The sequence below is a fragment of the Denticeps clupeoides genome, chromosome 7 (assembly GCF_900700375.1).
Source record: "Denticeps clupeoides chromosome 7, fDenClu1.1, whole genome shotgun sequence".
Lineage (NCBI taxonomy): Eukaryota > Metazoa > Chordata > Actinopteri > Clupeiformes > Denticipitidae > Denticeps > Denticeps clupeoides.
In genome coordinates, this window is record NC_041713.1 from 17,692,199 (window position 1) to 17,836,377 (window position 144,179).

Below are 144,179 nucleotides of genomic sequence, written 5' to 3' on the forward strand. Positions count from 1 at the left end.
GCTGTTCGAGAGCTTCTTCCTTGAGTCAACAGTGATGGAAAAGCTTTGTGGCTAATACAAGGGAGCAAGTGAGGAAAAAAAACGCAAACATTAAGGGGAAGAGGGTGCCTGCCTACATGAGCAAGAACTTAATTTGGGCTGTAAATTCTGCCTGTCACCGGACTGCTTCCCGCCTCTCTGCTGTGGCACTGTAGACATTTAAAAAAAACAATCAAAAAAAAAAAAAAAAAAAACCCAAATAACAAATTGGTCTGAAAAGCCCAAGCAGCAGTTCAATCACTAGAGTGGCGCCAGGCATTCCTGATGTGTAATTGGGCTTGTGTTCTTTACATGAGTCAGCAATTTATTGCGTTCCCACAGCTAAGGACTTTCTGCGGCCCCCCCTCTCCGGTCTTCCTCGCCCTCTCGCTCACATATGCACACACACTTCTTTTTAAACTGTTCATGTGTGCACAATGATCCTCATACACTCCTTCGCAAGCTGCTTCACTTTTACTCAAAATATAGTTACATAAACCCATCCAATGCCAGCTGGAAATATTGCTGTCGTAAAGACACACACACACACACACACACACACACTCACTCTTTCTCTCTCCAGTGTGTTATCATCCAATCTTGCAATATAATAGTCGGGGTGTGAACTAATTCTTCAGTCCCATTTGGCCGTGGGTGTAGCAGTCTTAATGACGTGATATAAAAATAACAAAATCAATAATTCTGCCGGCATGTCTCTGTTCCCACCAAAGTAAACAGTTAGAGAGTAATTGAATGAGTGCCTCGCCGACTGAGACAAATGACTCTCATCTGTGACTGATTGTGCTTGCAGCCAGTGCACTCTCCTCTCCTCTCCTCTCCTGCTCTTTTTTTCCTCCTGTCTCTCTCCCATAGCACCAATTTACCGGAGGAGTCGGGGGTGGCGTGGACCCCCTGGTCAGATGGCCTGCAGGGGGTTGTTTCTCTGTTACAGCTCAACAATAGGAACCTTATTGGCCAATTTGAGAGCATTAGAATCGTGTGTGTTTAGCTAATAATTAATTAACAGACATTGAGGTTTTGGAATGACTTAATAACCCCAAATTCCTGAACAAAAAAATTATTTAAGGCTGTGGAGCACATTTATCAATAGGCAATTGTGAAATTAGAAAGCTGTCTGCAGCTTCGCTGCCGCTCTCCATCAGGTTCAACAGTGGCTGAAGTGGCCGCCCACCTCTCTAGCCAAGTGAAACGGCCTTTCAGTAGACATGTTGTGTACCACTACACACCCGTACGAAACAGCATGGTAGGTATTCTGACAAAATGTACCAAGTACATCAACCATATAGCACCGTCCGCCGTGCATGACCCGCGTGTTGGCCTATAGACATAATGTTATATTCACGTATGCGCCATCTTTATAAATTACAGCTAGCAGACAAGCCTTGCCTTGGTGGTCAAAGTAACTTCACTGGTCGTTTTGGACCATTTTAAATGTTCACTGTAGTTAATAGAATGTTTACACACCTCAATATGTTTGTAGGCTGTTGTGTAATTGGTTTTAGACAATCACAGCATGCATTTAAAACTAAATGAACCTTTTAATCTTCTCTAAAAAAATAGAAACATTTGGTCGCGATATGGCCGAGGGGGCAAAAATAGCACCGAAGGAATCGCCGTCTCCGTCCATCAGCTCGCATTGCAGAAATGTAGTACTTAATTACAGATTAAGTCAGAAGTGACTCTACTTTATTCCTAGGTGACTAAAATCATCCAATTTCAGAATTAACAGTAACGAGCGGTGAGAGCCTTGATAGAAATGTATTTAAGTAAAAAGTACCATATTTGCCGTTCAGATGTATTGAAGTGAAAGTCATAAATTCACCCCAAAAATACTGCTCAAGTCTTTGAACAGCACTCAAGTATTTAAAAAAAAAAAAGTTACTAAAGGTTGTGCTCTGGGTGACACACCAACAAAAATGGTAGGTAGTTTCTCTTCTTCAATACAGGGAGTGCAGAATTATTAGGCAAATGAGTATTTTGTCCACATTATCCTCTTCATGCATGTTGTCTTACTGTATAGGGTCGAAAGCCTACTACCAATTAAGCATATTAGGTGATGTGCATCTCTGTAATGAGAAGGGGTGTGGTCTAATGACATCAACACCCTATATCAGGTGTGCATAATTATTAGCCAACTTCCTTTCCTTTGGCAAAATGGGTCAAAAGAAGGACTTGACAGGCTCAGAAAAGTCAAAAATAGTGAGCTATCTTGCAGAGGGATGCAGCACTCTGAAGCGTGATCATCAAACAATCAAGCGTTTCATTCAAAATAGTCAACAGGGTCGCAAGAAGCATGTGGAAAAACCAAGGCGCAAAATAACTGCCCATGAACTGAGAAAAGTCAAGCGTGCAGCTGCCAAGATGCCACTTGCCACCAGTTTGGCCATATTTCAGAGCTGCAACATTACTGGAGTGCCCAAAAGCACAAGGTGTGCAATACTCAGAGACATGGCCAAGGTAAGAAAGGCTGAAAGACGACCACCACTGAACAAGACACACAAGCTGAAACGTCAAGACTGGGCCAAGAAATATCTCTGATTTTTCTAAGGTTTTATGGACTGATGAAATGAGAGTGAGTCTTGATGGGCCAGATGGATGGGCCCGTGGCTGGATTGGTAAAGGGCAGAGAGCTCCAGTCCGACTCAGACGCCAGCAAGGTGGAGGTGGAGTACTGGTTTGGGCTGGTATCATCAATGATGAGCTTGTGGGGCCTTTTCGGGTTGAGGATGGAGTCAAGCTCAATTCCCAGTCCTACTGACAGTTTCTGGAAGACACCTTCTTCAAGCAGTGGTACAGGAAGAAGTCTGCATCCTTCAAGAAAAACATGATTTTCATGCAGGACAATGCTCCATCACACGCGTCCAAGTACTCCACAGCGTGGCTGGCAAGAAAGGGTATAAAAGAAGAAAAACTAATGACATGGCCTCCTTGTTCACCTGATCTGAACCCCATTGAGAACCTATGGTCCATCATCAAATGTGAGATTTACAAGGAGGGAAAACAGTACACCTCTGTGTACAGTGTCTGGGAGGCTGTGGTTGCTGCTGCACGCAATGTTGATGGTGAACAGATCAAAACACTGACAGAATCCATGGATGGCAGGCTTTTGAGTGTCCTTGCAAAGAAAGGTGGCTATATTGGTCGCCGATTTGTTTTTGAATGTCAGAAATGTATATTTGTGAATGTGAAGTTGTTATATTGGTTTCACTGGTAAAAATAAATAATTGAAATGGGTATATTTTTGTTTTTTGTTAAGTTGCCTAATAATTAGTCACAGTAATAGTCACCTGCACCCCTAAAAACAAACTAAAAACTACTTCCAAAAACATTCAGCTTTGATATTAATGAGTTTTTTGGGTTCATTGAGAACATGGTTGTTGTTCAATAATAAAATTATTCCTCAAAAATACAACTTGCCTAATAATTCTGCACTCCCTGTATATAGACAACTACCAAGCTGTTTCTTTCTTGGTTTATCTATTTATGTAAATCCTGAGGACACCTCACCTTTCAAGACCCATGCTTAGCGCGTCAAGCTACACTTTGTGCCAGTAAGACCTTTAAAAAATCTTAGAAAAGATTGGGATTTTATGATTGCTTCTTTTATGAGAAATTACCTTTCTTCTGTCTATTACCACCTTGTTTGATGGCGCTGTACTGTAAATGCACAGTACTTAAATCCTGCCGTGAGTGTTACCTGTCCTCAGTCAAGAAGCAGAATCAGGTCTGCAGGGATCTGATCATATGGACCATCTGTTCAGCTCATTAGCTGAACTATTCGTACAGCAGCACTTTATTTTTGGCCTGTTTTTTTTTTTTTTTTTTTCCCCAAAGTAGAATGCATACATTTAAATATAATTTTGCTCCACGCCACGGCTGGATATCAGCAATCGCCGTGTGCATTAGCAGGAGAAACAAATGAACAGACGGAGAGACGGAATCCGAGCTGGGATGAGGCTTCTCTCCTTATCACCGACTCTGATTGACTTGCGTTCTCATAAAGGTCATGAATGATTCAGCCTGTTTAACCGTCCGCTCTCATTAATAAAGATTTTTATTTTTTTTTTCTATCCCCCTCCTTCTCGGATCTCACACCGTTACTCCTACTTCCTCTCGGGTTCATCTGCTCTGTTGTGCACAGTGATAAACTGCAACATGTTGAGGAAATATAGGTTGTAAAACTCTTAATTGCCAACATCATTACTGCCACTCATCTTTATGAAATTGTCCCCACCTGCATCATGAAAGAGTTTTTTTTTTTTTTTTTTTTTTCCCACACCGTTCTTTTCCCGTTGCCGTGTTTTGATTGAGCATCATTTCGCATTTGTGTGCCGCGCAACTGTGCTCAAATGGAAATGTGTTTATTATTAATTCATTAAAACCATCAAGAGGGCAGCCCCGGCACAGACAACCTGGTCTAAACGTCTCATTTAAAACCATGCCTACCGAATGAATGTTAACAGGTTTGACATGGGTTGGCGTTCACTTAATTTTCCCATGTAAAACGTCCCATTTCCATTGGCAAATTTGATAGGAAAATGTCCGCATGAATTAATCTCAATAAGCAAATGCTATGCCTCCTCATTTCTAGGCAAATAGAGACATTGCATTAAACCTGCTAATGTGCACTGCATCAAAGCTATAGGATCTTTTTAGCACTTAACCTTTACAAGAGAAAACCGTTTGTAAATTGTTATACCCCACCAATTTCACAAAATTTGGGGTGCTTTGTAAAGCAGAATGCAATGATACACAATTAATGCAAATCACAGTTATGTTCACAGTTGAACTTTTTGGTTTTGTGCTTGTAAGACACATCAATTTCAATTATTTCTCAATGGATTGGCTTGTGTGTGTAGATTATAACACATTCTTTACTTTCTCCAAAAATGACTAAATTATAGTTAAAAAAAAGAAAACTGCGTTTATATTATATTTTATACCCAGTTCATACCCACTTTTAACTGATAAAATAATAATATCGGATCCAAAAGTTTTTAATGGTGTGGTCATATTAGGCAAGGAGAATTGCTCCTTCCACCTACTCCACCTTCCACCAATGCTGATCGGAGTTCACATCTTTACTAATTTATTAATATCCCAGGCCTGAGTGTGTTTACGTTATCGGCAGACCTTGAACTTCCTGTCACATTATGAGGGGGAATGCCTGCCTGTGTGGCTTGTCTTGATTTAAACGCGGCAGGTTCTTTGGTAACAATGACTGGTGATCTTGTCACCAAAGTGAAGAAGGTACTACTGCTTCTTCATGTTACAGACACTCCACAGTTGCTGGTTCTGTGTTTTGTGTGCAGTGTTACATTTTCACAGTTCGGCACCCATTAGACAACACTATAAATTTCCATTTTAAAGGAGCAGGCTGTGTCAAGAGTTAAAAAGATGGTGAAGATGCTTAAGATGCTCATTATTGTTATACTGACTTTCGAGCTCTGTTCATGGCCACGGTTGGTAATCACTCCAGACCTGCCAGATGAACTGTGCTCAAGCTGACAGACAAATGTACAACGAACTGTGGACAAGCACAACGTATATTAATAAAGCAAATTGTACTTTGGAGGTCCAAAAAGAGTCAGGGTGGGGCACCAGCCCATCTCAGGGCACACACATACACACACCTACAGAGTCGCCTAGTGTGGATGGCAGAAAGAATCCAGAAACCCCGGATGAAACCCACACCAACTCAGGGTGAGCATGCAAAGGCCGCACACACACGGTCCAATTTAAACTGACTGCCTTAGAAGTGGGAGGCCATATCGCTTAGTGCCACACCACCACACGCCTTCTTTGATTTTTATCCAAGCATAAAAAGACAGAAATGACAGATCAAGATGTTTTCTGTTTTTTTTTTTATGAACTTCAATAAAAGCTTTTGGCAAACAATTTGTCTGTTTCATAACCATGCACACGTGAAACAGTGGAAGTCTGTTTTTCTGTAGTGACCAGCAACCAGGGGAGGTCCTAGCCCATCGAAACCATACTGAAAATAAAATTTGGGGCTTGTGCCTTTCTTGTCCATCTTCCATCATTGTTAATTTTGCACCCCAGTATTAACGATATTATTTAATAGACACTTTAGAGCGCAGATTCGGTTTCTTTTTTTTTTCTGCACAACCCAGGAAAAAGGAATTGTGACATAATGAACTTCGATTGACAATATTATGAAATGTGCTTTATTTGGAAGCAGCCCATCCCCTCCCCTTTAGACAGGTGTGATAGAATTATAGAATTATATTTATGGGTGTGATAGAATTTAGAGTACAGAAAGATGCTGAAGTTAGCTCATTCACAGCTCCTTTTTTGAATTGTCTGCAGTATTTTACATTGACATGTCATCATACATCTATGTGCACATGAGCAAAGTTCCCAGTTCAATTTTACTGTGAAAAATGTTTTGAGTAGTAGTTGATATTTTTACCCATCCTATTTTACCCTAAACAAGTGCATTTTCAGGAGCCCAGAGATTTTGTTGTAAAAAAATTCCATTCATCAATCCAATATACAGTTCCCATGTGAAATGTTCAGTGAAAATAGTGTTGGACCAGACAGGTAAAACTTTTGAGAGGGCACAAAGATCATCACCATATGCAAATTATGCAACAGATTTCCTGGCTCTAAACCTTACTGAAATACAAGTATTGCAGCCTGCTGAGCAGGATTGAAGGTGGAACTGACGGTTCGAATAAGGAGCTGCTTTTTTACTTTGTGAGCTGGTTATTAGATGCCGCTCCAGCCAGCCCCCACAATGCAACAGGTACACCTTGCAAAATGAGGGCGCTCTTACTTCCCATAAATAAGGAATAAAAAAAAACGATCAGTGGCCATGCAATCATGATGTCAGGGCAGCATGGGTGCACGCATGTGCAAAAAAAAATTGCAGATGCCCATGTTGCCCATAGCAAAAACTGCCACTGCCAGCAACAACTTTAAAATCTGTGCATTACAATAGGGGTTGGCTGCTTTCGGGGGAAATACTGCTCCCTATGTGTTGGGGTTAACTAATTAAGTCTTACCAATGTAATTAGTTATTCCTAAAGAATGCTTGGTTTTGTGATGCTGCAGCCTGCTTTGCACCAACTTGTTCAGCACCAGCCACGCCCCCTAAGCACGCATCATCTGTGCACACCTCGGTCATGAACTGGTTAAAAGGCGCATATTCAGCAAATGTCACTTTCATACAGGTTTGTGCAGATCAAGTCACATTGAGGAAGGTTTCTGCCAGACAAATACAAGAGAGAAGCTGCTAAAATGCCGTTTGGAGCATCCTCAGGCTTAAGATCTATGAGGGTGGGAGGCAGCTCACATCCAAACAGCAGCTCTAGGAGGCTATTCTGACGTTCGGCAAAGAAATTCAAGCACAAACTCACAAGTTCAATGGATGCTATAATAGTGATTTTAATTTCATTTATGGCATTTATCAGTCACCCTTATCCAGAGTGGATAGAATCAGTAGTTACAGGGACAAGGGTCCCCTTGTAGCAACTCAGGGTGAAGAGTCTTGCTCAAGGACACAATGGTAGTAAGCGTGGTTTGAACCTGGGTCTTCTGGTTCAGAGTCGAGTGTGTTACCCACTATGACCACCCAATATTAAAATGTAACTTGGCCTGTTAAGATTGTTTTTTTTATTTCTGTAAATATTACCTCACACTTCTGCAAAATTAACCAATAGCCATTTTAAGTTCTTAACAACCTGTAAAATGTTTTGAAACATAATTTAGAACAGTGTATTTTGAGTTTTTTTTATTAAAAAATACTGTTCATCATTTAGAGGTTTGTTCAGTGGCATTCAAATTATAATGGTTGATTAGTTACGCTTACTGTCATTTGCATTTATGAGAATTTTTTATGAGAATCTGAGAAAAAAAAAACTTGCATAATAATTTGGTATGTGATCTAGTATACACATACACATCAGAAACGCCCTTTGAGTGTCACTCCACATCCCCGCATCCTCCGGACTTTTCTTCGTTTAAAAAAAACTCCTTTGCGTAGATTTTGGGAAATGAACTCCCAAAAACTGGCACCTACTCCCTCTGATTCCCTACGTGTTACAGATACTCCATGAGAGTTGAGTCTTCAAAAAGCTTTGCCAGAGCACCTACAATCTGGCAGGAATAAGGGAAAGAGGCGAGTGGAAAACTATACCTGGTCATGCCCTATGGCCTCTGTAATGTTCCTGCATTTTTAGGGGTTTATGCACAGAGGGCACAGAGGAATTAGGAAGTGCTTCACCGATGCCCTCGTGCTGAATGGGCCAGACCTAACCAAGTTTACCAAGTTATTCGGAATGGAGGTGGATGCGCGTGACACTGGCGTGGTCTTGATACTATCCCAGCAATTAAGTTATCCTTCCTAAATGTTCCCCTGGGCCTTTTTTTACAAAGAAGCTGACACCAGTCACCATGAGCAAAATGATCACACTGCCGTAAAAACCGCCTCCACCACCTGGTGGACAGTGCTGCGTCTGAGCTGAGGACATCCTGGATGACGACAGGCTTTGGGAGTTATATCCGGGACACCCGCATCATCCCGCTCCTCGTCCCATTGGTCTTTGACACTGTCGAGAGTCTTGCCTCAGGAGGGGGGTACTGACATGCAGAGGAAACTGTACGAATGCACTGTGGAACAATTTCATTAAACATTGTGCATATTGCAATATATACAGTACATTACATTCTGTCCCGGTACTAAGGTGGGCGTGTCTGAGACCTGTTCTGTTTTACTCCATTACTCTTGCACAGTCTTGATTTTAACTGAACACTACATGTAATCTTTCTCCGGTGGAAGGTCTGCATTACATCTGTCAACCTCACAGGGCAGCAGCTGACAGATGATGGCCTCTGTTTTATGTCATTGAAATGTCAGCATGCTGCTGTGTTTTTGTTAAATGAATATTCAGTGAATTCCAGTCTGGAATGTGGACCTGTGAAATTTGAAGCGTGTCCTGCCATTCGTTTCTTTTTCCGTTTTCCTCACCTTGCCCTTCAAATGCATCCTAATTGCTTTCAGAAAGGTCCACTAATTGCATTATTAATCAGGTGATTGCTTAGATCCAGTGGCTATATAGGAACACCCCCCTGCCCCTTCCGCCAGGATATTGATTGTAATTAATATCCCTGAGAGTCACATGATCAGAAGTTTACCACGGCTGTGTTAATTAATAATGCAAACGGACATTTAAGCAGTTTAGAGCACCCTCGCTGTGCAGTCGGTAGTGCCACTTCCCCTGAGACCTGCCGAGCTGCGGTTAAAAGTGGGCTAATCTCTGCGGCTAATGTCCCTTTTGTTCCTGCGCTGATTTTCCCAAGCATAAGCATTCACTGTCTCTTATTCAGTGCCGCCGTCTCCACTGCCATTAATCGCATTAACATACTGTGACAGAAATGACCAGAGTAATCATAAGGCTCTGTCCATTATTTATAACTTCATGTAATGAGAGTAACTTGCTCCTGCTATAAAAATCTGGAAAAATGAACATCATCAATAACCGGAGAGTGTCTATGTGTGTTATGACAAAGGCCGACGGATCTTTCTGGATTTTTCTGTCTGAAATCCATTCTGTTTTTTTTTTTTTAAGTAATAAGCTGCATGCTCCTGATATCACAGAGGATTTAAAAAGTTAAAAAACACCAACATCATATTGAGTGTGTGAGCTGACGCACAGTGAACGCGCTCACGATGAAATGACTTTATTATTTATGGAGGTTTTATTTTGTAATTTTGCTGGTGTTATCAGAAGTAGACATTCTATGAATATTCTATGAGCGCCATAAAGTATGTTTGTGTACGTGTCGTGTAACGGCTTTGCGCTTTAGGCCTGAAGTGGGTTTTATATTCATATGTGATTTGTGTGCATGTGTATGGAGAATCTTGCCAGATGTGATGTTAATTAAATACCCAAAATCCTCAGGGGCAGACTGACATCATTCACACCTGCCATCCTGAACACCTATGGTTGAGTGGACCTGGTGAGTGTGTGTGTGTGTGTGTGTGTGTGTGTGTGTGTGTGTGTGTGTGTGTGTGAGTGAATGATCACCTCCTTGCTGACTCTCCTGTTCAGTGTAGACTGAGATTTTTCAAAGGTGTGTAAATAATGCGTAAGCAGTATGCAATTGAATTGCTGTACACTCCGCACAACCACATTATTGACACGTACACGGTGTGGGGGGGGTCACGGTTGATCCTATGTTCACCGGGCATGAGAGAGCCTTGGCTGTCTTATGCCCCGAGGAGGTGCTGAGCTGGGCACTTGCTGTGCAACTTCTGATGATTATGGAGGTATAATCGGTGTTGGAGGTATAATCAGTGCTCTTTTTTTTTTTTATCGCACCAGCCGGTTAAATGCCGGTGCCTGGGGCAGCAGGTTGACCCAGGTGAACACAAGACGAAATGTTCCGCACATCCACATTGTTACTGGTCTAGGTTACATTTTAAATGCCTTACAACATGAATAATATTAAAATGCCTTGTTATATAGATACTGAATAAATTGGGGGCTGCGGCAACATACTTTTTTTTCAGTTATGTGTATAAACCAAAAGGACTTGACAAACTTGAATTAGGATGAAATAGGATGGTTCAAGCCACAGCAGCATTCGTTTTAGATCATATTTATGTAGAAATATGGCAAGTACTGATGCATTCACAAACCTTCATTTGCCATTGTCACTGGCATTCTAATCCGGAGCTACTTATCATTTTACTGTTCGTCACCCTGCTGCAGTCTAAGGATTGAATACAGTGCTCATTGGCCCAGCCGATCGTGTTGTCATGGTGTTGTTGTTGCTCTGGTTTTGCCATAGTTGCAGTAGCTTTCAACCCCAGACTATTCTATGCCGCTCCAAGCCCATATTTATGGAAATCATATGTTGGATGAAAGGACCCAAAATGGACTTGCCCGGGCAATTTCGCACATCTCATGTTTGCATTTCTCCAGCTCCTGCTGTCATTTGGAAGATGTTTTTCCACTACTGATGTTTCAGCTCAGCGCTTTGCATTTTACTTCGGGCTCCGGACTCCAATATGACCGTCTGATTAGACTATCGGCTTTGACTGGATTCATTCACTCATTCAGTTATTTCTTTATTTCGTCTCTCCTGCCGCCTCAGATGATGCCCAGAAAAATGTCTGAAAATTGAGGTTTCGTCAGGTGATTACACATTTGGCAGTCTCCGAAGTGTGAAGGCTTTTCAGGATGATTGTGGCACGTCAATACTTAATGAAGATCCAGACGAAGGCGACCTCAATCTTTCACTCATCTTTATGCCGGGTGATCCCCCCCTTCCCCCTCCACACACACACACACTTTTCATTCATCTTGTTTTTCATCGCAAATAAAACCACCACAGATGCCAGTCACCAGTACGTCTCTCGGTTCAGTATTTTGTGAATAGCAGGTACGGTTGTTGAACGGGGGATGGATCTAACTAATTTATCCAGGACCTCGGAGGGCATAGATGCCTTCCTCCATCCGTCAAAGTTCCCATAAAGCCCTGTTCTTTCTTTGAGTCTCTCCTGAACTCGCCGTCTTCTCCTGTTCTCCCCCCTCTCTGGTGTGCTGCTTTTTGCTTACAGGTCTGACAGGAAGGCAGAAGATTTCGTAGGAAGATGTGACCCTCAGCTGGTTTACAGCCGCACAGACTAATATGAGCGAGCAGGGAACAGGAGATGGAACTGAGGGGGATGTAGAGGGTGTAGAGCTGGAAAAAGGGAGAAAGCGCTGTCACGCCGCGGAGATGCTGCCGCCGTCTGACTAATAAAGCCCCGGAGAAGATCTGTGAGTGACATGTCACCCCGTTCCAGCCACAACATGCAGCATCCCTAACACACACACACACACACACACACACACACACACACACACACACACACACAAATAGAGGTGAAAACGTGACTCTTCCTTTTTTCAACACACACACTCACACACACACACACATGACCTGTCTGACACGGTGATGGTGAGTGACAGTGGGTTGATGGGAAATATAATAAAGCCTGACCTCTGGCGTAGTCTTTCATATTCGCTGAGTGAACAGGTTGGAAATCTCCATAGAAACGGCAGGCCTCCCACTCTTCAGCTGGACTTTGTGTGCAGAGACGGCCTGAAGTGGACTACCGTGCTTTATAAGAGGGAGGCGAGTGTGTGTGTGTGTGTGTGTGTGTACCGGTATATTAGCTGATTCCTTACAGTTGTTCTGATCTGTTTTGTATTTTCTGGTCAGGGCTGTGCAATAAACAGTATCTCGCAAAAGTGAGTACATTCATCACATTTCTTTAGCTGGGGTGATTTATAACATTTTTATGATGTTCTGGTAATGTTTGTGATGTCCACTGCCAGGGTGCCAAGAGCACATTTTATTGATCTGATAGTTGTGTCAGTTTTGTGTGTATTTCTGAGTATTTTCTGCAATCTTGGGTCAAAGTAATCATGAATCTGTCAACACTGTGTGTTTTGTGGTGATCTTTCTATTCAGCAAATACAAGTTCTGTCTAATCAAACGAATCACAATAGCTTTACAATGAATACAATACATGCTTACAACTGCTTTCATAAATGAGATGGAATATAATGATGGATATAATGGTGACGTTAAAGCGCGGTGAAAATGCGGTTCTGTTTTGAGCCACACTGTCCAGGCCTGGCGTTTCGGGGATGAGAGGGTGGCAGGGTTATTTGTGAATCGCAGGAAACGAGCATCAGGCTGATTGCAGACTGTGTGGCTTCTACTGAGAGATGCTTTTAAAAACCACAGCTTCCCTTCTCTCGGCTCCACTGGCCTGCAATCATTTCATCAGCCCCTCTTCTTCTCCTCCTCGCCACTCTTCATCACTTCCACTCCATCCGTCTCTCATCCCTCGCTCTTTGTTTGCCTGACGCTGTAGTGAACGCTGGAATGGGGCGGGGGGATTGCATCCCGCCTCAGTCGCCCCTCCTGCCCTTCATTTATGCTCCTGTTTACGCCGTTTCATTTATCCGAATGGCCGCCGGCGGCCTGAAAGTATTGATTATAAAACAGCTGTATGTATATTATTCAGCCAGACACAGTGTTCCTCCTTCAGGGGGATACCGTACCAGAGACGTGCGTTTTCCACTTGATAATGGTCATAGAGAGGTTTTTGCAGGCTAGAACGTATTTATCAGTGTCAGACAGAGGTTTTGTTTTTCTCTCTTTCTCCGTCCACGGCTGCTCACGCTGACACGCACACAGAGTGAGGCGTCCAGTTGCGCCCTTCTGTCCAGACATCCGATGCCTCCTCACCAGAGCTGCGCACTACAGGCCTTTGAAATCTCTGAAGTGAAATCTCCTCGGCAGATTCTGCCCGCTTCAGTGATTTATTATTTTTTTTTGCCTCTTAGAAAGATGGAGAACTGTAACAGAAAATAACAATGATAATAAAAAAAAAAAAGCCAGAACTGGATAACGCACTGCCCAGCATGACTGGTGGCAACACCCTGTCGCCTGTCCTGCAGTTAACACAGCGCCAAGCAGTCAACTTCCTTCTTAACAAGGCCTAAAACTGTGAGGGTGGATCAGAAACAGTGATGAGCGAACAGTCAATAGTATTCTGTCTTTAGTTCAGTTCTGTTTAAAAAATAAATAAATGAATGCAATTAACGTGAAATTGAGCCACAAGGCTGTCCTGTCACGATGTGCTTGTTCTGTCTCCGCAATGTGCCCGTGTATAAATTTACACTTACAGTATCATATGATACAGAGGTCGCAGCATTTTGGGTCTTGTTGACATTGTTTATTAACAGTCCTGATAAAAATAACTAAAATATATCTAAAAATATATATAAAATATTAATATATAATATATATATATATTTATAACAATTAATATAAAATATATATTTGTAAAACAACTGTGTTTGGAATTTTTTACTTTTTGAAAATCAGCATAGACATAAAGGACCACACGCCAGGTTTCTTCCTGGTCCTCTTGTTCCCTCCCACCCGAAGCCATGCACGCTATGTGGATTGGTAGGCGTAGATATGAGTGCAAGGCCTTGGGTGGGCTGACTGCAGCGTGACTCAACATGATTACGTTTTATCAGTTAGACATAAATATGATTAATATTTTTTTATTGATTGTCATGCAGAGTCAGGAGCATTCATACCAGTGTCATGCTAATGAGTATTATTATTACTGAAATGTGACAATGGAGTCACAGTTAAAATATGAGAAATAAGTTCCATGCGGTACTAACCGATTTATCCCTAAATATGGGACGTCCAATTGGAATACACTCCAACTGGAAACTGCCGCAGCATGAATAAAAAATCAAAATGAACATTATTTTTTATTGACTGCTGTCCACATCTGCATTTCAGTGTGTAAAAAACAGTGATTGTAACGTTGATTGAATGAAGAATACTTTTTACCTACATTTTTGTGCTGTTGCATGTACTCTGTTACATCGCGATCCTGATGTTAAGTATGAAAGACTGGAAGTAAAAGGGACTAGTTGGACCGTGTGATGTTTGTAAGTAGGCCAGGACCCTTAAATCTTTTATCTTTGGGGCTACAGTATGAACAGTGGCCCCTGAGTGAGCCCCTTGAGGTCCCTGCATGCAGCAGAAGTGTAGAAGTGGAACATGAAAACACAGGTAGATCACCGGGGGGAAACCCTCTCACAGCCAAGGTGCTTGAGGAGACTCATGGTCTGGTTTGATGTTTCATCCGTGAACGTCTCTAGCATTGGTGAAGCTCGAGTCCTCACCGCCAGCCGCTTCTGCTCAGAGTTGTGTGGGTGTTGAAACTCTGGTGAAAACCGTATAAACGCAGATAAGCGAGTGAATAATGAAAAAAAAAAAAAAAAAGATTTTTTTTAAAAACCCTGTGTGTGTGTGTGTTGTAGAAGTGCGGCTGTGTCGATCACAGCGCTGTTCAGAGATACACGCTCTCCACTCAAGGTGCCGCTGAGCTTTAATCAACGCTCACAATCTCAGCAACAGGAAATTAAGATTTTCCGGGCTATGGCTAATCCGCCCCCTGCGGTTTGCTGCAGCGCCCTCTCCACCAAACGCGTGCACAGCCCCTCTCCTTTCGCCACGCGCTCCTGTGCATCGCTGGGTCCATCTGTGGAGGAGAAATAAAGGGGCGAAATGACAAATGTGAGTTGAAATCGGCCATTTTCCTTCAGCACCATCCTTCAGCAGTACGTGCTGAGACCACTTATCTCCTCCGCCTCTGTCTTATCTTCTGGGCCTTAGAGCTTTTCAGCGGCTAGGCTACCTTCTGTACACCCAGATGTGAGGTGGGGCGGGGGGTAAAAGTGTTGGAAGTCTATACACAGGAGGACATATTTTATTTTGTTGCTCATCGCCCGTCTCTCCTCCTGTTCTTATGACCCATTAAATGCCGCCCCACCGCCAAACTCTGTCCCTTCCCTCCTTTTTTTTTTTTTTTTTTTGCTGTTGTCAACGACTCTGCTTCCTCCACCAGACGACTATAAACCCAGGACCCGTAATCACTCCCCGCAGCCTCCTGTTTTTCCTGGCTGCCTGCTCTCTCTCGTCCCTCTCCACACCACAGTCTGGTCAAGGTCACCTGAACACAAGTGAAGGGGGCAGAGATAAACCAACAAGAGCCGCTTCCGTGCCTTTTTTTGCCCAACGGCACGGTAAATAGTGCTAATGTGCCCCCCGTGAGATGCCGTTATTAACAACATGCTGGAGGAGTTTGCGAGAGGGTACACAGCGGGATTGTCAAACTCTGGCCGCCCTGGATTAATAGGCTAAGGTCAACTCCAAAGCCTTAATTATATAGAGCGCGTTTGTACTTTCTATGGAGAAGACAATTAAACAGAAACTAGTTTGAAAATGTGTACACTTATAATGTGCATCTTATATTTAGCCTGTGGCTGGCTTGGGGTAGTGGACGGCCTAGTGGGTAAGGATATGGACCCGTAATCAGAAGGTTGCCGGTTCGAGTTCTGAACTGCCAAGGTGCCACTGAGCAAAGCACCGTGCCCACACACTGCTCCCCGGGCACCTGCCACGGCTGCCCACTGCTCACCAAAGGTGATGGTTAAAAGCAGAGGACACATTTCATTGTGTGCACCGTGTGCTGTGCTGCAGTGTTTCACAATGGCAATCACTTCACTTTCAATTATAATGTGGCAATTAGAAGTTTACAGGGTTTTCATGAGGATTTAGGTTTTTTTATGCTTCTGAAATCTCCATAGAATACGCAATATTCAATAAATAATGTGATTTATCAATAATGAAGATGTATTTAAAAAAAAGATTTTGGTCAAAAGAGGTTTTTGCTTTTCTTATAAATTTGAAGTTTGCATGCGAAGTAGCAGCACTGTATTTTAACCTGTATTTTAAGCAGCTTTCATCTGAGACTTGGACAGAGGTTTTATCAGTAAGACATTCCATTCGGTCAATGAATCCGTTCAGTGTGAATTAATCAATGATTTCCAATCTAACCCGAAATTGAGTAGTTGTGTTCTGCTCGGTGGTGTTGGGAGGGATTTGTCTGGCCGGTCACGGTGGCCGCGGAAGCCAGCTGGGTGTGTTGGGATTGCTGTGGGTCGGGCGTCGGCCATGATGAACGGCCCAGGAAGTGGTTGTGACTGCTGAGCGGGGTGGCCCGTTGACAGCCAGGGGACCACAGCGGCGCACCTGAGCTGGTCTCGTCTATCTCCCGCAGTGACACCGCAGCTACTGTGATGAATGCAAACCTGGTGAGGGCTCATTGATATGCAGAGACAGCCCAAGAAGCCATTGACTAGCTCAGCAGCGAGCACCGCTTGTTTTTGGTGGGGAATTAATTTAATAAATAGATCAGTAAAGCACAATCATCACAGACCTTCCCCCGATTTGCATATTAATGAATCGCCCACCAACACTGGCTGAGACGTTTCTGGGCGAGGAGGCAATTTTAATTACGTTTGCTCGACGAGGACGTGTGAGACAGAAGAGGGGTGGAGCCGGAATATATTTCCCAGAAGCCTCTAATACCTGACTGCTTCGCAAGCAGATGCGCGCATGCATGTTGATCGACAAATTCACTTGAATTTTCAGTCCATGTCTGCGAGCATGCGTGAACTAATTACGCTTCATTTAAACACAAGATGTCTACGTTAGACCCGGTGCTGGGGCTGGGGCTGGTGGAGAGAGCGTGATGGGATTTTCAGTGCACATTTGAATAAGTCAGACAGCGATGCCCTCAGAGGTTCAGCCCTGTGGTCTCGCTGCAATTAGCCCCGTGTTTTAGTTACTGTCAGACCCCCACCCTTCTTTTTTCTCCGCTCGCACGCCGCCTCCCAGTCTCCCACTTTCTTCCCCCTCACACCAGCCTTCGCTCAGCCTTTTTGAACTGAGGCCTCTCTTGTTCTGTTGCCTACAGCCAGCACCTGCCGTCTTCTCGCAGACTTCTACATTTTGCACACTGACAGGTCATGATTTTGTCTTGGAACGGGATGTAAGACTAAGACAGAAAAAAAAAAAGACCCCCCCCCCCAAAAAAAAAAAAAAAAAAAAAATGAGCTGCTCTGTAAAGTGGATGAACGTTTAAAAGCCATTAATTACTTTCCTTTCTGTTGCACATACTGTTGCCGTTTCAGCCTTAACTTATTTTGCTCAGCAGTTCGCGTGGGATTACAGTATCATCTCGCGCAGCTCTCTAACTCCCACGCTCACTCCCACACCTACAAAAACACGTGCAGATGGTTTACAGTGACTCCTTCAGACTTTTATTCTCCTGAAGACTTCAGTCAGGAGTCTACTGAGGCGGCATTAGGCTTCTCGCAAGAAGGTGAAATTGACTTATACCCCTTGTGCCCATTTAATTTTTTTAATTACAATAACCTGGCCCTAGCTAGATGCTTCAACACACTATTTAACACTATTTTCATCTTTTTCAAAAGGGCACCAACAGGCGGCATCGAGAGACCGTAGTCATAATCAGTGGAAGTAGCTGCTAAAATCTATTTTAGAGCAGTGATTCTCGACTGGTGGAACCCATATTGTCAAGACTGAGATTTATATGCATTTACAGTGGTGTACATGAACATGTTTACTGAACAAGCTGAACTGTTCACTGAATCACTATACTGCTCAACATGGTTCACTTGGTGCAGGGCAGGGACTCACACAGGCCAGGGTTCTAGCCCACCACAGGTGTCATGTGAAAATGACACAAATACTGATTTTCAACCAGTTTGCTGCTTGTGTTTTTATTATGGCAATTTGCATAAACTCCAGAACGTTCTGAAGAGCCATCAGATGAATTGCAAAGTTCCTCTTTGCCATGAAAATGAACTTAATCCCAGAAAAACATTTCCACTGCGCCTCAGCCCTGCGTCGAAAGGACCTGCTGAGATCATTTCATTAATGAAATGAAGTGATTGTCACTTGTGAAACACAGCAGCACACAGTGCACACAGTGAAATTTGTCCTTTGCATTTAACCAGTCACCATTAGTGAGCAGTGGGCAGCCATGACAGGCACCCGGGGAGCAGTGCGTTTGCTCAGTGGCACCTCAGCAGATCGGGATTCGAACCAGAAACCTTCTGATTACGGGGTCGCTTCCTTAACCGCTAGGCCACTGACCCAGTGGTGCCTCAGTGATCCTCTCATTAACACAAGTGAGAATGTTGACAAGCACGAGGCTGGAGATCATTCTGTCATGCTGATTGAGTTACAAGAGCAGACTGGAGTCTTTAAAAGGAGGGTGAAGCTTGAAATCATTGTTCTTCCTCTGGAAACATGTGCAGTCATCACTGTGTTGCATAAAAGGTACTTCACAGGCAAGAATATTGCTGCTACTAAGATTGCACCTTCAAGGAGAGAAGTTCGAGTGTTGTGAAGAAGGACGTCTCCTTAAGATGATTTAGCTGCAGAATCGGGGTGCCACCAGTGCAGAGCTTGCTCAGGAATGGCAGCAGGCGGGTGTGACGGTATCTGCACGCAGAGTGAGGCTAAGACTTTTGGAGGATGGCCTGGTGTCAAGAAGGGCAGCGAAGAAGGCACTTCTCTCCAGGACCAACTGATATTATGCAAAAAGTACAGGGATTGGTCTGCTGAGGACTGGGGTAAAAGTCATTTTCTCTGATGAAGCCCGTTTCCGATTGTTTTGGGCATCTGGAAGAATGATTGTCTGGAGAAGGAAAGGTGAGCGCCACCATCAGTCCTGTCTCGTGCCAACAGTAAAGCATCCCATTCATGTGTAGGGCTGCTTCTCATCCAAGGAAGTGGGCTCGCTCACCCAAAATTTTGCCTATAGAACACTAATAGAATGGTACCAAAACCTCCTCCGACTGCAACTTCTCCCAACCATCCAAAAACAGTTTGGTGAAGAACGATGACTTTTCCAGCATGATGGAGCACTGTGATAACTAAAGTGATAACTAAGTTGCTCGGGGAACAAAACATTGAAATTTTGGGTCCAGTTGAGAACTTGTGGTTCCTCAAGAGTAGGGTGGACAAACAAAAACCCACAAATTCTCACAAACTCCAAGTACTGATTATGAAGGAATGGGTCGCCATCAGTCAGGATTTGGCCCAGAAGTTGATTGACAGCATGCCAGGCTTTTGACAAAAATCAATAAAAGCCTGTGAAACTTATAAAATGCTTGTAATTATACTTCAGAAACAACTGACAAAAGCAGCAAACTTTGTGAAAACTAGTATTTGTGTGATTCTCAAGACTTTTGGCCAACAGTCTAATTAAACCTGCGCAACTGTACATGTTATAGTGTACAAATGGTTTGGAGTCTCTTGGAAAAGTTGCTTAATGTTTGTCTTGAGAAAGAAGTATGCTTTGATAGTCAGTGTTCCCCGAGTATGCTTTGATAGCCAGTGTTCCCCTAGACACTTGGTCTAGGGTGGTATGGGTGTCCCTACATCTTTTCTAATGTGAAGATCGGTAATGCAGTGGTTTATAAGGTGTCTTTAAAATAGCTGGGTGGTCCAACTGATATGTTTAATAAAACAATGCTGCAGATGGAATAGTGTGTGTTCGTTTATTTGTGTGACCCTGTAAGATATTTGACCCTATGCTCTCACCAGAAGCAGTGAGAATAGTCATAGTCACAACCATAAAAATAAGGACGCTCTGGCTCCATTGCTACCTCTTCAGAAAAAATGGAGCCAAAACCACTCTGTCATGTTGTCAAATCCGGAAGCAGAGTCTGTACAGTGAAGATGAGAGTTGATGTCAGCAACACCAGCACATTTGGTTACCCCACCACACGATGCAGGTACTGCAGCCAGTCTCTTACAGCCAAGGCTGTCAGTCACCCAACTCACAGGTATAACCAAGCGTCTTAAAGCCCTACAAACAGGAATCAATTACCAGTAATTCGTCAAAAGAACATCAATGATGTCTGGTGCATTACAGAGGCAACTAATGAAATAACCACTAACAATGTGAAGTGGACAACTAATCTCTACCCAATAGAAAATGCTGGATATGTTGACTGGCAGACGAGTTCCCTGATCATTCACATTGGCAACCAGTGCCATACCTGCAAATATCAAATAAAATTGTCTGGTATCGAAAAAAATGCCACAATCAACATAGGGAAAATAGATGAAAAAGTGTAATGGAATTCAATTGAACCATGAGCTTTCTGAGTGAAGGGAAATGATTGTCATTGTTATACACAGCACAGCAGAGTTCACTGTGCACACAGTGAAATGTGTCCTCTGCTTTTAACCTTCACCCTTGGTGAGCAGTGGGCAGCCATGACAGGCTCCCGGGGAGCAGTGTGTGGGCACGGTGCTTTGCTCAGTGGCACTGGATCGGGATTCGAACCGGCAGCCTTCTGATACCGGGTTCGTTTCTTTAATGCTTATAGTGTGAGAAAATAATTTAGTAGACAAAAGTACAACAGTGGACAAGCAGGACAAGATGAAAAATCCATTTATGAGGAAGCTGTCTCACTGGCATCTTAATCACATTAACTTTGCAGCATTGCTGAGCAGTGACATTTTCTGTGGCAGGTTCTTTTCGCTCTGCTTCTGCACACCGAATGACAGCCAGTGGGACCTGTCTGCTTTTTGCCGGTCTCCCCCGTTCAGCCATATTTGAACCGACTGTGCATAGTCCAGCCTTCAGCCTCTCATAACCTGAACTGCCTACACTGTCCACCCACACTTTAATTAGAACACGATGCGAGATGTTTGCCCGGTGCCTCGAAAGAGAATCTTTACTACCTCAACAACAGTTCGCCATGTCTCAACATCAAGGATATAAAGGCAAATGACCCATGGCGGAGAGCAGATTATTTCAACTTTACCGTCCTTCACAAATCAGGGTCTAATGAGATTAGTGGTGGGAGTGCAAAATCAATGGGATTTTGAAAACACTATTAAAGAGGCAATTAAACAGGCAGGCCTCTGCAGAGATAGCGAGGAATAACGCTCATTGCATTCCTGTGCCGTGTCTCATCGTTTCATGTTACGTGCAGTTGATATGTAGTCAAAATGACTTCACAGCCAAAAGTTGTTAAAAAAAATAAAATAAAAAGGTGTGGAGTCAGACAATACTGAGCCAAGCTCAGCCCAGGTTTAAAGTGATACGATAATAATGGGGTGGAGCCGACACAATATAATATTCACATGAGCACAAATGTTAGATTTTTGTGAAATTCTTTAGAAATATGAAATAAAAAGGACAGTATTTTGCCATTTATTTGTAATTAGAAGAAATATCAAATACTCCCTATTTCTGCCAGAGCTGCTTGTGCCTACATGTGTATTTCACCTGCACGCTGGTTCCCAGTTATCGTTCGTGTTGTATGGTGCGACAGAGCAGCATTTTATGCTGACTGATGTGCTGCTCGGTATTACGGTAATAGGATGGTGTTTTAATTGGGTGGGTATGAACCGGCCTTCAAGGCCTTTGCTGGGGCCGCGTGTCTTAATTAAAAGGCAGGCGCGTGCTGGGGCAGCACCAGCAGACAAGGCGAGAGGAGGAGACGGTCCCCCTCCATCTCTTTATGTGGATCACGCTGTCATTCCTCCCGACGGGTCACTGATTAATCCCGCGCAGTGAGACTCGCTCAGGAAAGGGCAGGGTGTGCGAATGCCACGTCCACCCACTCCAACTAAGGGCCCTCATCACCTCCCTTTCCTATATGGCCCTATCAGCGTGAGTGCGTGCTGACATGGAATATGCAGCTCTTTCATGTCGCCTGAGCTCTCCGCTCCCAGGCAGCTCTGCGTCCGCGTGGGCGGGGTTACTGACGGGACCCCCCCCCCCCAACCAACCCAAACCCAAACTCCTCCCAATATTGTGCCGAGATAAGGCTGCTGGTTTCACACCACTGCGGATTAGAGTCGACCTTATCCTGCCTGCAATCTGCAGACCCGCCGTGGCTGGTGCCAGGTTTGCAGCAACAGTGTGCGTCCTGCCTATTAAATCCAATTTAAATCCAGTCACGCTTGTTGCCTTCGCTAAACATGGCGAAATATTTAGGACACCAGGCGGAAGTTTTGAGCGCTAAGAATGTGGCTGTGCACAGATTCGAGTTTCTCGAATCTTCTCAGTGCGGCTGTTAATAAGCTCGGAGGTCGTCCAGATGATTACTGCGGACCTTAAAGCCAGATGCAGGACTGATCCTCCTTCCAGTCACGGCGACAGATGCTGGAGGCTGCACAGACAGCCGGTGCCAAGTCATGTGAGCAATGTGTCTTTACCACGCTGCTTTGACAAAGGAGGGTACACATTTCTTTTTTTTTTAGATATATAATTGTCATTTATTTACCTGAGTCACTTTACTTCATGCTGGCTCTCATAATGGATTTCCGGAGTGTGGAAGCCCCAGTGTCTGCTGCGCTGAGGACTATAAATGTGATGCGCCCAGGTGAAATAGACCCCCTGTGGTGCCCTCTGCATCTCAGCTGGATTATTTAATTCGACAGAATATTCGGATTGTTTTGCTTCAATACTGCACAAGATAATATAATAATGTGAATAGCTGGATAGATGTGGCCTTCAATGAAGATTTTTGAACAAGTGGCACAAGCAGATTGCCAAACACTTCAGCAGCGGCAGCAGGCGGCAGCCTCATCCACGGTTCGGTTCCGCCGGCCGAATGCTAATGCTCTTCACATTCGTCCCATCCGCTCGTCTGTCTGTCACCCCGGCAGGCCCGTCACCTCACCCCTGCAGCCTTCACGTCAGCTCGCTCTTCCCTTTCCTGACAGATCACCCGCAAAGCGGCAGCATGCCGTCGGGGTTCAGGCACACCGGGTGTGAAGGTTGGTATCCTGCGCGCTGCCTAAGCTGCGTTGTCACCTGCTTAGGGTTGTTGATGCGATAAAAATCCGAAGTTTTAAAAGCAGCGGCAGGCAGCAGACTGGAGAGAGACGTTTGGAGCGTTAACCCTCTTCGGAAATATGAGGGTCATCCAACCCCCCCACCCACACCCACACACACACACACACACACACACACACACAAGTACACAGAAAACCAAGGACAGGCTCTAAATGTTAAAGGTCCATCTTTTATTGATTTTTTTGTCACAAATTAAAAAGAACTTACTCATGCTTACTCATCACAGAAAAAAAGTAAAACACTCAAGTCTTTTTATCTGGACCGACCTTGCTGTCGGAGCAGTGGTGCCGCGCCCACCCCCCCCTCCCCGAATGTGAATAATTGCACTCGATGAAGATTGAAATGCTTCAGGACAGTTCAAAGCCTCAGCACTGTGTGTGTTGTGTGTGTGTGTTTGAATAGTATATGTGTGTATGTGATTGTGTTGTGCGTTTGGGTAGGCAGGTGTGCGTTTTTTTTCTCCTCTGAGGACTCTCAGTCTCCGGACGTCTTAATGACCTGGAACAGCGTGACGTTGTAGAGAACCTGGTGCCCGTTGTTCCAGGTGTAGAGGACCCTCTCGCGGGGGTTGTAGTCCATCATGGAGATGTGTGAGTACTGGTTGTGGAAGGGGATGTCTGTGTACTCGTACGAGGACGTGTTGGTGTAGTAGGCGAAGTAGATCTTGGCACCGGCCAGGTGGGAGTTGGTGACATACAGCGTGCCGCAGATCATGAAGGACTCTCCCGCGCTGCGTTTAGGGAAGCCCGTGTCCCACGTCTGGAGGACTTCCAGGCTTTGGGGCTCCAGTCGGCTGATGACGATGTTGCCAGCGTTGGGGATGGTGGTGTAGACGGCCCACAGCCCATTCTCGTCCGCCATCAGGTCGATGTCGGACGAGCCGCCCCACGAGTAGGGGAAGGTGTTGTTGTATCCTGCGCCGCTGAGGCTGCGCTGCACCAGGACGCTGCGCGAGCGGAAGTGGTACTTGATGATGATGTTGCTCTGGTACTTGTTGTAGTACAGGGAGCCATTGTAAACCACATGACCCGTGCCCGCCCAGGGGTGGGGGAGCAGGTGCTGGACGAAGTTCTGACCCTTCATGAAATCGTTCAGGGTGCGGTACTCCAACACTCGTCGCCCTTTGAAGTAGCCATCCATGCACCAGACCTACAGAAGAGAGACAAAGAAGAGCAGAATGCCACCATGTTTAAAATGTGAAAGTTTCTATGAGATGTTCTTTCCTGCATGATCTATATAAACTCTAGACATTTACATTTACATTTACAGCATTTATCAGACGCCCTTATCCAGAGCAACTTACAATCAGTAGTTACAGGGACAGTCTCCCTGGAGCAACTTAGGGTTAAGTGTCTTGCTCAGGGACACAATGGCAGTAAGTGGGATTCGAACCCGGGTCTTCTGGTTCATAGGCGAGTGTGTTTCCCACTAGGCTACTACCACCCTGACATAGTTCATCAGAAACAATATAATGGGATGGTAGTAGCCTAGTGGGTAACACACTTGTCTATGAACCAGAACACTACAGAGTCACAGGTTCAAATCCTGATTGTAAGTCGCTCTGGATAAGAGCGTCTGATAAATGCCATAAACGTAAATGTAAATTTCAGTATATAACCTAAATAAAACTTAATGTCAATAATAATATTTGTAGAAATATTGCTTATTACATGCTGAAAAATTGTAACATTTTACTATGCTCTGCAGAGTAAATTCATAACATAGAGAAAGTTTCATCCCGTGTCATCTGTGCCCCACAGCTGGCCATACGTGTGGCAGAGAACATCTCTCAACTCTATTGATCGCATCTATGTGTGGGAGAGGACATTGTCTCTGCTCAGTGGTGGGCGGCTGCGTTTGCTCTGTGCCCTTTCCAATCCACATTTACAGGAAATCAATCCTGTTAGCAGCTCTCTCTTTCTCCTCCGGCATCACCGGAGCCCACCACTGACTGAGCCACGGGACCCCCGCCCCCCACCTTCCTGCCCGGCCCCTCGTCCTCATCAGACCATGCAGCAGTTGTATTAATTGATTTAATAAACCGCTGCACAGTTTGTGGCGACACCCTGCTGTATAATGCCGATTCTGAATGGCTGCACCTTAACACCACCCCCACCCCACCGCTCTCTCTCTCTCTCTCTCTCTGTTACAGAATGGAACATGCGGTTATTTTTAGCCATTTCCAGAGGGAGCATGGTGCTGCGACGAAGCACTGATGGTGCGGACACTGCAAAGAATCAATGTCATAAAAGAACACAAGACCTAAGATTAAAATCCATGTCTGGAATGGATCCATAAAAGATCCATAAAATCTTAAAAAAAAAAAAAAAAACATAAAAAATGCCTGTAAAACAATGGTGAATATCTTTAAAAATAGATCTAGTAAACCAAAATCAGTTTCCGAGCAGAGTACTCGAGAAGTCCTCAGTAATAATGTAAAATGTTAGCTAAACAGTTCTAGGTCATTTTTCTCCATAAGGAAAAGATAAGGGGAAGCATGTAACATGTTATTTATTCTAATGATTATTTTTACAGTGTAGGTGGATAAAGGAGAGGCTATTATGGGACATTTAGTGCTTGATCTGTCCTCTCTTCCTGATGAGCATGTCCCCTGTGCACATGGCCGGCTGCCTGGTGACAGGGTTGTCCTCACTATGCTGTTGCTGCGGGGAGGGGGGTATTGTGGCGCAGACAATGGCATTACTCTCCAGGAAAAATGTGATCATTATGAATGATACGAGCCTTTAATGTGATTTGCTGTGATTTATGTAGCTTTTAATGTGATGGGTGATTGGCATGACCACTAATGCAATCACAGTGAGTGATGCGATCATTAGGCTGGAAGACACAGAAGACTCGATCAAGACAGCTGACCTCCGTGGTCCGCAGCATCTGTTTATTCTCTTGATGCGAGATGTGATAGCCAAGCAGAGGTAGAGAAACAGCCAATAAGGATATCACAGTGCTTTAAGATATCGGTATAGGATGCCGCACTACACCTTGTTGTGTAACGGGATTGGGTTTAATCTTCCAGAATAAGGAAGTGCCTTTAAAATGTCAGTCATCCCCCATGGGCTCCCCCCATTTAATTTTTTGTTAACCAAAGTTCATGACTGGTTATGCTGTCAGTCCTTCCTGACTACTTGGGAGCACTTTCTTGCTTTAATCTGTTTATTTCTGTAAAAAAATTTACTTGATGTGACATTAGTGAACATGTCCCATGTTCTCTGTATTATTTAGATTATGCAGACATATTTGTGATGAAATATAAGCAAGATCTGTTTAAACTGGTAACCAGTTAAAGTCTAATAATCTAATGAATGACAATATTATTGTAATAAAACATAAAATTTATAGATAAAAATTAATTATTTGTACTGTATATAGAGCAAGTAAAAGCAGCGAGGCAGTACCATTTCTAACACAGTGTACTCAATAGCTATCACACTGTCAAAAATAACAGCTTTTCATAGCATAACATACTCCAAAAGGTGATGAATTTGTGGTTTAATCAGACTTGCATTATATTAAATGCAATATAATAACAACATCTTCATTTCTAGTGTATATGCCAAATCAGCAGGACTGAAAACATTTTATATAATGTTCAATTTAACCACCTCCTATCTGCAGTGCTCCTAATCGGGGAGACAGTGATCTGTTCATTTTACCGAATGGTGGTGTGATGATAATATTTTTAGCCATACATTTTCAGCCCCTCCTGTCTAAGCCTTTCTGTCTTCTGGCTTCATGTCACTCTTATTTCACGTGTCTGTCCAGAGGCTGTCAGCGGCTGATAATTATGGAGGTGATTGGTGAAAACTTAAGGCCAAGCAGGCTGTTAATATCCTGGCTGATGATGGAGAAATTAATCAGACGGCTGTTGCTATGACAGGAGCGAGCGGGGGGGGCTGTTCCATCCATCAGTGACTCAGCTAGCAGTCTGCGCTCACCAGCCTCATGCAGCCACAACACTGCATTTGTCACAGCGCATTATCTCCAGCCTGGGCCTTACCCGGTTATCTGAGCTGGGAATCATGGTGTCCGTCATCCAGGAGCCGAATCTGGAACCGGAGGCACGGACGGTGATGGGGTTACTGACACCCGTCAACTTTCCACATCCTGCAGAAACACGTATATAATGGTACCATAGTTATTTTTACAGAGAAAACCCCATTCGGAGAAGATTTCATAAAATATTGACCCACCCATGGCTACATGAACCAAACTTCTGTTTCCTCATTATTTTGGCTCTATTATTATCTCATTATATTTAAATTTTCATATAATTTGTGATTTTTTTTAAATTTCCATTTACCATATTTAAATTTGAGCCATCGTGTAGCTGCTTTGCTCGTTCGTGATTAAATTGGACAGTAATTATACACCAGATTTAACCTGATCCTACAGAGATACAAGATAATCCTAAAATATGCATAATTATCTGAAGTGTAGCTGCACTCTCTACGCACAGGTTGATGAAATTCATTGAGCTGCGAACGTGTTGCCGCAATCCATCAGCAGCGCATGTGCACGTGTTTTTATTCACAGTACAAATGGCCGCAAACGCACCACTTTCCTGCTGCACACAGCCTCATATTGACAAATGAGAAATCTTTAATGAATTGGCCGAATGTCAGGATAATGGTTGCAGCCAGGCTGTGCAATGGATCACTCTGCGACCCCCCCCCCACCATAATTACTTGAAACTGAGTTACCATAAGCATCAGTAGGGACACGTAAATGATGGTGGAGCGAGCCGTCATTCACAGGGCTGCATAGGGGCCTTCAACGCTAATGACAATACCATGCGCCCTCATTATCTAGAGATTGTTTTATGTAATGCAACGGTGTCCCGTGAGCGGGTGAAACGGCCCGGCCGTACCCAGTTTCTGCATGCAGGAGTGCAGCCGGGTCTCCAGCAGCAGCACCCTCTGCCTCAGCTCCTCGTAGTCGTACGCCCCCATCTCCTCCTGGATGGCCATCAGCACCAGAGAGAGATTCTGCACCTCGTCCCTGAGCCGCAGGATCATCCCGGCGTCCGTCTTGTACTGCTCCAGAACCGGCAGCAGGGGGAGCAGCTGGGTCATCTTGTCCTTCAGCTCCTAACGTGGCAGGGAGGACAAGAGAAAGAGACTCGTACCCTTCGTTTGCTGTTTGATCCCTATCCGTGGTCACTCTGTGCTCTCATACGACTCTCAGCACTTGAGCCAAATGCATCCGGTCAGGGGATAAGGAGGTCCCTCGCCCTTCCAATCTTGAATGTCCCATCTGCGCCCTCACGTTGAGTGTTCGCCTTTCCAGTGCCACCCAGGACGCGGGTCGAATCGGAGATGTAGGGGTGGAAACTGATTCCTACTTAACAACGGCACGCATTGGGGATCCATGTGAGGAATATGAGCAGCAGGTGTATCTATAAAGCACTCCAGCCACAGGAGGGGCTGTTTCCTCCTTGTTAAGGTTTATCGTAAATCTGGTGATGGAGCTGCTCTCAGCCCCGCAGCGCCGCATCATAAATCTCTTTTTTCCCTGGTTTTTTTTTTTTCTTTCTTTTTTTCTTTCTCTCTTTTTTTTCCACGCAATGAAAATTTGGCGTCGTTAATCTCCCGCCCTGCCATCGGCGACTTGGAGCCCCTTCGCATTCATCAGCTATGGCGGAGAAATAAAGCCTCCTGCTTCCAAACTTCCGCTAAAAAAATGGGCAAAAGCCCATTGATACTTGAATTCATCAAAACAATGAATAAGTGTTTTTTTTTTTTAAAGGTGTTTTATAAATTGTATAAAAGTAACAGTGCGTAGAGGACGGGGGACCTACACTCAATCAAAAGTCTTTCACATCATAATTAATATCCCTGAAGAGGCAGTGCGTGGTTTTAGGATTAGGTAAAATGCCCAGGCTGCACTTATCAAAAGCCCCAAGCCAGAGCCTGTTTGATGTTAAGTATGGTATTAATGTTAATGCATGTTGCTTTTTAGCTAAAAAAGAAGAGAATGCAGAACCCCCCCCCCACAACCTAAAATAAAAAATGTAATCTCCCTCCAGGTCTTCATGTTGAATAATTCAAGTGCATCTCGGTATTCTCAAAGGGCATGCAGTACATGACTCAATTAAGTCAAAATGTCTGCTGCACGATTTCTCCGTTGTGTGAATCTTGGAGAGCCTGTTGGCCAGAACCAGTCGGGCTCCTGTTCAGTCAAACGCTCCTGCCGCTAAAAGGCTTCCATGGAATGGAGCCCTTGAGCATTTTGACCCCAATTGTGCCGCGCAATGTGATAACACACACATTTAAGTTTAATGTCATTTGGCTGACCTTGCAGCTTGTACGCAGGCCCCCCACTTTATGCATCGTGCAGCATTTTGACCCTTGTGTCCTGCATTTTCATTCAGCATCCTTCCATGCACAGTGCAGTCCAGCCACGGGTACAGCTCGACTCGGCCATTTAATCAGACCACTGTCCTTATCCAATCATACATGTACGGGGGGGGGGGGGGGGGGGGGGGGGGGGGGGGGGGGGGGGGGGGGATTGATTTATTGACCAAATCCACTACAATAGGTTGTGGCTGTAGTATTCCGCTTTGTCTGGTTGGCAGATTGGTAGCACGTAGACGGGTGGATTGGACAGTGCTGTAAATGAGACGCAAGCCTTTGTGACGTTCCGCTCCCCTGGACGCCGCGTGGAATCACGCTGACGGTGATTCCACCTGCGTGATTCGGGCTTCGATTTAACCAGGCGGCGCCGGGGATTGGGAGAGCGGTTCCCCAACACGCAGCCCGGGGGGTTCCCTTCGTCCCGTGTCTCCATCTGCCTGCGTTATGCCATACAGGATCGTGTGAAGCCACAAGGAGTGTCCTGGGCAGCTTGTTTGCCTGTGATGTTACTCCAATAAACTCCTGTCCTTTCCCTACCCTCTGTGTCCTTCAGTTCCATTCAGCCTTAATTCCCCTTAATACCCCTCGGCCATGACAGCCTGTTATTCAAACATTTACATTTACAGCATTTAGCAGTCAGTAGTTACTGGGACAGTCCCCCCTGGAGACACTCAGGGTTAAGTGTCTTGCTCAGGGACACAAGTGGGGTTTGAACCTGGGTCTTCTGCTTCAGAGGCGAGTGCTACTAGCACCCAGTGGACCCAGACCCTGTGGTAGTGGCCTACCTACCAGGCGGGCGCTTCTGCTTCTGGGTCCAGAGAGAATCGTGAAACATGTACAGACCACCTATTATAAAGAAGCCTTACAATAATGTCACCTTTAATGTGCATAACTTTCCGTCTTACTTTTTTTCCATTCTTGGCTCTCACATGTCTTTCTTGATGTGCCAAGAGAATTTCTTTGGACTTTCTAAGTGACAAGGTTTTCTTTATTTGCTGGTGGGTCTTCATGGCTTCATTCAGCCTTAAACTAGAGGAGAGAGTTTAAGTGATACGTCAGATTCTGTCAAAATTTTAGGTTGTTTAATTTACAGTAGAAACCTGTCCCACACAGACAAAACAGTGATGCAGATCAGAGGGCTACACACGAGTGGATTTTTGTCCATGTTCTCTAAATAAAATCTGTAGATTCGGGATTCCTACTCCCACCTCGTTCCAGTCCTATGATAAATAGCAGATGCAGGATCGTCAGCCTGTACTTCTGACCTTCATATCTGCACATACATGATATACAGACAAATGCACATTCAGGTCTAAATGGAAATTGTGTCGTTATCTGCATTGTGCCGCTCCGTGTTTTTTTCACCTGAAAGCTTTTCGGGTTGAGGCTGCGGGGATTTTCCGAGGCCGTCTTCAGTTTCCCGTCCACTGTCTTCATCAAGTTCTCCGTGTCCCTCACGTACTGCAGATCCCTGTAGGTCCTCAGGTCCAAGACCTCCATGGACTGGGTGATGTTCTGCACCTGTTGGTCGGAAGCGAGGGAGTTCGAGCAGGGCTGATTTCAGACGGGAGAAGTTTGAAAACCGTCACCGTGGAAGATATTTGTGATGTAATGGCTTGAAATGAAGCGCCGAAACGAAGTGTCCCTACGGAGCGCCTCCTCCACGCCTGACCAGACCACACTAATGGGGCTATAAGAAAAAGGCCACACACACCCCTCCCTTTGATTACCGTGCACACACAGAGCATGAGACATGTTCTGCCTGAAAGCTTCCAATCTGGTTTACTTCAGCAGATGTCCTCTAACTGGTCAGACGTCTTCATACCCTGCACTCCCACACAGCGCCTGCTGGCCACCCACCCCACACCATACGCACTTATGGGTACGAAACACTGGCAGCTGAGCAGGTAGGCTGGTTGACGAACAGGTTTGCACGGTCAGTCCGCGCGGCGGCGGCGGGTCGGCCCTCGTGGGTCCCGGGAACCACAGACGAACCCGAACTACGCGCTTGGCGACCTTTCAGAACGATGACCACGCACACAGTCATTCTGACAGCCGTTTTAGTGTTGGAGCAGGAGGTGGAGATGTTCTATTCAGAACACGTTGTCTCCAGCACATGGAGCGGCTGACCCTGGGTGTCCTCATTAGTCTGTGCTTTATTAGACAGGAGCGTTAGTGCCTCACAGCTGGTGTCACACACACACACACACACACACACACACACAAACTATGAGCACTATTTTCAAAATGTGGCTGAGCACAACACTATGTGGAAATCGTGGGGCTTTTGTTTGCTAGTGTAAGGTAAGATTTCCTCAGGATTTAATAACTAGATGAGACAATAAATAACCGCATGGCAATGATCTCCATCTTGAACAAGAAAAACGAACTACAATTTCTGTCGGCGTGTAATTATTTATTGATCTTGAATGATGTTTTTATAAATGAGAGGAGCATGCTACTTCCTCATTCGGGATGATTTAAACCCACGTCCACACTGTTTGGGCCACTTTTACATGCGCAAACATCGTTCAATTATCTATGAATTATCTATCTAAGGATGTAGTGGTCCAGTTGATATATGAGGTCAGCGACCTATATGAGGACGTTTTTGTGTGCAGCAGTTTTGGTTTTCAGCAGGAGAAATAAGAAGAGACAGATGAGTATGGGTAGTGTGAATGAGATCTCGGGATTCGCGTGTCTCATCGATTTTTGCCTAGGCTTCACTGCTCATTCACCGTCTCCATTTCCCTCCAGCGTGCCTCACCGCACCATATCAGTGTCCCCCCTCCGCATCCCAAGCGCCTCCTTCCCCATCCATGCCGCCATCCGTAAAATGGCCAGAGACCGTCTGTAGCTCAGCCGCAACAGCCCCAGAGGTTAGACGAGACGAGTTTTGTGGGCTGAGAGGAAGCCATGCAACGCTGGCTTTCTGATGATGATGATGGATGGGCAGAGGAGAGGGGAGGAAAGAAGAGGAGCCCTTACTCCCCTGCGACTCCATTCGCGCCTAGACTCCGCAGTTAACTGCCGATCGATTAAACTGCAGATCGGCTGAGCGAACATCCAACCATTCCCGCCTCCGAAATTTCCCTTTGTTTCCAGGCACGTTTGTGACGAATAAAGAAGAACTGGATGTGCATTCAGCATATTCCTTCCGGGGAAAATATAATTTTCTTGTGTAATGTATATTCCCTTTTTTCATTTTGTTGCTCTGCCTGTACTGCAGACGCGGACGTGTCTGCGAATGCAAATGCCCACGGCCCATAATTGAAATCCATTGTAGCAGATGTGCCTGCAGACGTGTGCAGAGGGTAGAAATGTGCGGCTATTCTTGCCTCCTTCTTAAGTGTGCACTTTAAGACAAAACGTGGACTGAGGATTGTTTTTAACTTTTATTTTCCATTTTAAGTCTAATGGACATAGATGAAAAAAAAAACAATACAGGGCCAAGGCTCAATGAATTCAATTTTACGGATAAACTTTGGGGCTTTCCTCACATTTTCTTGGTTTAAAACACATACAGATTAAAGACACTGTGTGAGAGTGTGTTGTTGGTAATAATGCGATGGTGAGAATTCTGGTGGAGCAATATTCATGAGAAGTGTGGACTATGGGATCGACAGCTGTCACCTTCTCCATGAGCTGACGGAGCTGACGGCTGCGTGGGTCACGGTTGCACATGTTCTGGGCCGGAGCCACCACCGTACAGATACACTTCCCATCTGCGTCTTGAGCCGAGCTGTAGATCTGCCAGCCTTCCTCTGGGCTGGGGTACAGGGCCTGAACAGAACAGAGAAGGAATGAGAGAGATCTGAGAAACCATCCATGAACATAATCCTTCATCCAAACCTTCAACCCCAAGTATTAACTGAACCTAGTACTGAATGAAACAGAAATTTTTGCTGCATTGTGATCACATTTGATATAATCAATTGCACTTGTGAGTACCGTAGGTGTACCGTAGGCCGTGTTGTTACAGAGGACATCGTTGTTTCATAACTGATAGGACCAACATGTACACTTATGGCACGTATATATACACCCATATGCTCACTGACACCCAGAGACACATGGAAGACAGCGACTAATGCAGCTACAGCAACAGCTGGTCTCAACTAGTTCAGTATAGAAGGTAGATGACCAAGTGTTGATAATTGATCATTAAGAACATTATGTTTTTAATGTTTTTAAGGGTTTTCTTCTGGAACTGGCGCCACCTACTAAATTGATGGTATGACCATCATAATGACTTATACTTATATAATGACTTTAACAAATATGTTTTTTTTTATATTTTAAAAATATTACTTTTTACTAGTGGTGGGCCGTTATCGGCGTTAACGTGCTGTGTTAACATGAGACTCTTATCGGGCGATAAAAAAAATATCGCCGTTAATCTATTCACAAAGTTGGGTTGGGAGCTGGGTCTATACTACGCAAGCTATTGTGCCGGAGTTAAATGGTTACACTAGATTTATATGTATATTTCTTCTTTCTTGTGTCTTTTATTTTCTTATTTCCTAAAGACTTTTATTTTGTTTTTGAGACCCGGTTCAGGTCTCTTGGACACATGGCGTGAGCTGTGAGAGGTGCGTGGGGTTTGTGTGCAAAACGTTATTTCTTTCATTTTCATTTATGTACATATTAGGAATATTTTGCATGTGTGTTATTTTGTGAATATTTTTTTAATGTTCTTTTAATACTGTATATTGTAGAGAGAGGTGCAGAAAGACGTGATGTTCTGACGCAACCTTGCTTTTTGTACAGAATACACTTTGCACAGAAAATCTCTTGGGTGTCAGCTCATCATTTGTGGTTCAAGAAACAAAATCAAAAAGTTACACAATGCAGAAGAAGAACCGCTACACTATCATGACTTTCACCTTGATATTTTAGCGCGGATGTATACCTAGCCGAATTGCACTGTAGGGGGCGAGAACGAGTCTTCGAACTGTGAAATGACCACATCAAACGTGACGTGGTAACATGGATAACTGAATAAACAGTTGGTAAACACAAGTACATTTTATTGAACATAATTTATTTTCATCACCAATTATCATAGTAGAACAGCTTTCTCAAGCAGTTTGTGATGCATTTTGGAAACAGGAGATGAGCCCCTGGTCTAATGCGCCACCTGTCTTGAGAAACCCGTTCTCAAAGACTTACTTTTAGTCCTTATTTGGGTAGCACACATATTCTGAATGCCTTCGGCAGAATTCAAATGAGCAATTTTAATCTAGATTAATGTAGATTAATTTTGCTTACTCTAGATTAATCTAGATTAATTCCAAGATTACAGTGAGATTAATCTAGATTAAGAAAATTAATCTATGCCCACCTCTACTTTTTACACAATATAGCATCTTGGTGTTCAGGTGGTATCAGTGTTGATGGAAAGCTGCCTCATTTCCCACCATTTTTGCATATTCTCTTGAGAAATTACATCTAAATAGGATCAGATTGCAATGTAGCTGGTGAGATATTAATACCAGGGGCATTTTAATATGGAGTTTAAATGCAGCATGGGCTCATTCATTATCCAGACCCTGATGTTACTGCTGCATGACAATGTTGCCTGAAACTGATGCTACTCGTCCTGCTGGCAGCTTCTTTTCTTAATGGACATATTGTCCAGGAACAATGCCTGAGAAGGACAGTTCGGTATGAAGATCTACAAACTCACATTAAAATACAGACACACCATTGTATATTCAGGCCCATGTTGTTGTCCACTCTTCTTTTTTGTCATAACAATAATGCTTGTTGAATAGTGAGCAGTGGGTCATGAGAGGAAGAGGAGAATAGTCTGAACGAATGAATGAAAGGGACTAAGGGGGAAAAGGCCAGAGAAAGAGCGTACAGGAAATTGGAGTTTGTAATCAGTTTGGACATGCAGAGGAAATGGAGCCGTATGTGATCAATAAAGTGTCTTCCCGCTGGAGGAGGAGGGGCTATTGAGTGGATGTCTTCCTCGTTAATCTAGTTGCAGGTCCCCATACAGACATCTACCAGCAGTCACACTGAACCTGGGTGAACAGCAGTGAACCTGGGAATCTGTGGTTTTCTGGTTCATAGGCCAGTGTGTTACCCACTAGGCTACTAACACCCATAGGCAAGTGTTGTCTCTATTGAAAGCATGAGGACACAAGAGAGCAAGGCCCGGTTTGAAAATATTGCTCATGAAAGGTATCATCATAAAATGTTTATTTTAATTATTTAACATTAATACAAGCTGCCCTAGACTTTCTATGGTCCTTTAGTGTCTAGAAATGGCGATAGGTGTACAGAGTGCTTTGGTCATTCTGCTTCGACATTCAGAGAGTGGCAGCTCACACAGTCATATCTGGAATTGGTCATAACGGGAAAGGTTACCTCTTCTTTCTCATGCTTCGTCCTCCCAGAGGATTTCCCAGCCTCCCCTAAAACATTATCTCCACCGACCACCATGGCTTCCAAACGTGCAATGCACGTCGCTCGGTGATTGGATGTAAAAATGAGCACAAATGTAATGTATTTTAGTCCCGTCACGTGAGACTTTTATTTTATTTTATTTTTTTTCTGGAAAAACACAGACACGTAATTCTGTAATTCTGCACCAAAGCTGACCACTAAGACCTATGTAAAAGCAAAAAAGAATGAATGTCAGCGGACCTTTACATTGAACCTTGTACGTGGGTAAAATCTCCTAGTGTTTAACCCTCAGCGCTCCTGTCAAAACCATGTTCCTTGCATCACATTAAAATGTCAACAGGAGGAATAATATGCAATTGGGGTGAAAAGCATCAGCCAGCGTGCTTGCTGTCGCCTCTTGTCACTCTTCCTGGCTCTCTCTCTCTCTCCCCTCCTCCCTCTTTTTCCCCACCCGGTCTTGTCCCTTGTTCGTTTCAGAGTGAGTTATAATTTTAAGCTTGTCATTTTCATCTGCCAACTTTCTTCCCCGGGAAACAAATCAAGAAAAACGAGCATCGGCAGATCTTGACTCCTGCACACCTACGTCTATATGTGTCTAATCGGATTAGTGCAGTAGCGACTCCGTCCGCTGCATTATGTATGGCGTATTAAAAGCCGCAGTCCGTCTCTGGTTTGATCTTTCCAAAGGATGCTGAAGCACCGCCCCGCGGTCTTCATGTCTGAAGCGCTTTCACTGCGCGCTTTTGTCTGGCACCGTCCTTCTAATCTTGCGACTTAAGAAGTCAAACTATTATCTGTAGCCCGAGGCATCAGGCATATCAAGCAATTAACGAGTGAAAAGAAGGAGCGCCACTTCATGGATGAAGCAGGCTGGGGCGGGGGATGAAGACTTGTCGGTGGCTTACACCACATGCTCGTGCTACAGGCCTGGCCCGCCTCAGATGATCTGTCTGGACAGCGCTGTCTCTTCATTTCACCCTGGCCTTTGGGCCCATCTCCCGCCCCTGCTGGTCTGTATTCACAGCCATCACCAGCATGTCTGTAGGGGGTCTCGGGTCCCCAGACAATATCCTCTCGGGGCTGCAGTCCCCGACATCTCCAGACAGACTGGCCATGATTCAAACTGAGTAAGAATTTCTAGTCATAATACTGGAGCTACCGGAGCATGATTCATACCCACAATCTTTTCTAACGAGAACCTTTCCAATTACTTACTGGGGCAGTGGTGGCCTAGCGGTTAAGGAAGCGGCCCAGAAGGTTGCCGGTTCGAATCCCGATCCACCAAGGTGTCACTGAGGTGCCATTGAGCAAAACACACTGCTCCCCGGGTGTCATGGCTGCCCACTGCTCACCAAGGGTGATGGTTAAAAGCAGACGACACATTTCGTTGTGTCACCGTGTGCTGTGCTGCAGTGTTTCACAATGACAATCATTTCACTTTCAATTTAATAATGCTAGATTGTGCATGATTGTGATGGTCTGGTCAGTGGATTTCTTCTGGTTTGAGTTTATATTGGGGTTATCTGCTAAATATCGGCTGATCTCAAATCTATAAAAAGGTTTGTTTTTTAATTAATCAACAAAAATCTGAATAATGCAAATGCAACAGAACAGTCTTCCAGCACTCAGCATTTTAAGGTGAACCTAAAGACATTCTGTTTTTATTGCAATCAAGCAAATTATTCATCGATAACTGCATCAAAATGTGCCAGTGCACAATCTGATGTTCTGATCAGATGAAGGTTACTAAAGATTATATTGACTGGGGTTAAAATTCTCCAGGCTGCCATACTGTCAGCATTTTATCGTTTAAGTTGAGAGACCTTTTACTTTAATTCTTTGTTTCACACTCTGTTCAATCTTCAAAGCACACTTTCTTCTCTGGAGTCATCTATTGTTTCATCTGCCCCATAAGAGATCGTTCAAAAGCCCGCATTTTTTAACCTTTAACAATTCACCACTTTCCTTATTTCAGTTTCAAGTCATTAATTGACCTCTAGTACACATTTGGATGTTTAGTTGCACGAGACTAAACATGCATAAGCTATATTATACACTACATTGACTTGACAATGATTTCAGATGGCCACTGTGTTGTGTTGGGACAGTTTTTAAGCAAAGGACCCCAAACATAAGAACATAATATACAAGTAGGTTTTCATTTAAACCACATAACTAAACATCCATCTCCTGCGTGGGCACCTGTGTCTGGATTTGGGACACAGCACCCATGCATGATTCCTCTCCCTATACCATAACTCTCCCTATCTTAATAATAGTGATAAGCTGGTGTTTGCAACAGACGACAGATTGCACAACAAATTTCTGTAAAAATCCGTAAGCCCTCTTCACGCGGTGTGGAAAATCTGCCGCAAGCACAGATGCTACACTTGATAAAGGTCTACAGGCGTATTTAGTGCCAAGGGACTGATTAAGGGAGATACAGTATGTGCAGCGGTACATATAGAACGCTGTGCACTCACTGCTTTATGTCCTTAAATATTTCATAAATGTTGAGTTTTTAATTGAAGATCTTATTAAGATCAGACCCAGCCTCATTACCACCCACCAATTCATTCTGATCTAATTTGCCCTCCATCACTTGCTAATGGTGTGGTAGAGAGCAGGGGGCACAGACACACCATGAACGTATGCCACGAGCAACTGCATTCATTCCGGGTGTGTAGCTGCTGGATCTGTATCAGAACACTGACTTAATTCAAGAAAACGTTGCGGAAATTAAGCACTTGAGGGGAAAGGAGGCTGTTTAAATTGTAATGGAGCACCAGTGGGGTGTCATTCATTTGCATTTTACTGACAGGCCAGGAAAGATCAAATAATTCTTACACAAACACAAAAACAGAAGCCCAACTGTGTCGTGGCACTCCTCTGTGACTGTTTTAAGAAAGAACATTTTTTAAGACAGACACGGTTCTTTCAGTATTTTCTATCAGGGGACTGTGTGTTCATTACCGAAGAAGCACTGATGCAGAAGCTGCTGAAGCGGCCCAGTGAGGTTTTTTTTTTTTTTTGGGGGGGGGCATAAATAAAACATATAAAGGGCTCTGCGAGGCCAGGCGGCCGAGGACCATTACAAAAAACGACAGCAATCAAAACAGCAGGAGACACCATTAAAAATCAATGACACTTAAGTCACTCCGACCACAAAGGCTTCAGAGGTCAGAGCAGTGGCACTCAGAGTTAAGACTCTCTTCTCTTTCACAGCAAAAAAGCCCACCGCAGCCCTCCGATCAAGTATCCCATCGCCCTCCAACCAAGGAGAGGGCAGCTTGATTACCGACGGATGGCGCAGGGCCGTAAAACTGAAGCGTGTGGAAACAGAGGACGGCTGTGTGGGGAGTTTGGGACAGAGGGGGCAAGATTGGCGAGATTTGATTTCACAGTGAGGGATCTCAGACATCTCTGCTTCACCTCTTGTGTCCCTGACGCTGACAACATCTGCTTTTGGACCAGAGAAGCTAACGGAACCTGAGGGCCAATATATTTTAGTATATCTCTATTTGTTCTTATTAAAATATATGCACAGTCTGCACTGAAGTACTCCGGGTTACATTTCACTGCATATTATGCGTGCATCAGATAATGTCTTTGAATCGGCTCTCCGGCCCCGGCACTCAGCTCCACCCGTGGCCTTTAGAAGAACCTCAGACTTCCAGCTCTGACTCCGTGCACAGCCAAAAACCCAGTCCATCCCAGAGAGTCGGCACATCAACATTCAGATGGGCAGTCGACGGGCAGAGGAGACGTATTGAAAATGTAGGTGGCCTCCAGGGTTCGACACCTCCCAGTTCTCCTCACAGAATATCCGATGTGTAATGGCCGCCGTCTCGCCGAGGTCAACAAACCGCGGTGGGATTAACCAGTCAGAGCAGCGCGTTTCATTACCCGGACCCTGCAAATCGCACGGCGTAAAAGTCCACAATAAATGAGATCATAAATCAACAGGCCCTTCTTTTATAAGTGTGGCTTGAAGTCCATTACAAGTTTCATAAGCAGCCCGCCAGGGACTGGCAGGACCGTGTAAAGAGAGAGAGAAAGAGAGGGGGGGGGGGGGATAATGCTGTTTCTCCGGGTGAGGATGGAGGCCTTCATCTGATACTGCACTGATTGGCCGGCCGTTGCTCGGCACGCTGTTGTCCATCAGCCGCTGCTCCAGTCAGACGCTGATTACGCCGCAGTGGCCCCGGAGCGAAGCGCTAACATCTGTCTCTGCTCTGCTCCCACGGAGCCACCACCGCTGATATGGCCTGCAGACGCACTCCCCTCTGCGCCCCCCTTCGTTCTCATGCTATCATGGAAACATTCTCCTCCGTCCAATCGTATACCTGTTTCCATTAAACAGGGCTGTCTGAACACCATCTCACTGAACACTCTTATTATTACACTCTTATTACAAAACTGTTTGGTAGTCAGTGGTCAAGCGCACAGTCGTCAAGGTTGTGTTGACCAGTGTGGGATAACTGTTGGCTGAAACCAAATATATAACACCACATCATTGATTTGGTCATTTGTTTCCAGCAGTTCTGAGCCTTGGGTTTGGCATCAACATGGCTGATGCTGAAAAAAAAAAAAAAAACTCTTTCATGCGTCTTTCATGCCAGGTAACATCAGATTGAACGTGTTTAATACAGTACGTGTCTCTTTCTTACACTATCAAAGGTTAAGACTTTTTATTATCTTGTAGTGGTTTACTCTTACTCTTTATGCGGGTGTGAGCTGAGTCTATTTCATGTTTAAAGAAAACTGCGCAGCAAAAGCATATGGCTACCCATCCATGCTAATGTGAATTCTGAAATCCTATAACCTATACCACACCTACTAGGTCTGGTGACAAAAAACTTTTGTCAGCTGCTGAATTTTTGCTGGAAAGAGTTGCTCCTTTGTTTTTTAATCAAATTGGAAGCCATATCTCCATTCAGAGCTTTATAATTCTGTGTTAAGAGTGCGGCGGTGTTTACTGTGTCTTGTAATGTTGAACAGAATCCCACTTTTCTGAGGTGGTGCCGATCAGCAGAGTCAGTGTTGGAAGCTGTGAACAGCTGGTCAGAAGGTTGAATTTGAAGTGCTCTCTCTCCTCCGTGCTCATCATCTTAGATACATAATGGAAGGGGAGGGATGACCTTTATTAAAATGGAGTAGCAGATGTGCACATTTCCATTTCTTACACTTTCATTCAAGTGACTAAACAAAGCCTAAGTGTCCTAGAACAAGTATGCTACTTTAGTGTCCAATATGTAGAGGTTCCCGTGGCAGTGGCACTGCAGTCAACGGGGCCGGGCCCTTATTTTTTTTGTTTAGGTTTGCATTTCCTAGGGGAATTGGCTTTAATTAGGGCTTTAAATTGTGCCTTACTGTAAGTTTGTTAAGGCCGGGCACTTGACCCGCTTCTTGGCTCCCAGAGCTTTTGGAGACGTGTTTAAATGCACTTTTCATCACGTGGTGGAGTCTTTTTTCCAGGCCCATTGCCACGATGAGGAATTCACTAGTCGCAGAGTTGCGCCGTCCAGCACATCCACCGGACTTTGAGATGACTCTGTAAAATAACTCTGAAGTCTGAAATATAGCTGATGGTCATTTATGTGATTCATAAATCTATGACTCAATGGCCCTGATCTTCACCTTATTAGCCTCCCCCAGCCCCTCAGAGCAACTGAGGACCTCTTTATCGCTCACTTTCACCTTTTCATTCACTTACACACTCCCCATTCACCAATACTGTCATTGGGAAAGAGACTTATAGGACTCAGAGAGGAATCTTACAACCTGCATGTGTGCCGTTCACCATCTGGGCACTGTAGCGTTCAACCTTGTTTCATTTTGTAAATTTCAAATCACACACTCTAGTATTTCACTGGACCACCTTTAGCCTTGATTAAGTCACATATTTGCTGTGGCATTGTTTCAATGAGCTTCTGTAAGGTCATTTATATTCTGCGCAGATCTTGCAGAGATGATGGGACAGTCGGACCGCTGCACAATCCATGTGTGGAAATGACATCTCATGCTCCCTGAACCACTCTTCCACAATTTGAGCCCGATGAATCCTGGCATTTTCATCTTGGAATATTGCCTACTTGCTGCATCAGTTATGGTTAAATAACTTGTTGCACCTGAAACATAATCATGTGTGCGGTAATTATCCAATAGGAGGCTCCTACTTATTTGCTTTGACTTTTTTTTTTTTTTGGACAGGTAGTGTACATTCACAATGTTTACTACTGTATATTAATGTGAGAGATGATTGACAGCCATCATTCTGGACGATGCATTGACTCCCTTATTCTATGTGTAGCATTAGTGTGTGTAGTCCCATATCCTCGCTTCTTTCAACATTTCCCTCTGTTCTCTACACTTCTCATACAGTAAATATATTACCCAGGTTCAAAGTGAAGTGATTGTCACAGCAGCACAGCACACGGTGCACACAGTGAAATTTGTCCTCTGCATTTAACCCATCACCCTGAGTGAGCAGTGGGCAGCCATGACAGGTGCCCGGGGAGCAGTGTGTGGGGACGGTGCTTTGCTCAGTGGCACCTCAGTGGCACCTTGGCAGATCGGGATTCGAACCGGCAACCTTCTGATTACGGGGCTGCTTCCTTAACTGCTAGGCCACCACTGCCATCACCACTGGGTAATGTACACAGTGCTGATTTAGTGGCTATGACATTCAAGAACACTCCTTGCACTCTATGACATTTATTTGCATAAGAATTACTTGCTCTAACTCACTAAACATGATTTACATATGTTATTGTGTTAAATGTGAAATTAAAAGTCATGTATTGTGATTTTTTCTTCTGGAATCATTACAGCCCCAATCACATCTCATGGCCTCATGTTTAAAGAGTGTTCCCGACTAAGCTCCCTAGGTTTCATTTTCCAATAAAATATTTCATTGTCAAGGCAAGACCTTGTCAACTTTGCACATCTTGGGTAATATTCACATCACACCACCAATACCCAGCTGTAGCATGGGGGAGAAAGGATATGAAAAAGCTGTGACCCTACTCTCCACAGCAGGAGACCACATCTCAGCCCAACACCTCTTCTGGCTGCTTGTGTGTGTAGACGGTGTATAGTCTGTCTGCAGGCTTGGGCTTGCTTATGAAGTTAAAGTGATTGTCATTGTGCACACAACAAAATGTGTCCTCTGCATTTAACCCATCACCTTGGTGAGCAGTGGGCAACCATGAAAGGTGCGGTGTGTGGAAACGGTGCTTTGCTCAGTGTCACCTTGCATGTGAGAGCCTGCCCTCTGAACCTCACACACACAACAATACACACACTCTCTTCTGCAAACCAGATTTTTTGTTCTTCTCAGATGGCCTTTTGGCATGCTGCCTCTCCAGTGTCTTGCACTTATGGATGTGTGCTTATTTTTTGCACTTCCCTGAATAATTGATACTCCGCTGCCTGCACGCTGGTAATTACAGCGTGGCTGTGTAATGTGGACTGTCCGCCTGGACCAGCTGGTTGGGAAATGGGAAAACGAAGGCACTGGAGCAGGTTGTGATTGTAGCTCTGAGCCGTGTGTGAATATGGGACACTTAGCTAGCGCAGGGGAGGCAGTGGCCTGGAGCTCTGGTGGACACACGGACACAAACACACACACACAGGCAGCCAGGGCATACGAACACAACTACAGTTACAGTTCCTTCACCACAGTAATGGGTCTCGGTTTTTTGCCTTTGTTGCTTGGTTTCCTCCATGTGCAGTTGAAACTGTTGTTCTGGTCTGGTTTGGTGTGATTGGTTAGGGAGAGGAGCCATTCTATTGCCTTTACCTGGTCTCCTGATAAAGAGTTGCACCACTATAAACCAGCCCTCACTGAATGAGGGAGTTCAGGTCTGACCCCATAGTGTATGATGATCCTGCGGTACCTCACTTCAACAACACACACACACACACACACACACACACACACACACACACACACACGTGTATTGAATTTAACCTCCTACCCACCACCTACAAACACAAAGCAGCTACAGTAAATACACATCACCTACACAGACACATACCCACTTACTGCCTACATAAACAGACCAGCTATCGCCTACACATGGTGAATCAGTTACACACACAAACACACAACCTACATACCAGTTACACACATGCCCACACTAAACTGGCAACATAGACACAAACCAGTGCAGGTACACGTATAGACCAGCTGCCTGCATATACGCTGAAGTGGTGAATGCTTGAGATTGAGGTTTTTGCTTGAGGTTTTGACAAATGTATTAAAAATAAGTACATAAGTATTCCCAGCCTTTGCCATGAAGGTCAAAATTGAGCTCAGGTGCCTCCTGGTTCCCCTGAACATCCTTGAGATGTTTCTATAAGCTTAATTGGTGTCCTGTGGATAAAACAGTCGATTGGACATTATTTGCAAAGACACACACCTAAGGTCCCAAAGTTGATGTTATAGCACTAACCAAGCATGAAGTCAAAAGTATTGTCTGTAGACATCTGAGATGGCTAAAAGTCATATGGCAGCCTGTCTGGAGTTTGCCAAAGGCACCTGAAGGACTCTGATTGAACATCTCTGGAGATCTTAAAATGGCTGAACCAACACTTTCCCATCCAACCTGAGAGGTGCTGCAAAGAGGAATGGGTCAAACTGGAGAAGGATAGGTGTGTCAAGATTGTAGCATCATCTTCAAAAAGACTTGAGACTGTAATTGCTGCCAAAGATGCATCAAAAAAGTATTGAGCGAAGGCTGCGAATACTTAGGTACATGTGGTCTCTCGGTTTTTCTATTTTTCCAAAATATGCCAAAACTTCAAGTAAGCTTCTTTCATATTTTCATTATGGGGTGTTGTGTGTATTATGAGAGAAAAAATGCATTTAATCCATTCTGAAATAAGGCTGTAACTCAAAAATGTAAATCAAATCTTTCAAAATACAAGTTTGTCCTTGTGGGGACCAGCAAAATGCCCCACTTCCCTTAATACATGTGCCTGAATGTGTTTGTGAGGCTAATCAGTCTTCAAGAATTCATAAATACAAAACAGCAGAGAGACACATTGCCTACACAGCACAGAACCTGCACACACACACACACACACACACACACACACACACACACACACTTATAGCACCAAACCACCCTACCACACAGAATACACATCTACTGTATCTGGTCCAACCTAAACACACAGCATTGCTCATACCACAAGCACACACACACACACACACACACACACACAGACAAACTGTACTGAACAGAAACACCACACTGAATAATCCAAGATAAAGTCTGGTTGCAGAGTCAAAGACTGCTGCTCCATGTGTCAGTAAGCATTACAGTGAGGTGTCTGCACGTGTTCTGCACAGCATGATGGTCCAACTAAAGGAGAAACACAAAATCACACTAACTTGGCCGTGACCCGACAGCTTTGTGCTAATGTCTCTTTGGGTCTCAAAGCAGACAGATGGACGCCGACCTCCAACTACCGGCACACTCAAACCCCATCCACCATCCAGATGGACTTCTCTGCTCGGTCAGCCATCGTCACAGGGCACACCGTTTTATGGGGGGGAGGCAGATGCTCCCAAAATACACCCAAGATACCACCAAAGGCAATCACTCAGTATTAATGATGCAGCAAATGTCAGGGGCTCCACCCAATTCGTCTCTCTCCCCCACAACCAGCCCCGCCCCTCTCACTAACACTCTCGCACACAGAGACTATTTCCTCCAGATGAGATGCACACAAGCCTCTATAACACCACCACAGGATAATGCAGCACTGTGTGGATTTATGCATCGTTTCCGTCTCTCCAACCGGGGAGACGCCACCCTCGTTTTGGCACTGAGCCCTCTGACACCCTAATTTACCTTACTCCTGGAGTCAGATTCCGTCAGAGACTCGCGCCACTGAGGAGGCTGTAATGGATTCCATTCATAAGATCTCCGTTTCAGCCTTCGCTATCTGTTCCTAAGGATCATTGGAGGAAGTCTGAGTCTTACTCCGAACGACGGTCCCAGTTCTCAGCATTTATAATCTCTGTGGTTTCCATTAGCAAATCTCCAAACCTCACAGTGTCGGTCTCAGCTTCCTGTTTACTGGCAAGAGGCATCCCGAGAACAATTCACATTACACGATTCATTCTTCCACTCCACGCGCTCTGCTGGGTCTCGGTCTGGATGAAGCCCACAGGTGCCTCACTGTCTGCCACTCAGAGGAGACCCTGGTGCTGGTGCTGGTGCTGTACACCGACCAGTTGGACCCACTCGAATAAACAGGTTAAAGGAGACAAACAGGAGAGAGAGAAGAGGAGGTAACGTTACGCACGCTCACAATCCGCTCGGACGTCCCCCCTCTGGAGATGGTGGTCCCGTTGAGTCCCACCAGCGAGGGCAGTGTCTGGGACATCCAGTTGGTGACCATGGCCATGGTGCTGAGCACCGCGCCGATCTTCAGCAGAGGCACGCTCATGACCCTCCCTCAGCCTCGCCACCGCTGGGCCTCACGCCGGCCAGCCCCCCCCCCTCCCCGCACCGCGCCGGGACACTACAGACCACGCCACAGAGAGGGAACGTGCCACGCCACCGTCCGGAGAGAGGAGCAGAGAGCAGGCGGAGCCACAGCCAGCCGAGTGAGAGCCGGAGTCGGGAGCTGGCGGAGAGAGGAACCTGCGATCCAGCGGCATCACATACGCTTCCTTCTGTGGAGGAGTGAGACCGTGAGTGCCTTACCCCCCCACCGCCACCCCCGCTGCATGTCTCTCTCTCTCTCCCTCTCGCTCACTCTCTCTCTCTCTCAGGATGCAGCACGGCACATTGGCTATCCCGCTCTCTCGTCCCTCCCTCTCTGTCTCTATTTCTCTCACCTCTTCAAACACACACACACACACACACACACACACACAGACACACTTCCTTATTCTCTTTGCACATCCCCAGTGCTTCACAGCCCCCCCAAAAAAAAAAATCACAAACACAGCAGGCACCTGGGAGGTCTCTCGATGAGAGCAAAACATGATGATGATGATGATGTACTTATCATGAAGATGTTATCTGCTCAGCACCCTCGCCATTATGATCTCCTTCGTCTCCGTCATTAAATGGGGGGGGGGGGGGGGGCAATCACACAGTCACACAGTAACGTACGGACCTGGACTCCCCCATTCTGTGTAACTGAGAGGAGCTGGTCGGCACAGCCGCCCGGGGCTCGGTGAGACGTCTCCATTTCGGGGAGGATAATTAAACAGATAAGTCAGTAGTGAAGGAAGCCGGAAAGTTGAGTAACTCTGTCGCTGGCAGATTAATCCAGGCTGGAACAGTAAGGCCGAGACGCGCCGCTGTGCCGGTTAACAGCGGTGAGTCCCTGTTGGGAGGGGAGGTCTTAAATGCCCTCAAAACGTTTTACGGCGATGCTGAGAGGAAACGGCATCTTGAGTGGTATAAAGTTTGCACTGTTTGGTGGTTTTTAGGGAAGTAGTGTCTCCTCAGCCCCGTGTCCCGCCTGCTCCGGCGGCTCGGGTGGGTCAACACTGCCCCCGTGTGGCTGTAAAGAAAGTGGCTCCATCCCAGCCACGTGTGGCCGAATCATGAACCCTGCAGGAATTGTGAGGAGCAGGCTTACGCAAGGCCTGCCATGTCTCGCCAGCTGCACCTTCCTTCTGAACGGACTCAACGTCTCCTAAATTACCGCTCGTTTCATTTCTGCAGCGACGACCGCCTGCCCACAAGAACCTCGAGAGTCGAGTAGGCGGGAAAAGTTGATACTTACAGTCCTAGCTGATTTACAGGTAGACATGAACAGGAGGCCGTATTATGATGACATTTTCTAACCGATCAATGAGACCGGCTTAGAGTGTGACCTCTAAAAGGTCCTTTTACCCAACAGCCAGGACAGTGCGGCTCCAGCGGCCATCACACCTCGGGTCAGATCCACTTGTGTTGCCCTTAATAAGGCTGAGCGCTGCGGGCGGAGCAGTCCGCACTTTCCTCCCCTCCTGTCCGTGCCTTTTACAGAGTCACGGGGGGACAACCATGGCAACAGCGTCTCGTTATTGTGGTCTTAATGAGTCGCGGGGTGACAGACGGTGTCTTGGACAAAACGACTCCACTGTGGCTTTTAATGCGTTGCCTCGTGGGCTTGATTGATTTTGTTTTGCCGGAACATCATTAGGACTTTATAGATTACGATGCACATTTATTACCTGATTATTACGCACAGGTCTTAAATAACCAGCAAGCCACAAGGGGGCATTTTTTCCTAGCATATTTCATTTCATAAATGCTCTTCATTAGACCCTTAATGCAAAAGGTTCACTCCGTTCTATATACAAAAGTATATAACTTGGAAATTACAGTGGTTCATCCAATAATAATAATTTATTGGATGTCTTTATCCAAAGCAACTTACAATCAGTAGTTACAGGGACAGTCCCCCTGGAGGCACTCAGGGTTAACTGTCTTGCTCAGGGACAGAATGTTAGTGGGGTTTGAGCCTTGACTTTGTGATGTTTGGGTCCAAAAGCATGTATGTTACCCACCAGCGGGGCAGTGGTGGCCTAGTGGTTAAGGAAGCGACACCGTAATCAGAAGGTTGCCGGTTCAAATCCCGACCACTGAGGTGCAACTGAGCAAAGCATCGTCCCCACACACTCTCGCTGCTCACCAAGGGTGATGGTTAAAAGCAGAGGACACATTTCATTGTGTCACCTTGTGCTGTGCTGCAGTGTTTCACAATGACAATCACTTTCACTTAGGCTACAGCCGTTATGCTTATACTATACTTATGCATCATGTTAAGATGAGGTTTGTATCTGATAAACATTACACAATAGGCACAACGATTTAGTGTGATTGTCATTGTGATACATAATGCACAGCACACGGTGACTCAATGAAATGTGTCCTCTGCATTTAACCATCACCCTTACTGAGCAGTGGGCAGCCATGACAGGCGCCCGGGGAGTAGTTTGTGGGGACGGGGTCTTGCTCAGTGGCACCTTGAGGCTCGGGATTCAAACCGGCAACCTTCCAATCACAGGTTCCATTATGTACCCGCTAGGCCACCACTGCGTGAACATAAATACAATATGTATTCAAACCAGAATTTGGAATCGCAAACCCAGCCACTGGGGGATGCACATGACAGTGTAATTCTTGGAGCTGGTCCCAAGCCCAGGTAATTTGGGAGGGTTTTTCCATGTCAATTGTGCAGACAACCAGACCAGTTCATCCGCTGTGGCGAACCCTAATGGAAGAAGCAAAAGGAGGAAGAAGTATTTGGAATTCATGGTGGATCAGAATCAGACATTGCACATCACTGTTCAAAATGCCATCAATTTTAACAAGATCCCCAATATCAGCAGCTGACCTGCAGCCCCAAACCACCACCGAGCCTCCACCATGTTTTATAGATGGATGTAGACTCTCGATGCCCAGGCATTCTCTGTACGTACCGAGACTTGATGGCACTTATTTTCATTTGTTTCCCTTCCTTGAGAATGGCTTAAGGAAAGAGTGGCTCATGGGTTATCATCCAATCACATTCAAATCACCACAGAAGCTACGTGTTGCGTTAATAAGGCATTTGATGCATGCTGTTTTTTTTACTGTTGGTATTATCATCTACAAGGTGAGCAGTTTGAGCCTGGTGCATGAGTGTGTGTGTGTTTTTTCCCCAACCAGAAGATATAGAGAAGGGAGACCCCAGAACGGTCATATATTACTGCAGGTAACAGCCTGGCGGTTGATTCTGATGAAAACGAACTACGTAGTCATGGAAACCATAATTTGATTAATGTACACTGGAGGTTTTACACTGTCTGGGTGCTGTGGGGATGGGATGGAGTGGCTGTGGCAGAGAGTGGTGAGTCTCTCGTGCCCCGCAGGCCCTTCACTCAGCTATTTCTGTTCTGGGCCTTTACATTCTCATTAACGATCTTACTCATCTTCTCACGTACTGACACTAGCCCCGGATACACACAAACACAAACACAGAACCAAACGCACAATGACACATGTACACATGCAAGCACACACCCAGAGTGACAGTGGCATGTGGAGTAGCATGCACGCAATACTGAAAAACACACATACAGCAAACAACATCAGACAGTGCGTTTTGGTGTGTGATAAAACTAAAATTGCGTTGTATTCTGTGCCCTTGGGGAAATACAATACAAAAAAAAAAAAAAAACGATTTTAATCAGCAAGTGAATTTCTGCGGTTGCTGCAGTACCAGCGCTCACCCTTTGATGGCAGCAAAGTTCTTTTCTAAAAAAAAAAAAAAATCTCTCTTTAAAAAAACCCGAATATTTCATGGTTTCCAGAGTAAATACACACACATGCTCGCCCAGCATCATCTCTAGACCGTTCTAACGTGGTGCTATGTTACACACTATCAGCATCTTGACCCTTCTGTCAAGGCAAAGGCGAGAGCCACCAACACCAGAAGCTCATTAAACATTTAAAACCCTTTTAACTTACACGTTTATGATGCAGGCCGGCTGAGATGCGCATTCGATTTGATGATTTATTTATTTTTTTGTGTTGTAGTACTTTGCTCATTATTTATTAACTGGGTGACAGTCAGTCCTCTTGCTTTCTTTTGAAGTCAAGATCAAAATCGGTTTGCTCATCGTACGACCTCGTTTCCACGACAATGGCATAAAAAAAAAATTTTGATGCGGTGAGTGGAAGTGCCATTGTGGACTCGGATTAAACGCTCCAGTGGCTAGAAGGACCGAAAGCCTCAGAGGTCGGCAAAGCCAAGAGAAGGCTTCTCAGTGACACACACACACACACACACAAACACACACACACACACACACACAGTGCTCACCTTGCTGGATAACGCTGAATAATGCAGTTCCTTTGCAATGAATGCTGTGCATGCCACATTGCATCTGGAATGCGCACTCGCCACACATGCTAACCACACGAAACCCCGGCGCTGCGGCCAGCAAGAACCCGAGCTGCGTTCCAACCATCCCGTGCAGCTAAGCCGGTCGGTGGGGAGCGGTCCGTAGTGCCGGTTCTGGACGTTTTATGGGTTAATCCAGCGTAGCACACACGTGTCCCAAATGACAGGAGTCATACGGCCACGCGGCGGGGCCTATTGATCCAGCCGCTTTGATTTTGAAATCCTGACGGCACGTCACTGACTTGTCGGCTGGGAATGTGCTGGGCTTCCCTTCAGCAAGGTGGACATCATCATCCACTTTCTTTTTCCCCACCCATACGTCCTTACTTTCCCTTCAAATTTGCAGTGGCACTAAGCTTGGTGAATGTGGGAGGGGCTCTTCCTGTCCTCAGAGTAGTGCACTCTATTCCCTGGACGTTATTTATCCTCTTCATTGATTATGAGATCCGCAGCCAGAAACGGCATTTTAATCGGACATCGTCTCGAGCACCGCGCCGGCGTGTTTGTGTGCCCGTCCGTGCCAGGCAGACTGGGTTCACTCATCTCCGTGGCCTTCCGTGCTACCCATTGTACTCAAAACAGGCAGCTTGGCTGGAAGCGGCGCGCGCTTCAATAGGTGTCCTGCCGCCGCTTTCAACCGCGAGCTCGGCTGACATATTTGCAAAGCTGGAGCTCGGCGAAAGGCTCCCAAGACAGCTGCGTGTGAGAAGTGCCAAAAAGAAGGACAAACCACACCGAGCGCAGTCAGAAAGCCAACAACGGAGAGAGAGAGAGAGAGAGAGAGAGAGAGAGAGAGAGAGAGAGAGAGAGAGAGTCCGTGAATCCGAGGCCTACTGAGGTAATAAGCCCGTTCGCATTCATCTCCATGATGATCGCTGTGATCTCTCAACACGATCTCCCCACATCCTGGACGGTCCAATTACGGGCGGAGGCGAGGAAAACTGATTTAGTGGATCACGGTTAGGGAACGCTGACTATCTATTTAATCATTTAAACAGTTCTTTTTTTCCCCGAAAGAACGAATTGCAAAGCTGGTAAATGGACTCCTAATTACTGACAGCAAATTGGAAGTCTTAAAGCTTGACTGAGGGACGGCTAGGACTGAAGGAGAGCTTGTTAATTGAGGTTGCCCCACATGGCTGTTCGGCTCATCAGAAACGTTCGGAGCTCTGCTCCTGCTTCCGGTCCTGTCACTATCGCTGACAATAATTGGCTTTTGTATTCGCAGCCAAATGAAAGCCATGGTGTCTTTGAGGCACGGCAGGATTAATTCCGTTCTAAACGGAGCGATACCGAGTGCGGCTCAGCCCTGCAACTGTTTCTCAAGATGTCTGAGATCTTTTTTTTCTTTTTATTCCACCTGACTTGAAAGATGCACGCCAGGCACCTGTGACCACAGAGAAAACTCACTGAGCAGAGATCAAAATTTCACTGATGCAAGCTGATCAAAGATGAGCCGCACTGCACACATTTACCCACATCGCCCTGCTACAGGATACCTGGCTGGCTGCAGGACTGCATTAAAAACCAAAATAAAATCGGAGCGTGGAGAAGAGAGAATGGGAATATACTACATAGGGCTGTCAATTGATCTCGAAAAAAGACCTAAAACCCATGTCACATGGTGCTGGGTGGGTTTACACATTTTCATCTGGTCGCATCTGAAAATGTTCACACTGTCCATTTCCATTGTCTCTTTGAGTTCCTTATCCATATCATAGGTTAGACCCCACATAAAGTATAAATTGTGTTTTAACACCAAAAATATTTTTACACCACAAACATTTATAAATTAATAACAGCTTTTATTGTGAGAGCACTAATTCAGCAATATTCTTGTAAAAGCCCACTACTGTCAAGGTGTAATTTAAAATCCGTACATTCTTTAAACGTTTTCTATAGGTAACTGCAACAAACCCAAAGCCAGTGAGAAATGAGACTGAAACAGCCTGGTGCCGAATCAGAACTAAAAATCACAGAAGAGCCGACGTCTTTCCGTTTGCAGAGGTTATTAATGTGCGTGGAAGCTGTAAAATTTAATGAGGGGTTGCTGTAATTGCTTACAGTGTTGGAATGTATAAATCACAAAACATCCCCAGACTGGCTGCTTAATGGGAAGAATGGAAGAAGCGTGGAGAAAAAACGAGCAGCCCTTGAATTGTGCTGAGCCGCTCAGCTTTATACTGCAAACCACAAACCTTCATTAGACAAACAAGACTTCTCAGTTTTTTCTTTAAAATTATCATAATAAAATTATAAAGTGACCTTATTACAATGGATAATAAAGTGAAGGCCTGGAGCATTTCATAAATGTATGAACAGAATCATCTGATGGCTGCCTTGATTTGGAGTTGCTACCTCGTTCAAGGGCAGAGTTGGACAATTACAACAAATACAACATTGTTTTCCATCTGTAGGCTTTTGCTAGTAGGAGATCATTCATTAGTTTGCAGAGTTGAGAGAGTTCTTCTAGCACATCTCTACAAATGAAATTAGGGACAACCAAGGAATCTACACAATGTCCAAGGGTCCTGCCATCATGTTTCTTCAATTTCTCCAGATCAGTCGATCTCAATGTTAGAGCACTGGGGGTTTTGTGGTCTTTAGCCAAATGAAAATGTTTTTGTAAGAGAATATTGTCATATTTGATGGTTTTTGGTTTGTCAATGTGTTCAATCAACTGAATTCTAACTGGTTGGTGTGGTGACAGGGGAAGGGTTGTCATAGGAACTGAAACATAAAAATGCTGCATGGGCGGTCTTCATTTAAACCCAAATTGCTCCTAATCACAGATTGTTGCACAGAGTGTCACCTAATTTCAGGACTCCTGATAGATGTCAAAAAGATCACTTCTTAATCATTCCAGGCCATTGACTGTCCCAACAAGTCTAATGCGAAATCTCTATTAGAATAATTACAGCCATTTATGATTAACATATTTCTGGATTCTATACTGTGATTTTGATTAATATGCAATTAAGTGTGCCACCCTATCGCCAAAAATGGCTCTAATCATTCTTCCTGATCTCGCCCAGTGTACTTCCTCAGCTTTGCACAGTCCTTGGCCTTTTAGCTGCACTTTGTAATATTCTGTGTAGCCATTGATCCATTTAGCGAGCACCCAAGTAACTAAAATAACCGCCTGAAAGGAAATTTGTTGTGAGACGAGCTCATAATTCACCTCTGACTACATGTGGGAAGAGCAGGGTTGGGTTTAGTTTAGTATCCCTGGCCAAGGCCCTGTGGCTTTTTACTTAGTACTGAAATGTATCTTATTTGGTGTATTTAATTTCCTCATATTTGCAAGCGTGCATTTGGCATTGCATAGTAATGACCTCGTTGCCGGATTGCCTCCGATGTTAAAGATAATGCGCTCTATATCATTCCATTATTATTCATAGCGTGCTTGTGGCAGGAATGGGAGACAATTTATTCCTGAAGGATGGGCTTCTCTTATTATTAGATATCTTAAGTGCCCGCCCTGTTTTTCTCACATAGGGACATCCCAGACTGCTACAGCTTTTACCGGCACAATATATCTGCCTCTCCTGGGTCGCATTAATGCTTCACATAAGACCTGGGCCTATCGCTCTGCTGGTGATATTCTAACTTGGCTGTGCTCAGTGGGACATGTTATTCGATTATTAAAAACAAAAAGTGTATTACCACAGAGAATGCCAATGAACAGCTTTATTGGCACATTATTTTGGCCTAAGCAAAACTCGTATTGCCTTTCGGTGAAGGGGGGGGGACTACTCTCAGAATGCCATAGTGCAACAAAATTGCATGCAATGTGAGGAAAACCCGAAGATTGCTGTCTGCAACTGTTTGGTCCTTTTGCTTATTTTTAATGAAACGTTGTTCGAGGCTGTCTCAGCAACATCAACACAGATATCAAGCCCAGATTCTGCAATCGATCCAGAGCAAACCAGCTAGAAAAATGTGTCTGACAAGTGTGAGGCCATTCCCCCGCTGCCCGGGGCAACAGCACCACCGCTCAAATCTTCTCCACCCTCCATCTGAGCGCCTCACACCACCAGATCCACACAAGACCCATTTCCTCCATTCTAATGGCTGTATATTATCTGCACGAATACATTTTATGCATTCACTAACATCACTAACTCGCAAGCTATATCAAGCTATTAAGAATTTGCTTCTTGAAAAAACAAAAAATCTGTTTTATTTTATACAATAATTTGGTCCTTGTCTGAGGACCTTACACTTGTCCAATTTTTATGCATACAACAGATTGCTGTGGTGGCGGCCTAGCCGGTAAGGAATCAGACCTGAAAGGTTGAAAGGTTGCCAGTTCGAATCCGGTTCGGAATCTGGTTTCTGGTTTGAATGCCTCTGAGCAAGGTACTGCCCCCACACCTCAAGGAATGGGTTAAATACAGAGACCACATTACACTGTGTGCACAGGGTGCTGTGCACTCGGTCGACGAAAAAATGTTGGCTTATTACACAAACTGCTAATCACATATTGCTTTTTTATGACTGATTGGACACATTGTGTATAAAGCAATTCATCTGTTGATATTAAAAAGAGATCAAGTGCTGTTGATCTGCATAATGCTGGGAAGGGTTATGAAGTGATCAAAGTGATACAAAGAAAAATTGTCTATAAATGGAGACGATTTAGTACTGTGAGTTGACTTCAAAGGCAAAGCCCAGAATTCTAAATGAGGAAAAGAAAGTCCCTTGAGAAACATTTTAAGGCTTACTGGATTCATTGGAGCCGACTAACAGCTCTCTCAATTGTCCACCATACACAACGTTTTAACTGGGCAGGGACAGGGCATTCACGGCAGGACAGCACAGAGAAAATGTAGTCTTTCTGAACACTTTTTAATGCACATTTATATGATTCTGGGAAAATTTTGTGAACTGATGAAGCTAAGAATGAACTGGTGAGGAAGTGCATGCAGACCCTTGTCTCATATGAAAAGGGCACAACATCATTTCTATGGTGGATTGAAAAACTTGATTGCCCACATCAATGGGAATTTGATGTCCAGACATTTCCCAGGTCATACTCCAGTGTCATGTAAGGGCTGCCACATGCTGAAGCTCATTAAATGACGGGTAATGTAGCAGGACCATGACCCCAAATACAGAACCAATATCACTGTCATGATCCGGTTCAGCAGGGGCTACTCCAGGTGTCACAACCTAAATTTCCCTGGCACTCCGGGACAGGTTTTCCATGTGTTCCGTATCAGGTATCCAGCTGTATGCAACTATAAATGTATATTGAATGTGTCTACTCGGCATATGGTCATTGTCACCACCCGGTATGTTGTTTCCTGATCCCTGCTATGTTCTGTATTTGTGATTAAAGCCCTGTTTGTTTCCTGGAATGGAGCGTATTCATGTACCACGACCCGTGACACTTCTGAATGGCTGAATTAAAATCTCTGTCTGTACCTAAACCCCATGCTGCTAGATGACCTTAAGACAGCCAATAACACCAGACGTCTGAACATGGTTATTTATTTAAATGAGGTTTAATGAGTTACTGAGTTAATGAGTTACTTTAAATACATTTAATAATTTAATTCTATGTTATAAAGCATGTTGGAACATGACATTCAGTGGCATCATAGCCGCTTCAAAACTTTTGGTGACGTTTTGGTGATATTGAACACACTATCAGTAGCTGATAGTGGCCAGCTTCAGGCACTCTGAAATAGTAGAAGAGAGGAAAAGCAGCGCCTTATGCCTCCTCCTGAAGGCCCTGTTATACCTCCACTTTATCTCCTCCTTCCACATGGCCCACCGTGCCTTCACAGAATTGCCCTTTGTAAGGCCCTCTCCAGCACATGCCATATTGGATCGGCATTTTTATCCCTCTAAATGCAATCCATCTCTCTGGTTCTCTTCCCAGCTCTCCTGTGCTGTGTGTCTACAGCGCAAAAAAAAGCCAGAGCACAGAGACCCACAATCATGCTGAAAGTGCCAAATTGGTGCAAAGCTCCCCTCACCCTTTCAGTGAAATGTCAGCATGCATCACCGTCTCTTTGTCACTCACCTCGTCATAATCCACATCTATTCCTCTAGCCGTTCCTTTCTTTCCCCTCGCTGACCCGAGCCTAGAGTGTATGATGGATTTGCCCGCCATTGTTTGGCCATTGTCGTGTCCGTATTGATTTAGTGATATTGGCCTAATTAAACCCAATCTGCATGGAGTGTCAGCGCCATTCAGGGGAATAAAATCAAAGTGACGGAGCGATAGGGGTCTAATTATTCCTCCGTTCTTCATTAGGATGGGTAAGATAATAACCCTGCAGGCACAGGACTCGCTCTCCCCTGCTCCCTTCAAAGCCAAAGCAGTGCCTTCTTACCCTTGCACAAATCATCCTATCAGTAAAAAATTTACATCAGACAGAAGGGTAGGTTTGTGTAATAACTACCAATGATAGATCTTTCTAAATGCAGGCATAAAATGAGGTAATAGCTGACCCAGGGAACACAACTTTTCTATATGAATTTGTCACAATGGCAGGACAGGGCAGGAATATAGATGCACGACTACCTGAAACATTAAGCATGTAAAACACAGTAACCCAATTAGACACAATAAGGCTACATTTATACACTTAGCATCAGTTGCACACAATCAGAGAAACAGGAACACACGCAGTCAACACCAAAACTCGGGTGGTAGTAGCCTAGTGTGTAACACACTCGCCTATGAAGGAGAAGACCCAAGTTCAAATCCCACGTACTACCATTGTGTCCCTGAGCAAGACACTTAACCCTATTTTTCTCCAGGGGGGGACTGTCCCTGTAACTACTGATTGTAAGTCGCTCTGGATAAGGGCATCTGATAAATGCTGTAAATGTAAAGTAAAACTCCAAACTGGAACACAGACCTGGAGCACCCCGCAAAGGCAGGACAGAACACAATCCATGCATGCCAATTTTGCATTTTTTTAAACCTTCGGTGAAGTGAGTGGAAGGTGATACAGACTATGTTAACTATAACCATAAGGTGAATTTGTTGTGGTTTCGTTGGTGCATGCGCGTGTGATCTATGGGGTGTCTGTGATTTATCGACTCTGGCCCTTATCACCCTGACCTTGGATACAGGACATCTTGTCTCATGTAACTCACATCATAAGAGAATCAGCAGACAGAGCCCTTTCACTTTGTCTTCTAGTCCTGGAGGGCAGTTTGCAGCATGATGGCAGGCTCTAATCTGTTTTGCAGAAGGGAAAACTGTGCTGTGTGTTAACTCTCCAAAAAGTCCACATGTGCAGAATTCTGGCTCGGCTACAGATACAGCAGATTGATTCTGACAGCCAAAAATCATCACAATATCAAATCAATCAAAATATCCTGAGTGAAGTACAGTTAATATCCTCATTTGCTGAGTTGACGGTCAAGAACAAATAGGATTCATATTAAGGATAATATTGCCTCCTGTGTAAACTAGTTAAATATAATTACATTTACTTCACATACTTTATATTAAACCTGATCATAAGGGAGAAAAATATTTTTTGGTATTCTTCATAAAAAGTTCATCAAAAAATCAACAAAGGTTCACTGGGGCAGTGCTGTCTTAGCGGGTAAAGATGACTAGCGGGGTTAGCGCCTGTCATGGCGGCTCACTGCTCACAGAGGACACACACGGTGTCGCCGTGTGCTGTGCTGCAGTGTTTCACAATGACAATCACTTTCACTTCACTGTCTCTGAATATTCATTCATTCAGGTCAAAGTGCTTATTACAGAAATAATAAGAGTGATAAAAGACTAATATAAAATATATTTAAGTTAGAGCAATAATGAGATAAAATATATTATTGTTTGTCACGTGACTTTGGTTGCCCAACACGCCGACGGCCTCACCCACCTGGGTGAGGCCGTCGGCGTGTTGGGGACTGTGGGGCTCACGGGAGCGGTGCGTACCCGCAGCGGGCTGTGTACTGCAACGTGTCTGGCTGGAGGAGAGGTCAAGGAGCAAGGGCCGATGGAGGAGCAAACGGGAACATCAGAGGTGGGGGCAGTAGAAGAAAACAGGGGCCAAGCGGTCAGTTGGCAACATCCATGGCAAACAAAGACAGACAGGGCAATCCAGAGAGAGAAGTCAGAAAACAGGCAGTCGGCGTGGGGCAGGGTCAATCCGTGGGTTTAGGTATGGCTTAGCAGCAAAGTGAATCTACAATGAGCGAGCAATGAATGAACTGGTCGTGCTTCTTTTTATGGGACCTTGACCTTGAGTATGTTTACTCCCTGCCCCCCCTGTGACAAAAAATGTCTTATACATTTTGGAATGTTATTCCATTATTTTGGTCTGATGGTTGTGGCTGCCGGCGTGCAGGGCATTTACATTTACATTTATGGCATTTATCAGACACCCTTATCCAGAGCGACTTACAATCAGTAGTTACAGGGACAGTCCCCCCTGGAGACACTTAGGGTTAAGTGTCTTGCTCAGGGACACAATGGTAGTAAGTGGGATTTGAACCTGGGTCTTCTGGTTCATAAGTGAGTGTGTACTACCACCCTTCAGGGCAGGGCAGGGCAGGGAGCACCAGCCCACCACATTCTATACACACACACATACACATACACACACCTTTCACTCATCGTTCACTACGCGCAATTCAGTGTCGCCAGTCCACCTAGTGTACATGCCTTTGGATGGCAGGAGGAAACCGGAGAACCTGGTTTCCTTCGGGCTGCAGTGTGGCTGATTCCACAGCAGATTTTTTTTTTATATTTATTTATTTATTTGTTTGTTTTTCATGTCCAATTGTGGTGATTAAATAATCACTGATGCATCTGTAGCCTTCTCAGATCATTACAGGCACCACCAGCCTCACTGGGTTGGCTGGTTTCCTCCCTCATCTCAGCATGGTTCCTGGTTTCTTTCTGCACAGACACTCAGACTCCCTGCACCATTCTCTGCTCATTCAAAGAGAATCACAGGGGTTGCTACCTGCGAGAATGACACATACTCCCTCTATTTAGCTTCACTTGTTATCTTTTGACAGGTAAGGTGACAGCGCAAACCTTGTATCTTTGAAAAATGGACAATACCTTCACAGTAAGCCTCATGGCGGCTGTGCAAGCTGTACGGTGTTGGAGGGCTTCTCCCCCGAGTTCCTTTGCTTTTTTACAGGCTGAGCCAGATCAGCATTCCCTTATCAATGACCCATCCGACTGGCTGTGACAGAGGTGACAGGGTGAGCAAGCTGAGTCTCAGAGCCGAGAAGGAAAACATCCTTCTCTCCTTCCTCCTCCTTACTGTCCTGCCCGGGCCAGAGAGAGTTATATCTCAACTCAGAGACAGTGCTGCCACACTGCAGGAGGACAAGGACGAGGAGGAGGCAGTAGGACTGTGCGATATAACATAAAATTCATATTGCGATATAAATTGAACAATAGATAGTAGATGGTATAAATGGTAGATGATCTTAAATATCATCAAAGATGACTAGTACTCCTTAAATTTAAAATAAAAAATATACTCTTAAAAAATACCCAATAAATAAACCTGGAAGTGCATAGCGACCGGCAGACTACTGACAGAATTTCTTGCTTTTATCTGTTTAGTTATTTAAATCTTGATGACACACTATCATCCTATTGAATTAACAGTGACACTAGAAAACAAGCTGTATTCTCTACTATATTGTTTTTAAAATATTGCTCTTAAATTGTATTCATATATGAAATAAGCTGGATCAAAAGTTATCTTTAATGCACACAGCACACACCCACAGCATAAAATGGGGTTTGACACCAAACAAAGCTGTCAGGATCCGGTCCGGCAGGGGCTACTCGGACCGGAGATTCATGTTGGTCCTGTGTTATTATGTCTCCTGATTGTGTAAAGGGACTGATAAACAACATTTAATGGTCCTAATCACCCTGCTTCTAAACCCAAAGCAGTTGTGGGAGATTGGTGGTCCAGGGGCATTGCGGCATCACAGTTCTGTATGTTAATAGCCTTCGTTCTTGATGGAGGTAAAGAGAGCAAAGCACCGTCCCCACACGCTGCTCCCCGGGCGCCTGTCATGGTTGCCCACTGCTCACTCAGGGTGATGGGTTAAATGCAGAGGACAAATTTCACTGTGTGCACCATGTGCTGTGCTGCTGTGTATCACATGTGACAATCACTTCAATTTCTTCTTCTTTCTTGGTAAAGAAATGCTTTATTTTCTCAGTTTTCTCTGAATATCCTCTGATGACTGATGTACTATAGTCCAGACACCCCATCCGGGGTGAGCAAAGCACCGTCCCCACACACTTTTCCCTGGGCACCTGTCATGGCTGCCCACTGCTCACCAAAGGGTGATGGTTCAAAACAGAGGACACATTTCGTTGTATCACCGTGTGCTGTGTTGCAATGTATCACAATGACAATCACTTCACTTTCAAAAGCATTCGCTCATACTCTCGATAAGAGGGCCCAAGAAGGGTGATTTAATCACAGGCCACAACAGAACTACGGGAGCGTCTGGGCACCGCAGACAGCTAAGAATATCAGCATATCGTTCTGCTCCCCCTCACTACTACCAAGACGCAACAAGCAGCTTTATGTTGAACAGTTTGCAGATGAGAAGGTTTAATTTGGCACTGAAAAAGGTTTCCTCCTGCAGGGCCGGTTGAGGAACGCTGCCCAATACTGTTTCTTTTTGCGCGCCATATGGTGTGTGCGGTGTGGAAATTTTACTTCCTTTTTTTTCCTCCCCTCACTCTGTTATGAGAAATTTTGTGCGCTTTGGGCCCATGTGTGGTCCTATAGCATGGGAAAGAGAGGTGCTGCGAAGCTGAGCTCCTGGCTACGAGTGGCCCAATCTGCTCCGTCTCAAAGCGAGAGGGTTTCATATCAAACACAAGAAGCCCTGGGCTTTGGGCGAATCGGCCATATTTATATATTCCAATCTTCTACCCAGAAAAAAGCCTCAGTTGGTGGGCTCATAAAACATTCATAGAGCAGTGGAAAGCAAGGTCGCACACAGAACTTGTCAGGACAATATAGCCCCATTGCTCTTGCAATTACTGCTCACACCCACCTCATACCACCTCTCCATTTTCTCAGCTGGGCCACTCAAACCTTCCAACTGGCTGTTGCGTGACACCGCTTCACACATTACTGACTTAACCCATTTAACTTGGTTGTTTGCCATAAAAATGATTCTTAGTCATAATAGAACCTTTTTTCGTCATGTAAAAAACAAGACCACAAAAAGTCACTTATTGTGCCCTCAATAATGCTTTTACATCACAAAAAAACAGGGGTCTTTCAGTAAACAGTAAATCTTTCACAGAGAATTAACACAGCATGCCAGCTATAAGTAAACATGTGTGCCGTCTACTTCATACTGTGAACGTGATCGTGTTGGCGGTGCCAGTGTAAGCTTGCACTTCATGTTTGCTTTCATGCTGTTGCTATTTCATGGCAATAACATGAAGAACATGGAATGTCTCAGAGTTATTTTTTTCTGATGCTTATTGTTAGTGTAATAATAAAAAAAAAGAGTGTGTATTTACAACAGACTCTAGACGGAAAACTGAAAAATGAACCTTTTGTCCTCTTGGGAATTTTATGCCAGCAGGGTTAGGATGCAACTGCAACTTCTGCATTGGGGATTATTGCGTCAAACATAAATGCTTCCTCTAAAATCTTTAACCTTCATATTTGCTGAGATTTTTCAAATGTTAAAAGTTTTTTTTCCAAAATTAAGAGCAGCTTTTTTTTGGTGATGTAAGATGTAGCAGTGCTTGCTAACGTCACATTCACTAGTTCTCCAATCAGAATTATCCAAGTGAAAGCTCTGATCATTTTCTGAAAAGTATTGAGTCTGCTTGATACCTGCTTTATTTCATTTTTTTCACACACACACACACACACACACACACACACACACACACATATATATATATATATATAAAATCCGTGTTGATTCGTTGTTTTGAGACTTTTGTGAAATAATTGTCAAAAAATGAAACTCCCGATTATGAGCAGGTGTGCCATACATTTTCACTAGTAATGTGCACAATGTCATATATACACACACACACATATTTATTTATTTATTTATTTATTTATTTATTTTGTGCTACATGTGTCTGTGTGTTTGGTGCAGCACTGTGTAATGGAGCAGCAGAGGACGCCGCGGATTGTGCGACCGTCCCTGTGCGTTGTCAGAGGGATGTCAGGTTAGGTTAGACTCAGAGCCACGGACCTCTGTGAGCGAAGCTGCCTCCAGCAAAGAGAGGCAGCATATCTGATACTGTATGCCCGATATGTGTGTCACCAGCCAGCCTGACCCTTTCAGGAAGACAGCTAGGCCACAAAGACCGGGCGGAGCATGAGGACACTCCCTATTCACCGAGCCGCTCTTCAGCTCTGTGTAGTGTAAATGCATCAGATAAATGGGCAGAGAGAGATGCTGCGCGGTACTGTGGGCAGGCGCCACTCCCCCCGGCCCGAGATGAAGGAGGCTTAGGCGAGTTGAGTGGCTTCCAGAACGAGAAGGGAAGGCTGGCCGTTTGAAGAGCTGAACTGTGTATCTCGGTGTCCTTATGTAACGTCCTGGACTCTTCTGCTGGGGGGGGGGGGGGGGGGGGTATCTGTGCCAGAACACAGGCCTCCCCACTCAACATCGGCTGAGGCAGCCAGTGGAGTCGAAAGGCCGCCTGCTCTGTCAGGACACGAGGATCGCAGGTGGAGAGAAGAGTGGACGCATTAGCAGTGTCTGCTTCTTCCAGTGCAGCTCAGGCAGCCCCCACCCTCTCCAGCAGCTCTGCTGCTCCCCGAAGCTGTGTCTCCATCTCACCCCCAGTCGCTGCACCAAGCTCACTGTGTTCTGTGCTGAGCTTTCAAAACCAGTAGCACCACGATTCCCATTAAAAGGAGAGGCAACCCCAGATTGCCTCGTCCATACACACCGAATCTACGGGAACTCCATGCAGTCTTTATTTTATAAAACTACCAGCCCAAAAAGTTCGGACTTTATGGAGCCTATGGAGATTATAACAGCTACTATATAGATTCTAATACATCTTTACACAGAATGAATCTTTTCACAGTGTACTCTGCACACTACCGCCAAAAGCAGCTTTATAAGGTGATTGTTACCACGAGTGGACTGTTGGAAAACCATCCCTATTGCATGAAATGCCTCGGATTTGAAACATTTTGCTTTTGATTAATAGATTATCCGTGTTGATTTGTCAGAAAATGAAAGACCCGATTATGAGTAGGTGTGTCATACGTTTTCACTAGTAATGTACACGATGTCATGCTGACCGTGATATTGTGATTGTATTTGTTCTGATTAGTCGAAATCAGTATTTTAATGTTTGATTATTTTATTTTTTTTATCAATATTCTCAAGAAGGCATAGTGAACACATTCAACTTTTCCACATTCTGTTCCAGGTCATGACGGTGCCACAGCGGTTAGCGGGTCATTATTTTAACACCTGTCCACCTGCGGCCACTTGACTATTTGTTTTTCACATTCACAATCCTTGACATGGAATAGCATGGAATACTGACAAGCCCTGAAAAAGATATGTTGATCTTGGAGGGGATGCTGTAGAGATGATAAACCACTCTGCCAATCATGCTGGAGACGGCCGAGAGGCACAAGTAATGTGCTTTTAATAGTCATAAATGTACCCAAACACACACAGGAAATCAATTACTGAGAACGTCTCACCTCATTTGATGCAAAAAGCCGACACACCTGGACTCCTCAAAAGACCATTAATACTCAAGTGTGTGTGGGGGGGGGATGAAGAACAAGACCTCCTACACACCCTTACATCTCTTCTCGTCTCTATTAATCCGGTCATAGACCAGCGTCACGCACAGACAGGATGCTATGAACATCTAAACCTGCACATGATTTCTGGTGAGTGGAACACAAGGGAAAAGGAGGGGGGGGGAGGGGTAGAAAATTCTGATTGGAAGCCATTCCACTGCGCTTTAAAGAGCCAAAATGAGCGCCTGGTCTTAAGTGGACCCCGGCAGCCATCAGGGCTGTGGTGAGAAACGACAGAGTGGCTGGCATCAGCGGTGGATCAACCCGCGCCTGGCAGGTCCGGCATGCGATGGGCTTTGCACCTTCACCCCTCTTTGTAGCCCCGCACAATGCCAGCTCATCAGCGAGCCCCGGCTCCGGAGGTAATCAGCGGCAAATACTCGCACTCACAATTCAATCTCATCACTCGCCAATGCGCCTTAACACCTTATTTCCTTGCGCTGATTAGAATGCATTACTGCTGTATGCTAATGGGGAGCACTTGAAGGTGGTCACGGCCAGTGGGCTAATTTATTACTCATCGCTTGTGATTGTGGCTCAAATGACGCAAGTAGAAGAAAATTGTGTAGACATTATTGAGAATCAGTATTGAGCAACTAGCTCATCCGCAAGCAGCAATTACCGCCCAGGCCAGACGCACGAGCATCCAGTAGTTGTAGGATCCACGTTGCCTGAAGCAATGCCGGGCTCCCAACACAAAGGGACGCTCCACGACACACCAGCAAACGGTCCAGTGTCACTCGGTGCTTTATTGCACCTTTTGTCTTGCATACTGTGATTGTGATTTAGACTTCTGCTTGGCTGTCGATAACCCCTTGACAGGAGTTCTAAATCAATTCCTTGACAACAGCGAACGGCAGGCCAGTCGGAGCAGGACTGGCTGATGAGTGTGGACCGGGTGTGGGTATGGGGTTTGTGGGTTGGTTTGTCTGCCATGCCATAATCATTGTGTAGTAAGAAACGTAGTGACACAATGAATTTTGCGCTCTTGTGTGTGTTTTTAGACATGACACAATTTTACACTCCCCAGTGCCTTTATGCATTTGTTTTCTTTTTTTTAGTGTATGATATATGTATGATTCATGTCTTGTTCCATAGTTTTTCTTGATCAGTCTATACTCGCAGACCAGGGTTGACAAAATACAGTGATGCATCAATATATAGTTCTGATGCATTATTGATAACCTGGTATACCCAGTGTTGCTGTCAAAGTTTGTTGTCACCCCTCCATTAAATATGGGTTTTCTCACAACAGCATTACTATTTATTACTTGTAGCGCTTATGTCTGACCGAGACAATTATTGTTTTTAATTTGACTTGATCCATGTGTCTGTCTTCTGTCAGACATACAGCAATTCTTTTTCATTCGCTTATTTATTTTGTGTTTATGAAGCGTGTTAACAGCATATTTTTTCACAGGCCTGCATTTTTTTTACTGGGGCCCCAGGTCATGGCCCCGGTAATGTATATCCATCCATCTTAAAACTGTGTGTATGACACTCTGTTTTAATAGGATGTAGAAAATTAAAAGGGGAGGGACTTTGTGTATTGTTTCGATCCGATCAGATTTATCACAATTGGACAGCTTTTCTACTGTATATAGCTGAAACTAGATGTTTGATAGTATCGATATACAGGATATAATTTGTGATTACATCATATTGCATACTGCCAACATCCCACAACCTCATCATTCACTGCTGATATATCAGACAAGCAAGGGTTCTTAACCTACCCTTGATGAATAGTGGATGGAAAATAATTTTTGGCAATCAGATGGCCTGGCATTTGTATTTAAACACTGCATAAAGTAACTGTACCTAATAAAGTGTTTCTAACTGTGTGTTAAAGGCTGGCACACTTCTTTCCTATTTTAACCTTTTAATTTTCATCACAAAATAAACGGGTCTGCAGCCAAACTTTGGGAACTTGACCCTGACCCTGACCCTGACCATGTCAGTGCTAGGTAACACACACCTACATTGAGCCAGTATTATGCTTTTTTTTTTTTTTTTTTACTTTTTTTGTGAGTGTGTTTGTGTATATGACCTCTCAGACTTTGTTAAAGGTCACACTCTCCCAGTCACCTTGTGTGGATGTCACTGGTCAGCTCTGAGATCCTCTATAGATCCGGCCTCAGCTCATGGTGGATTTATGTCTGTGGCCCTGGGCACCTTCATTTATCTAATTCCCTGCGAGGACGGGGGTTCGCTGGAGCCAGCAGGGGTCCAGCCTGCACCTCACTGTCCTTGTTTTGACCATCGTCCAGCCGTGCCGTTGCAAAACCTAATGTTTATTGGGCTTTTCACGGCCAAGTCCACCATAAAGCACTATTACCGCCAGCGAACACTTTACAAAGACAGGGCTGATAGGGATGAATGTGTTATCCTGTTTTTTTTGCTTGGTCAGGTGGTGGTTAATATCCATATTTGCTCTGAGTAAAGTAGAGGCTTTACTGAAGTAAAACCCAATTGCACTTTGCACACTGAATGGGCATTTCAACTGCGACTTCCGATTGGACAGGAACAAGCAAATGGGATTTTCCCAATGCCACAGGGCAGCTGGCCGTCCATTGTCCTTGTCCTGCTGCTTCATCCTGATTGGCTGAGCTCCACGTCACCTGCTCGTCCATGCCATGGCAGATAATCCACTTTTATAGCTCTCTTCGCCTGAATCGTTGTTCTCCGCTGTGCTTGTGGATGTTTGCAGAATTCTACAGGCGTCTTGTACAGCGACTCGCACGGCTCGATTGTGTTCGCTCGGCAGTGAGCAATTTTTCACCCAGGTAATTACTGCACAAATGCACAGAAGAGCTTGGGAGATTAAAGAAGGGCGAAGACGCAGACATGTGAGGTACGAGCTGCTTCCAGCCGGGCTTCTTTTCTCCACGATCACAGTTTTACTCCCCTCCAAACAGGCCGCGCTTTTAAACAGACTTAATAAAAACGTTTAAAACGCTAATGTGCCGCCTCCTTTGTGGGCAGATTTGCTAAACTGAAAAGGCATCTTTGAACAACTTAACAGAGATTTCATCGCTCGGTGACATCCAATTACTCGTCCTCCCCCGCCGAGATTTGATTAACCGAAAACAGTGAGCGTCTCAGTACGTTTCAGGACCTCTGTGACCAGGCGGCTCAACAGAACCTCCTCAGCGAAAACTCAACGACCCTCCGCTGGTACGTAGGTAGAGGCACAGAGTCTCCAGCAAGCCGAATCCCGGCCTACTCTCCCTCCCGGCTCTAGTAACTGTCTGACGGCGCTCGATGAAGACAACACGAACTCACTGCACTGAACTCAGAAAAGATGAAGCAATCCGTCACACTTCATATTTTGCCATTGACGTAATGTAAATAAAACAGGTTACAGCAGGTTTGGTTGGTTTATTCACATTACAGCAAAATGCCAAAATATTAGGTTTGACAGACTGCGACTCTGAGGTGGGTTGGAGGAAAATCCGCCCAGGTAGCCATGCTTCTTAAGAAACGCTAATGCTCCATAACAGGCCCCAGATCTGCCTCCCACAAAGCACTAAAGGCCGTCAGTTCCCAACAGCAATCAATCAGCCCTTTGCTCAAAATTAATTAGGAAGACTACACATCAGCGCCATTCACGCCTGAAATCATTTTGTCTCTCGAATGTAACGTTTCTGGAGAAGTCGACGTGGTTAGTAAATAGGGTTATTCAGAAATGCCTGAATTCCCCCTGAAAGAGGCAGATTTAACCGGGGTCTTCCTTCGGTTCGATCCAATGTTTTTACATGTGACGGGCATGAAAAGAGATCTGTACCAAGGTCGAGCAGGTGCCCATCTGTATCACTGGGTGCCGGGACCCGTGGGCATCGCGGGTACTTAACAAATGCATGCTGCGCAGCCGCCGGTGCATCTGTCTCGTTACAGACGGCGTGAATTTTTCATGCCGGCCTGTGACGAGACGGGAGGAGATATTCCAGTTCCTCCACTGCATGGAGGGTTCCCACTAGTCTAATGTTTGCAGCAGAGGTCTTCATCAATTCTTTATGTCTTCGGAGCCACATTAGGGAGTGGCAGAAGAACACCCCCCCCCCCTTTCTAATTAATATTTAATCTAAACATTTACAACAAATCGTCCCTCAGGGCCAATTACCAGCCGTTTGTGGATGGGGAAATGTTGGAGTTGTTAGCAGGATTGTTCGTACTCCAGTGCTGCATCTAAATCCACAGGTACATGGGGCGTTACAGTTTGGCCTTCTGTGAACAGAGAAGTCCTTGGTCAACTTGCCCTGATAGCCAGACAGTGCCAAATGCTGCATTTTTCCCAACTTAAAGCCAACTTAAACTGTGATTCATGATGATGAATATTGATGAGTTTTTCCCCTTATATAATATAATAACACATAATAATCAAGCAATTCTGCCATGAAGTAAGAAAAGATTATTCTCAGTTCCCTTTAGGGTAAAAAAAAAAAAAAAAAAAAAAAATCCAATAACTTTCAAAGAAATGACTCCGTCGTTCCAGGTTTCTATAACACTCTGTGACACTCGTGTCATGACGGAGGCACAAGTGATAATATAGCGTTCAAGGGCGCCGTCGTGACAAGTGACAGGTCCGCGGTGCCACCACAACCCCTGAATTACAGCTGGTAAGGGCGCTGAACTGTCCGTGGTGCTGAAATACATTTAACGGGTAACATCGACTTCTGCAGCAGCGACATTTTTACTAACAATTATAACATTCAATTTTTTTTTTTTGCAGGGTTGCGTCTCCTTCCATTATGATTCCGCAGCATTCCGGTATATTTCTGGGTCACCTTCGCTTCAATATCCCACTGTCACCTCACTTTTTCATCACCTAAAAGAAATAGCCTCGCTCAACTTCCACTGCAGCCGCGCAGCAGCCAGCACCGAAGTAAAATATTAAACCGCAGCCGTCAGCACGCAGTGAATGAAATTACACTTGTGTGCAGAAAATCCTGTTCTGGCTCTCTCTCTCTCTCTCTCTCTATCTCTCTCTCTCTCTCTCTCTCTCTCTCTCTCTCTCTCTCTCTCTCTCTCTCTCTCTGTTGTTCTGCTGCTCAACTTCACTGAGCTGCTGCAGCTGTTACTACAGACCGTCCGGGGTTGCCAGGTACGTAGTTTTCACGAAAAAGCGGCACTGCAAGAACTGTCGCCATCGGGTATTATTTTCCACCTCGTCCCGACACGACGGGCTCCAAAAGCAACACGACGGACCGTCGTCGGCATATTTTGGGCGAAGTTTGGACGGAAACGTGTCGTCCAGGAACAATTCCCGAGACCTGGCAACACCGCCCCTTGATCCGCTCCAACTTTCCCTGTCATCGGCCTCCAGTTTTTTTTTAATGGCACCCGAATAAAAAAAAAAGTCCACCACTCGGCGACAGGCTCCATTTCGAACACGTCCTTTTAACGACCCAGACTGGCGCCCGGTTTATTCGGCAGACGACACTTCCCTGCTCGACCCTGTCCGTACCGATAACCGGACCTGTGCCCTGGAACACCGTCATTCTACTTCACCGTTTTTCTCCTGCGATGTTAAAATAATCCTGTTCTTCGTGGCGCGAAAACCGTCGTCCTGCGACCTTTATTTTGGTGCGTGTTGGAAAAGTGGCGCGCGTTTTCAACTGCGTGAATAAAAACGGCCGGTCTTACCTCGCCGGGCACGGCGGCCAACATCAGCAGGAGGAACATGGAAGTGAAGAGGTGCATCCTTCCCCGAATGACAGCAGCCGCGCGTCTCCGCCTCTCCTCGCCTCTCCCGGGCGCCTTCCTAAGATCCGGAGGTTCGGGTTCCGTCGGTGTGGTGCCGAGCGCGCGCACCGATCCTCATGCCCCCCTCCCTCCCTCCCCCTCCTCCGCGCCGCCCGCCTTTATTCCGCTCACGGACACCGATTTGCCCCGTCGCGGGCAGCCTTGCGCTTCCCGATCTGCGCCCTTCCTCTCTCTCTCTCTCTCTCTCTCTCCCTCTCTCTCTCTCCCTCCCTCTCTCTCTCTCTCTCTCTGTCCGTGAAGTGATCGTGGCAGGAAGAAGAGTCGCGGAGGTTGGAAGGTGACCAGTGCGCTTGCGGGGTCCCGACGCTAGGAGCGGCGCGCGTTCGGAGCGCCTCGGGTCGCCGGCGGCGGCGCCGCCCCCCTCGCGGCCCCGGGTCCGTCCGCCACCGGAGAGCGCGGTGACATTCAGCCCGACGCTGATCGCTATGCGGCCCGCGTAAAACGCCGTAAATATCAGCTCGCGACGTGGCACGTCATTACCCACGGGGCGGCGGAACGCACATCACAGCCCGACAGCCAGAGACGAGTCGTACTTTCATTACCATAAATTACGCGTGGTCGGCACGTGACCTGAAGCGGCGCGAAGGTATAGAGGGAGGGAGAGAGGGAGGGAGGGAGAAACTTTCATGAAATTCTCTATGTGTGTGTGTGTGTGTGTGACAGCACATCTGTGAGTGTATGCACAGCACATTTCTTGGCTAAGATTTGGATGAAAGAAATAAGAAGAAAGTGAAGTGATTGTCACTTGTGATACACAGCAGCACAGCACACGGTGCACACAGTGAAATGTGCCCTCTGCTTTTAACCATCACCCTTGGTGAGCAGTGGGCAGCCATGACAGGCGCCCAGGGAGCAGTGTGTGGGGACGGTGCTTTGCTCAGTGGCACCTTGGCGGATCGGGATTCGAACCGGCAACCTTCTGATTACGGGGCCACTTCCTTAACCGCTAGGCCACCACTGCCCCAAGATGGGTGAAATTATGTGTTTGTTAGAGAGGCAAAGTGTGTGTGTGTTTTAATGCACCGTGTGGTTGCGTGGACGCTGTGTGTGTGTTTGCGTGTGATTGAATTTGTGTGTGAGAGAGAAAGAGTTTTCCTCTGTTCGTGCAGTACTGTGTGTGTGTGCATGTAAGCATCCTGCTCCCTCTCTTGTACGGTGTGTGTGCAACATGGTCTCCTTAGTTACGAGAAGGTTAGTATTAGTGATTAGGGAAAGGTTACCACCCATGTGAACCATGCACCATGGTTCATGGATGATAATTACATTACAGGATTTATCTAATTTCTTACGACCAGTGACCGGTCTAGTGTGTGTGTGTGTGTGTGTGTGGATATCACCGTGCGTATTTGTAATGTATGTGGATGTGTGTATTTTGTGTGTGTGTGTGGTAGGCACCTCTGATCCTCTCAGTTTTTGACAGGCTGGGGTTGCTTTGCCTCCGGCCATGCTGAATTCTGCATTAATAATGTAACATCCAACGCCGTCCACCCCTACACACAGCGCTTAATAATGCACCTCTCAGCCGAACTTCCACACCCATCCATACTTCACACAGTCTGGGGGGGGGTAATGTGTTAGTGTTTGTAAATGTTTGTCGAACCGTTAACATTTTCACGCACGCGAAGTTCAGCTAATTTTGGGCAATGATAACATGACCATGGACGCGAACAGGGCTTATGAGCGTTACAAATGAAGGGCTGAAGGACAGTATTTACTCTAAAACCACCACGTAAACGTGGCAGTGGTGGCCTAGCGGTTAAGGAAGTGGCCCCCCGTAATCAGAAGGTTGCCAGTTCGAATCCCGGTCCGCCAAGGTGCCACTGTGGTGCCAACTGAGCAAAGGACCGTCCCCGCACACTGCTCCCAGGGCGCCTGTCATGGATAGATAAATGTTGTCTGCATTTCCCCATACTGTATAAATCCTGAATGGTTTTTTTTTTTTAAACGACAAACATTTCCTTTAAAAGAACACCTTTCAAAGAGAATTCTGAACTGAGGATTCAAGGGCTGTCCGTCCTTTTCCCCGGGGAGCATTGTCAGCGCTGCCCTTGCCATCAAAATGCCATTCAAACCGCAGACTTCATTTAATGTCAGAATTCAAGACAAGCAATGCTTTATTTGTTGAACTCCTAACTGGCTTGAGTACCGAGCATTACCTTGAAGGTCCCGATGCAGCCGTAGATATATTTATAGAGGAAATTATCCCTCCCGGTCCTATTTAACCACTGAACCTTTCCTTTTGCCCACAGAGGTTTCGTTGCCAGACAGCTCCCTGAGCTTTGGTTAAATATCACAAAGTGTCGCACAAGCACATAACTGGCCGTGCCTCAAGAAGAGAAATAACATCAGTGAGTTACAGTGGAAGCTGGATGCCTGATGCCTTTTCCTCACAGGGCCGGGGAATCTTTTTTTTAAGGCAGAGGGAAGAATTAATGGGGTAAATTGCAGGGAAATGTGCCAAGAGGACGTGTTTCTGTCTGCTGAAGACATGCAGTTTGGCAAGAAGACAATGGCTCTAAGCAAAAGGTCAAAGGAACATGGAAATGAATTGAGTACAAAAGGTGAATGATTTGAAATGGCCCAAATACTGACCCAGTTCTGTCCGGAGTGTGTGGAAAATTTGCAGAAAATCGCTCCTTAGCCGCATGTAATGAATTGAAAGTGTGAGAATTGATGTAAAGCCCCCCCCAAAAAAATCCAATGGAATTAAAGGTTAAAGCTGCCTAAATTGCTTAATTGAGTTAATGACTGAACCCAATCAATCTTTACATTTATATAATCTCACAGTTCTGCCCCAACTTCGCATCTACTCCCTCATATCCGATTTTCCCTCGTCGGATCCACATTTATGAATGTTAATATTCTATAATTTGATAGGAAAAAGTGAAGGGAATATATTTCAAGAAGAAGTGGTGAATACTGATTTTTAATAATATCTTTTTATACAGGCAAGCATGACAGCATACTTGTTCGAATCAAAATGAACTACAGAATCCAAATGTGTCCATTGAGAGTTTTCATTCATATTCCGTTTCACCCCAAATGTCAATTCTGGGTCCCAACCCCTCAATGTGTAATTTAATTTCTAATTGAGTTGTAAACGGATAAGTCTCAGTGGCTGTGAGAACTGCTGGATAATTGATTCACATTTCTCTAGGAGGATGCCCAGTGGTAGCAGTGCCGAGATGATGACATGGCGATGTGACCCCGATACGGCCAGGGCAGTTTCTGCGAGAGGCGTCGGGGAGTCGCTCTCCTTCCAGGCTCAGAGGCAGGCAGGCATTGGTATTTTTCTTCCTGCTCCTCCACTCTGTCTTCACACTCCAGTGGACACTCTGAAGAGGACATGGAGCTAAAGTGTCAGTCTCTCCCTCTCTCCCTGTGCTCTGTCGCTCTCTCTCACCCCAAGGTGCAGCGTGCTCATCTTCCTAAACCCAGTAGAAGCTTTCAGCCAACGATATGGTAAGTGTACGTCATGCTTGTTTGTGTGTGTGTGTGTGTGTGTGTCTGTGTGTGTGCTGAGAGAACCATATTCCATTAGTTGTCATCAGATGAATTTCCGTTACCAGGAGTTCCCACTGATTCAGCCATTCATGGGGAATAATCAGAAAGAGGGAGGCAGATTCCGGAAATAAAGTGAACAGGAAGTGAACAGGAATTACAATTTCAGCCAAAGCGTCTTGTGGATCAGCGTGGATCTGCAGTCATTGGCTTGATAGGACGGTGTCCCTGGCCGATGATAAATCAGCATTAAACAGTCAGATTCATCACATTAATCCAATGGAGCCTCACTCTTTCTTCTGAAATGTGGATGCACACATGCATGGTATAGCATAGTTAAACCCTGATAGCCGCATTCACAGAAAAAAGCCATAACCACGCTGCTGAATTTCCCACTTTAATCAACAATTATCCTTTTTAATATGTATGCATTATGCTAATCTCCTCATTGTGCAATAAGATGAATATAAGATGAGCATTGGGAGGGTCAAATGAAACTAATAAATAATTTGTTCCATCATGCAAGGAAAAACATTTTTAAGCTGAAAAAAAATTCACTTAATTATGAAAATTGCTGAAAGTGGAAGTAGTGGGGAAGCAATTTGAATTCACATTTGCAAATGCTTTCATATTTTCCCGTCTAATGTTACTACTTGTGTGATTTCTGTGCTCGGCTGGACATGGATTGATGCACTACTTTACAAACTTACAAAGGAAGGCGCCCATAATGATGCCCTTCTGCCAATCTGAAGGTGCTTGACAGTGAAAGTGAAGTGATTGTCATTGTGAAAAACTGCAGCACGGTGAAACACAGTGCACACCCGGGCAGCGGTGTGTGGGGACAGTACTTTGCTGAAGGGGACCTCAGTGGCACCTTGGCAGTTCTACAGTTAAACTTGGCCACCATCTGGTTATGGGTCCGATTCCTTACCCGCTAGGCCACCAGGATTCGGCTGCGGCACATTTAGTACCTGCATGTTACCAAGGCAACCAGGGCAAGGGCAAATGAGGTTCACAGGGGTGTTTTAAAGTCCTGCCATGGGCCTTTGGGCCTTCGGGCCCTCGGTTCAGAGAGGTCTTCTGACGTGTCTCACGTATAAAGCACAGCGGGTGACACGGGCAGAGGGCTTGACAAGAAAAAACACACAGGGAGAAAAACACACACACACACACACGCTCACGCAGGAAAACAGGAAATGAGCGAGTGATGAGATGCACTCCGAGTTCTGCTCCACAGCCCGTATTTGTGTTTAATTGGATGAAAAGATGATGCATAATGTGGCAGGGAAGAGAAGTGCAGAAAACCAAAGTCCATGTCGGCATAAACATCTGAAACCAGCCGCTATTTCTTGTTGACATTTTCGACTCTGCTGTTTCCCCCCCCTGCTCCATTGAAAGCCAAGTTGCTTCATGTTTTTTCATGTATTTTAATCTGATTTCATGTTATTTTTTAATGGGTCCTCGCTGTACACAGCCTCCACGCACGCAACAGCATCCTGACTTGAGAACAAGGCTCAGCCATCGTCTGCGTCGATCACATGGCCTGAGCGCTTTCTCATTACCGGCTACATGGCCCTAATGCCTTCACCTTCTCCAGCATCTTGACATTTCAAGACTCGTGCAAACTGTTGATGGCAATGGGAGAAATTGCCCTGGAGGACGAACGTAGCTGTGTGGTAGTCGGCATGGTAACCACAGCTAAACCGAGGGCCCGGGAGAAGGAGGGGGGCTCAGTTGGAAACCTTCCTGCTCCACTTTCAGCATTACCTGGGTAGTAAAGTGGGGGGGGCAGAGGAAGAGGAGGGAGCGCTTCACCCTGTACCCACGGTGCTTTACAGCTGAAAAATACGAACGCAAGTGGCATCGCGTGCTGTGTGAACCGTTTCTTTTCTCCATGTGTCTACGTGTAAAAACGGGCCGCCGTCAGTGCACGTTCGTGCACGGACGATGTGTTGCCTGTATAGGAGCCGCTTGGTGAGGTCAGAGAGGCGCGGCTTGTTGCTCTCGTGACTGGCCATGCCGCCTGGGCGGAGCCATCAGTGATTTGTGACAGAAGCACGGTTCCCAGCTTCCCTGCTGCGTCTGCAGAATCCGTTGGAGCATCTGAATCAGTTTCATGAGCAAACTAGTTAAAGGAACTGCGAAAAATAGGCATTCCGGGGCTACGCTAGCGCCGCCACCGACCAGGGTCTCCTGAACCCCTGTTCACCACGTTTCCACGCAGGAGGAGCAGCCGGGGCATAAAAAGGCGGTTTTACATAATTAAGCAGATAGCTGTGATTACAGAGGCTTAGCCGCAGAGCAGTGAACTGCGCACATTCAGCCTCATTATGGAGTTAAATACTCCAAACTGTCACTGACGGCTTAATTACAGCTCCAATGGCGGAACAATCACTTTGGGCCCATCGGCGAAATCAACAACCCTGCTTCTGAACGCAGAGAGGCAGCTCTCCCCTCTCTTCCTGTTTTCTCCTTTACCCCGAGCTGGAATTTTAAAAGCAGGTAATTAAAAGGTTGGGCGCTGGGGTGCCGCGCCAGCGCCGGCTGCGCTCTGGCCCTCGACCCCCAGCTTTGTGGCTGGTGGGCTCCACCGCACGCCACCGGCGGGACTGAGGAGTCAGCGTTTCCGCACAATTTTGGTTCCCGCGCAGCCCGGGGTGCCTTTTATTCTTCCTGCCGTTGTTGCATTATTGAATCGGCGGCCGCGCGACAGATTTCCAAGCGGCGAACCGGGGCCGAGGAGCAGATGCTCAGTCAATAGAGCGAGGTGCGGCGAGAGCTGAGGGACATTATCAGGACTGGAGACGACGGAGGTCTCTTTTCTCCCCATTCTCCCCGTCTCGGCTTCTTCTTACACACTCTGCTCACTTTTAAACACACAAACCCTCCCTCCCCTAAAGGCCTTCATTAGATAAAAAGGAAAACAGCTCTGCGGTGGTGGGCTGCAGTGCAATTATTCAGGGTAGTCAAGCATGTCTTTGTGTGACAAAGCAAATTGCTTTTTCAGCTCGCTGTCCCTGATACAGATATGGGTTTCGAAATCAGAGGGGGGGGGCAGTCCTTTTCCGATACTCGCGGTGCTCTGGGTGCTATCCGCTATTATTTATTTTAATCATGGGGGCGTGTGTGGGCGTGTGTGGGTGTGCGCTTGTCCATTGGTTCCCGAATGGTTGTGGGAGTTTGGGCCTATTGGGGCTGTGATACGAAGGCTATGTGGCAGATTGATGGCTCAGGGAAGGAACAGTGTGCGGGGTGGCTAGAAGATGGGTAAAGACAGAAGGATTATGGGAAAGGCCAGATATATTGTAGTAATACAGGTCTGAGAAGAAGGCTCTGGGAAATAATGCCTTTTCAATCTGAGTGGGGTTGAGAGGGGAGCCGCACACCACCACAGACTCCTTATTTATCCTGCAGCTTATGTACTCTCAACAGCCAATCAATATGATGGGATTTAGAGTGTAAGAGATGGACAAGAAATCACAGGGTGGTGGTGAGGAAACATTGGGTGGAAAGGGTGTGGGATATATATACAAATAAGGATTTAGAAGTTTCGTTGGTTGTTCTGTATGTATAGAGACTGTGAGCGCTGGGTATAGCCATGGTTCACTGACATGAAAAGTGTTATTAGATGTTCAGTCAACTCGGAAAACTAAGATGGTTTTTATTGTGAAATTTTGCTACGGTTAGTCGTGCCTGCAGGGTCGCTTTGGCTGAGAGGCTTCTATTTAAATATAACTCTGCTTAGTTTTAATTTAATGGGCCAAACCCAACTGACTTTTTTAATGTGCCAAAGTGTAAAATATCCAATTAAATTCTGCCTTCACTTCACACATATCTTCAGAGCAACTCAAACAAAACATGAACATGCATAGACTGTACAGTGTGTCAGAGCTATCATTCATGTAACCTCAATGTACAGTGGCTATAAAATAAAATAATAATAAAAAAAACACTACTGTACACCTGTAACATATATATGTGTGTGTGTGTGTATGTGTGTGTGTGTATGTGTGTGTGTGTAGAGAGGGAGAGAGAGAGAGAGAGAGAGAGAGAGAGAGAGGATGGTTGCATATATATATGTTCACCTTTAAACTAATACTATGTTGAAGCACCTTTTGATTTAGTTACAGCATTCAGTCTTTTTGGCTGTGAGTCTGGCACATATCAGGATGCCACAATCTCAAATGATAAACTTTAATGAACAAATTTGGAAAAAGGAGGAGCCCATAGTGATGATTGACAGCTCTCCTGCGCCCTACTTCTTCATTCTGTATTATTTAAATCATTCATGTAAAAATATTACACACAGGCATAGAATCCATCTACTCTGTTTCCCTCCATTCTTTAAAAAACTAATATTCCTTATACGCCAGACCATCAGCAGACATTAAAAACATCTCAGGGCCACGCCTACTACCAAATCAAACATGCTGGAATAAAGAACTCAGATGGGTGAGCTAGTGAGTGCAATATCTAGAAATAAATGATTTGTATTATTTTCATGTGTTGTAGTGTTAATAATGTCATTTTGTTGCACTCTTGTTAGAGATGGAGTTCTGAAGCTAACTAACTTGGATTAGCATTGCAAACACTATCAAATGAACTACTGGTTCATTATACCTGTCAGACTTTTCAGCTTTTTAACACAAATGTTTGCCCTGATCTTCACCTAATCGAAGAATATTTTTAGTTTTTTGTCCCTTTGGCCATCTCCATTCCCTCAACATGTTGGCATGTGCCAGATTCACCCTCCTCCATCCCTGCTATCCACCTCCGGAGCACCAGCATGAATGCGCCCTGTTGCTGACCGTCTGGAACAGTTTCGGTTGCCTCAGTCCAAACAACTTTGTTTCTTGCTTACAAGACTGAGATTGTAAGGAGAAATAAGATGAATTTAACAACAACAAATCCACTAATATAATCCACTAATAATATGCACATAAAAATATGTTTTTCATTGTTCATAATTTCATAAAAGAAATTAGAGCATTATAATATATTTACAGGTTTAGTGTTAGTCATTGTCAATAATGCATTAATGCACAATAAAGTGGTAGCAAAGTGCACAAGTTGAATTTCTCACAAACGCGCATCACACAAAGTTGTATTTTGGATGCTGCTCGATTCTACCTCTGAGAAGCTGTTGTCATGGTGACAGGCCCTTGTCGTGCCTACAAGCTGGTGAGGACACACGTACGGCCCGGTGGAGAGACGGTACGTGAAACAAAGACCAAAGTCTGAGTACAGACCCTCCTGCCGGTACCTGAGCCCAGGCCGCCTGCAGTCTGCACTGGAGCAGCCTCTTCAGCTCTTGTCTCTGTCTGTAGGACGCAGATGGGTTTCTTTAACAGATGACTTTATTTGTTGGTATTCTGCCTGAGAGTCGGACTCAAAGAGATGGATATAGGAAACTGCTGTTAGAAAGAATGCATCTCCTGCATTGATTCCATTTTTTCTCTCATTTTTTTTGCCCTCCGCAGAAACCATCTAGGGTGCTTCAAAAAGACTGCTGATTTATGCCTGTCAGCGAATGGTATGTGCCGAGAATGTAATATCTTGTGTTTCTGTGTGTATGGGCCTGTACGTGTTTTGGGAAGTGAGAGAGAGCGAGCGAGTGGCAGAGAAAGGGTAGAGAGAGAGCGAGAAAGGAAAGGATAAAGAGCAGTGTTCAAGGGCTGTGGAAAGCACTGACCACTCTAATTATCCTCTATTTTCTTCAAACATTGCTGAGCTTTTGTGAGGCTGTCTCTCGAGACGCAGACACCCCCCACATGCTCCTCATCTTCTCCGAGATTCAATTCCACTTCATCCCTCTCTGTCTTTTACATATAAAACACCTCCCTCAATTATTCTTCTGGCGCTCATATCTGTATTATTTCACGGCTAGGTCTATTCACAGCGGCTATTCTCCGAGGTGCAACCTTACTCAAGGTCCGTGGGATGTGTGGCGCCCTCCACAATCAAAGAAAGGGATAGGAAGAAACCTCATTGCTTATCGCCAAAAGAGGAATGCAGACATCTTCTGACTAGGGGCCAAATGAATTTCTTCAGGAAATAAAGTATTTGTAATCCACTCAGGAAGGACTGCGTGGCTTATCAGAGATAAAATGGACAACTAATTACATGTTTTAGTCCTTTCCCCTTGAATCGATGTGCAAACAAAGGGAGGATTCCATCAGGAGCTTTTAGTTGGCCACAAGGTTGAATGCCTCGGCCGTTTGAAGCAACTTTATGACCGTCAGGTCAAGAGTGTTCAAGGTAAAAAAAAATATGTTAAAAATGACTCACTCTTCCATATTTCAGAATGTCAGATATGTCACGGTTCTGTGCCTTTAATTCCTGCGGTTTTCACATATTCCCTTCTTAGAGGATGCACAGCTGCTGAGTGCCAAGGTGTTCTCGAAGCACCCTGGGAAAAGAGAAGAGAAGTCATACCTGGGGGCTTAGTGCCTGAGATGAAGGGATTTGAACAGGTGTTTGTGTGCATGTGTGTCAACGGGCAAATTTTGGCAGGGACGGCCTGTTTGCTGACAGTTCCTTAGTTAATGAACAGCTGTTTGGCATCACTATTCATGAGAGGCAGCCGTCACTCAAGATGGCTGCTGCGCTGCGTGGATGTTTAAAGTGAAAGTGATTCGCTGTCACATGTGACAGACCACAGCACCCAGTGCACACATGTGATGTGTCCTCTGCATTTAACCCATCCCCTGAGGGAGCAGTGTGCAGCCATGACAGCAATGTGGGGGGATGGTACTTTGCTCAGCGCCACCTCCGCTGACCTTGCCGGATCGTGATTTGAACCCACTGATTGATTACGAGTTCACTGCCTTACGCGCTGGTGTAATGTAAACAGGAACAAAGAGGAAGAAGTATCATGTTTTTGCCATCGGGTGCTTAATTTATCATACATTCATTTATAACAAATAATTAAAATATCACAATTTGCAACAATGGCCTTATGCCTCTGTCCCATCAGGCGGTGTCACATCCTTGTTTGTCTTCCTGTCCTAATTAGTTTCCCAATTAGAGTTTCCACATGTTTCCTATTACCATCCCTATATCTCCATTCCTTGTGTGTGTTGTACATGTTGGTGTACTATCTGTGCTATCCACACTTCAGACCAGCCTGAGAGTATTTAAAATCTGTTTTGGCATTTGCGCTTGTTTTTGTGTCTGTTATAATAGTTGTAAAAGTTCAGCGTGACAGGATGAGCAGCACATCGTAGAGGTTCAGAAAACATCCTTTAAGAACACAACCCTCTTTTTAGCACCAAGGACAGCACTCACAGCACTGCACCATATTTGTCATGTCTTCCATGGTTCCTCCAGATCCAGCATGGTAACCAGGTTTGGTATCTTTCCCCACCTTCCAGTGGGGTTGTCAGTTTCAGCACAGGTACCGGCTCCACGTTTATTAATTTCAGTCCCAACAAGGTTACCAGTACAAAACCAAGAAAGTCTAAGAGTTTTAACCACATATGGGCTAGGAGGAAAGCCACCAAATCTTCATTTTTCCTTTTCTTTGTGTGTCCTGAGACAACAGGGGAAATACCTTCTGACTCCGCAAAACGGGAGATTAACTAGACCATTCAGACATTCTTGAAGCTGCACTTGTCCAGACCATTAATTGGCAAACAGATCCACTGGCGATCAAGACACTTGAGGTGGGAACCTTCACTGGCCTCACGATTTTGATTCAATAACGATTATCAATGCATAGCGATGCATCCCATACATTTTCTACATTGTCACATGACTGCTGTGGGCGGAGTTTGTCGTTTGCCCTGGTTCTGATGCAGAGAGCGTAATGGAAACTCCTGCAGCGGCGTGAGATTCTCTTTCTTCCTGTCGGGCCGTCTTTCTCTGCAAGCTTCACAAGAGTTTCCTCCACAGCACACCAACCCAAACCTGTTACAACCTGAAGCCACAAACACCAGAAAAACGTCTGGTTCAGACGTCCGCGGCATCAGGTGAGAGCGGACTGTGAACACACATCGTTTTCTGCTCAGAGGAGAAAATCTAATGTCATGTTGTAGATCTCTGGACACTCAGAAACGCTTAGGATTAGGTTTTCCTCCATTCCCGCTTCGTCTGTGCATTTCAAAGTGGCAGAAAGAACACTCGGCCACTTTGATACTATTCGTCGCGCAAAAATATGTCATGGTGCAAAGAATTTTAACAGTAACAAGAATTTTTAAAATTTACCAATAACGAGAATTTTTATGGAGGCGCCCAGAAATCACCAAGCAGCATTATTATGATGTAATCAATTATGTTCTGCACTGCATCGATGCAGAACCGTCCACGTCTGCATCGTGATGCATCGATTATATGATTAATTTCAACACCCCTGCATGATACTGGATGGAAGTAATGGATGATAAATTAATCACTTTATATGACACATACAACCTAAGTACATGGAGTAATTTTTTATTAAACATTATTCTGTAAAATAAAGTGTGAACAGGTACTGAATTCATGAAGTGGTTGTGGAGAACCAATCAAGGGCTGAATATGTATATCCCAGTGTTACGGCTTAGCATGGAGCATAAAGTGAACATCAGCAGGGCTGATTGTCACTGTGACATCAGTTCAACTGTACTGGGATCAAAACATTTTCTGTGTTTTAACTAGGATTTCAGTTCTTTGTGTATGAAATGTTGCAGGGGCATGCAAGTGCAAACTTCTAACATGGGGCCAATTCTTTTCAATCTGAAATGACACATTTTACATTTACATTTACAGCAGTTATCAGACACCCTTATCCAGAGTCCAGGGACACAATGGTAGTAAGTGGGATTTGAACCTGGGTCTTCTGGTTCATAGGCGAGTGTGTTACCCACTAGGCTACTATCACCCTATCACATTTTAGCTATATAAAGTAAATACTGCTATTATCTGTTATGAAATATATTTTTTAGAGGGCTGAATATGTCCAGCTGCTCAGTCTCACCATTACTGGATTTGTTGGTGGGTTGGTGGGCACATATAATAAACTATGAAGGCATGTAATTGCATGGTACAAGTGTTTTTAATTATGTGGTCATTGTGTAGATCTGATTTGTCTGCCCTTACAGGACCAAAGAGGCTCCGACTCACAGGATTACCATACAAATGCAGAACCCCAGCGGCACCAACAGCTTTTTTAAGCCTAACAAATCTACAAGACACCCGGTACCCGCTAAGTCCTACAGCGGAGGAACACACCGCCTCTGATCCACACAATCCCATCTCACTCAGGGTCCCGACACTTTCATGTACTGAGCAAAAAAAAAAAAAAAAAAAAACCACGGCCCCTCACTGGGGAGAGCTTTGTGGTGCACCCAGGTATACTGCTGCTGCCAGGACATGAAACGCATGTTTCATGTGTGTGTGTGTGTGTGTGTGTGTCTGTGTGTAGCATGCCTGAATGGCTGTAACCATACAATGGAAAAAAAGTAGCACAGTTAATATTGCTCTCTTTCTAAAAGACTAAATTATTGAAGATTTCAGCGAGAGATGCACAAAAGTGCCACACCTCATATGGTCGACACAGACCCACAAAGAACCAACGTCTGCAGCTCCTGCCTTCCAGCTTGTTTTGTTTTTTCCTGGACATTTAAGAGCATAAGATCCCTCTCCCTGCTTCGTCTGTGCAGCAACTCTTGACGCCCCAAACCACCACCCCCCCTCCACAAACTCCCCCATCCATCCTGCTCACCTCTGGGCTGCTGGGAGACTTATCAAAAGTGTCCCAGCCTCCGTGAAAAGATGGCACGTCTGATTCGCCCTGATAAAATAAGAACCATGTTAGTGCTTGTGGGGCACCCGTGGTGCATCGATCACTGAGGGGTGGGAGAGAAAAGGAGCGGGCAGGGGAGGAAAATTGGATGACGGGCGCGGCGGATGAGAAATAAGGATTTTTGTGCTCATTTCCACAGAGAGGCAGGAGCCGTCAGAATCACTGAATAACCAAAGAGAAGCGATTCATTTTCCTCAGATGAGCACTATCCTGCCACCCCTTGTGCTCCCCCATAATTTCTCTCAATCTCTCTCACCCCCTGTGTGTCTGATGATTTATGTGCAGCTCACAGCTCAGTTAAACACGGCAGCATGAAACACATGCATGCACGCGCACACTCGCAAATACACACACACGGCTCCTTGTCAGGTAATAACAACCTAACACATCCACCGTGAATGTGTAACTGCGCCTGTGTATCTTTAAACCTAACATCCATGAAAAAAAATAATAAAATATGAGCACCAGGAAATGTCCCTGCTTTTAAACGTCCCTACTAGAAAAACACGCACACTTTCTTGCACAGCTGGAGACAAGTTGTGTGTCCCAATTTCCTCCACAGTACACAATACAGAATAGTGAATAAATGGTACTTTAACCCAACATTCGCTGTTGTCGCTGGGTGGGGCAGCCATCTTGGACTTGAAGTCCATCTGACTGATATCAATCTGTCATCAGCGGCTTTTCCAAATGGACTTTCTGATGGGAAACATTCTGACTTTCCAAGTCCAATGGAACATCTGAAATTTGAGGACACCTCTGTAATCATAATTTATTTAAATAATGAAAGTGTTATGCCTTACTTGACAAGAGCAGACTTTTTTGCGCATTTAGTCATCATTTACATAAAATACATTACCTAAAAAATTTGATGATTATGAAATTAGGTTTTGCCTATTATGAAAAACTGTGTTACTATTCTATGCAATTCTGCATGGAAAAAGGTTTTAAATGTAAAGGTTTTTGAATACACCTTACCCCATATTTCACCCAAATTACTAAATGTAATCATTTGTCCTCTGCTTGCTCTAAAGATAAACCGAGGGGTGTGTGAAATGTCATCACTAACCTTAAGGGGACTGTGTCCCCATAATACAGCACACACATACACACAATGACCCCCTAACAGCCTTTGGTGATGTAAAATCAGTGCATTAATGTGTCACACCTTTATGACGACATCGTCTGTGTGTTTAAATTGGCCTGAGTGATGCACACGCTTCTCCCTTTAACCTCATTAGTGTCATCAGGCTGATTAGTGCTGCACTCGGGGCAGGCGACCCTGAGAGGACTCCTTCTGAGCGTGTGTGTGTGTGTGTGTGTGTGACTTCTGTGCTGAGGACTAAATTAAGTCAGAATGACACACCAATGTAAGAGCGTGTGAACTCAGATGGAGGGGAGGGCGTCGGAGGAGGAGCATCTGGGCGTCACGTGACCAAGGCCTCCTCTCCCTTTTAGTCTCCCTCCTTCTTTCTCCATCCTTCTCCTGATCTGTCCCTATACCCCGCCTCACTCCCTCTTCTATCCCTCTTTCTCTCCCTTCATCTCTGACTCCTCGTCCTGGACACTGTTTGCTCTATTGATAACGCCTCTTGATGGGGCCAAAATCAGAGAAATTATTTTCCCCTGGACTGACACGGGCTGCTGAGGCCGTCTGTCTGCAGGCTGCAGGCTCATGCCGGCGCACATAAATGAGCTGCGCTCGCCTCTCCAGCCACTCACGACGCACACGCATTACTCCTCGTGCGATGCACGCTCACCGTGAACAAATGGATGCGGGCAGATCAGAGCAGCAATAGAGACACTTAGAGAAAACAACACTGACACGTATACTCACACGCCCGGCTTGACAGAGGAGCGAGAGGAGAAAATACCTGTCTCATTCATTATTGACTGTGACACACCAGCCATTATGTAGTTAGAATGAGATTCTTTTTTCCCTCTTCCCACAGGTCTGCAGTGCTCTACTTCTAACACTCCCTAGAAACACTATAGACTCCTCTGTGAGCACCAGGGTCTTTTCAGATGGATTATTTGCATTGCAGAACATTGCAGAAGTATTGTGAAATTGTGCTTTGTTCTGTTAGTTGAATTCTGAAATGCTAACTTTTCACGTAAATGTTTTTTGCTTTTAGTTTATTTTAATAATTATGGCTACATGAATCAGGAATGTTCACAATACAGATATGTCCAACTGAAAACAATCTACATTTTTGCAGACAATATTTGGTTGAATGTTTATCTTTTTTAATTCAATTATTACTGACTCTCGGCAATCTTCTTACTTAACACTCTAGTAAGTCTAGTATAATTCAAGTATATTGACCTACATAATTATGTTTTTAATACATCAGATTCCCAGCAAGTCCCAAGAAGCATTAAATGGAACACCCTAAGAGATCCATGAGCAGGATGCTGTCCAACACTTGGGCAGTGTTAGACAGCAGTCCATGGTCATGTAAAAACACCGTATTGAAACCACTCCAACTTGATGTTACCTGGCTGAAAGAGGCATGGCACAATAGAGGTTAAAAATTTATTAACACCGGTAAATAATTATTGTAGTTACATGTGAATATTGAATGTAAAAAGGTACCAAGGTTACAGAGAAAACAAAAATGAGAAGAAAGAGTAAAGGGGGAGAGAGAGAGAGAGAAAGAGGCAAAGCCATGGGAAATAATGAGATGATAGAGCAGGCTCGAAAACCAGAAGATCCGGTTTCGATGGAAAGACAGCTGGGAAAGACCTGGCCTACAGGAAGTTGTCACAGACCAATCAGAACCTGTTGTTTCTGATGTCACGCCCCTCGGTGCCTCCCATCTGGGGAAGACAAAGAGAGTGGGTCCTGACGGCCGACACCTCACACGTTGCCGTCCGACAAAAGGCATGAAAAACAGAGGTGTTGAATCTTCATGCACAACAATTGGCACAGGAATGTCACATTTCTTCTTTTAGACGGTCGCTATGCAAAACAAAAGCATGGTCCTGCGACACCCAATCTTACAGTCAAGATAAAGTTTCTTGGAGAAATGAAGGTTGCTGATCATAAAAAGGTCTGAGGTTTGTGTCTTGCATCTGGTTTTGACTCTTCAGTACATGATGTGATGCTTGTGTCTGCAGCTAGAATGAAATGGTGGACAAAAATGGGCTGGAGCCATGAGTTGAGAAATTGTGGGGGAATGGGACACCTTCAGACCTTCTGCATGGAGGTGTGACTGGATAGAAGATTGCTCTTCACACAGGACAATCATTTCCTGGAGAAAAAAAATCTACACTAATCCAATAATCTACCGTAGCAGAGACCTAAAGTCCAGATGAGAACCAGTGGCAGGAATTGAAAATTGTTCTTCACCAACGGAACTCGTCAAATCTGATTGAGCTCAAATTATTTTGTAAAAGGAGAAAATTACAGCACTAGCAGGACTTAACACACAATTGGGTCTCAGAAAATTACAATATTGGGAAATAGGTGTTTATTTAAACTAATTGTAGAAAAATTTTATAGTGATGATTTGAATATCAAATTATTAAAATATCAATAAAAAAGGATTCACAATAGTGTCACAAGTATTTTCATTTACACACTGAATACTAAGTGTTGTAGGATTCCCATATTGAAAACCCAGAAACAAATATACTTATTGCCCATATTCTCATTTTTTTAGATGCACTAGTACTCTCAATGGTAAATCCTGCAAAGTTAAATACATTTAGTAATAAATTGAAAAAATTCAATTTTTGTGCATTACACCATATTCCTTTATTCAATATAAGAAAATCCAAGGGGATAAGTACTTTTTCATCGGCACTCTACCCTCCTGCTCTGCTCCTGTCTCCGTCTCGGGCGCGGCCATTAATCTGAATGTCGGTTTAATTTGTTCATTTCTCATAGTGCTATGGTGACACGCTCAGCCTGGTTAGAATCAATGTCACACGGCTGAGGGGAGGCTGAGGGCAGAGAGCTGCACACACATAGAAGGGCAGCATTACCACCATGTGCTGCGGGGCCAGAGGTCGCTTTTAATGACGCGAGTGCGGGCGGGGCAGGGGGAGTGCGGGGGTGTGTCTGCTTTCCGACGTTTACTACAGTACTGTAGTCCAGATGAGAGTGAATGTGTGAGTGAAAAAAGAAGAGGCTCCGAAGCATCACAGGGTACAAACACACAGACAGATGGAGAGGGGTCAGCAGACACACCCCCCACATCGTCCTCAACATCAGCAGATGACTGGACCCAGACTCATCAAAGACACACACGCAGTGGAAACCATTTCAGCCCAGAAAAAAATCACCTGCAGCCGTCTGTCAGTCAAGAGGCACTTTGGCTTCATCGTTATTCCGCTGCTGCAGCCTGCAGTGACCTTTTCTGAAGCAGGAGCTTAAGATACAGTTAAAATTTGATTGAGTTGAACAAAAGTAGAAGGAGGTGAAAAATACAACCAGTTTTCTCTTCTTCTTCTTCTTCCTCGCCGAGTTTAACCTTGAGGAGAGAAACTATCTCTCCCCACCACCGACCATGAAACTAAGACGTTCCTCTGCATGAAATACCTGCATCTTGTCTGGAACGTAGAGGTGCAAAAGAATAAAAGGAACCGAGTTATGTACAAAATCTGCTCCACTAAATCCCTGTCCTGTTTTATTGATTTCCTGTGCAAAATGAGAGGAGAAACATCTCAGGGGCTCTCTCCTGATTCCTGGTTTCATTACCGGCCCCGTCTCCCGTGTTCCCATCTGTACAGTAATTCTGCCTCTTCCCCTCTGCCCCTCTCCCGAGGAAGGAAATGCACTTTAATTGAAATAAATGAAGTGGGGAGGTAATCAGCGCTGATTACGCTTGTTGTGTGGTGGGCGGGCTGCTGATTACCGACCACTAATTCGCACACACACACACACACACTCACAAAATGCTCTCAACCAAGTCTCAAGCACACCTCCACACATACACTTTCTTAACCATTCTTTGTTCAAAATGTACACAGCAAACATTTACAAATACATTTTTTATTTTAACTTTTTGTCACACCACCGATTTAATTCATATGTCAGAATAACTGTACAGCATATAAAATTAGTACCACAGACACTGTACACTGTGGAGCAGGATGGGGCTCAGAAGAAGGTCAGCAGTTTTAACAAATGTAGAGGGAGTCTGCAGGTCTCTGACCAGAGCACCGTGAGACCTGGTCCCACCCGGACTCAAGATGGCCAAGGCTGAAGAGCCTTGTTCCCAGTGTGCATTTGGCTCTTAAGCACCACCAGCACCCCTCCTGCTGCACCCATCAATATGCCCCCGAGACATACAAAATTTAAATGACAAGAACAAAACACTCTCTTTAGCACCACAGCAGTAGGATACCTTTGTACAACAAATGCGACACACAAATAACCACATGAGGGGAAAAAGGGCAGTCAACAACAAAAAAGGATCAGAAACAAATTGCCTGAAAAATGCATAAAAGTGGGTCTCATTAGTGATGTGGTTAACGGTACAGTATGGAAAAAAATGAATGCATTTAAAAATGCAGTAGACCTTTCTGAGAACAAAGTACGTAAAATATTAATAAGATACAGGAAAGTGTTTTGTTTTACCCGATGCGGTAAACAGACATGGCGACTCATAGAGCTGCACAGTCGACGCACATTTCCTGTTAGCCAATGAGAAATCAGCAACGCTGCATGCACAAAGCACAAAGGAATGAGCCCATATTCAGTAACTGTGTTTGGTCTTTGAAGTAAAACTTGGCTTCTGTGACCTTCTCCTGCAGTCAAATCCCTCAATTGGCAAATTCAATTAAATCAACACGGAATTCCTGTTTCATATATTAAACAAGGGGAAATGTAAATCATTTAAATCTTTGTGCCAGGTGGAGGAGTCCAATAAATACAGTGAGCCATGTCAATAAAACTCAATAGAGATCAATATGTGGAAATAAAGTTAAAAAAAAGCAAAACAATAATATTAACAACTCAATTTCAGGTCTAATTGGAAGAGTTCCCTTTGATAAATGTGGTTATTTCATCCCATGAGAATGCTTTCAGTCCTCGGATCTTCTTTTCACGAGACGTCCACATTTGGCAATCACTGGTAGCTCCAAAGTCAGAGAAAATAAGCCACAAGGCCACCAGATAACCACAAAAAATACAAAATAAATATTGTTTGTGTGGCAAAAAAGAAGGCTTCTAGCTGAAAGGTGGCTCAGCGCATGGCTGAGGTTTAACCATTAAAGCACACACGGCCAACCTGGAATCCAAACTTCTGATTGCTGTTCCCAAAGTCAGAGGGAGCCACATCGACTATTGGAAGTAGTTCGGAACTCGGAGAGTCGATCTCCAGCAGCGTCCACTCATGGCCACTGTGAGACTGAGGGCAGAAGAACAGAACAGTGTGAGCAAAACAGTCTTTGGGCACAGTGACTGACTGAGACAGCAGAACGGTGTAACAAAGCAGCTTTGTCACCTGGCAGCCATCGTAGACAGCCTGAATGAAGGGAGACCTGGACGGCGTCATCTCCTCATCGTTGCTCCCGAGGAAGCGCACGGCGTGCTTGTGGCTGCGGGTGTTTTGGTCGAACCAGCCGACTGAGTTCTGGCAGTGGTATGTGAAGGTCTGCTTGGCCGTGGCGCTGAGCAGCTTGAGGAAGGTCAGCTGGACCACCGGGACTGGACTTCCATCAGCATCGATGTAGGAGAACTGGAGTAGGCCAAGCACATGACTCATTATCGTAATCTAGATTCATAAGGCAGATTCATAATCTAATGGTAAATGCATATACTCACATATTTCATATTTCATGTCTAGGACTCAGATGTAACATGTACTTTTTTGCCTGTATCTTGTTTTGTTAAAAATGTAATGACTTTACTATTTATCACCCCCCCCATTAGTTATTATTTCTTCTTAACGTAGGAACCAACAAACCAAAATGGTTTTCCTATTTTAAGCTTAAATCCATATTTCTTGTATGTTTTAACTCCCATGGGAGTCTCCTCTCAAGGTTGGTGATGTCTTTTTTTCAGGGAATCTGTGTTTCCATAAATAGAGTAATACACAACACGCACACAGATGTTGGAAGGCAATGGCAAACTTCTTGAATTATTCATATCCTCAAAGACAATGGGACTGTCATATGCACATCTTTACACCATAGCTCTTTAATGTGTGAGGGCTGAACCAGGGATCTTCCTGGATGAAGAAGGGATTAATGACTTACTGAGTTCAACAGATACTGGCCTATTTTGAACACCCCACCGAGCCCCATATGATCTTGGGGCGTTATCACAAAGCCACCCAAAGCTAATTTAAGCCTAGACTAGAAAGAATGAGTAGAGCAACTGTCATGATACACAACACTCAGCCTTTTTAGTGTAGCTACCATCTGTTTTTTCCATATGACTAGAAAAGTGTTTTGGAAGGATGAGTCAAAAATGTAAAAAAAAATGTAAAAACAAAAAAGTTTTAATTTATATATATATATTTACACATGTTGATCTCATGTGTTGGATGCCTGTCAGGCCCAGGTTTGTTCCTGAAAACACACACCTTTCTACCCTTCTTGTACTGGCTGAACCAGCTGCCGGGCTTCTCTCGATTCCAGGCAGCCATCTTAACCTGTCGGGTTGTGTGGAGAGGGTTGATCAGTGTTAGACAGACTCCATGAATGTCTTAAGCGTGAGACTGAGTGTGATGTGCATGATGTGTGTGCTGCCCGAGATTTACCGATTCGATCTTCTTGTCTGGGAACAGGCAGGTCTCTCCCTGGGCAGTGAAGTTGCAGTAAACCCTGATGGAGTCTCTGTGGCAGCCCTGATTTGGATCAATCCAGTAATCCCCTGAAGGAGGCCAGACATACGGCATGAATGTACAGCGCATCATCACAGTGCCATCTGTGGGCATTTGTCATAAACAAAGTATATTACACTACATAACGCACATATTTTCACTGTTTACATACTTAATGTACTAATGCTCCAGTTAAATGCACAAATTAAATCTCCAATACATTAAGTCCTATTTGACTCTGCTGTATAGCGAAACTGAAGTGAGTGTGCTGCGTTGGCCGGGAATATTAAGGGTGATGCAAAAGCAGGTAACATGCTGGGTATCAGGTCCACCGTCCGCAGCAGCATCTGCTGGCTTCACAGCGGGTCTAACCGTCTTTGTAATCCGGATGGCACATCATGAGCTCCTTGCAGGTGCGGGCGGGGCTCTCGAATGTGCCGAGCGGCTTCCTCATCAGTTCCACCTCTGTCTTCATGGAGTTGAGGGAGGCCAGCACCTCCTCCAAGCCATCAGCGTCCTCCAGAGGCTGATCGCCCTGCAGGACCTCCTCTACCTCCTGCTCCTCCAGCTCCTCCTGCTCCTCGGCTGCTGGCTGAACGCGCTGAGAGTGCCTGCGCTTCTTCCGCCGGTCCTCTTGAATGGGCAGCGGCTCGATCATAGTGGCGGGAGGTCCCTGAAGGGAACAAATGGAGAGGAGTGCAGAGATTATACAGAAGCTCTATGTCTGCTTTCCTCTATTGATCCCCTCTGCTAATTTTTTTTCTTGTGCATTTTCTTGTCAGAATGGGCTTCAAGAGAGGCAAGGGGCAGTAATATGCGAAAGACACCAGAACACATGCTTCTGTGAACTTACAGGAGGTCCCGGGGGCCCAGCAAGCCCATTGTCTCCTCTAGGTCCAACAGAGCCCTGGCAAAGGAAAGGGGGAGAAGATCAGCTTCACAAGATACTGCTCTTCATTGCTTTTTTTGAGAGATATATCTCATGAGATTTCTCCTGGATTAGGCCCTCTGCTCAGCTCATAAAACAGACTGACAGTTTTCATATCTCCACACACCAATTCCAGAGCCTCAAAAAACTAATATAGACAAACTGGAAATCTGGCACAATGCTGTCCACACAGCGTGTATATGGCGGTGTGGTGTGCGGCGGGAATGGAAATGGTGAGATTACAGGAGAAACGAGGCAGGTACCTGCTCCCCTTTGGATCCCTTCTGACCAATAGCACCCTGTCGACGGAAAAGAATGAAAGAGTGAGGTGAAGGATGATTGGGACAGATGAGGAACAAGCTACAAGATTAGTCACAAACTGCTATTAAGCTTAATTCTGAATCTTCTAAGACTCATAATTTCTCATTGAACATGTACTGTATATCAGTACAATAACAACACTGCATTTTTTGTGCCTCCCACGCAGTAGGGGTCGGTGGTGGCCTAGCGGTTAAGGAAGCGGCCCCGTAATCAGAAGGTTGCCAGTTCGAATCCTGATCTGCCAAAGTACCACTGAGCAAAGCACCGTCCCCACACACTGCTCCCCGGGCGCCTGTCATGGCTGCCCACTGCTCACTCAGGGTGATGGTTAAATGCAGAGGACAAATTTCACTGTGTGCACCGTGTGCTGTGCTGCTGTGTATCACATGTGACAATCACTTTATAACAGTAGTGTTTAGTACAAATTGTTTGAAGTTGATTTATTGCATGTTTACTGGTTGTACGAAATATTCAAATTTCAATTGTTGAGTATTGTGTTAACATTTACTATGTTAAGTTTTACTTACAGACAATCCAGGTGGTCCCGGTGGTCCAGTGGGGCCCTGGAGCCCCACAATTCCCTATGGATAAGAAGAAAGAGAACACGAGCATTACCAAAGCAACAAATTACAAGAATAAACACATCAGTGCTCTATTTGAAGTATGACAGCCTGCCTCGTCTCCTTTGGTGCCTTGAGAACCTTGATTGCCAGGCAGGCCCCTGTCTCCTTTCTCTCCCATCTCTCCCGGTGGACCAATGAGACCAATCAGGCCACCGTGGCCCTGGAGCGGTGAAAAAGAGTAGCATTCGAAGAGGAGGACTAATTTCTCACAACACTTTGAGTAAATATGGCAGCGTAATTATAGTGTATGAGGTGGTCAGCTCACCTTCTCACCCTTCTGGCCTGGGTCTCCCCTCAAACCTGGCAGTCCTGGAGGACCCTGTGAAATACCAAAAATGATCAAGTTGAGCCTGATGAAGTCAGTGTTGTGGGGTTTTTTTATATAACAAGTGTAAAACCTCTGGTTTAAGGTCATTAATTATGAATGAGACATTGCGGATTGTCTACCATGGGTCCTGGGGGTCCTGTTTGCCCAGGTGGTCCGTTCAGACCTTGTTCACCCTGCAGGCAAAATGTGGTGATCAGTACAGGCTGCCTCACTGCACCATCTAAAAAAAAATCAATTCTCAGCTAATTCTCAACCTCCAGCATTCGGCACTCACCGCTGCACCTGGGATCCCACGCAGACCCTCTGGACCCGGCCTTCCTGGATGACCCTGAGGTCCAACAGGTCCTGCCTTCCCTGGTGCTCCTTCAGCACCGGATGCTCCCTGTATCACAGTCAGGACAGTGAGTGAGTTGACGAAAGAGTAGATGACAAGGATGTTTACGGGACTGCGCTTGTTCTTACCTTTCCACCTTTCCTGCCCTGCTTCCCTTCTTTTCCTCCAGGACCAATATGACCCTAACAGGACAATGAGCATCCATACTTCAGTCTTGCTATCCCAAAGTAGTTTAAACACTTTCACCCAACATGTTCATTTTAAAAGGAAACAGAAGAAAAGGCGGCTTCATGAGAATATATGACAAAGCGCCAGCATCAATTGGCATAAAATCTTGCTGAATAAGAGAACTTTATTGTTCATCTGAAGTGCCAAAGGAATATTATGAGAACAGAGCTGACATTAATGCTCTTTCATATAATGAACTATATAATTCAATAATGGCAGCCTGTGATGAAAACAGCAGGCTATTTTATACAACATAAAGTCCATACCGTATAATGTGTGATCGGACCTTTTTCCAATATGCCTGCAGGTTCTAGAAATGGCATAAATCTCCTATAAAATGTTAATAGATTCATAAATTGTTTACATGCTGCCATAGACTTGATTAATAATAATAATAATATAAATAATAGTAATAATATTGTTATAAAAATGTACCACAATATAAATAATTTAATAATTAAATTATAAACAATAAATAATAATGTGTGTTTTATTTATTAAAAGGAATAAAGGAAATAACTGCTGACTGAAAAGTAAAGTATTTTCAAGAAAGAAAATTAAGCAACTATCACAAAGTGACTATGGGAGAAAATGTCAGACTTTGTGGTCACTACATTTATTACAACTTGAGGGTACTTTCAAGAGTAAACTGTTTAAAAAGATATGAGATCATTCAACAATGAGCCACAGCATTAAAACCCCTGACAGGTAAATCCCACCAATGGCACCTGCTTGGCCAGGACTGACATTGGGTGTGTATAACCAAAGTCACACTACTATCTGAATGTTTGCTCACCCAATTATTGGGGGTGTGACAAGACCCGCAGCTCAACTCACAAGACAATTCAAGTTGATGAAAACGAAACGAGACAATTTTCAGTGAATGAGTGCAGGGCAAGTATACGATCGCAATTAAATTCAGGTCAATTACAATGACTAACTTCAGGCATTTTTACTCAACCATACATGCCAGACTTCTGTGCATAAACTGCCAATCAGGGTCTAGATTTTCCTGCACCATTTCCATTGTGACAGATGTTAAAAGATTCACATTGAGTCAATACTAAACAGAGGGCATCTCCTCCAATCCTGGTTTCTCACTCACAACAACACGATGGGCTTGAGTGACTGATTTTTCTAACTTTGGGCCACACACCCGTACAGTTAAATTGATGGAAGGAGCCTAGTGGGTTAGACACTCAAATAGATGATACTACCATTGTGTCCCTGAGCAAGACACTTAGCCCTGAGTGTCTCCCTCTAACTACTGATTGTAAGGTGCTCTGGATAAGGGCGTCTCATAAATGCAATAAATTTAAATGATAACTTGGAGTTCTCCTCCAACGGTCATATCATTGTTGACAAATAAATATTAGTTCTACTGAGGAACCAAATAGATGCCAAACAAATTACTCAAAAGTGGTGGGGGCTTCTTGTGTGTTTACGTCAGAAGACAGGCTGACTGCTGCTGGATGCTGCTTCACAGGGCTACTTTGTGCATGACAAAATATATACAAGATATACAAGATCTTGCTTATATAAGGTGGGGTTCGGCATCTCGTCACACCCCTACTAATTTTGCAAACGTACCCTCCTCCCTGGAGGGCCAGGAGGGCCAGGTTCTCCAGAGGCCCCTAGTGGTCCCTGTGGAAAGCAAATATTAGAACAGAATAAGTCAAGTGTAGTTTCTCAGTGCTAAGAAAGCTTTGGAAAATCATATAAATCAAGACACTTTTCTAAAGTTGGACATGTTGGTAGTGTTTAAGCTTCTTTTGATTAAATATTAGTAACATTCTACTCATCTGAGATTCTGATGTGCTATTAGCATTAAAGAAGCAAATCTTTCACTTTATATCTAATGAAAACAACATTTTATGGTTGAAGGTTTATCTGTATGTTACAAAAACAATTTTTAAAATGTGTAATTTCTTTTAGACGCACTTGTAAATTGCACAGCGATAGGCCAATTTATCATAACAAATAAAAATAAACACATACATGAATAATATTATGGGGTGCCAGCTGCTCATGAGACATATTGTCTTTTCATGTGGAGACTGCTCCACATTCTCATCATGTACTTGTGCGTGTACAAGTGTGTATGCACGCCGTCGTAAACACTTACAGCTTTGCCAGGTTCGCCATTATCACCCTTTGCTCCCAGTACGCCATCAACACCCTGTTAGTCACATTAACATGAAGTAGCCCTCAGTTATCTTGGGAATGAGGAAGCGCTTTATCTCAATTAGGTGTTGGGAGTGGTCTTATGTGTTTTCTCTCGTTACTCACATTCACTCCTGATTCGCCGGGGGGGGCCCAGGTCTCCAGGGAATCCAATAGGACCCTATGAAGAAACGGGTGTTTTACAGGGGAATTCGTGACAGACGGTCACTGGCTGGGGGGGAAATACACTTTGTTGACGGAGAGCGGGAAAACCAGACTCACAGGGTTTCCTTTAGGTCCGTCTTCTCCAGGGAGGCCTCTGATTCCCGGGGGTCCAGCAGCTCCGGGGGGACCGGTGTCACCCTTCTCCCCCACTTCGCCTTTCTCTCCCTTCGGTTAGGGAAGACATGAGAGAGGTGAGAAAAGAAAATGTACAGATGTGCCAGGCTGAAGAACATGTATGTATGTGGGGGAGGGTCTAAAACTCACAGGTGCCCCGATCTCGCCAACAATCCCTGGATTACCCGCCTCGCCATCTTCACCCTTCACACACAGAACAACAGAGTGAGGTAAGACTACCCACTTGATACCACACATACACACACAGAAGCTGTCTCGGTATATTAAACAGCCTTGATGCCTCAGAAATGTGATTTCACACACATCCCATACCTTTTCTCCCACAGTTCCAGGCTGACCCACTCCACCAGGCATCCCTTGGGCCCCCTGACAGACAAGAAATCTTGTGTTTGGGTGTTTGCATTATTGATTTCACTGATGAAGAACCATTAGAGGCCATGAATGAAATTACTGCAGATGGACACACTGGTGAGTGCTCACTAGGTCAAAATATGCAAATTGTGCATTACTCTATATAATTATGTTATAGTCTACAGGTCTCTTAGAGCATGTTGAAAGCATGCTACTTAAAGATAATACTCCATTTGCCCTTCGTATTACATCCTGCACCATTTATGTAGAAATAGCAGACGTTTTTATTGTTTTGTACATTTAATTGATTACAAATTGAGTACGTTTTTTTATTCCTGGGGGGGTCAAAACACATTTTAGCCTTGTTAGAGCAACCACACAACAGTACTTTGGCCTTCAAGCTACAAAGGGCCTTACTCTTCTGTACCTCTGCTGCTGGAGTTGCTGGTGTGCCGGCCACGGCTCTTTTAATTATTCAAATGTGAGAGATGTTGAGAGGCCGCCATTAATAGAGGTAAATATAAAACTCCCTCGCAGGGAAGTATAAGTCTAGTGCACTTAAATCATTAATCGGGAGGTAAATATAACTGTCAGAGTAGGATTATACTCTAATGCTGGTTAATAATTTACACGTTAAAAGTCCACTGAAGATTCACAGGGGCAGAGAAGAGTGGGAGAGAGGTGAACAAGATGACTGGCTTTATTGTGGAACTGCAGAAAGAGTCCCGGGTGAATGTAATTCCGAATCCTCTCCATTACTGCACCATGACTTCACTCCATGAGTTGTACCTATCCCTGCGGGGGGACTGATATAAATATTTAGGATTTAGGATACCCACCTCTCCACCGATTGGTCCCTGTGGACCCCTTGGGCCATGTTGTCCAGGTGGACCCTGCAACAGGATTTCAGATTCTGATTAATTAGAGCACTGCATGGGTCATTATGGCCAACTACAGTCAACAGGGGTCAAATCCTAGTGGGTCTCATATCCCGGTGACAAGACAGTGACAGGCCATTACACCCATTACATTTCACTGTTTCCGCCACACGCTCTGGGCTCTAATGTGGTAATGGTTCTCCCGATGCTGCACTCGGGCACTCTGTGTATCACCGAGATCCCGGCGCTTTTCTGTCGGCTGCCGCGTGGTTGAGAATGGACAGGGAGCCCTTTATCAAATTGACCTCACGTCATCAGGAAGAGTCACACCCCCTCCCAGATGACACAAAGACTCTTACTTCCGGCTGCCACAGTATGTGGCCGGTTAGAAGGAGAGAGTTGACACATAACTACAGTGCAGGGCGGTGATAATGGCTCACAGGTACGGCAGGCATTAGACGTCGCACTGTTATTCACACACAGGCACATGAAACAATCTTCCACTCCATCAGTGTAGGGCTCTGCAGTCTCAGCTTTCTCCTAGAGAATGGGTAAAGGTTGAGCTTTCCATTATCACTTCCACACAGACCAGACAGACGCCCAGAAGAAGAAAATAAGCCCACTTTATATGGCACTCTGGATGGTGTTGTGGTTCTTGAGTGATGAGCTGTAATGGGTTGGTCTCAAGCGTGTCTTTCAAAATCAGGGTCAAATGTTTCAGTGTGTAATCTTATCAGACCATACAAATGATTGCTTTTTATATCCATGGAATTACATGGAAAAATTGTTGTAACTGTTTTTATATTGCCAGTACTTTTATGAACAATCATGGCATTGGCCTTCAAAATTGCCATCATCTTACAGATCAGACGTTTTTTTACTGATCCGCCAAGATGCTACTGAGGTGCCACTGAGCAAAGCACCGTCCCCACACACTGGTCCCCGGGCACATGTCATGGCTGCCCACTGCTCATTAAGGTTGAAGAGGTAAATGCAGAGGACACCTTTTGTTGTGCTATGCTTGCTGTGTATCAGAATGACAAAATAATCACTTCACTTTTATCCTTGTAAATCTCCATGTAATTCAGGCAGGAAGAGATTTTGAACTATGTCCTACTAGACATTTCTGAACAAATCAAATTATTTTCTTTTCTGTTTTCCTCAAGACTTCTGCTCCAGTTTTTTTAAAGCCCCCTCTGGGTTTTTCTTTTAGCCTTCGCCTCAGCAAACTCTTGACATTTTATTAGATGCAATTAGATAAGATTACCAGAGACCTAGTAAAAATAAGTGGGTAAAATAGAGCTCTAGTCCAAATTATCAGCAGGAAATACCCTGTTCCTAAGTGTTAATACTATGCTTTGACTTTCCCAATGAGGTCCCCCTCCTTTTGTTTTTGTTCCATTTTGATGCACTTGGTGATCTCGCTGAATGTCGAGCCATTGAGGATCTTGTTTTGCATTCCTTCATGGTTGACAGCTTTCCGAGGAGACTGTCACAAAGGAGAATGCTCATTAGACACCCAGGGCTCAGGGTAATCTGATTACCGGCTGTCACGCTGTCTTCCTCCTCCAAAAAGCAGGACTGTGCATCACCGGCTCCTCAAAGTGGAGCTCTCCTCGGAGATGCTCATTTCATCCTCGTCCCTGTCCCCATCCCAGAGTGCTGTCCCCGGTGCGGGCCTCAGTCCCTCCTCGCTCACAATCTTGCTCAGCAGGAGTCCGGCGCAGCGACGCAGTGCTGTCTGAATTCTGCCGTCTAATGTATGTACCGGCTTTCCCCCAAAAATATAACTGTATGGCTTTGTTTCCTCCCCCCAAAAAAAAAATCAAAATTTTGCATTGCATGTCACATGAGCAAAAGTAGCTATTGTGCATAATTCATAAATCATAAATAATTCAGAGACCAACCAAAACCAGATTAGGACTGTTCCAAAAAACGTGGTCCGAGCTGCTCTTACCATCAACCCCACGTGACCACTCTCTCCCTTCTCTCCTGGGGGTCCGGGCATTCCCTGTAGGGAGAAAGAACATCAGTTAGAGACACTTTGCAGCAACCCCCAGCTGCAACAGCGGCAAAGCAGGCAACAGAAAACAGAAGCAAGTATTTACCTGAAGTCCTGCTGGACCTGTGGCCCCCATAAACCCCCTAGGCCCTTCATCACCTTTCTGGCCGTACATTCCCTGCTGGCCCCTGGGCCCCGACTCCCCATCCGCACCCTAAAACAGCAAATCATTACAGATCAGTGCTGTTACTAAGTCTAGTATTATTCAGTCAAGGCATTAGACATGATCATGCACAAGGGCAAAATGCAGAGCATCACCATTCTGCCTAATTATAACAGTGAAACGTATGCAGGGTTAAATGCAATTTTGGAGATTAAGTCCTGCATATCATGTAGAATATTACATTTTGTAAAAAAAATGTCCTTCATCTGCATAAATGTTTGTTAGTTTGAAGGCTACAAATTGAGGAATACACCCACTGTAACTTGGCAGACAGCACAAAGCAGGTTCAAAAATACACTTTACACTACACAAGGATGTATATTGACAAACACTCTCTCATGAACAGTTTACGCAGATACAAATGCGTACCGGTGGTCCTGGTGGTCCAATTGGCCCTTGGATTCCTGGTGGACCAGAAGGACCCTGCAATTGAAATCAAAGATTCTAAACCATACAAAATAATACAAGTTAAAAGTCAAGTTTATATTAATTAATAGCAGGTCAGTTGTTTCAATGCTTAGAATTTTTCTAATGAAATTATAATTTGGCATTCGTTGACCAGTAGTTATTTTCAGGAAGTAAAATTTAATTTTTGATTCATATTGTTATTAAACAATAGGCATAAATATATATGCATTTAAATAACAATATATTGAGAGATTAATAGAATAGAACTGCTGGGGTGCCCAATAAATATTAGCTCTGAAATGTGTCTCATTTCATGGCCTATGATTTGTGTGTATAAATATACATATCTCAATAAACAGCTGGCCATTCCCTATGCTAACTATACTGACAAAGAGACATTAAATAAAACAGTATGTTTCTGTGTATTGCTGCTGTCACCCAGAACATTGGAGAACAAAAATATGTTACTTGTTTGTAGGTTATTTAAATTATATTGAGACATGGAAGAACAGACTGAGAAGAAACAGCATACATCTTATTGCATACACATATTGTAAAGCCCAACCCTAATATTAGACTCTTATGAAGTCAAACTGAATCCAGGTATTATATATCATACAGAAGACAAACAGAAGCTTTGATTTATTGCTAAAATGGTCACAACACTGCAGGCAGGAGACCCAGATATTGCTTTTGTAGCATTATTACTTAAAAAACAACTGATCGTTGCCGGCTTGGTCACTCACTGCCTCTCCTTTGTCCCCTTTACTGCCTTTCTGTCCAGGTCCTCCAGTCTCCCCCTTTAGAGAGTATAACACACACATCTCAATACAAGTAAATACCGAAAGTGCACAGACACACACACCAGGTCCTGACTCTAGGCTGTACCTTATCCCCATCCTCTCCAGGGGGTCCAAGTGGGCCTGCAGCCCCTGGCAACCCCATAGGCCCCTGTATTCCATCATTTCCAGCAGGGCCAATTGGACCCTTCTCTCCCTGCAGGACAAACAGAAAAAGACAATCTATTATATCACACAAGCAACACAGGAACACAGTGACTTAGTGGGATGTTGGGTTTCATGTATTGACTTATATGGCTACCCAGTGTAAACTGTATGTTCAATGTAGTGTGATATACAGTGGGTAGGGAAAGTATTCAGACCCCCTTACATTTTCCACTCTTTGTTATATTGCAGCCATTTGCTAAAATCATTTAAGTTCATTTTTTCATCATTAACGTACACACAGCACCCCATATTGACAGAAAAACACAGAATTGTTGACATTTTGCAGATTTATTAACAAAGAAAAACAGTGAATCAGTGAAGTATTCAGACCATTTGCTGTGAAACTCGTATATTTAACTTGCTGTCCATTTCCCCTGATCATCCTTGAGAGGGTTCTACACCTTAATTTCAGTCCAGCTCTGTTTAATTATACTGATTGGACTTGACTAAGAAAGCCACACTTCTGTCTTTATAAGACCTTACAGCTCACAATGCACGTCAGACCAAATGAGAATCATGAGGCAGAATTGTGGCAGATCTGGCCATAGTTACAAAAACATTCTGCAGCACTTAAGGTTCCTAAGAGCACAGTGGCCTCCATAATCCTTAAATGGAAGATGACAAGAACCCTTCCTAGAGCTGGCCATCTGGTCAAACTGAGCTATCGGGCAGAAGAGCCTTGGCGAGAAATGTAAAGAAGGACCAGGCACTGCTCGTCACCTGTCCAATACAGTCCTAACATTGACGCATGGTGGTGGCAGCATTATGCTGTGGGGTGTTTTGCAGCTGCAGGGACAGGACGACTGGTTGCAATTGAGGGAAATGTCAATGCGGCCATGTACAGGGATACAGAACCCGGACTTAAACCCAACTGAGCATCTCTGGAGAGACCTAAAATGGCTGTCCACTAACGTTTACCATCCAACCTGCCACAACTGGAGAGGATCTGCAAAGAGGAATGGCAGAGAATTCCCCAAATCCAAGTGTAAAAAAAACTCATGGCTGTATTAGATCAAAAGGGAGCTTCTACTAAATACTGAGCAAAGGGTCTGAATACAGTTTTTCTTTGTTAATAAATCTGCAAAAATGCTAAATGTGTTTTTCTGTCAATATGGGGTGCTGTGTGTACATTAATAAGGAAAAAATAGCTGCAATATAACAGTGAAAAATTTAAGGGGGTCTGAATACTTTCCATACCCACTCTAACCTGGGTCCATGTGGAAGGTATAGCAAAGTATCACACCGACTTGCAATTAATTCATTAAATTACCTGTTCTCCCTTCTCTCCCATAGGCCCAGCTGGCCCAACCCCACCTGGACGTCCAGGAGCACCAATGGCACCAGCTGGTCCCGCAGGTCCCCTTTCCCCAGTCGCTCCCTGAGCATCGCACACATATCAAAGTTCTTGCATCACACAGGTTTTATAGAGAGGGGGAGACAAAGTGGTAGAAAAATAAATCCCACTTACAACAGCTCCTGCCACTCCAGGGGGTCCCTCTCCTCCTTTCAGACCAGCAGGGCCCTGTGGAGTGGTAAACACAGTACATTTTATACCTACAGGTAAAAGGATGTTCCAGATATTGGACATCCATTTTATATTATGTCACAATACAGAAGAAGGGGATAGTCTTGCTGCTTAAAGCTGTGATTACCGAAGAAAGGAATGTATGGGGTGGTCAAAAAGATGCTCGAAAATCTCTCTAATGGCTGTTACCCAATGCATGTATGATGCCATATCTCAAAAAGATGACTACAGAGCTGAGGGTATGCATTACCGCCTTCTTGTTCTCGTCTGCATTTAGCTCTTTACCCTGAATTCAGAAGCAGATAGCAAAACACAGTACTCAGTGAAGGCTCAATTAGTTATTATGTTTTATTTGGGGAAGCTAATTGGATTTACCCTAACGCCACTGTCAGCAGATGGGGCATGCATACAAATTTGAGAGAAGCACGGTAACGTCTGGGAAATTCCCACAAACATGAACTCTGTTAAAGTGAAAGAATAGGATACAAACAAATCAATACAACATTTTCTGAGGCATCTGAAAGAGTGTTACGTCCCTGGATGAATGCTCTCACATTCTGTGTGGCTGGCTGTGTTTTTGTGTCTCTTTTAGGTTTACTTTGTGGGAGCAGTTGAAGCCTACCAGCTCTGCCTACCATCTGACTATTGGTCACCACTGCCTTTATAAAGTTACTTCAGATGGTGTTTCAGAGGCCCTTACTCTTTCGGGAGGTCCCCAGGGTCCACGGAGATCCGCAAGGAGCTCCATTGGGATCTCGTTTGTGGGTGTTGATACTTTATGTGATAGACCCCTTGTTAGCCTGTGTTAGCATGTTAGCTTTGTGTGTGTTGATGTGCTCTTTTTGGTTAACTTTTTGAGTAATCCCCTCTCAACTCCTCCCACAATACCTAATGTTTGGTTTCTTTTTTAAAAGGTAGCCCTCAGAACTTCCAAATGTCACATAGTGGAAACCGGAGATGCGGGTCAGACAGATGAGTTACCGTGGCGCCAGGGATGCCTCGACTCCCTCTGAAGCCGCGGCGACCAGAAGGGCCACTCTTCCCAGGAACCCCAGCAGGACCCGGGTCTCCCTAGAGACGAGGACATCACAGACGCATATATCTTACTTTCACAGCAAGCCGACGTGGCTGATGAAGAGTAATCCATCACCCTTTAAGATCATTACACCGGGACACTTCATCATGATGAATGGACAGGAGAGTATGGGCAATGATGAACTGCAGCGGGTAACTGGTTTTTAATTGGGAAAGCATCTCTCAAACACTGGCTGTGCTTTAACGTGGCAGCGGTAAGTACAAATGGTCATAACAATAAAAAATGATGCCTGTGAAGATGTCAAACCTTAGATCCCTCTTTGCCAGCTACTCCAGGCAGACCTTGCTCTCCTGGAGGCCCGGGAGCCCCTGGGTGTCCACGGTCACCCGCGGATCCTGTTTCTCCAGATTTCCCCTAAATTACATTAGAGAGAGTCTCAGCAGAGTCCCATATATGAATATTGAGGTTTGAAAGTAAAATTTGAAAAGGTGAACCTCCATAAATGCACAAGTTTGTGGGTTTGTGTAGACATTATTGTTCTAAGTTACCTGTGGTCCAACCACCCCAACAGGTCCGGATGGACCGGTCTTCCCTTGGAAGCCCTAAAAGAAATCAAAACTCATGTGTGTGACCTTAAAAGACAGCTATGGGAAATAAACTTTATTTTAATGATGGCTACATTGAGTTGTGCTTTATCACTCTTTGGGTCAATAACAGTTATGTACATAAGCAACATCGCCCTTCAGTTAGCATAGGTTTTTTTAAAAACTAATTTATCTTGAATATAGCAGAGTGATGTCCAGCTGAGTGCTGTGTAAATAACCACAGACGTAACCCGTTTCCCTCCCACCAGCCACAATTACTGAACGACTCACCGGCTCCCCCCGCTGGCCTGGATGTCCAGGAAGTCCGTCTTTTCCTAGCGGGCCCTGACAAACAGAAAATAATCTGTCACTGCCACACACACACTCAGACACACATACGCACAGTTCCATGATTGCACACATATTACATCTGGCCTTCCAGTCAAGTCTCACTTACATTCGGTCCCTTGGACCCAGGTTCTCCCATCTGTCCTTGCAGCCCTTGGGGACCCTGTTAGATAAACCAAGGAGGGATTCTGTCACTGTCAGTTTTCACACAGTCTAGGTGGGTTTACATCACACTGAGATCAAACCTACCCTGTCGCCTGTAGGCCCTGGTGGGCCATCATGTCCAGAAGCCCCCTGACAAACCATGCAAAATAGTTTAGTACAAGAACATACCCACCTAATTCCTAGCTATTCCTAGCTTGTCATTTAAGTAATTACTTCATCTTGCTCAAAATGTGCTGTCATTTTTATAATGGTTTTCTATAATGTTTTAAGAAAATTCTAATAAAAACGCTCTCTAACCTTGTCTCCTGGTTTTCCTGTCGGCCCCCTCATGCCTCTTCCTCCCCGTGCGCCCTTAACAAAAGACAAGTAATCAGCCTGGAGCCATCCAGAATTAGACACTCCTGTGAGCGGCAACAACATTACAGCGGTGGCGTTTCCATGTCAGCAGAAGAGTGCTGAATCGCCGCAGCGGCGGGCCAGGATGTGCACCTACTCTCCAATGTCCCGGTCAGCAGGTGTGCTTTTTTCATTCCGCCTCTGATGTCTCTCGCCGCAAAACATGATTATTTTTCCTGCCATTTGCTCAGCTAAGAGGTGGGGGGGGGCAAATAGATGGAACAAAACAGCACCCCGCTGATTTCTGCCATTTGAAAAACATACATGACATAATGTGCTTAACCACTCTGAACAGTTCTTTACAAACCCAGAGAGCTTTTCAGCAAACAAAAACAGGTCAGGAAAAAAAAATACATGCAGCACGCATGAAAAAAAACTGCTTTACAGTGTGCAACAACGTACTGGTAATTCGGTCAAAGTATGTTAATTCTGTGCAATAACTATTACTCGTATATGCTGGCCTATATTTTCATGCTGCTTTATGAGATGTAGCACATGTGCCAGGCTCACTAATGTCAAATTCACTAGTTCCCCCGTCAAAAGACCTGACTTAAAGCGCTAGAAGTAAGCATGTTCCTTTTTGTAGATGCCGTGGTCCCGAGATGTGTACACGGGTCATTAGGAGTGTAGAGGATTGTGGGAAAGGTAAGAGAAATTAATTAAATGGATGCTGCTATTGTTTCCGTTGTATACATTGTTTTATATCAGGCCTAGGTTGCATTAAAAGTCACATTTTATTATATCTTTAACATTATTAACCTATGTCAATTAACTATTAGGCTTTTAAGTTGCTTTTTGTGATTTACAAATGTAGCCCACTAATTGATTATATAGCTTGGTGGAATAATTGCTTATTCTCAGTTGCTTATTATTAGGAAACATAATTTTTATTCAATATTTTCCACCCCTTCACAAAGAATATCCCAGGCGACACCTCGTCTCCCAAACTGCTAAGAACCGTAACGCATGCAGTTACTGTGTACTTCTTAACATGGTCTCCTTCCGCTACTTGTCTCTTTTAAAAAGATTTCGCACTCAGTGCTCACTCCAAGGTCTCCCACTGTTCTGAGGCCTGAGTGCTGTTCCTCCCTTTGGATAAAAGCGTCAGGCCAATGGGTAAATGCAAATGTAAATTTGTGGACTCAATCATACCGCTATCACAACCACTTTACAAAAGCAATAAGCCGCTTGAGGCTGTTTCTCCACCCCCCCACACCCCCCTTCCAAGTTTCATATCAGCCCTGAATGCAAATAAAATCACTGTAATAGCCTCTCGTTGTCTATTGGTACGTGTGCGGAGTGCGGTGTTCGGCGTGTAAAGTCAGAGGCGTATGAAGTTTCATTGTGACAGAAGGCTCGGCCGGGTTCACTCCGGGACCCTCAGCTGTGCACTGTCTGGCCTCAGCGCCATTGATTCCGCTGTTTATGGGTTTTATAATTAGCTGACGAAACGACATGAGTGTGCTGAAGCCAGGGAAAATGTACACACCGCTCAGCGCTGCAGGAGCAGGAACGTGCCGCTGTTAGAGCATTTATTGGTATAAGCCCTTACCGTCATTGACACTCATCAAATTACACGGGTGCTTGTCGAGTACAAAGCCCATCTCCTGAGTGCGATGTCTGATTATCTCAAAACTTGATAGATGTATTAGCAAACACAAAAGGACCATCTGGCAACCGTGTTACAACGTTTCCCCTGAACCACCGAAACTGCTCGCCCCACACTTGTGGTAAATAAGTGTGGGGCGAGGTCAGCGTCTCATAGGTCAGACCCCACACAGGTGATAAATAAAGCAGAGCTGCTTTGGTTGTGTTAATTCATTTTAAACACATGAAACGATTAATTGAGGCAGATTTCAATGCTAGTAACGCGACATCCCTAGTTCTTTTTTTTTTTTTTTTTTTTATGACCCTAAAGGCTCGAATTCAAGTAAAACCATGTTGAAATATGAACATTTTTACAGCCCTGGTTTGGGGATCACACTCACATTTGGTCCTCTCTCCCCTTCAGTTCCCGGCTGACCGACAGGACCCTGAAACAGACAGGAAGGAGTTGTCACTCATCAAACCCCAAAACGGCAGCATGTATAATGTGGCAGGTGGAGAATGCTGGGAATATTCTTACCCGGCGTCCTTTCTCCCCCACCAGTCCTGCAGCACCTGGGAAGCCTACAGATCCCTGAGGAACGCACAAAAGCTATTGAACGAGCCTGTTTAATTTATCTGTAATCAGCCTTTACATTTAATTAACCAGCAATTAAGTACTGAATCATGCTGACCATAAATAACCAAACAATGGCTTTAAGAAAGCGCTAATAAATAGTTCTCAGCCTTCTGAAGGGCTATTCATAAAACACCAGTTTTTATCTGCTGTTTATGGTCCAATAAATAACAGGCTAATTTTCAAATATTAACGAACCAGGGAAGCAGGGAAAAAAATTCCAGCCAAAGCTGAAATGCACTTACAGAATAAAAAAAAAGCTAATGTATAAAATAATGTAGTTCCTACTTTAGCTCCTTGTCGTCCTGGGTACCCAGGCAAGCCCGGAACACCAAGTTTACCCTGGAGCAAAACAAGAAAACACAATGATGAAGGAGAAGAAACAGAAAAGATAAGCATTGCAGATGTTTTTTTTATTGTATGAGCACTAAAAAAAATCAGCAGCGCTGCATTATTCACACAGCCATTCAACAAGCTGAACATCACGTACACCAGTGGCTAAATGACACTCGCCTGTGCACTGCATGCTGTACACGAGATGTAAATCAAAACTCGGATCTAGCACCGACCCTAAATACACTGTACAGGGCCGCAGCCAGATTTTCACTGCATGGGTAGGCATTCTGTTTTCCATTTTTGGATTTGGATATTCATAGTGAAATACATTTTGTCAGCACATTCTTGTCATTTATTTGTATGTCACTGCACCGGGAAAATGTGGAAATGTATAGTATAGAATCACAAAATATAACCTATCATAGATGATGTATTCGTTACATATAAATAGATTATAAATACATAAATGTCCTACTTCATCAGAACAGACAGATTTATATGAATCTATATGTTATGTGGCTATTTACTGACTATTACTAAAATCCAGGTTTATAGTGCACATCCGAACTCATACCTTCTCTCCAGCAATACCAGCAGGTCCTGTCTCTCCCACTGGTCCTGATTGGCCCTTGGGTCCTTCTGGACCATCCTCTCCATGACTTCCTGGAGATCCAATGTCACCCTGTACACACACAAATATGCAAACTCACTCAGACTGCAGGACACTTTTAATGTGTACTAAAGAGACGTTTGTTCTGTGACACTTACTCTGTCCCCGTTGACCCCCATTTCACCTTTTGCCCCAGGGAACCCATCTTCACCCTGTTACACACAAAAATAGTCCACATCTCCAACAAACAATGTTAAATACTCTAAACAACATAGGGCTCTGCATAGAAATATCAACCTCACTATATGAACCCCAACCAACCAATACGCCCCATTGTGAAATTTACATTTATGATTATTCCCTCTTTTTACCCCAGTTTCAGCTCGTTTTTTACTAGCAGTCATTTGCACTGTTTGTAACAGTTAAAACAACAATATCATTACAACTATATTGATACGATTGTGCCCATTATGTATATACTGCATCCATCAGATAATGTCAAGTTTACCGGATAGTCAACATACAGTATGGCATCCGAGTGCTCATGAACCCCACTTTCACTAATCCTGCTGCTGACACTGTTCTCCAGAGCAGAACATGTAAACCCTGTACTACTCCAGGGGGATGGGACCCGTGATTAGCGAATGTGAGTCACTCAAGGTAATGAGTCAATTGAACGTCTCATCCTTACCTTCTCTCCTTTACTGCCCTTCAAGCCTCGAACTCCATCTGCTCCCTTATGAAAACAGACACGTTTTTGTCAAAATTGCTCTTTCCCCGTGTAATCAGGAGCATCAGACTAGAGTTAAGAAATCACTGCGCTCTAACTTTGAATCAAAAGCAGCTACAGCAGCAGAAGCGGCTTCTCTTGCTTTGTTATGCTCATTCTAGCTCACTAACCAACTGAAGTTTCTCAGGCTGATTTGAATTCCGTTCCTAACAATGGACTAATACAAAGTTCTGTGTCAGTGCGCTCTTCCGAACATCAATCAAACGTTCCTCAAGCTGCCAAGGGCTCTGCCCATGAGAACGATGGCTATACCTGAGCCTGCCATTTGTCATTTAGAGACAGACAGCTTGTCAATCACTTCGGTCAGACACGCCCTGAAAAATCAAAAGTGTTTGAGGCCGATGCGCTAGGGGGGGATTCACAGCGGATGGCGAACTCACCTTCACACCTCGAGTGCCTGGGTATCCGACAGGCCCCTGCGCCCCAGCCGGACCCTGCAAGAGAGAGGAGATGAGGGACTATTCGTGGCAAAGAGCAAAGGGGTGAAACAGAGGGGAAGCAATCACGCTCGGCGGCCAGGAGGTAATAAGTGACGATGTGGTGTTCGCGCCCCGCACTAATCAGCCAGTGTAAGTGCACGCGGGTAATGGGTTCATACAAGCGCACAATTACAGCATGTTTACTTGAGCACACAGTGACACTGAGAGGGGATTACGGAACAGACGTGGGAGACGGGGAGAGAGAGAGAGGGTGATTTGGGATGCGGAAACGGTCATCAAAAGACTCTTTACAAAAATTGAAAAGGTTTGCCCATGTGACCCACCGGGAGTCCTTTTTCCCCGGGAGGTCCTTCTCTTCCTGGATGACCCTGTGTAGAGAGTATACTCAAATGTTACCATGGCAACCAGCTGATTAGAAAACATCTTTTTGTGCTTCTAAATGGATTTTTTAAAAGCCAGAGGAAAACACACACACACACACACACACACACACACACAGAGGCATCGATTTAATGCCATGGAGATTCATCAGCCTTTAATAGTGGTGACTTTATGACAGTTTAGCTGGAAAATCATAGGAAGCTAAATGCAGAGGGTAACCTGTTAAACCGTATCATTCCACTGTTTCACATCATTTTGCTTTCAATTATTCCTGAATGACCTTGACAAGAAAATGTCATTAATTTAACATTAGCATGAAACATTCTGCAAAAAGACGTCCACGGGTTACATATTAAGGATTTAGCCTCAGCAGCATCTGACTGAATCCTGTATTCTGTAGCATTTATGGCTATTAACCAGTGGAGGTGTAATTTAACGAGTGTAGATTTATCTTCCACTTTGCTGGAACACGAGCAGAATATGGCATCTTGTTCTTGTTCTCTTCCCACAGGCCAACTGGACTGATGTACTCACCAGAGGACCGTCTACACCAGGGAGCCCCTGCATTCCCAGCTTCCCTTGAGGTCCCTGATTAGAGCAGATAGAATGTCATGTGATTTATTTCAATATTTCATCATTTTACTTACCCTCCATGTGAAAAATCACCCCTGACCCCCTAATAGGGTTTAGCTTTGATGACATATATTCTTCAGCTGTGCGCCTCTGTGTTTGAGTGCTCGCTATCGATTTGCTGTCAGACTGAGAGCATCGCTCCCATGGGTTGGCCCTGACAGGGGTCGGAGGTTAGCGCTTTAATGCTGAAATTAACAGGGAGATGTACTGCCCCCGCCTACCTTCTCCCCCGGCAGTCCAATGGGGCCTTGTGAACCAGGAAAACCCTACAGAGAAATACAGGGCCAATCACATCAGCTTTCAGGCCGCGTTTATTAACAATTGTGCATACGTGCATCCTTTTTCCAACAGATTACTAATAACGCTGTACCTGCGGGCCGGGGTTTCCTTGTTGACCTTGAGGTCCTGCCTCCCCTGGGGGTCCCTGTGAAGACATGAACGTCAGACCACATCTCACCTCCCATTATTAATGTAACCGTGACTGGTCAGACTACCCTTGGCAAACCAAATGAAACAGTGTTAATCTGTCTGAATCACCTTTGCTTATCGCCTGTCGTTTGAATTGCATCTGAATTGAATCTGTTTTACTGAAACCTTGACACTGACGTTTTTTTTATATTTTTGCGTGTGTGTGTCAGTCATTACAGTGACTGACTGCCCTTCTCAAAGTTGCCAAAAAAAAAACTCACCTGATTTCCTTTTGGGCCCTGAACACCATCTATGCCAATGATACCCTGAGAGGTTAAAAATCAAGAATATCAGTCATAAGTAGCATTTTGCTAATGAATAATTCTAATAATAATTAAAGGCCTGACAGACAGGTTAACAGTTAGTCATGTGACTGATTTCAAAAGCATTACCGTACCAAAAACACATTAAAGCCCAATTAAGGACTCGGCACATGTGCTTGGTCATTTCCCTGTCCTTGTGACCTACCGGTTGGCCAGGTGGTCCGGGTGGCCCCCTTGGCCCAGCCATTCCCCTGGTACCCTGGCAAGAATGAGAGTGTCAGAGTCAGAGACCAGAGACTTTTGTCATTTGCATGATGCCTGGTTGTGTATGTGTGCAACAGGAAAGTTGTGTGCTTTCTGTGGCAGTGTACATGCGCACAACTGTTTTGTTTTTGAAGCTACGTCCCGGGCGTTGTACGCCGGCCAAGCCACCTGTTCCGGAGCCACATCTGTGATCTCCCGGGAGGTGATTGATATGGAAATATAATCACACAGGCTGGGATTTCATCTCCTCACTCTTCAATCTCTCCCTCCATCTATCTCTATCCTAATATTTATCTGCTCCGCGTCTTGCGCCTCGCCGCCCCTCCCACAGCTCAGACCCCTCCCCGACCTCCATCTCTCCCTCTCTCTTCCAAGTTGCCCGTCGCACTGCTCCAGGCTGAGCTGTGATCCATTTAAAGAGGCAGACCCACGCTGAGCCCCATCCTCACCTGCAGGGACAGAAATGGAGGGTGAGTCACAGCCAATCGGCTTGCGCATGGCCACGGAGCTACTACAATGAGGGGTGGGCCTGGGCATGTGTGTCGTTTTGTTTGTGTGAGTGAGCGGGTTAGAGGGAGAGACATTTTGTTAAGTCGTGGTCTGATCACTCACAGGTTCACCTGGTTGTCCTCCCGGCCCCACAGGACCATCCGAACCCTGGTGAAGGAGGAGAGGAAAACACATCAAAAACCCCAATTAGAACCAGTCCCGTCTTACAAAAAGCGTTCCTCTCGCCTCCCAGGTCTAGGAATGCTGGGAATAATGTTGTACCCGAGTTGACCACGTTCTAGTCTACAACCTTGGTTAGCTATGTTCACAGGCTAACAGAGAGGGAGGGAGGAGACAGGATCTTGTACTACGTGATGAAAGACTGGGCAGAAAAGGCATTGAGGAACCCACTGAAGTAAGTTAATTAGCCATCAGAGACATTTGGCCGTTTTGTATGATTTTTGGCGGAAACCATCAGGAATCTGGCAACACGGCATGCACAAATTTGTGTGTGTAACTCATTGGCAGGAGGGGTATAAATAGTCCAAAATGAGGAAAAATCATCACTATAGTCTCCCATCAGTTTAAACATATAAAGTTTTTTTATAAATTTTATCATGTAACTCCATTTGGATCTCAACATTCTAGCTTTCGATCAAGAGAAATATTCTTTATGCCATTGCAACTATGCAAGTAATTTTAGGAAAATATATGTTCCTTTCACTTGCCTATGGTATGCCATTTTTCAAACTAACAGGCAAAACGAATTATCACAGCATAGGGACAATTTACATGAGATCATTTTGAGGTATTTCAGTGGTTCAGTCCTCAGCTATTTGTTTTATGGCTGTAACCAGGCTGTCGGCACTGATATTCCTCACCTTCTCTCCTTGTTCTCCAACTGGACCAAAGAGACCTGGCTTCCCTCTGTCCCCCTAGAGACAGCCATACCCGGAAAAAAATCAGTAGGGGGAAAAACAATCTTTCCCTGCCCAAATGTGCAGTATTGACTGAACTAAACATTTCTGCACCAACAGCATATTTCATATTGCACACCCACACTTGTTTAAAAGAAGTGGGAAAAAAGCTCATGTCAGCAAACTAAAGAGTTCCTGTGCGGTCCAGGCTGGTCTGCCTGACTTACTCTGTGTCCTTTGTTCCCAGGGAGGCCCGGCAGTCCATCAAACCCTCTGTCACCCTGGAAAGCGTGTGGAGAAATCGATGATGAACAGCGACGGACGAGACACAACACACACATCAAAGCAAGTGTCAGTTTTTATCACGGCCCGGTTTTGCCTGCTCCAGCTGCCATTCCGTCACCATCTCACCAGCACAGACACACATTGTTGCTGACAGAGGCACACAGGTGGATTGAGGGGACGTCCCTGCGGACCCCCTTCCCCCCATCTGGCCGTCCCAAGCCCAGAGGCCAGGCTGGAGATCCGTCCTCTGTTTGAGAGCTGGAATCGGGTCCCGATAAAAGGCACTGTTGTTCGGTGGACTCCACTGTCAGGGGGACGTTATTTATTCACTCAGCTCTCCCCACACAGCTGTACAGCGCTGGGGCCTTGGCGTGGTTAATGTTCTCAAATAACAATGGTTCAGTGTAGCTCTGGGCCTGTTCTATAAGGGAGGCTGTGTAATGAGATTGATGAGATCGATGTCTTTAGATCTTGCAAACTTCTATTCAAGAATAGATTTGTTTTTGGCAAAAACATACAGTAGGGACATTCACCATAAGCAGACGCACAATATATAGATTAAATGATCGACTGCAGGCTTTAATAATCAAATTTGATGACATGGGGTCAAGACTCTAGGTTCACAAATGTTATATTTAGTTTTTTATGTAGCCATTCAGAGATTATATTTATGCCTTGTTTTGGCTTCCACACCCTATGTTCCCTCCAAGAACCCAATAAAGACAGTCTGTAAAATGTTCTTGTAGTGGGAGTTGTTTTTAATGAAGTGTCAACCAGTAAACACCACACCAGATGGGGACCGGCTCACATGTCGCAGCAGGATCCCTGCTAATATCTCACCTTTTCGCCTGCCTCCCCTGGAGCTCCACGACCTCCGTCCGTTCCTGGACGTCCCTGATGGACAACATACACAAGCTTCTGTTATTCTCCGACACCAGAAAAATGGCAGAAACAAATAAGCAGAGAAACAGAGGACAAGCAATGAATGTAAAAACATACATATCTGCATTATTTTCATACAGCAGAGTCCAAGGTCTGCACACAATGATGAACTTCCAACTCATGAATTTCATGAATGTCAATGATATTGCAAGAAAACCTACAGAACCAGACATGTTGATGGACACTTACTCTTTTCCCTGGTTTTCCATTAAGACCAGGAGGACCAGTTAAGCCACGGGGACCCTAACAGAGCCATAATTAAAAAAAAATTTTGATTTATGTAAGTTACAAGTAAAAATGTCCAAAAATTCCTTCTATTATTAAAGATGATTACCGATGGTCCTGTATCACCACTGTCACCTTTGAGTCCATGAGGGCCTGGTAAACCCTAAAAAACACCAGCATACAAATGAAAAAGACACAAATCAGATTTCCAAAAGTCACAAGCACATATAGATTTCCTGGACATTAAAAATCTGTAGCTAAGCAGTGCTGGCCTGAGGAACCGGATTCTTAACCAAATTGATGCAGGCCCAAATCCCAAACTGCCAAGGTGCTACTAAGGTACCCTTGAGCAAAGAACCGCCCCCTGGCACCATTCATTGATCACAAAATGGTTCGAATGCAGAGGACATATTTTGCTGTGTGCACCATGTATCACAATCACAAAACAATCACTTTTACATTTTCTCACCATGGGTCCTGATCGTCCTGTAAGACCAAGTGGGCCTGGTGGTCCCTTTAAAGACAGCTAAAATTGGGGGAAAAAACATAAACATTTAACACATCTGGAAATGCACAGCAGCCCTTAATGTTAATGTTAAATAATAACAGTCACTGTTAATGTTAAATTATGTGAGTTGGGTAGGAAGGCCTTACTTTGGTCTGCTGTAGAATGGCTTGTGCTTGTGCCTCTTGAGCTGACACCAATGGGCCTTTCTGTGAGTCTCCACCATACTGAAACTATAGCAGAGCCCATGACTGACTGGATTTCACATGCATAGGTGATCTCTCTTTCTACCACTCATGACCATTTTTTGCAATTACACACTTCCACCTAGTGGCAAGTACCAGCTACTGACATGAAAGTTACTTCTATTGTTATGTGTGCTTGCTGGAAGCAAAGAGACCCTTACCGGTAACATGAGTAGGGTGCCTGGAGGGCCTGGTATCCCATCAGCACCAGGAAGTCCAGGTCTCCCTTCAGGACCCTGAGTTAGAGCAGATTTCAATATGAACACATTACAGCACCTGTGCATATACGCAGTGTGTATGTGGTACATACATGAGAGTGTAGTAGCCTAGTAGGTAACTCATTTGCCTATAAACCAAAAGACCTGTGTTCAAACCCCACTTACCATTGTATTCCTGATGTAGACACTTAACCCTGAGGGTCTCCAGGGCGACTGTCCCTGTAACTACTGATTGTAATTCGCTCTGGATAAGGACTTCAAATAAATGTTGTAAAATGTAAATATATTTTAAGTGATATTGCCTACTTGCACATAAGAACGAAATTAAGCTTTTAATGTTTAATTTTGGGTTTTCCAGGGAATTGCAGGACACGTCAGGCTGCACAAACAGCTCTGAATCTATTTGTGCAAAGCATGCCAGTCTTTGTCAGGTTTTAATATCACCTGACAGAGACAGGGCTCATAAAACAGCCCAGTTTTATATGTTTTTCCCCATTTGATACCCACATTAAAATCATATTAAGCCTTCAAGTCATGGTAAAACATTCAAAACAGAAGTGCACGAATGGTGCCAATGAAAAAGCTGTTTATGTGACACTGAAAGGGAATGCCGGCTCTATGGATTATGTAAAACTCTATCCTATATAAATCCTGACACGACATGTTCCTGAGGCAAAGCAGTCTAAGATGCAGTGTGTTACTAAAATCTTCATCTTTAACTTTACAACACCATTAGCAGGGCTGACTGGCATTTTAAACTGAAAAAAGAAATGCTTTGTGTGGTTAATCTCATCGTAATCTTAGCATCTGCTCGAGCTGAGATCTTTTAATTACTCCAACATAGCTGAGCGTGTTCATTAAAGACGACAAGACACAGGATTTTCTGCCTTCGCTGAGGCCTTTAGCCGTTCACTTTTGTGTGTGTGTGTGTTGGTGTGTGTGTAGGATGCAGTTTGTCCACAGGGAGGAACACACACAATCCCGAATAAATTAGGTCAAATTCAAATGTGAGTCAGAAAATCCCCATGGTTTTCCTGAAGGTCAGTGAAAGGTCACTTGAGCCCACATGATCATGTCTGTCGAGGCTGTCCAAGCCACTGTCATGGCAACAGACTTGCATACCCTTGACCCACAGTGAGGATGGGTCAGCCTGTCCTCTGTACTGGACCCAAGCCTGTCCGCTTGGGCTTCTCTTCATCACGTACAAATCTTTCGCCTTTTACTTCCCGCTTACTACCATTGTGTCCCTGAGCAAGACACTTAACCTAAGTTGCTCCAGGGGGACTGTCCCTGTAACTACTGATTGTACGTCGCTCTGGATAAGAGCGTCTGATAAATGCCATAAATGTAAATGTAAATGTTAGGAATGCTCACCAAGTCCCCGGGTTCTCCTCCTGGGCCTGGGGGTCCGGTCGGCCCAGGAATGCCAGGAAGGCCCTGGAGGAAAAATATAAACAATTAGAGCAATAAACAGATAGACAACGTTTTTAAATGTGTTCCACATCTTGTTTAATGAGAACCATTTTTTGACCAACCTCTGGTCCTGGTGGGCCAGCAGGTCCTTCTATCACTGTGCCCTGAGCAAAATAAAATAACAGGGTTTAATGCAATAAGCACATTGATATTATGATTATTTCCAGAATGCACTTCTGAGCATCGGAGCATTCCTGCTTCAGATCACTGCAGCTACAGGGGGGTGGAAGTCCAAAAGCCATTCTCTCATTAGCCAGCGCAGCCATGCATGGCCTGGCCTGGTGTGTGTGGCGGTATGCGCACTGTGAGCACTCACTGGCTCCATGACGGCAGGCTCGCCCTTCTCTCCTTTCTGTCCTCGGAGTCTGTCCTGGGGACACGGGACGAGAGCGAGGGAGAAGAGAACGAGATGTGCCGTCAGCATTCAGCAACGATGAATCCGCGGTCCCGAGTGCTTGGTGACTTATAACTCTGCCTGACATACCTCACCCCCCCACGTCTCAGCTCCCTCTGTCTCAGCTGGCCGGAAGATGTCGGCATCCACTTCATATTCTTCGTACAGCTCACTGGAGTCTGAGGTGTTCTTGTAGTCCTCGTAATCGAAGACCTGTGATTCCAATAATCCGTCAAAAATCATAGCATTACTTTTGGAGTAACAAGGCTTGTTACTCTATAACCTCACATCATAGTTTTCATAATCTTCAGTTTTGCTTTTTGTTAACACAGTCATAAAAAGAAACACCCATAATTGAGTAAATGTGTCAAAACCTTTGAAACAGTCTTGGATTTCTTTTTGCCAGAAGAGTAAAACAACATGCAATACCTCATAATCAGTGATGTTGGGGCCCACTGTAACTATGGAGACATCCAGGTTGCCATTCTGGGCATCATAATCCTCATAATCCACCACCTCTGCCTTCTTCACCGGCCGGTTCTCCTGCACACGACCGCACACAACGTCAGAGTGGAGTCATGGCAAAAGTAACCACAGAGACACCAAGCAGCCCTGATCTTCCCAGTGCTGTAACTGGTCAGGCCCAATGCTAAGAGATGGTAGCGCTGCTTAGCATTGCTCAAAACCATGCTAGTGGATGTTAGACACACAGATGAGGTTTTTATAGGCCTACAGGTTAACAAGCCAGCACATGTGGTGGTTGATGCACAATTTGTGAGAGATGGTGGTTACAGGAGGTGTTGGTGGTGTCAGTAGAAGTGCATTTAAGCACAGTAGCAGTGAAATTTACACCATCATAAGCGTTGCAGAGGTTTATTTCACACTGAGAAACGTATGTTTAAAAAAATATGGACACTGTAAGGTCTAGCGCCCCTGTTGGTGACCTGCTGTAGATTTTTTAGCACCACAGATCCAACATGTTTCCAGAAAACAAACAGGATTGTGGTGCAAGGATGGCCAACAAATGGTTGAGATAGACTTGACTATGCATGCTCTAAATTTGAATAAAATGCAATCAATGTTTGCGTTGGATATAAACAGAGAGTGCGCATGAGACATCAGTGCGTCCATGTTTTTTACAGTCTATAATAGATACTAAGATGCAAATGAGCAATACTATTGAGAACAAGGAGTTTGAATAGAACATAAAGACTTGCAACTGATCAATTAGATATAAATAAACTGATTAATTATTAACAGACAATTGATTAATAGACCACTAAGTGACATGCAAGAAACTACACAAACTAAAGAAAACTACATCTAGTGTAATTACTCTACAACATAGCCACATTGAACTTACTACCACATTCAGAATGTCTACCATGCATACAGAGCTGAGCACGAGTTAAAATGAAAAAGATTATAACCGCCATCTCCGATGCTCTAGAAGGGTGAGGCTTGTGACGGTTAGTGGCTTGGTGACTTGTTAAATTTCCTAATGCTACGAGTCATTAATGGGTCAGTACACAGCGAGAAGCAGGACTGAGGGAGCAGGTGACGGTGGGATGAGTACGGTTTTATTTGATTTTATTTTGGAGTCTACCTCCACCTCAGTCGCTGGTAGCTGAGACAGAATGGATGGCGTCACAGCGGGGTCTTCAAAATTGGATTCTGGCTCATGGGTGGGCATCTCCGGAATTGAGTCAATTTGCACCATGGTCTCAGTTGGACTGTGTGCCATAGTTGATGTCCCAAGGAGAGAGATGGCTGTGGACAGCACGGCGGCTTTTGAGAGATATTCGTAGGTGAGTGTGGACACCGGGAGAAATCCTTCCTCGGGAACCTTGCCTTCCTTTCTCTTCTTTCTTGATTCTTTTTTACCTCCACGTTTTGATGACCTGTCCCTCTTTTTCTTGTTCTTTTTGCCCTTCCTGTCTTTTTTGTTTTGCTTCTTTGGATCTTGCGGCTCGTCGCCTTGCATCATTGAGTTAGATTGAAAGGAAAGGGCCTTTATTGAGCAGAGAAGCAGATAGGGTGCAGATCAGAGAAAGAAGATGATGAAATGACCAAGAAAGATTCTGACAGAAGAGAGAAGACACTTTAGAAGTCACTCTATAGGATAAATCACACTGTAATCCTCCTAGTCTTGTCAAGGTCTATTAAAGATATCACAAAACACACAGGAAAGAGGACAGAGTGATAATTATTTGGCATGACATCTCAAAAACCTGCTCAGACACATGAATCATTCATGTAAAAAAAACACAGCTCTGCTATTGAAGGAGAGAATGGGGTGCTAGCGTGATGGGTACTGATGGGAGGTGTGTGTGTGTGTGTGTGTGTGTGTGTGTGTGTGTGTGTTGATGTTTGTATGTATACGAGGAGCCATTAAACAGATCCAGTCAATGAGGAGAGGCTGATGAATGCTGATAGAAATAGGTCAGTGATGCTGATGGTTCCTTCGCCAGTTCTCTCATCTGTGGTGATGTGGAGAAAGCCAGTTGGCGCTGGGTCCGGACTGATGCAGAAATGTTGGGAATGCATCAGGACTGAACACATAAGCCCTCACACAAAACAATGAGGAGAAAGCCCAACAGAGAGCCATAAAACTAGAGCCACTAACATACACTCCCATAATAACGCAGATAAATATAAGAACACCAGACATATTAAACAAACAGAGGCCATAGGACATTATATGCAAAAAAATCATAAATAAAACATAAATAAAAACTTTTGGTTTGTATCAATAGGCTGCCCTTACAATCTATGCACTATATCATCAACTATTTTATGTAACAGTTTTTGGAGGCATAGCCTTTTAAACGCAAAAAATTCATGTGAACAAATATTAATTGCTTCTCTGAGACATTAAGGATTTATTATCTTGCCTATTAATTATTAATATGAAACCGAAGACATATTAAGGATACATCAAAATTAGGACGTACCCTAATATATCTCTTTAGAGCAACTGATGCAGATAGAGATAGATTAAAATGAGTATAAAACCTGTTTTAATAAATTCAGGGTCTTTCAGCAATCATTTTTAATTAGGTGTAAATTTAATATAATCTGACATATAATCTAGAAAATATACATATATGTATGTACAATATACCAATAGAAGGCTTATGGTTTGCTGACCTTTGTAGTTTTTTAGATGATGAACATTCTTATACACCAAACTGAATGAGTTGATTTTCTGTGAAAGGCATTTAAGGTCAGACACACACACAACGTCAACACACAACAACACTACACTACTTTCAGATTAAGATCTAACCTCACTCTCACTCTCACGGTCTGACACACACATAAATTTATCTCCTCAGCTGCCTGTACTGCCGTGCAGGCTGTCGGTGTGAATGTAGAAGGGAAATGCGGTGATACGCTGTGAGATTTACGGGCTGCTGGCGCCCGGCCTCGCCCTGAGCTGAGCAGCGCTCCGCGCCAGGGAAGCACCTGACATTGCTGAAGGATGCAGTGCTGCTGGCGGCGTATCAGAGGAAGCAGGAGGCCACCGCCGCTGCAGCTCTGACTCATGGCTGCCTCCCAGCCTGGCCTTTTAACTGTATTAGCATTCTGTTTAAGGGCTGTTGGCTGAGAAGATTGTGCGGTAATAAATAAAGTGAGGGGCCGGGCAGGTCTTTGGCAGGAACATCTCAATCGATGTGCATTCTTGTTCTTCCTTTTAATGGTTGACTGAGAAACCAACGCTCAGGGTAAGCGGCCTGGTGGGCAGAGCAAATCTGAGCTGAACTGCAGCAAACTTGAACCTCGTGCAACAAAACTCAACAGCAGCGGTTAAACAGCAAAAGTGATTGATCTGTTCATTTTATACTGGTGCAAAAGGGAAACAATGGGAAAAGAGACAGAAAAATGACTTCTCGCAATGGAGCTGACGTGAGCTAGTCAACAGTGTTACTGGGAAAGATGTTTGGACTGGATGGACAACAGAGATTGGAATACTGACATGGGAAAGAATGAAAGGAATTTTGTGTGTCTGTGTGCAGGTCTATGGGCAATTAAAAGGGAAAAAAGAAAGAAAGAAAGAAAGAAAGAAAGAAAGAAAGAAAGAAAGACTCTGTACTGAATGTAGATCTCTGGTGGGTTGTGTCTCCCCCCAGTGGCAGAGCCTCACCTCCTTAGGGTCCAACGGCTGGCTGCTGTAGGGCAGGGGGGTGTGGCAGTCTGGGATGTAGTGTTGGCAGTAGTCGGCTGCAGTTCGGGGGTCCTCCACTATCAGCAACTGCTGGATGTCTCCCTGCCATACAGAGAGGGAAGGAGAGAGAGAGAGAGAGAGAGAGAGAGAGAGAGAGAGATTAATGTTTTATTAACCGTTCAGACAACTAAAGTGAGAATATCTTTAAAAAGGAGATCACATAAAACATACAGACAGCACCTATGCCTATTTTAACTTGAGTAATTTTTTTTTGGTACTTTTTGTATAACAATGTCAAAGCATGAGAAATTTCTATGGTGTGAACTACCAGCCCATTCTAAAATCTATCTTGTGCTTCCAGGTTACCTGCATTAAGGGTGGTAGTAGCCTAGTGGGTAACACACTTGACTTGGAACCAAATCCCACTTACTGCTTGTATCCCTGAGCAAGACATTTAACCCTAAGTTGCTCCAGGGGGGACTGTCCATGTAACTACTGATTGTAAGTCGCTCTGGATAAGGGCGTCTAATAAATGCTGTAAATGTAAAATGTCCTGCCGCTTCTCCCAAGCAGTGTGTTTTTTGATAGGCACTTGGGAATTTTCACATTAAGACCAGGCAACATTGTTTCTGTCTGACCAGTTTTGATTATTATGTGCAATTTCAGATCCTCCAAAATATAAAGTGAAATATAATATAAAGTGAAGTGATTGTCACTTGTGATACACACAGCAATGGTGCACACAGTGAAATTTGTCCTCTGCATTTAACCCATCACCCTGAGTGAGCAGTGGGCAGCCATGACCAGTGCCTGGGGAGCAGTGTGTGGGGACGGTGCTTTGCTCAGTGGCAGTCGGGATTCGAACCGGCAACCTTCTGATTACGAGGCCGCTTCCTTAACCGCTAGGCCACCACTGCCCCCGCTAGGCCCCAGTCCTCATCCTAATTCAAGCAGTTCAAGCAATTCAAGTCCCTATCCTAATTCAAGCAGCTAATCCCATAATTTTAAATACTTGAAATAAATGTATTGGTTTGTTGCAATGAAGCTAAAGACTCTATAATCAGAGTGACCCTGATTGCAATATTTTTTAATGTGATTCTTGTTGATGTTATTCAAAAGCTCTCCCTTCTAATTCCCCCAGAGATTAGGACAGGCAGAGGACAGATACCTTTTTTTGCTATTCCCTGTACCTCCCTAACTAACACATGGCTGCAGCTTTACTGCTGCACGCTCCAAAGAAAATGGCATCCAGACCGACTGTGTGTGTGTGTGTGTGTGTGTGAATTATATATTGTGTTTGCTATGTCATCTTGCACCGCCGGGATAGTGGGTGGGTGGGAAGGGGGGATTCTAAACATCTGAGTCTTTTTCTCGAAGGGAGCCAATAAAATCACAGAAAAAGATCAAAGGCCTTCTTCAAATGGCAGCCAAGTTTTGAGACTGCAGCGCCGGGGTGGCACACATCAGCATGTTTAATTGGCTGTGAATATCTGAAGTGGGGCACGGCTGACCGCGAATAAGTCTGGGGTCCGAAAGGAAGCCTGTACCCACATCAGCGCCTCAGATAAGGCATTATGCCGAATTCTGGAAATCCTGTCTGCTTTTGTAGCTCTTTATCCAGCCCGGGCGGAGTTTACCACCCTGACCTTTTCCACATACCTGACCTTTCCGCATTTCTGTAAGTCTTCACACAATAAAGTCGAGTTACTTCTGTTTATTCTGGTGTAGAGTAGCTGTCGGTGGACAGCATTTGTAACAATCACAGCAAAAAATCTACTCTGACAGAATCCATTATTGAAGGAGGGAGCATCAACAGTGTCGGTTCCAGACACACTCACACATCCATTCTTCACCCGAAACACACCTCCCTTCAGCCGAGACACACACATCACCCCAGATGCCCATGATTGGACAGGGTTTTAATGCAGCCATGCTTTTTTATGAAGAGGTCTCACACCCAGCGCTAAATGGCCTGAGTCTTATGAGCCTGATCTTATCCAAATACTGGAAAAACAGAGATAAATTAGATCTGATCTGTGCCCTGAAATTTTTTCAGCTCTTTAGCAATTTGTAGGCAATCTGGAAGCAATAGAGGCAGCAGCTCTCACCACGGTCCCTGAGCTCCCTGGCCGGACTCCCACGCCAGGAGAACTGGGCCGGAACACAAGGAACCGAGGCCTGGGAACAGCCCTGAGAACAAGCCGAACTCTCACCTCCCTCGGTACCAGGCTGACTGAGCTCTGACTCAGACACGGCTAAATGAATCATGAGTCTCTGTAGCTGAAGGGGAAAGTGTAAAGGGTAAAACACACACACACACACACACACACACACTGAGTGGTAATTGAACAGCATTAATCATCACAGATCCAAGACATTTTCCCCACATTAAGATTAATCAGAAAATGTTCAGTCCACTGGAGTGGGCAGGGCTGGTTAACCAGCAGACAGTGGAGGTGATGATTTTATATTCACCATCTGCTCCATAAGTATGGGATATTATTGGAAAATGCACTCTGTAATAGAGATAATGGCATGGTACGGCCGAGTTGGTAATGAAAACACAGGCAGTGCAGGGGAGACGGTGACACTAACCGCAGCGAAGCTAGAGGGAGGATGTTATCACATCGACATAGTGGGAGGAGTTTATTGTAATGAGGGGTGGTAGTGGCCTAGTGGGTAACACGCTCACCAATGAGCCACAAGACACAGGTTCAAACCCCACTTAACCCAAAGTGTCGACTGATTGTAAGTTGCTCTGGATGAGGACGTCTGATAAATGCATGTTTTTTGCCCACCAGTGTGAAATGGGATGCACCTTATGATTACATTTACATTTACAGCGTTTATCAGACGCCCTTACCCAGAGCGACTTACAGTCAGAGATTACTTACAGTCAGTAATTACTTTTTGAAAGACCCTAAAGGATGTACAATTTTTCAACAGATAACTCTTGCAACAATGCATATATAATATATTTATTTTATATAGAACTACTATATTCTCTGTTCTAACATTCCTGTAAAAACTCAGCAGAGTTATCTCAACAGTGTAAGGGATCCCCATGAAAGGGTGTGAAAAACAAAAGATCGGTACCTAAAGCAGGACCTGTTTGCTAGTGCTCCCAAATAAGGAACTAAACCTATAACGTTATATCAATAGCCCAGTGGCCATGTCTGATTTGGTTCAATAAATTTGCTTGGGACCCCTAGTGAATGCGGTGGGATGAGGAAAAAGACACTCAGTACATTCATTATTCTTTAACCCCGGTCCTATAAATCTCTTCACACAGAACCGAGGAGATGCTGGAAACTCCCTTCCCTCCTCTTTCTCCTTAAGCCTCGTTCTTGCTGGGCCATGTAGACAAAAGGCCTGAGGACAGGGGGATCTGGATCTCCGTCTCTTCTCTCTGCCTTATTATGCTGACTAAATCTTCTGAGCCCCCATACACACGTTCAAGAACCCACAGAAATTCTCTGTTCTCCCCCACCCTCCCCCAAGTTGAAAATCTGCAAATTACAGTTCATTTTTTTCATCGAAGCACTTTGCAGAAGCACTACAGCAAACTCTGCAGTCATTAAATAGCTGCCCTTTAACCCTCAGCTTCTGATAGATAATGAAGATTTGCCAAAGGGGTAAACAAAGACAAGCAGCATGCATTCCTCTCAAAGTGGGATCAATCATTACCCAGACACACTCCATCACATCCAAACGCAGGCACACGCATACACATCAGATCTGAAAATGAGACTAACACCACAAACACATTCCACGGCCCATTCATTGCAAAATGTTTACAATGTGCTTAATGACATGACTCCAAAGCCAACTGTAATTTAACACATGTGCAAGCACATTTCACAGAGTGAAGGTGTCATTAAACATTATTCCATAGCTGCATACAAAGCTAGACCCCCGCCGCCGCTGCTTCCCTTCCATAGCAGCTAGAACCCCAGCATCGGCCGAAACTGCTTCTGACTCTCCTATTAGCGTCCCATCAACTGTTAAGTAAATTGTCTAAAACAATCAAGCTCACTGTCCCGTGTCTAGTCTAGTTTGAAATTCTACATTGAACTCCCTGGCCATTTTATAAGGCCCTTGCAAACGTATCTGTATTCCGTACACTAGTGTAGATAGTTGTCTAGCAATTGACTACCCAAGCATCACCTCTGATAGTGTTGAAGTGTTGGGGCAGTGGTGGCCTAGCGGTTAAGGAAGCGGCCCCGTAATCAGAAGGTTGCCGGTTCGAATCCCGAGCCACCAAGGTGCCACTGAGGTGCCACTGAGCAAAGCACCGTCCCCACACACTGCTCCCCGGGCGCTTGTCATGGCTGCCCACTGCTCACTCAGGGTGATGGGTTAAATGCAGAGGACAAATTTCACTGTGTGCACCGTGTGCTGTGCTGTGGTGTATCACATGTGACAATCACTTCACTTTAACTTTAACTTTAAGTGGCAAACTATGCTGAGTAAATCAAAGATGCTGTAGTGGGATGCTGATGTTGTGTTGGCAAAATATGAGCAGCCGGCTAATATCTGGTCCAATCACAGATCAAGAGTTAAATACAAACCGCAGCTCATGCTGTACATTGTCGTGAGATTCTACACATACCAGGCTCAGCTACAAGGTAGACAATGTAAGAGATCACAAAATTAAATTTGCTGATTAAAATGCACCCAATAATCCTTCAAATTAATAGACATTTTCCAAAGAGAGGTCGGCAATTTTATTTATTACATTAATGAAGTGGTATCTTGTCTGAATTCCCAAGGACAATTTATGATTGTTTTTTTTTTGGCAGCCTCAATAATTGCTATGTTTTTCTTAGTGTGTGATTGTTGGGGGTACTCTGGCTCCATGTGCTATTCCAGAGTGTCATGGTGTCAGCAAAATTTCCTGATCATGTCCACCTGATGTTCAGTGTACAAATACAGCCTCATTGTGCCTAGTCCGCATCGGGCCATTGACTGTACGTATGGCTGTACCTTGTCTTGTATTAAGGGCCATTGTTATAAGTAAATCCCCTGTCAAAGTCGAATGAATGTGTCCTGTTTCTCCTTGCCAAGCCATGCTCCATGACACATTGTGATACACAACAAGCACATCAAATGATGCATAAAAAGAAATGTGTCCTCTGCATTTAATCCATTACCCTTGGTGAGCAGTGGGCAGGCATGAAAGGCATCCGGGGAGCAGTGTGTGGGGGCGGTACCTTGATCAATGGGATCTCCGTGGCACCTTGGCGGTTCAGGATTTGAGCCTGCAACCCTTCGGTTATGAGTTTTTTCATTTTAATACCTCTGATATTTGTGCATGAAAATAAGCATGACTTGCCTTCATGGTGGCTTGACTGCCAGAAAGTTTACACTGCAGCCCCCTCTTAATGAGCATCAGGTCACCATTAACAACCTAATGAAGCATGTGGCAGTAGAGGAGTCTCTTCATGAGGATTGCTGATATAGGCCATAAATGTATGCATATACATTTGGCACAGTGCAGTGATGTGGTAATAAATTTCAGCTTAATGAACACAAAAGTGAACCCTTCTCTTTATTCTGCATTAATGAGGACAAGCCGCAACACGGCAGAACCCAGCAACTGTAATTCCTTCACATAATTAAAAAATGAGAGTAAAAAATGATTGCACCTCAGAGTAATCAAATTGTGTGACAGAGTTATTTTACAATGCACAATCCCATTACTGTAACAAGGTTTATCCCAATTAGTACATTGCATGTCTCTGTAATGACCGTTTTCCTGGCATTTGTTTCAATATGTAACTAATTGCTTGAATAAGCCTGTTGGTGTAGTTCATAGCTGAATAACAAAACTTAAATAATAATGAAAAAAAAACTTTATATGTGCATATATGATAATATTGAATACAAGCATTGGCAGTAATTTCAATAACAATGTGCCATGGAATTAGAATACTATAGAGGTAGTAAACGTTGCTGGTAAACATGAAGGCAAAGAAAGTGAATTAAAAAACAGTTTCCAAAAAATAGATTAAAAAAATTATAAAAACTGTGTCGTTTAAAAATAAAAAAAGTGCTCTACATAAACACTGCATACATCATAAGCCTTTTTAATTGACAGTCAGGCTGCTGCCAGATCCCTGAAGTCCTACCTCAAACACTTCCTGGTCCATCAGACGGGTGCCGAAGATGGTGACGCCGTCCGTGCTGATAACAGGGCTGCCCCCCCGCAACAGCTCCAGCGTTTGCACCTTCTGGCAATCCAGGTAAAGGGTGACAGACGAGCCCTTGACAGCATAAGCTATCCTGTGCCATCTGAGGACAGAGAAAGAATGTCATGAATTCAGCCTCTACTGTCTGCATATGCTCCATGAAGACTGATATTAAAAGGATGGGTGCAGGTCAGGAGCAATGGCCACAACTCACCAGGTGCTTATTTTCTGAATCGGGCCAAGTGGCCTTACACTGACTGTGTGATATGGATTAGAAAATGGAAATGCTGGGAAATGTAGTTCTTTTAAAAGCATTTTAGTTGTTTTAGTGCATGTTAAATGTACATGTTATCATAGGTGAATTCTAAATGTATTATTTTATTCTGTTTTCTTTATATTCTTTATTTTTAAGTAACTTTTTGTCCATGTCTGTCCTGTTCCTGGTAATGTACAGCACTTTGGTTAGCTCCTTTGTTGTGTTAAAGTGCTTTATAAATAAATATGGTATGGTTATCCAATGGTGAATTCTAAACAGAAAGCTGTTCGTTGTACTTTAACATTGATTCAGTGTGATGCTACGTGACCTTTTGTGTTGGCAGCAATGTTAATAGTCTTCCTGAGCAAGAGCCATGAATGCAGCAGCATTTGTCTGCTTAATTCTCATTTAACACTCCGCAGTGAGAAAACGACACTCACTTTCCGTCGGCAGTGTTGATGCTTTTAAAGGTGGGGTAAAGCTCAGGAAGCGGCTGGCCCTCGTGGTCCTCGTACAGGAAGACGGGCGAACGGCCCACCTCCAGGCCCAGCTGCTGGACACCCTGTTCGTCGTACAGAGACAGAAGGAAGACCTGGGCGCCCTTCTTCGCCCGCACTGTCGCCATTAGAGAAAAGTCTTCTGGGAAATCTGAGTCTGTGGGACGATGTGCAACTGCTTCAGTACTGAGATCAGATCAGGTGACCAGAGCTTAACTGGGAACAAGTGCCAATTGATTCATTATGTACAGATGACCAGTGTCTAATTATTTTGGGTAAGCAGATTTTGGGTAACCAGTGGTTGATCAAGATCAGGTTACAGGTTGGTAATTATGTTGCCTTTATGTGTTAATCATAATGGAAATTACAAGTTCCATGCCCATGGTCAAATGGTTGAACTTTAACAATACAGAGTGATGACATGTCACCAGGCAACACCTAAGTAGATATTAACAATGTTCTAAATGCTACAGTGTTCAATGTTCAATTTCATAAACAGAAAGTTAGATCACTTACTCACTTTCCACATTTGCTTAGGGCACAACACAGAGCATACACACACACACACACACACACACAACACTCACACCTACAGTCAATTCAGAGTCGCCAATTCAAAAGAGTATACAATCATTCAGGAGAATGTCCTGGTCATAATCATGATTCAGGGGTAGTGGTGGCAGGTATGGAAGGTACCACTGAAAACCATCAGAACACACTGCTCCCTGGGCTCCTTTCATGTCTGCCTACTGCTGGGTGATGGGTTAGAACAGTGATGGGTTAGAAGCAGAGGCCACACTTCACTGTGGGCTGTGGTGTGTCACATGTGACAATCACTTTCACATTTCTAAATTGGGAATAGTATTGTGTCTAGGATTTGAAGGCAGTCATAAAACATTCTATATTCTGATGCGTTCCTTTCAAATAGTTGTATATTTATTACGCATGCCTGCATGGAAACTAACTACATGGAGAATGCATGGTTTGTGTTGGTGGGGGAGCCTCCCCAGAAATGATAGCCTCAGACCCTCCAACAGGGTTAATAAGACCCTGGGTGATGTTCCAGAACAGTGTGAGTTGCTGTTACCTGGGAAAAGCTGCTTGGTCGGAACACTGAGCTGGATTTTCTTGTCTATTCTGAAGGCCATGTCTGCTTCCTGCTTGTCATCCCGACCAGAACAAAGTCCAGCCTCCATGGAGACGCCCTCCATCTTATCCGACAGCTCGAGCACTCGGAGGACATCGATCAGTTTGGCTGTTCAGAGAGAAAAAATAGAATGAACATCAGTCACATGGCAGGCAGGGTTTTCAAAAGCACTTGATATACTCAGTCTATGGCAGAGCCTGGTGATAGACTCCAAAACTGATATTGTGAGATATGTCCCAACATCCACTGGGAAGGGTCTTTTATTGCACAGTATGAGCAATACTATCTTCCAAAAAAGTTATAGAGCAACTTGTATTTGTTATGACAACCAACTCACAAAATTTACATTGATTTACATTGGTTGATTTTCCATGATGGTTCCATTAGCAATGCAATATACTAAAAGGTATGACATGGTTTTATCTATTTATTTATTTGTTACTAATAGTACTAATAAAAGTCTAGAAATTAAAGCAAGTCTCACATCTTGAACGAATTTGTATAAAATTATAGCATTATAACTGCTAATTATGCAAGAAAATCAGTGGCAATGATAACAATGTTTAAATTGATATCAGTATGAATGTCCATAATAACCAGATGATGCATTATTATATAGACAAATTGGTGATAATATTAAATGCTGCTCAGTTCTAATCCAAGGTAATGGTAACTGTGGTACTTTTACGATCATGTCTCAGCTTCACGCAGCTTTGAAAATGTCTCACAGATGTAAACCCCGGCCGTATGCTACGCTGATGGAACACACTAAACTAATGATATTGTGCTGATCTCTCGCCAGCTCAGATCTTCTTTTCCTCCAGAGTGCACTTCCTGTTGTTCCTGGAGCTCCAGTCCAAAGTGGATCGGCTGCATCCAGAGATGCAGGTGGCCTTCTGTGGGTATTATTATGGGATAGATTCAGCTTGGTCTATTCCATAATCAAACTGCAGCACGCCTGGCAGCTGACACCTGCCTTTGACCATCATTAGACAGGGGCAACTCACACACACACACACACAAAAGTTCTGTTGTTACACCCCATTTATGGGTTTACATAGTAAGCACAACGTTCCCGTTCCCATCAGCTCGACTATTATAATCCCCCCGACGCATTGTGATCGATACAAAGATCCTAAATTTGAATTGCCCCCCAATCTGTCTCCCGTTCTCCACCCATTTCCCCATTATCCTCTTGCGGTTTATTAAACATGCGGGCAACGTTTGTCAAATGCCAACTCCCTGCTCGCTGGTGACCACAGCTCCACTTTATGGCATCATTTATTTGCTTAGCACATGCCTTTTTTATTTGGCCCAGCTCAGCGGCGCTTTCACGGTGCACAGCAACAGTCCTGTAAATAGCCCCGACCCACAATGGAAAACATCAGGCACTGATTTTGAGGCGTTTTGAGACAAGGCAGCTTCAATTTCTCTTTGATACAAAGTGATAAACAGCACTTTTACATGAACGATTGCAGAGACGCCCAGGTCTAACAAACACAACTCTGCAGACGTTTAACACTCCCGCACATGCCGTTCAGCCAATTCCACTCATGATGCCCACTCACAGAATGGTCACGATGGTCTTCCTTGTGACACAACACCTGACCTCTCCTGAGAAAAACATGTTAACTCAATCACCTTCTAGCATCAAAGCCACCCAAGCTCTCTGTTCAATCGAATTGCCTAAATCTGCCTGGGCCACCTCCACTGACCAGTGTAATGTGATTACAGGCTCATTGCAAGCTCATATAAACAGGTCCACACAGGAGATCTTAAAGGGAGGACAGGCTTTTTCCCCAAATTCCCGAAAGTGATTAAGTGACTCAGGCTCAGCGGGACAGACTTCATGGTTATTGTGCCGTTAAACACATTACCCCTGTCCACAGCAAAACACCCCAACCAAGTGTTTTAAAGAGCATTCTGCACCAGACCAGGCATATGCCAGCCAAATTGCATCGTGCTACAGTACCTTATCCTCAGAGGTTTCCTTCAACATGGCCATTTTGGTCTAATATCGATCTGGCACAAGGAACAATTAACAGACACCATGTTTGAACAAAATCTTTTAAATAGGATGATTACTATAAACACTGTGCATGACATCATTAAGAAAATATTGGATTATATTTATTTTGTTTTGCAAAAATTCTTAAAACACTTTACCTCTTGTCCTAGTGCTTATTCTGTCAGAACCATGAAATATATGTTATATTGCAAATTGTGCTAAACAACTGCTAAACTGCTAAAGTTAGTATTTATAGTACGCCATAATATTTTAATATTTAAATCTGTGCGCACACAACAATGTCTCTCACAGTTAAACATTAGTTGCATAGGCACTGTGTGAAAATGTATCATCATATGTACAGTATCATGAGAGCTGCATTGTGCTATTAAACATACAATGAAGTATCTGCAAATACCCAGTAACACTTATTATAACAAACTCACAGGACAGGGAAGGACGCAAAAGCACAACTCACTAAGACAGGGGTTTAATAATCAATAACCATCGGACAAGGGTCATAAAAGATAAAACTGGAACTGCACACAGGAAAATAAAAGACCAATGAAATATTTAGTCATTTATGTGACCTAAAACAGCTGACAACATTCAAGGCAATCAGGCAAACACATTGGAAACGTACGAAACTTGGTCCGGACGACCCAGAAAAGTCCAGATTGTGACACGTATACCAATCTTACGCTTCAACAGTCAGTGACTCTTTCAACCACTGTTCACGTGTTAACTATAAACTTCACTTAACTTCTTTAATTATTATCAATAAATACAAGTAATAAATAGGCTTCAATAGAGTTAGAATATATAAATAGAGTTCAATGGTCAAGGTTACAGAAAAAGTATCATTTTTCCTTTTTTTGCTGTATTAAACATGAAAAAATGACTGTGCATTTGCTTAAATGACAAAATAACATGGCAATAAATATTTAATATAGCATTGTGTTATGACATTCCTGGCCTGTATATTTCATTGCAATGAGATATGAGTCCTTTATCCCTGAAGGCTCTAATGGGAATGAATGACAATGAATAAAAAACCAACATGTGGACTCACACCCACACACAAACAGACAGTTTCACAGTAAGACAGAAAAACAAATGCTCACAAATAAAAATGTCTTTCTGCATCTGTTCAGAATAGGTTTTATTTGTTTTATTACACACCCTGAAACAATGTTAAGTAGCACCCTGAAACTACTGGATCGTAATCCATCCATGTCACAATAAAAGGAAACAACACTCCCAAAGACAAATCTGCAAGACAAACCCCAGTTCCCCTGACGTCCCCATAAACAAACATACAAACAGACCATTACTCCCACAGTACAGTTCCGTTGGGCCATTGGCCCTGGCGTGGGGAAAGTGCCCCCACCTTTATCCCGGAGTAGTAGAAGCCACACTAACATACTAACAGCAGCAGCCTCTGGAGGAAGTTCACCATCATATACATGTGCTTAAGAAATTAACAAGCTGCTGTTTTTAAATCCGCACATGAATCAGAAATTGGTCTAAAGGAACACGATCCCAGTATAACAAGTATAACAACCGAGCAGCCATCTTGTGTGTTGCCCGCATAGATGCTAGCCTTTTTTGACAAAGTTCTGATTTTGCCTTATATGGACCTTTGCCTGTTTCTTGACCACGATCCTTGAACATCCCATTCTGATCTGCAAACCGATGGTACAGACTTCCGGCTCTGATGAACCAGCCTCTGCCCCTGTGAACGACCATCTCCCACTCGCCCTCAACTGCTGCTCCTCTCCGGCCTATCGAACATCCCCACTCCAAGTCTCCACATCCTGCTGCTTCTCCCATTAATCCTTCTTTGCTCACTCCAGTGCCAGCTATGCCTGCGAGTGCGCTGACAGACTCAGGCACTGACACAGGGCCTTTTTTCTTTATATGTCTGTTCGCTTAACATAAATCAAGTTACTGTAACTAGCTAACACATGTCCAGTATTGTGTTATATACTACCAGTCAAAAGACTGGATGCACCTACTCTGTGGCAGTTATGGAGACTAGGAAGAAGGCAATTTGGAAGAAGTCTCTTTTTACCTATGTGACTTTGTTCATTATCGTCATCATCAAAAGTCTATTCAAATTAGTCAATGATCAGAAAGGTTCAAACTTTCATGACTTCTGGAAACCATCACCATTGTCTAACCTTTAAAGGTTGTTTGGAAAAATAGCTTTTGGAGACCAGAAGGGGGCAATATAAAATCTGTTAGCCTTGCATGCTAAGTTACTTTAATCACCTGACAGGCCATTATTTCATGAATTAACTCTTAATTCATGTAGAATTGTTCTTCTAAATTACATTATTTCTGTCTGAAGAATCTGTAAAACTACAGAACATTATGTGCATTTTTTTCAAATAATAATAATAATAATCATAGTACCTTTTAGTTAAAAGTCCCTGTCACCACCACGGAGAACGGTCCAGGTCATTCAAGACGTTGAAGTGCAGGAGGGGCAGGCAATACTCATGGTCGAATAACAAGCAAAAGGTCATGGATCAACAGGACAGCGTCAATGAGAAATAAATGAGCGGGCAGCACCCAAGATGGCCCCGTCTTCATGGCATCATTTCTCTGTGTCGCACACGTGTACTTTATGTCAGTATGTAACTTTGTCTAATCGTTCAAATGTAACATGTAGCACCAGATTCCATATTGTCTAACACATATATAGCTGAAATGGCAAACTTCAAATGGCGATATATATAAAGTTTGCTTTGGCCATTGTACTTCGCCGTTTAGAGATGCTCAGCGGCAGCTCAGACGGTCAGACCTGGAATTTCGTCATAAGGGAAAGGGTTACCTCCCGTTTCTCATGCTTTGTCCACCCAGAGAATTTCCCACCCCACCCCCAATAAAAGAACTCCACCGACCATCCTGGCTTGAAAACGTGCAAAGCATTGCAGTTGATCGGTGATTGGAATGTAAAATGTGAAGGAATGTATTTCTTTAGTTCCGTCGCACCAGATTCTGAAGAACTAGTGGGTTAATACGATTTTTAATTGAAATACGCCGTCGCGACCTGTTTGCGCCAAATAGGCAGTGCTGATAACATCATTTGCGCGAATGCCCGCTCACTTCTATAGGCCTCTCTCCTCCTCGTCCCGCCCCTCTCCTCCTCATTAGCGTTTAAAGCTACGGCAAAAACGCCGCATCGGTGCATCCTGTGGAAATCTCATTGTGTGACATTGTGTGTCTATAATTCTGCACCACGGCTGAATTTCGGAAAGAGACGTCAGATGTAGTATTAGGGGAGCACTAAGACCGATTTAAAAGCAAAAAGAAATTAATAATTGGGGACCTTCAAGAGTGCCTTTCTAAAACAATTAATAAATATAACAGAACAATAAGCATTATAAAAAAATTGCCAGCAAGTTAGTCAGTTAAACAGGAGTTTTTTGAGCCATGACTTAAATAAGGAAAGAGAATCTAAATTCCTAATAACTGGAGGAAGTGACTTCCAGAGCAGAGGTGCAGGTAGGGAGAAATGATACGATGAGTAGCGGAGGAAGATCTGAGAGCGGGAAAGAGTGGAGACAGATAAGGTGGAGCAAGGTTATGTATACACATAAATGCTTTTTTAATTTATCCTACTTGCTATGGACATCCAAACTGTTGGAGAACTGGGAACTTGAGAACTCTTGAGGGCGTACACGTTATGAACCGGGCTGCAGAATTCTGCTATGGACAAGAATGGCAGCAGCATGGGAATTGGGAAAGGGGCGAAGCTGGTAAATTTTAGATAGATGAAAGTATGCATACTGGTTGATGTAATTAATATGCGACTGGAATGAGAGAGTACTATCAAGAATGACACCCATACTCTTTATCTGAGGGGAAGGCGAAGGGGGAATTATTCATTGAAAAGTGAGATACTGTGAGATTTCTAATAATCAATGCATAAAAATGCATTGATCCCAAGTATTCCTAGTCTTAATCAGGACCATGGTATAATTCAAATTTATGTACCCATTAACACTAAATGTAACCATTATGCAACCATCCCCCTAAACCTTGACTAAGACTAATTTAATCTGGACATTCATTCTATGTGCACATCACCCTGTTTATTCCTCTCCTGCTACCCAGAGTCCTATAGACTCTGAATAATAAGAATTTTATTATGATTAACTTGTACTGAACTCCAGCTATTTTTGTCACCTGTAATAATTTATTACAACGTAAAAGTCTTTGGCCAAGAGAGGACTCATCTAGACATGAGCTGAATATGCGCGTGTGTATATTGTTTTCCCTCACAGTCCTTTCCAGATGTCTGATTAATGACACATGGACATAACCTTCCTTTTTAACACACGGAACTACTGACCATGTAAATGCACTTAAAATGGTCCCTTGCACCACCTCCAACAGTTAACAATACCACACTGTTAACAGCAAAGTCACGCCTGTGACCCAGGGACTTTCTACATATGAGCTTACACACAGACACACACACACACTGCTAAACCTAATTATTAGGTGTAGTAGTGTGTATTAAACACAAATCAATTTTCTGTGTTAATGTCATACCGGTAAGTATAAACATTTTTTAAAAAGGTGGATAATATATGTCCTGTGTTACTAAATGTTGACACTAACTGCCCCGGAAGACCGAAAGCTTAATCAAATTTCTCTGGCCCTGACCTTTGACCTCAGGAAACTTAAAGAACCTGTGTGGACAGCAGAGCCAGTGAAGCGAAGACAGAGGCAACAATAGCAGCAAGACACACCCAGAGCTACACAAAAACCCACGCTGACTCGGCCCAACTCATAAACGGCCAAGTCAGAAAAAAAAAATAAATTCCAAAACACGTCCAAAACATTCAGCCGCATCAATAAAAATCTGCATCTTCATTGGCCCCGTGATGTGACTCAACTTAATGCCTGCAATCAGGCTATGGTGAACAGAACAAAACTATTCATTTTCTAAACAATACCATGGCTGGCTGGTGGTGCTGGGAGGGTGGGGGTTGTGGCCTGAGAATTAAAACGTCCCTGGAGGGGCTCGGTTTTCTGTATACAAAGGGCAGTGATGAAAGTGTGCAAGAGGTTGAGAAATTTCCTATTTATCATGTTGACTGCATTTCAGGGCCAAGTCGGCATTGAGTTACTGCAGAGGGTCGGGGAGTCGGGGGTTCACCATGACACCGCAGACCCCCAGGACCAGGAGCACCATGCCTTAGTGTGTTAGAGTGCAAAATATGGGTCAGTTGGCCTTGACTATGGATGCCAAGTTTCTGTTAGGTGTGTATTTATGCGTGTGTGTGTGTGTGTGTGTGTGTGTGTGTGTTCATGTGTTTGGATAGCAATTGAGTGGAGCATTACCCCGCATTACACATCGCATTGTGCTCCCACATTCCTGGCACTGGGCTGTTTGCCGCTCCGTGTTTGCTCGCCGCACGCAGGCCAGACTGTCCCACTGCTCCAGGGTCTGAAGAGGAAGCACCTGCTCCCCTCTGCCCCCGACTCCCCCCGCGTCCACTAACAACCATCACAGAAGCACCGTGACCTCCATCAATGTGTGTTTTCAGAGTCAACACTGTGGAAAGGGCTCTGCGTGTGACTGAACTCATCTTTGTAAATTTGGCACAAAAAGAGACAAGTGGTGCTACAAAGCAAACCTGTAAGTGTATTACACAAAGGGTAAATATAGAATATGGAGAATGCAGAAGTTGGTGTGGAAAGACTCCACCTTTTGTGCATGAGGTCAGACAAGAAAATTAGACAGAAGATAAACCTGATTCCTGACAGCAGGCCCGTAAGTTATACCTGTATAATAAGTACTGTCTTGGGGACTTCAACAAGCACACTGGGCAGTAAGTCAGGTTAAGTCCCCTCCTTGGTGACATAAACAAGCGCATATGCCTGAATGCAGACTAGACACGAATGTTTACACATTTTACTATAGTCTGGGTGAGCACTTCGGTATAATTGGCTGGCAGAAGTGCCTGAAAAAAAACAGGTAATATACATGTAGTGCCAAATGTAATTACCATTCAGAATTCAAAGTGCAGTATGCATTCAACAAGCATTATACATGACGTTATTTTTGGTCATCCTCACACTGCTAGTTGGTGCATGTGTATCTGATACATACATCTGATACATTTCTCACAATTCTCCTACTGTAATACATAACATTAAAAAATAGATATATACTGAAATGTATATATTGCTATGATTATATATACTTATATTGAAATATAAAGTAAAGCCCAATCAGGCATTATCTATGATGCCATACCTGAACTGACATGGCAAAAAAGTTCAAATATATGCATGATCCCTTTTATAAATGAAAAATGCAAAGTATGATCAAATATGTTCATCTTGACATTTAAATTTTTTGTTCAGCCCAATTTGCAATTCTGCAAAATTCACTTGAGCAATATTGTGTCTCATGGCCACATGTTTAATGAGAGCTTCAATCGCCCCCAAAATCCTGCTGCAGGAACCATCTGATGTACAGATATATGAAGTTCCAGTGCGGCTTTTCTGGATGCCAGATGTTAATAGTCGGGTATAGGTTTAAGAGAGGCGCTCTAAAGAGGTAAAATCAACACATTATATGCTGGGAAGTTCTTTGTAGTTCAGTAGGGTAAACAACAGACAAATTCCACCCCAGTAGGGGAGGCAGGTCTGTTTCAGGAAGCTGAAAGGGGGGAATGGGTACTTAATTTTTCCAAGAGAAATTCTTGTACAGCACCACTCTAATAATCATCAGCTCTCTTCTTTTTTAATTCATGCAGATTTCTTCATTTTTTTCTCCTTTTGCTAATTTGTGCCTAGATCAAAGGCATATGCAAGGTTTCGCTCTGCTGTAGAGAAGACTCAGCAGTGCGGCAGCTGGAGAGGGGAGCCGAACATGAATTCCCTTCTGAAACTACGCCAGTGTTTCTGAGGGAGGGGGTGAAGCACACAGAACGCAAAATGTAAATGAGGCCGAGGCGCAGCATCCAAAAAAAAAAAAAAAAACCCACAACAAACTTCCATCATATGGAGGAAAAAGAACAGAGGCATCAGCATGAGCGGATGAGCGCCAGAATGTCTTTCTTCTCTGCGTCAGATATGGCAACAGAGAAGCATCCTAAATGGTGACGTCTCCAGACATTAAGCTCAGATGGATGCCACACACTCACACACTTCCTGCTTAACCCAGGTGTCCTCAAGCTGATATAACATCAATGATTTTGTCACCTTGCCTATGTTTAGAATCTTTGCCACAAAAAAGGAGCAGATCGGGAGCCCCGATCTGTTGGGAGATGTGACAAAATGAAATATGGACAGTTTGAAGATGAGCCGTCATGGTCCCACAGGCACTTTTTTTTTAGGGTCCCTATACAAGGGGACATTTTAGCAAACTTTCCGAGTTCAAACTTGATCATCTGGAACACCGTTCCTGCATTTGTGTGATGGTCCCTCAGGCTTACATAAGCAAACACCTCAGGCCTTCAGCCCCCCCAAACTCCAATCAACTTTTTCATGGGATGTGCCTCATCATACAAATGCACCATTACAGCTGACCAAGGGTGTTGAAGCAAATTATATTACTTATTACAAATATAATAGAATTTTAATTTAAGTCTAACTGTAATGCCACAGCGGGGTGAAGTTTGAGGCGCACATGCTAAACATCGTGATATCGGCTTTTTAATTATAAACAAAAGAAACAAAGGCACAAAGGCCAAAATACACAGATTTGAAACATAAAGAGCGCAAAGCTTACAACACACATCAAGCTATGTATAATGCATGTCAACTAGTGTTTCCTGCAGGTACACTTATAAAGGGTCCTGATCACTCGAACCTGGGTAAGCCCAGCAGCACATGGGCTTTACACTAACATGATTAGCTGTTAATTCACCTAGAAATTTTGTGAAACGCTTTTGAAGCTTGTGTTCAGCATAGCAGAGACGTGTGGGAAGCTGCAAAATGAGGCGTGGCACAAAGCTGTCCAGGATCCAAAATGTCATAGTTGTGGATTGATTATGTACATAATCTGTAGGATATACATATAATTAAATAAAAGATGAATGAAACAAACATAAAAAACTAACAAGTGGACCCATGTAGTTCCATTAATGTTATTAATTAACACAATTATCAAATTAATATACCAAAGCAGTAACCCTATCATATATTATTTTACAGTTTAAAAGATGTGCATTCTGCATTACTTTACTCATTCAAACGTCTTTGGATTTACTAGTAAATAAACTCACACAGTGAGGGCAGTCTGTCCTATAGCAGGAATTTTAATCCATCAGCTTCTCAGGTCAGCGCTAAACCGCTTCACAGCAAACCGACAGCAGCCACGAGCCAAACATACAGCATGACCTCAGTAGCCATTCAGCACCAGCTTCAACCCATTCCAGCTGTAACCAGCACCACTTACAACCAATCAGAGCCGGATTCAACCAGCGCCAGCTCTAAACTCTATCAGCTCTAACCAGAACCAATTACAACCAATCACAGCCAGATTCAACCATCACCAGTTTCAACCTGTACCAGTTCTATCCAGCAAAATTCACAGTCCATCAGGAACAGTTTCAAACTGCAGCAGCTCCAACCTGTACCAGCTCTAACCAGCAACACTTACAACCAATCAGAGACAGATACAACCAAAACCAGGTCCAACCTGTACCAGGTCTAACCAGCAACACTTACAACCAATGAGAGACAGATACAACCAAAACCAGCTCCAACCTGTACCAGGTCTAACAACCTAGAATTACAACCAATCAGAGACAGATTCAACCAGAACCAGCTCCAACCTGTACCAGGTCTAACCAGCAACACTTACAACCAATCATAGACAGATTCAACCAGAACCAGCTCCAACCGGTACCAGGTCTAACAACCTAGAATTACAACCAATCAGAGACAGATTCAACCAGAGCCAGCTCCACCCTGTACCAGGTCTAACCAGCAACACTTACAACCAATCAGAGACAGATTCAACCAGAACCAGCTCCAACCGGTACCAGGTCTAACAACCTAGAATTACAACCAATCAGAGACAGATTCAACCAGAGCCAGCTCCACCCTGTACCAGGTCTAACCAGCAATACTTACAACCAATCAGGGCCAGTTTCAAGCAGTACAACCTTCAAAGAAAATTCTAGCTTCAACCATGTCAAACTTAAACCAGCACCAGCATCAAGGGGCACGAGATTCAACCACTAACAGCTTCAAACAGCACGGCAACAATTTTCAATAAGCAACCAGCACCAATTAAATAAAAGCCAGAGTCAATTGTCATAATTTAGGGAATGAAATTCCCACCAGTGTTCCCAGTCACTCATCCTGAATCTCTCAAGAAGTTCAAACCAACAAGCATCGCTTCTGACAGCCACAGGAACTGGTTTAGAAAACTTTGTTTTAATCGACTTTAAAGGCGTAAAATTGATTGTCCGTAGTGCCCGTTATTATCTGCTTTCAGTGAACCGAAGAAATGCCAAAGGTTCTAATTTCTGTTTCCAGAGGGTGGTTTTATTTAACTTTAATGAAAAGTGGCTTAAACCGCGTTTTTACCTGCTTGTACGGACATCGCCTGGAGGAGGATGAGGAGGAGCAGCAGCGACGACCCCATCCCGCGGTCCGTCATGTTGCGCCGCGGAGACCCGGTGGCGACGCGCGCAGGAGGCTAGAAGCGCCGGAACTTTGCGGCCATGCGACCCGGAGCGCACTTTCTCTGCGACGGACGAGGAGGGAGTCTGGTTCTTTGCCTCGCTCGCCCCCTGTCCCACTCATTCAGCTCCTGCCTCTTGCCCCCCTCCCTCGCCCGCGCCGCCTCACCCCACCCTCTTCTTGCCTCCCACGGACCGGGAGACTCCAGAGGACGCGCATTATTACGCACGGACACCCCCCGCGCATCCTATCGGTGCCGGCACCAATAATACTCACATCTACTCCTGGTACTGCTTATGGCATGAAGTCCTGGTGGACCTGTAGTTACGTATATGTATAGCCATGGTATAAAGTTTTAGGCAGGTGTGAAAAGCGCCATGACTGGATTCCTTTCAAATATAAAAGTGTTGATATTTTATTAAATCAATCAATAATTTGAAGTATCCACCCGTTGCCTTTCTACACTTACACAGGGGATTGTGAACTAACCATAGATCATCTGTGCCTGTGAAATTCTCATACAGTGCACAATATTTTCCTCATTCGTGTACATGCGATTTCTCAGTTTTTTCTTTTTAATACATTTGCGAAAACCTCAAGTAAACGTTTTTGTCAAAAATTGTCATTTTGGGGTGTTGTGTGTAGAATTTGGAGGATAAATGAATTTAATATTTTTTTTAATAAGGCTGTGGGAAAAAAATTTGGAAAACCTGAAGCACTGTGAATATTTTCTGAAACATTCACTTTATAACCCCATACAAACTCAATGATGTTCAGAGTAGGACTGCTTGTTCTTTATACTGAAGACAGTATATGTCTTTACAATGTCTTTAGCTACAGTCAAATCTTGAAAAATATTGACAAGCAGCTTTTTGGCTGCTTGAAAATCTTTATCTCGGACAGACCTTGTTTTTGCAATACACCTACCTTGTGTCTTGTTGCTGTATTTTCTCTTGTCATGGTGTATGACCTGTTTTATGAAACTGTCTTTCACAACCAGAGTTGTGAGTTACGCAGAGTTTGGCTAACTAATATGTTTAAACGTGTTTCTAACTTATATGTGTACATGTTGCTCACTAGTACCCGTTAGTAAAATTGATTGATTGTAGACTTGTAATCCTACAAAATCCCTGCCATTTCTCTATATGCCTATAAGAAATGATGCTGGCTTGAAGTCAAGGGGTAGTAGAAAGAGAGAGAGCTACCTCCAGAACACATATATATGGAGGTGTCCTAAGTAACCAAAATAATATGGGTCATATTACAAACTGTAGTTTTCTTTGAAGAATTTCGCCTCTTTTCTGCATTTTGAGCTGTTTTCTATATGTAATGTTCATATGGACAATGGTGCTTGAACGCATTAAAATTGAAGACATGTGAATTCAGCAACCTCCCCATAACATCATACCTGTGGGAGCAAAATGATGCTGTAGCCAGGAGCCACGTAAGAGTAGAAGGGCACCCCAAAACTTTTAATCTTGCCATCAGTTTCCCTAAATTTTGAGCAATTGGTGAGAGGTGCCACTATGGGAAACTCCTGTTTTTCCAAAACAGCCTCCTGCCATGTCTGGAGTAACCCCTAGAGAATATGAGGCATATTATAATGTCTAAAACACTAAACAAAATAGCCAAGCTGACATCACCATGACCCCGGTCACGACAGGCCTTTGTCAAAGTGCCAGGAAATGTACTTTAAGCTTAAAGACGTCTGAAACCCGCTTTGAATTGGACTGTGTGAGCCAAACCCTGTCCCTGACAGCAATTTCCCTGGGGGTAGAAATAAGAGACAGTTCAAAACCACAGTGGTGGTAGAGAACTCACAGTCCCCTCGGTTCTTCACCGATTTTAACCAAGACACTCCAAACTGAATGAAAAATTAGATCTATTTTGCATATAATGTTTGCAACCATTCTGGGTGTGATGATATATTTGAGCATTAATTGGATGCATTCATTGATGGATAAAAAGTTATAAAATATAGGAATATAAACCTTAAATATGACTGTTTTTTTACTTTGAGTAAACATGAAACCATGACCTCTGACCTCGACACACACACAGCTCCCACTAAGCTCTCCAGAGTTGAAATTGCATTCCTTGCAGGTTTTAGCAGATAGTTACCAAAAGTGTGGTCAGACGTTTGAGATTTGTGTAAGAAATTCTTTATGTGCTGTCACAGTCCAGGGCCGGGTGCAGCAGTCCGACTTCTCCTGATTTAAAATAGATTTGTCTGGACACCTGCTTGACCTCTATAGTG

At 44.3% G+C, this 144,179-nt stretch overlaps 2 protein-coding genes and 1 long non-coding RNA gene across 4 annotated transcripts; 1 reads left to right on the top strand and 2 right to left on the bottom strand.

Moving 5' to 3' along the window:
* Positions 1-23,666: 23,666 nt before the first annotated feature.
* Positions 23,667-70,666, bottom strand: olfm2a (olfactomedin 2a). 2 transcript variants are annotated; one of them, XM_028986256.1, is made up of 6 exons: positions 46,471-46,966; positions 33,364-33,513; positions 31,096-31,251; positions 28,245-28,464; positions 27,375-27,481; positions 23,667-24,508 (listed from the first exon to the last, which is right to left on the bottom strand). In XM_028986256.1, the coding sequence occupies exons 1-6, from the start codon at positions 46,612-46,614 to the stop codon at positions 23,834-23,836; spliced, it is 1,452 nt and encodes a 483-aa protein (XP_028842089.1). In that variant the 5' UTR covers positions 46,615-46,966; the 3' UTR covers positions 23,667-23,833. The 2 variants fall into 2 exon arrangements, with proteins under 2 accessions (XP_028842089.1, XP_028842090.1); XM_028986257.1 differs by lacking the exon at positions 46,471-46,966 and adding an exon at positions 70,500-70,666 and having other exon boundaries at positions 23,668-24,508.
* Positions 46,425-84,371, top strand: LOC114794012 (uncharacterized). Its single transcript, XR_003750290.1, has 4 exons — positions 46,425-46,861; positions 73,777-73,904; positions 74,029-74,081; positions 83,201-84,371. It is a non-coding gene; the product is annotated as an uncharacterized LOC114794012 (long non-coding RNA).
* Positions 84,372-88,887: 4,516 nt separating this feature from the next.
* On the bottom strand, positions 88,888-142,007 carry col5a3a (collagen, type V, alpha 3a). The gene is given in 68 exon segments (XM_028985804.1): positions 88,888-90,263; positions 90,360-90,593; positions 91,443-91,511; positions 91,620-91,732; positions 92,055-92,355; positions 92,536-92,589; positions 92,874-92,909; positions 93,459-93,512; positions 93,607-93,714; positions 93,820-93,873; positions 94,002-94,055; positions 94,157-94,264; positions 94,345-94,398; positions 96,035-96,088; positions 96,570-96,623; positions 96,734-96,757; positions 96,759-96,788; positions 96,890-96,997; positions 97,097-97,150; positions 97,280-97,333; positions 98,158-98,211; positions 100,154-100,207; positions 100,305-100,412; positions 100,791-100,844; positions 101,576-101,629; positions 101,718-101,825; positions 103,107-103,214; positions 103,305-103,358; positions 104,343-104,432; positions 104,704-104,811; positions 104,946-104,999; positions 105,273-105,326; positions 105,439-105,492; positions 105,579-105,623; positions 105,792-105,845; positions 107,879-107,923; positions 108,016-108,069; positions 108,400-108,453; positions 109,022-109,129; positions 109,216-109,269; positions 109,749-109,793; positions 110,228-110,281; positions 110,611-110,655; positions 111,203-111,256; positions 111,523-111,567; positions 111,672-111,725; positions 111,991-112,035; positions 112,238-112,291; positions 112,909-112,953; positions 113,667-113,720; positions 113,930-113,983; positions 114,828-114,881; positions 115,119-115,172; positions 115,264-115,317; positions 115,624-115,680; positions 115,809-115,892; positions 116,066-116,140; positions 117,497-117,559; positions 117,658-117,699; positions 117,912-117,965; positions 118,080-118,202; positions 118,419-118,532; positions 119,596-120,000; positions 122,137-122,259; positions 128,289-128,451; positions 129,045-129,258; positions 130,189-130,356; positions 141,827-142,007. Coding segments are annotated over 68 exon segments (5,601 nt in total). The 5' UTR covers positions 141,900-142,007; the 3' UTR covers positions 88,888-90,116.
* Between the last annotated feature and the right edge of the window lie 2,172 nt (positions 142,008-144,179).

Coding starts and splice junctions, on each gene's coding strand:
- olfm2a (XM_028986256.1), bottom strand. CDS start 46,614: ATGAGCGTGCCTCTGCTGAAGATCGGCGCGGTGCTCAGCACCATGGCC. Junction 31,252..33,363: donor TCCGTCAGCTCATGGAGAAG/GTGACAGCTGTC, acceptor TCCGACCAACAG/GTGCAGAACATCACCCAGTC. Junction 28,465..31,095: donor TCAACCCGAAAAGCTTTCAG/GTGAAAAAAACA, acceptor CTGCCACGTTAG/GAGCTGAAGGACAAGATGAC.